The 105,851-nt window shown below is 35.0% G+C and overlaps 6 protein-coding genes and 2 pseudogenes across 9 annotated transcripts; 6 read left to right on the top strand and 2 right to left on the bottom strand.

Moving 5' to 3' along the window:
- Positions 1-482: 482 nt before the first annotated feature.
- LOC120193360 (phosphatidylinositol 4-kinase gamma 5-like) lies at positions 483-3,651 on the top strand. Of its 2 annotated transcripts, XM_039195871.1 has the most exons (3): positions 483-692; positions 1,158-3,419; positions 3,463-3,651. In XM_039195871.1, exon 2 carries the CDS (start codon positions 1,463-1,465, stop codon positions 3,386-3,388), a length of 1,926 nt encoding a protein of 641 aa, XP_039051802.1. In that variant the 5' UTR covers positions 483-692; positions 1,158-1,462; the 3' UTR covers positions 3,389-3,419; positions 3,463-3,651. The 2 variants fall into 2 exon arrangements, with proteins under 2 accessions (XP_039051802.1, XP_039051800.1); XM_039195869.1 differs by lacking the exon at positions 3,463-3,651 and having other exon boundaries at positions 1,158-3,435.
- Positions 3,652-32,182: 28,531 nt separating this feature from the next.
- On the top strand, positions 32,183-39,853 carry LOC120193380 (DNA-directed RNA polymerase 1B, mitochondrial-like). Its single transcript, XM_039195892.1, has 19 exons — positions 32,183-33,001; positions 33,753-33,965; positions 34,049-34,182; positions 34,288-34,354; positions 34,479-34,537; positions 34,740-34,857; positions 35,043-35,156; positions 35,287-35,418; positions 35,508-35,924; positions 36,095-36,145; positions 36,658-36,728; positions 37,082-37,166; positions 37,396-37,548; positions 37,633-37,707; positions 38,187-38,276; positions 38,381-38,428; positions 38,574-38,688; positions 38,773-38,876; positions 39,329-39,853. The coding sequence occupies exons 1-19, from the start codon at positions 32,183-32,185 to the stop codon at positions 39,437-39,439; spliced, it is 2,976 nt and encodes a 991-aa protein (XP_039051823.1). The 3' UTR covers positions 39,440-39,853.
- A 3,560-nt stretch (positions 39,854-43,413) lies between these two features.
- Positions 43,414-43,976, top strand: LOC120193373 (annotated as a pseudogene).
- Positions 43,977-44,632: 656 nt separating this feature from the next.
- Positions 44,633-44,988, bottom strand: LOC120193374 (phytosulfokines-like). The gene is made up of 2 exons (XM_039195885.1): positions 44,857-44,988; positions 44,633-44,764 (listed from the first exon to the last, which is right to left on the bottom strand). Exons 1-2 carry the CDS (start codon positions 44,968-44,970, stop codon positions 44,645-44,647), a joined length of 234 nt encoding a protein of 77 aa, XP_039051816.1. The 5' UTR covers positions 44,971-44,988; the 3' UTR covers positions 44,633-44,644.
- A 4,729-nt stretch (positions 44,989-49,717) lies between these two features.
- LOC120193412 lies at positions 49,718-74,251 on the top strand (annotated as a pseudogene).
- Positions 74,252-78,010: 3,759 nt separating this feature from the next.
- Positions 78,011-78,596, bottom strand: LOC120193344. Its single transcript, XM_039195854.1, has one exon. The coding sequence runs from the start codon at positions 78,449-78,451 to the stop codon at positions 78,092-78,094; it is 360 nt and encodes a 119-aa protein (XP_039051785.1). The 5' UTR covers positions 78,452-78,596; the 3' UTR covers positions 78,011-78,091.
- Positions 78,597-80,326: 1,730 nt separating this feature from the next.
- On the top strand, positions 80,327-82,022 carry LOC120193309 (septum-promoting GTP-binding protein 1-like). The gene is made up of 6 exons (XM_039195827.1): positions 80,327-80,682; positions 80,767-80,890; positions 80,990-81,086; positions 81,192-81,231; positions 81,320-81,403; positions 81,803-82,022. The coding sequence occupies exons 1-6, from the start codon at positions 80,362-80,364 to the stop codon at positions 81,965-81,967; spliced, it is 831 nt and encodes a 276-aa protein (XP_039051758.1). The 5' UTR covers positions 80,327-80,361; the 3' UTR covers positions 81,968-82,022.
- A 1,181-nt stretch (positions 82,023-83,203) lies between these two features.
- On the top strand, positions 83,204-102,451 carry LOC120193372 (sigma intracellular receptor 2-like). 3 transcript variants are annotated; one of them, XM_039195883.1, is made up of 4 exons: positions 83,204-83,609; positions 83,679-83,810; positions 96,889-96,900; positions 102,157-102,451. In XM_039195883.1, exons 1-4 carry the CDS (start codon positions 83,286-83,288, stop codon positions 102,193-102,195), a joined length of 507 nt encoding a protein of 168 aa, XP_039051814.1. In that variant the 5' UTR covers positions 83,204-83,285; the 3' UTR covers positions 102,196-102,451. The 3 variants fall into 3 exon arrangements, with proteins under 3 accessions (XP_039051814.1, XP_039051813.1, XP_039051815.1); XM_039195882.1 differs by lacking the exons at positions 96,889-96,900; positions 102,157-102,451 and having other exon boundaries at positions 83,205-83,609; positions 83,679-83,943; XM_039195884.1 differs by lacking the exons at positions 83,204-83,609; positions 83,679-83,810; positions 96,889-96,900 and adding an exon at positions 101,598-101,940 and having other exon boundaries at positions 102,013-102,451.
- Positions 102,452-105,851: the final 3,400 nt, after the last annotated feature.

Below are 105,851 nucleotides of genomic sequence, written 5' to 3'. Positions count from 1 at the left end.
CACCCACGACGGGTACCACTTTATAAATTCACACCCGCCCACTATCCGTTAAAATTATACCCATCTCCGCTCCAATTAAAACGAATACGATACAGAATCTACGAAACTGTATCTATTTACCATCCCTAGGGTAAATCACATATCCCCGATGAAATCGGGAAGATGACAAAAAAAGAAAGAAGTAAAAACCGGGCCATTTGCTAACGTTGCCTGGAAAGACGGTGACTCCCGCCACGTCATAGTCCAATCTGTAATCTCCACGTCACCTCCACAAGTAAATACCTTAAAAATAAGAAAACAAATCGTAATACATCCAACGGCTCATTCGCTCTTCCTCTTACATCTGACGGTCAAGAGTTCTCGTTCTGGATCCTTCCATCCCAAGAGGAAGGAAAAGAGAGAGAGAGTAATAACTAGGGTTAGTTAGTTAACTCGGGTAAGGGCGAAAACCGAGTTAAAGAGCGATTCTTCGAAGGGGAGACTGAGCTGAAAGGAAATCAGGAAGAAAAAAGGAAAAAAAAAACAAGAGAGAGACAAGGAAGCTTTAGAAAACTGAGTCAACTTGGACGATTCCTTACCTCATTTTACACTCCCCCTGACTCATACTCTTTGTCCAACTCATTGGTTTCCCAATCAGATTCAAAGTTCAATCGACATTTCACTGTTCCCTTTCTTTCAGATTTTGGAATCCGGTAAGTTAATTTTCTTAAATTCGTTGGGTTTAAACTGTTTTTGAGTTTAAGGTTTAGTGTGGGTATTAAGTAAAATGGAACGTTGAAGATCAATGCCTAGAGATTTATCCATATTATGCTTTATCTCTTGAATTAATTGAAAATCTTAAATTTTCTTTTGGCGTTTCATTTTTTAATTGACTGTGGAAGTTTCTTGGATCAGTTGTTAATATAGATGCATTTTAAGCTAGTATTCATACCTGCCTACTTGTATTTAATGGATTCCTTGTATAGATTAAAGAAATGCATTTATTTTTGAGATTCTGTTTGCTTTTGATTTATGAATGCATTGATTATGATAACTGCTACTTTACTTGGCTAAATCTATCCATTTAGGGAGTATTTGGGCATATATAGTGATAGTAATTCTATTACTTGCTTAATCAAAATCAGGGCTTTGATTCAGATCTTGGTTGTTTTTTACAGGTTGGTTTGGAGTTCTCTATCTGTTTATGGATGCTAAAGATGGCGGATTTAATGTACTGTAGGGATTAGATCTTCGTTTTGGTGTGCCAAGTCTGTTGACCGGGTGTTGTCTTTTAGTTGTTTGGGTTGTTTTTTTTGGTTTTAGTTTTATTGATTGATGGTTGTTGGTAAAATTGGAGTTTTTTCTGGTCCATTTCTGATCAGCTTTGGAGTTCAGATCTTCTCAAAGGGGAAGAATCTCTTGTCCATTGTCAACTCTGCTCCCGGCTACCTGGAAATCCGTGATTGATATCTCTTGTATTTTCATGTCTCGGAAGTTGGACAGTCCTGTTCAAACTCAAATGGCAGTGGCAGTGTTTAACAGTCCTCTTAGAGGGGAATATCCTAGGGACAATACGATGGAAGGGAAGCAACTTGCTAGGAGAAGACGGGTTTTCGTTCAAACTGAGACTGGCTGTGTCTTGGGCATGGAGTTAGATCGCAGTGACAATGCTCATACGGTTAAGAGAAGGTTGCAGGTTGCCCTCAATTTCCCTACAGAGCAAAGCTCGCTGACTTTTGGGGATGTGGAGTTGAAGAACGATCTTAGTGCTGTTCGAAATGATTCTCCGCTTCTCCTAACACGGAACTCTTTCCATAGAAGTTCCTCTACTCCTTGTCTTTCGCCTACAGGAAGGGATCTTCAGCAGAGAGATAGAAGTGGTCCTATTGAGATACTGGGGCATTCCGATAGCTTTAATGTATTGAAAGTTCTGGTGAAGGATGTTGTTAAGGCAATTAAGATGGGTGTCGATCCACTTCCTGTTCATAGTGGTCTAGGAGGTGCCTACTTCTTCAGGAATCCTAGAGGTGAGAGTGCTGCAATTGTGAAGCCAACAGATGAAGAACCTTTTGCACCAAACAATCCGAAAGGCTTTGTTGGGAAAGCCCTTGGACAACCAGGTTTGAAACGTTCAGTTCGGGTAGGGGAGACAGGTTTCAGAGAAGTTGTGGCTTACCTTTTGGACTATGATCATTTTGCGAATGTGCCACCAACAGCACTGGTAAAGATTACTCATTCAGTCTTCAATGTCAACAATGGTGTGAATGGAAATAAGCCTTTCAAAAAGATTCTGGTTAGCAAGATTGCATCTTTCCAACAATTTATACCCCATGGCTTTGATGCTAGTGATCATGGAACCTCGAGCTTTCCCGTTTCTGCTGTGCATCGCATTGGGATACTTGATATACGAATATTCAACACAGACAGACATGCAGGAAACATTTTAGTACGGAAGCTTGATGGAATTGGGGGGTTTGGTCAGGTAGAACTCATTCCTATTGATCATGGCCTTTGCTTGCCAGAAACTTTGGAAGATCCATACTTTGAGTGGATTCATTGGCCTCAGGCTTCAAAGCCTTTCTCAGAGGATGAACTCGAGTATATAGAGAAGCTTGATCCTATAAAAGATTGTGAGATGCTGAGAAGAGAGCTTCCCATGATACGGGAGGCTTGCTTACGTGTTCTGGTGCTGTGCACAATTTTCCTCAAGGAAGCTGCAGCTTTTGGTCTCTGTCTTGCTGAAATTGGTGAGATGATGAGTAGAGAATTTCGTACTGGAGAGGAGGAACCTAGTGAGCTAGAGGTTGTTTGTCTTGAGGCAAGGAGGCTGATAGCAGAGATGGAATTGTCATCTCCAAAGTCTGATGCGGGTGATGCAGAGTTCCAGTTTGATATTGACTATGAGGAACCCGAAGCTGACTTCAACCCTAAAATGACTAATGATGATATTATGACCAGAGCTTCAATCCAATTTGGAAATGGATTTGTGAATAACAACCGTTTTCCACTTCCAAAGCTGGAGGAATGCTTTGAGGAAGATGAAAGTGAAGGAGAAGCCGAGCAGGATGGTTTTTCTCCTTTCATAGCTCTTGAAAGGATTCCGTCCGTTTCCATAATTTCAATGTCACTCAAAGATACCTGCTTAGGTGACAAGAACCAGAAATATCACAAATTTTCTGGAACAAAACAAGAAAATGGCTATCTTACTAGCTCTTCTGGGCATAGGAGTGCAAATGAGCAACTTCCTGCAAGTGCCAGCTTTGTGAAGCTGGCTGACATGAATGAAGAGGGGTGGACTTTCTTCCTGGAGAAGTTCCTGGAGCTGCTCCACCCAGCATTCAACAAACGAAAATCCATTACCATAGGTCAGAAGCAGATACAGAGGCTCGGTACATCGTGCCAGTTTTGAGATTGAGGTGGTAGGATATCGGTCCGAGTTTGAGTTAACTGAAGAAGTATTAAGACTATGTAGGCTCGTTGGGGACTTGAGAATGAGATACATGTATTGTTAGGATAGATTCAGTGATATGGGTTTTGGCCCTGGGAATGTTTTAGGATGAATCCCCCCCCTCCCTGTAAATATTCTTTGGCTTCAGCTATGTAGAGAGCTGAAGTTCGTAGAATTTGTTGCATTTCTTCCTTAAGCTTTTTGCTTTCATTTGGTTGTTTTTCCCTTTTTTACTTTTCTGTTGAACTTCGATAAATAATTTGTATATTAAAGCTAAAAAAAAGAAAATATTCATGTAAATTTGGACATTTTCATCTTTGTGTTGTGAAATCTTGCTTCTGTTGTGATGAAGTAATTCTAGTTAGCTAACAGATTATGCCTTTCCAACTAAGTTCATAATCATGCAGCAGCAGTTTAATTTGACCATAAAGTTACTATATATATATATAATGATGGAAGGTGTGTTATGAGCTTAAAAATTGGTTTGGACAGATTTAGAAATGAAAAACCCTAGTCTCTTGCTGCCATTTGTGTTTGCAATCAGGGGTTATCTGGAATTATCATATAAATTGATTGTAGTTGATAAGAAGCATAAATCCGCTGAGAAAAATTGAGGGGTAGGCCAAAAGTGGATGAAAGTGGGGGCCTAATATCTCTGAAGCAAAATGATGTCTACATTTGGTGAAAGATCAACTTTGGAGACATGTGCAATGTTCATTGACTGTTTCTCATTACTTTTCTGACCATCTTTTGAATCATTTATGTTTCTTTTGCCTCTACCAGGAAACCAAACTTAAATCATTGTTTAAAATTTTTATGTTCATGTTCGGATATGTATTAGACTTGAACGCTTAAAAAAATGAAAAATCTCAATTTTCCATTAGTCTACTTGGTATAATTATAATAAACCATGGCTTCTATGTCACTTTATATACAAAGAGGTTGCATATGCATGAAGAGCTTAGCTTGAGTTCAGTAAACAGAAAAAAACAGGATGTAAAACGAGACTCAACTAGGGTTAGTAGAGAAATTATACAAGTTAAATGTGCACCAAGGTTTTTAGCAAGGGTTACACATTCATCATATCTCAAACAATCAACCAGATGGTCGATCGTCAGTTCGACTGCTTGCATGAACGAATACACGATCACCAGCCCGACGAACCTGAATCCATGCTTCAATAAGTCCTTGCTTATGGCTTCAGCTATTGGAGTTCTTAGTGGAACATTTCTGGGGCATTTGTATTTGTTGATGGTTGGCTTATAAATCGCGTAACCCTACATGAAACTGCTGAAAGATTAATATTCCCTGAAAATATGTATATTTCATGGATAAATTCATTAACTTTCTAAAGAAAAATGACGTTGTTTGAGAGTTCGGAGATAAGGAAGGAGATGCAGATGCCAAAAACCGAAATGAATTCTGGGTTTGATTCATTAACTAAAAACTTGCCTTGAGTATGCATTTGGCATTGTCTGCATCTTACTCTGCCCTCTGCAAACATCATTGCTTTGTTCAATGATATCTCATTGATTCCTTTATCTCCCATTTTAGCAACATTTACAGGATCAAATCTCAAGAAGGATTCTCTGTACGATAAACATAAAATTGCAATCTTTGGACAACATTTCACTTAAAGACTTTTCAATTATCGTCAAATTCAACAGGGCTAATTTGTTATATAAGCTATATATGTATATGCAAATTGAAGAATATGTTGTACCTGTAAAGATCATTTCTTTTCAAATCTCTGTTCAATTGTAATCCATCAGCTATCAGACAACACAAGCAATTCAAACAATTGGTTGTTTGATCGATTATCAGTCAAAGATGTCGGTGGAAACAACATTAGTGGATTAGATGTCTGAATCCGAGGAATTAGAAACTTATCAACATAAACAGGACCCCTCCATTGCTCGTCGTGAAATAAATGTAAACCTTATCTGTATCAGAAGACTTTAGTTAGTTTGTTGGTTGTCAAGTTATTACCAACTTATTCCATCTTTGTATGCATATATATAGCATTAATAATTCAGATGCATATAAAGATCTGCTATCAAACTTTCATGATGGAAATCAATCACCATTATCAGTATAATATTTCGTGAGATGTTACGAATCAAAAAAACGAAATAGGATTATAGATATTTAAATTTAAACTCCGCGAATGAAGTGAAATAAATCCGAGTTTGAGATAATTTACCACCGTTCTTTGTAACCCAATGACACGTCCTCACTTCACCATTACCAGGATTCTGATGCTGCTGCTGTCTTCGGTGAACACTTTTGTCAACCGTGGGGAACTCTCTTCTCTCGCGATAAGGAGAAATCAAAGTAAGTGCCAATGTAATCTTTTATTCCAGGGGAAATGATCAATTAGAGAAGAATCATTCGAGTTATGCGACGATAACGATGAAGATGAAGGGCTTCTTTGTAACGTCCCAATTGTGTAGATTTTCTTCAGATGTTTGGATAAACCACTTTGTGTTGATGATCTCTCCTTCTCCTTGCAACATTGCCCTTATCTAAAACATGTCTCCTTACATTTGTTTTGGAAATGTTTGAGAAAACCCTGGGATTCTATGATTTTGTCAACCCTATTTTTGCTCAGTTTTATATTATGTTGTTATCTGTTAAAAGATTCGGGTTCCCAGTCATATATGTTGGGTGTGTGTTGTCAATAGGTTAACAATATTTTGAACAAACGCTATCTTATAATTATCTTAAATTATACGGGGGAAAATCCTAAATCTACATAAATACATAGATATCATGCATAGTTCGATAAATTCGATAAATTATATGATAATTTTATTGTTCTAGTGACTAAGTGATATTGACACTCTCTTGTATAAGGTTTGAATCTCATTGAATTTTTATAAGAGAAAACAACAAAGGGGCAAAATTAATCGCCTAACTTTCAGCATTCACAGTGTGTGCTAACGAGAGATATTCATGCAACACAGTTAGAACGACAACAGGTGGATCCTGGAACGTAATCACACCAAATGACAAATTCCATGTAACATTGGTCATATCATCGTCCACTTTATTACATTCCTGGGACACAAATCTGAAAGATATTCTCTAATCTCTGTCGATAAGAGCATTCAAATGTGGAGACATCGTCGAGGTATTTCGAAGTTTCGGTTCCCTACAAACGACAACAAGTGTCTCTTTGCTATCTGTTTCAATGATAATATCTTTAATATCGAAGTCTCAAGCAATCTTCAAACCTTCATAGATGCCCCATAATTCAGCATCAAGAACCGAACAACAACCTGTGTGTAACTCTCTAGACCCGACCTCTGCGTTACGACCAGATCTAGTGAATTACAGTAAAAATTTTCCAAAACGTTTTTCAATAACTTAAAATCATATTTCGAATAAACATCCTTTAAAAATATAGTTGGTAATATTAAAGTTCAATTTCAGTAATTTAAAAGTCGTCATAAGGACTAAGTAAAATAAAATATTCCGAAATTAGTTTCGAAACAAATCTATCATCAGTATCAAAAGTAGTATAAGTCTTAAAACAAATACTTCCAAAATATAGGCACATGCCACCCAAAATAAATGCAACTCGGAAGATAAATACATTATAACAAAAGGTATTGTACGAATGTATCGATCCTCCAAGTGTCAGGTTCGGGACACCTATCAAAAGTATCTGAAAGAGAAAAGTTTTGGGAGTGAACTTGTAACACCCCCAACCCGTATCCGATCCAGATGCGAGTCCGAAGTGCCAAATTGCCTTTTCGAAACGGTTACTTTTACAAAAGCTCGTAAAATTTAAAACTTTTATTAAAAGCACAGTACACTAATTTACATAGATTCTATCAAAATGTTTACAAAATCGATCAGAGCATTTATAACTTTAAATTGTAATTACATACCAACATAATTATTATAACAAAAGAACATACTACTTTAGATTACTTCTGATCTGATCTCTTTAAAGGAGATGTTGCCTTTCTAGACCTTAACCCTGGTCTTCCTGCTTCTTGATACCTACGTGTAAATCACTTACACGCTAAGTCATAGACTTAGTGAGACATAATAGAATATATAACAATGAATTCATAAAACATGCACTCTTGCCATTCGATCGTGACATTACAACTTGTATGTATCTACTAAATGATAACATATATGATCATGTTATGCACATATGAAATTTATCTTCTTATTCGAGTTTCAATCCAATTTATCTTTGGATGCCCATGTACATTATTGAGAACAGAAGGTACGTGAGTACACTGAGGTTGTGCACAAATGCTGTCACCACATCTCGAATAAATTCCCACTAGGTGCACTTAGAATTTTGTCTCGAAGGACCACTATATCCTAAAGGACCACTTTGTCCAGTAGGACCACTTTTAACCCTCGACTCTTGGCATGACAATTATACCTACAACTCTCATATTATATAACATGGGCTTAAATATGGATACGTTTCACCTTTTCATATCTCTTTTATCACTTCCCATATAAACATTTCATTCACTTCACATGTTCACATATGATCACTTTACTTATTACACATACTTGGATTTGTTCTCTGATGATTGCACACATTACATATTTATCATATGAAAGTATTTAAGAATTATGCAAATACTCACTATAATCATAACATATGCATGTATATGAAAAAGTAAATCATAAAATCAATTAGAGGAAATAGACTTATCACAAGTCTTCTTTCCATAAAACAATATCTATACTACTAGGATATGCACTCACCTTAGTCTTGCTTAATCCCAATTCACTTTTATAATTCTATCTATTTGGATTGATCCCGACTATGTGGTTGTTCCAGAACTTGTTTATGCTCAATATCTATATAAATATAATCTAATGAATATCGAACGTTGAAATATTTAAAAATGATTCATACTAACTTGAACTAACTAAAATACTAATATCAACTTTTCCAACTTGAGGGGTATCAGTACTACAAGCACAGTATCGATACCTCTCCTCTAGGGTACCGATACCTATCCTCTAGGGTACCGATACCCTCCCTAGGTATCGATACCTAATTTAAATTTGATGTTTCCCTGGTATCGATACCCTTAACCTGGTATCGATACCTTATGCTATGGTACCGATACCACCTGTCCAAGTATCGATACCCTTTGAATATTTTCCCTATTTTACTCTTGAGGTATCGGTACCTGATGAAGCATTACCGATACCCATAGCCCAGATTTTCCTTTTTAAACCTGAAAATTCACTTTCATCAGCTCAAATACTTCATGTTTTAATCCCTTTCATATTGTTAACTCAAGTACACATACTTACACCAATTTCTACTCATTCAATACCTCATTAACCTCAAAATCCCATCCTCCATATAGAAATCAATAATCAAAATAAATTTTCAATATATTCTAAATTCAATTCTATCACTTCATATCTCTTAATTAAGTTAATGACAAGTCAATTCTAGACTCAAACTTTATTTATTGACTCTTTTTCAGAAATATATTTAGAAACCCCTTATCTTTAATCATTCGTAACTTCTTCATTTTTTGATTTTAATACAACTTAAGCTTTCCTAAAGCTTAAGTATCATCTAAATATCATAAACCAAACTTGAATTCAACGAATAATTAACCCATAAGAAAACCCACCTTTGCAACCTTGGTTCACAGTGGAGAGAAGGAAGAAGGATGAAGAGAACTCTGGAGAAATCTTCCCTTTTTCATCTTTTCCACGTGGTTTCCTCATCTTATAAAGGGAAATAAAAATCTTTCTTGTCAAATGACCATTTTACCCTTTAATTCATCATTCTTTGTAATTTAATCCTACATCAAAAATTTCATATAAATCCCTAAACTTTTCAATAATTTCTACTTTAGTCACTAAATTCTAGAATTTTACAATTTTGTCACTAACCCGGTATTGTGGATGTTACAGAGCTAGGGAGCTCAGTGTGTTCCAACAGTGCAGAAATAAACATATAATTAAGATTTCAAAATTAGTTTGACATTAAAGTCATGAAACGTCAGTAGAGTTTCCAAAATCAATTTAGTTCCAAATTGTGAAAACGTCAGTAGTGTTTTTAACTTAAAATACATAATCGCCCTCCAATCGTACACCATATGCAGTTTCCCAGAACTGCATCCATAAGGACTTACCCTATGCCCAAAGGGCGTAGGTGCCAATCTAAGGGAGCACCTTGGGTCCATAAGGTCTTACCCTAGCAGAAGCGTAGGTGCCCACCTGATCGGTGTGCCTTCAGGCCCATAAGGGCTTACTCAATGCACATAGCATATATGCCACCCTAAGGGAGTACCTTAGGGTCCATAAGGTCTTATCACTAGGCCTATTGGGCCCAGGAGCCCACCCAAGGGTCACCTTAGGTCCATAAGAAATTACCAGCTGATCGGTGCTAAACTTATATAAGGAATTACTAGCTTGATCAGAACTGAACCTGCATAGACTTCATACCAGATCCCGGAGTACCCCGAAGAAAACATTTTTCAAACAGTAACCAGTGGTAGCAGGAAATCAAAGTTCAGACATAATTATTTATCAATAAAAATAGTAACCAGAGAATATGTGTCAAGCAAGCATGATTTAAAATATAATATTTCAGGATTCATACTTAAATCAGGTAAATAATACGGTAGTCAATTAGAGCAAAATAATTCATTTCGAATCAGAGAAAATAATCATGTGCACATGATATTTTAAATGGACATTTAAAACATATATCTATATATAGCACACAAGAAACACACCTCGCAAAAAGAAACAGTCTGAAATATTTACCGAGCACCAGCTTCACTACGTTCTTCGACTCTACGAGAACCTAAGTCATATCAGAAAAGGGTTATAATCGGAGGAATAATCTAAGCTGAATATTTAACAAGGTTACAAAACTATACGGGTAATCACGGGCTCGCACTGACGGACTGATCGGGAGGAATCGGGTCGAGCAGACGAATGGTCAGGAGATCCACGAGTACTTTAAATATACGCCAACATTAATTAGTCATTGACCCTTTAGTTAAATTTGATGCATTGAAATAAATACTTAAATTACATATGCACGCTCAGGTTTAATGGCCAATTCGAAGGCTTTTGGGTTCGAATTTAGGAAAACGGACTTCAGAAAACATAAAATATGACTTTTTAGAAAAAAAATTGATATTTTGGTCAAAGTCAACGGTCAACAGTCAAAGTCAAAGTTAATGGCTAGGGTCAAGGTCAACAAGTCAGACCGATTCAAGTTGACTCGGGTTGGTTTGGTCTGTTTGGACTGTTTCTAAAAGGTTTCCAGGAGCAAAGACTAGCATACACACACGCAATGGCACGTGGCGGCACATGACGATGGCTACAGGTCAAGGGACAGTAACCGACTACTCCACGATCAACCAAACATCAAATCCAAGCAACATCAATGCTTAAACCAACTGAATCCACCAAAAACAAACGAATAAGGTCGAAACGCTTAGCCACACCGACGACAGGGAAAACGACGGCGATAAGTGACCCGATGGCTGGGTTTTGAGCGGACTGCAACGGGGAATTCGGATGTGGAGGCGGTAAGGTGAGCTGATAAGCGAGTCGACCGGATTCGAAGCAAAACCGACGCATGACCTAGGTTTCTCCAGTGATCTTCGAACAACTCTCCATATCTAACGGCGGCTCCTATCGACGAATAGACAGAGGGGTTTTGCTTGGCCTGGGACGACATCTTCACTGGAACGGGCAGTGATGTGCATCACCGACCAGAGAAGGGTGGATCGACGGATGAAGGGCGATGCACGTTGAAAGAGGGGGTTTGGGCACGAACCGATGATGTTTTTTTTATCAAAATGGGTTAACACCCGATACATATATTATAAATTAAAAATTTATTATTTCTTATTAGAAACAGTTACCTAACCTGATTGGTAGGGGCATAGTCGACCATTCTTAGGGTTCAGCTACCCATTTTCCTATTTTTTTTATTTTTCAACTGACCAAAAAAATTAGATAATTCAGGGTTAGGTTCATGAGCTTCTCAAAATTTTTAAACTAGTTCAAAAAGTTTCAGCAACTTGTACTTTAGTCCTTAAAATCAAATAATTTATTTAATAAATTTAAAATTAAGATTGGGGTGCGACACTGTGGATTTAGAGAAGCCAAAAAATCCTTTCACCCGAATAATCTCGAAGAGCACCACCACAAGTTGATAAATTAGACATCATCTTATAAGCGCCATCCGTATTTAAAAGTAGTGTCTAACTAAAATAATTTTATTTTAAGACAATCATGAATCTAAAATATAAATAATTGTAGACACTCATTTTCACCCGAATTTGAGTTTTTTATTTTTATTTATTATAGGCATATATACGATAATATAGTATAATTTTTGAAAGTGTTTTTAAAAAATATAACATATAGTTTTCAAAAAACGGTTTCCGAAAATATATATATAATATAGTTTTTTAAAACGTTTTTGAAAACTTATATACAATATATAAGTTTTAAAACATTTTGAAAATTATATAACATATATTTTTGAAATCATTTTGAAAATATAATGTAAAGTTTAAAAAAACATTTTTGAAAAATTTATATAATATATAGTTTTAAAAATATTTTGGAAAACTTATATAATATTTTTAAAATCATTTTTGAAAACTATATGGTATATAGTTTTGAAAACGTTTTTAAATATAATATATAGTTTAAAAAATATTTTTTGAGATATATATATATTATATAGTCTATATTATTATTATTATTTTTATTTTTATTATTTCTTTTCATTTTATTCATTTAATTTCATTTATTCTGTTTTGTGGTCCAGATCCAAGATTGGGTCTAAGAGAAGTCCACTGTTCGGGTCCAATATGTTTGGGGCCTGAACCATCCCAAACCCTACAAATTAGGGTTTATACATCCAAGCAACAGGCGCCGCATGGGGAGTTACAAGGTCAAAGAGGAGAACCGGCCGGCCGGGAAAACCGGGACTGCACCATCCCGGGATTCCCGGCCACGTGAAGCAATGATAGGGCCGAAAGGTACGGGAACGACCCCGTCATCACCGAAAATAGCTCGTGGAGGGCGGAACAGATAGCATCAGTGGTGGGTATAAATACCCACCAAGCCACGGTACTCAGGGGGGAACAGCCAAACAGTAAACTGACCATCACCAAGAGGAAATCAACAGTACAGTAAACCAAGAGGAGGAAACACGGCCAACAGAAAATACCCACACAACAGAGAGTCATCGAGAACCAAGAACCACAATACACAACCCACGAACCAGATCATCATCAAGCCACTGTGAGTACACCTAGAACAGTCGAAACGACCGAGAACCAAGGACGGAGCAACACAATAAACCAACAGAACCAGCTAGTCAATCAAGCAAACAACGAGCCAATACAACCGAGGCCCATAACCAGAAAACAGTAAACAAAACATCATACCCATCATCGAGAGATCAACACATAATCATCAAAATAAACCAAAATAAAACCAGAGCGAGAAAAAGAGAGATAACCACCGTGCGAAGCAGCGGAAACGCCAAAAGTCACCGGCGGCGCGGGTTTTTTCCGAAAAGGTATTTCCTAGATCTACACGTCTAGGGACGTTTTTTGGCGAAACTAACTTGGTTTTCAGGTCAAGGGTGAGAGAGGGCGTCTTTTGGGTGCGTTTGGGTTAGTTCCGGCCACCAGCGCCGTCGTGCGTTGCCGTAGCTCCGCTTTGGTTCTCTTCCCCGACGAGGGGAAGTTGAGAGAGTCTGAACTCTCTCTCCCCTTCTCTTTTCTGGAAGCAAAGAAGAAATGAGGAGAATGCAAAGGAAAAAGCCTTTTCGAGCTTAAATATCCGAACAAAAAACGGTGCCGTTTTGCTACCAAACGAAACGACGCCGTTTGGCCTCTACCACCCGTGTTTTCAGGAATTTGGGGGAAAACCGCACATTTGGTCCTTCATTCCCTGTAATGTTTTTGTTTAGTCACTGAATACAGTTTTAATTTTCTATTTCAGGCGTGCATCTTTCAATAGTTATATTTCTGTCACTAGTGATTTATTTTATCATAATTGCATATGTTTCATGTTGGTCATAATATTTTAAGTTATTTCATTTTAGTCCCTGTTAACATTTTTATCCCGTTTTTCATTTTATTTCATTTTATTTTATTTTTTGATTTATTTCTTATCATTATTATTATTGCTTTCCTTCTCTTTTTATTATGTTTATTATTATTATTATTATTTTTACATATTGTTTTCATTTTTTTTTGAAATCTAATATTTGCTTCTTTTGTCACATTTTTATTCTAATATTTTTTTCCTTTGATTTGCTTATTAATTAATTATCATTATTTTTTTATATTTCTTTTTTGAATATTTTTAGTAGTAACATCGATCAATCAAAGGTAAGTAATTCGAATCGAATATTTTAAATTTTAATTTAAATTTCAATTTTCGTAATTAAAGACAACCGGTGAATTAATTGGTACCGAAAGGGCGGTTCAAGGGTGCTAATCCTTCCTTGACCGTAACCGACTCCCGAACCCGATACGTTTCTGGTACAACGCAGATCAGGTAAGATGGTGTCCGACCCACCTAAATTCGTTTTAAAGTGGTCGGTGGCGACTCCAATTCGTTTAATCGAAGTCGAAGCCCAATTCCGGGCCCAATCGAAAGACGGTTGCGACAGCTTGGCGACTCCGCTGGGGACAGGTAAGTGAGTCAGGCCAGAATTAATTTTCCGTTGTCTTTTTATGCGAAAATTGTAAATTTTAATTTTAATTTATTTATTCGATTCCAATTATTTACCTTTGATTATTTTTCAAATAAATAGTTGTACTAACGTTTGTTCAATGATTTCAGATTTTTCAAAATTTTCATCTTTGGCTCTATACCCGAGCTCCAAACCCTTTTAAGTGGGGGTGAAAGCGACACATTCGTGTGAATTTATTCACCGCGTATGCCTAGCAAGTAGCCTTCAGGATTCATGTAACCCCCCCAGACCGATGCAGGTAGCCCGATCCGATCCGGGAAGTCACATTAGGGCCACCAGAGCGACCCACTGTAAAAATAGCGGAAAATTTAAAATTTTTATTGAAACGTGTAACTTATAAAATCAGTTTTCACTATTTAAAAATAAAACAGATTTCCAAACACGTATATAAATCAAAATACAATTACATGCCCCCTAATCACATGTACCATATTCTGCAACAACGCCGGAAGAATTCCTTTACTGATGTCGATAACTGCACTGGTATAATTCTTTTAACATGCAATGTTGAGTAATAGAGTGAGCTTCGGAAAGCTCAGTAATACAGAACTACCAGATGATGCTACATGACATGTAGATAAATGAAAAGCCATATAATTTTCCTTATTGAATCATACGTATACCAGTTTGCAGAATAATTTGGGGTTCCCCTAGAAGTTCATCGAGTAGAAGCCATGAATCTCAGTTCATAAGAAACCTTTCAAAGTATGACATTTTCAGGAGATCGAATATGATGTCTAGTGTGTTCCAACAGTATAATAAAATCATAATACGTACAAATCATAGTCTAGTAAATCTCACAAATTCATAAAAGAGTTTAACTTTTGAAAATCATAGTTTAAACCCTTTTCTGGTACACCATCAGTAGTTCCCAAAAATTATTTTCCATATAGCTTACTTTATGCACATAGCAAAAAGAAAGCCGACTTAAGGATAGGCTATGAAGCTTGTATCCTTAAGCCCAAGTCAATAAGTCCATATAGCTTACCCTAAGCACACAGCAAAGGAAAGCCGACCTAATGAAACATCTTGGGGCCCTCAAGAGTCACATTAGGCCCATTTAGCTTGATCAGAGCTATTCCATCGTAATTCAATTCCAAAATTCAATTGCACCGTGACATAAATTCCATAAATCCAAAAACATGGTAATCATATACCATTTCAAAACAAAAATTAGATAGATGCCATATTCCATAAATTGTCACATAAAATTGGTGCATCCATAAAACAATAACCAATGAATTCGGTGTACCACATATTAAAACCAATAAAACATTTCAGTAATAAGTAGGGAACACACTAGAGAATCCAAGTATTTTCAGAGGCCATTGTAGTTATCATTTTGGATAACATGAAACTTATGAAATTTGATCGAATTCCAGGAACAAGGTCCTTTTGAGGAGAATCGATTACTAACCGATCTAGCCAGACATTTAAGGTTGATACATTAGAATCCCACTATATTTTCGTGTGCATTAGGAAAACGTTCAGGAACCTTTATACATAATAATTCTAAATTCAGATTTACTGCGAGTGGTTCCATTACCCAACAATCAGGGGTATTCAGGAATATACTTTGAATTCATAGGATTTCAGCCCAATTGAACCAAATGAGATATTCAGAATCTTTTCCTTATGCGTTACTTGTTTTTTTTTCAAACATGACCGAAGTGATTTTAGATGAAATATAGAATCGAAGATTCAAGTCATTTACAATCTACGACTATCGATGATATTATCAAACAACTCGAGTTACACAACTCTCAAACTGATGCATGTCAACAAGTCAATTCATTATCCTTCCAGTGTATTCACTCTTTAATACCATAATGCAGATCCATAGATCATCCCCATAATCATCACTGAATAAATCTTCCAACGGTCTTTATATTCATTTCCACGTTTCAACAATATCAGGAAATACTGACGTACTTGATCCATGGCTCATAACCCATAATGACAATTCATCATGTAAGTTCAACAGTGTTTCCAAACTCATCAAATCACCTATTTAATCCTTAGTCATTCATGCTACTTAGTTCGTTTGGTAAGCAAGTCTATCCCGATTACTTTAAAGTTTTCCAGAATAATTTAGACGTTTCTGAATTTCAAAAACCCGTTGTACTTCATTTCATTTCAATTTATTCATATAATAAAGTCATTCTGGTATTCGTGGTTGATTTGACTAACGAATACCCACTTATTAGTATTGTATGCGCTCTAGAGTTGAGCTGAGCCAAGTACTTCCAGAATTATCATCGATCCAAATTTGAGAAGATGAACAAACATTCAAGTGATACATATATCATTCAGGTAATGATATAGTACTAATATTGGTTGATCACTTAAGTTGCGTTCCACGACTTTTACTGGCAGCACAACATCCATGTTTATTTGGATTTCTTAATTAATCCAAGACATTTACTTATTCTAGGTCATAAGGGCATTTTGGTGCTCAACATTTTTCTATTCATTTCAAAGCTTGAGTATATCCATTTATTCCCGAGCTTGGTGACATCCTTGAGTCATTTCCATTCCAGGGGTAATTTGGTCATTTTATAATTCTAGAATATTTCAATCATTTCCTTCCATCCGGTCTTATTATTTAATTCAATCTTATCATTTACTTCAGTCCTTTCGAACAATTCTGTCAGCAGAACACCTCCGATAAATTACTCTTCAAGTATTTACTCCTTATTCGAATATTTTCGGGTCAAGTGTATTCTCAGATTTTACAAACGGAATATTATAAATTTTCTGTACAAAGACAGGATCTTAAGAATTAAATTCGTACTTAATCGAGTTAAGTACAAATCCTCAAAGTACTCTCTCATTCAGGGTCAATTCAGACTATTTTATCTCTCAAGGGCATTTTCGTAATTTCTTAATCAGATAATTTCAATATTAGCTCTTAACGAAAATAATTATAATTTAGAGATCCTATGATCAATTGCTTTCCCGAACATTCTCTTATCTTGAAATAATTCCTTAATAGAATTCTAATATCTTGCACAGACCCTCTTGGTTTTAAAAACCGATTATTCGCATTTCCTATACAAAACTAGCATTTCTTATGCACATAAGTAGTTTTATCAGATCAATATGTCTTTTCAGATTTACTAATCAACTTCCAGGGACAATTCTTATCATTTTCCAACATAAGGGTAATTTCGTAATTTTACCATATCGGAGTATTCTCATAATTTTTTTCATCCAAGTACCTTTAACATTTAACCCTTGATGATATAAAATATAAGTTACAAATCCAGAGCTGATTTTTTTTATCACCAATCACAAACTTGTAATTTAATTCTAACAATTATCAATTTCTTATCTTAGTCATTCAATCCGTATTCAGTTGCAGAATTTCTACCACATTCATATCAATTATATAAATTATTCAACTCCACAAAAGTGACCAACGTTATCTTATTCATGCATTTACCGATATCAACATGTTCCATAAAGCATAAAGAGGTAGTAAAGTATTACCTCGATTTTCATGTCATATTGATCGACCATTTAAATTCCATTCGAATGCCCTCGATCTTTAATTCAACTTCCAATAATTTCCTCAAGATCCAGGCCATCAAAATTATCAACTCGTATCCAAATAATTTCCCTCGCCATGAAAATTAATTTATTAGAATCTAAATAATAATTTGGGGATTCAATTGGTAAAATTGTAAACTAATGGTACCACCAAAATAATTAATTACTAAAATCAGGGCTAAAACGAATTAATCTAAACTATCAAAGTTTGGTTGAAATTATACTAAGACTGGAGGACAAAGTCAGAATCTTACCAACAATGGAGAACTAAAGCCATGATTTGCCCCTCCTTTTTCCATACACCTCTAAACTACGTAGTTTTAATAAAATCCATTAGAATGCTTTTCCTTCTCCCACGTATCAACTCCATATGTATGATTGATAATTGTTCTCTTTTCCAGAAATGCTTCTAATATATTATTCCCACCACATCATCAGGATAGATAACCAAGCTTGATAAAGAATCCACCATGGAGGTCTAAGAGACATTATTGCTTCTATCTCCATTTGCTAACTCTAGTGAACCCCACATCTTATCTTCACGGCATTTACTACCAGCCCATCACCGATCGCCGTGACCACCGCATCGTCCATCGTTTTCGGTCATCACCCGGGACCCAAAATACATCGCTCGAACGGCCACATGTTGCTCATCCCAAATCCGAACTTTGATCAATCTCTGCTTTGCCGCAGCTTCTGTTAATTTACCATTCTTGGGTATCTTCAATTCTTCATACTTTGAGAGAGCTTTTTGGATCTCATCGTTCACATTCAAAGCTTCGAAAAGCAGGGCCTTATTTTCTCCAGCAGTATCGATGATTCTGAGAACAGTTGATTAGGAATGTCGACATTGTTGGACAAGCGTGGTTTAGCCAACTGTGAAGGAACTTTTGAAAGCCTCACATCTTCAACTACTTTCTTTTGGTGTTGGCTTGAAGATGTGCTCGATGTTGGTGATGACGGTTGCTTAGCCCCGGAGTGTGTTGATTATCCTTTACTAGTTGTTTGAAGGTTCGAACCACCAGAGGGTTGGGAAATGGAGGAGGTTTTGAGAAGCCCAAAAACATGAAATTAATGGTCCGTAAACTTCCATAAGTGGCAGCTGAGGAAAGCAGCAGAGATGAAGTGGTTGCGGTGTCTACTTCCATTCCTTGAACCCACCAACAAATAATCCCCATAAAATAATTAAATATTGAGCAATGATATGAGGCTACTCAACCACTGCAATCATCATCCAACACTACATTATTTTATAATTTCATTTGGACCATTCTGCTGGAAACAATGGTGGATACTAGCTGAAAATAAAAGCTGGAAACAATGGATTATAGCAATGCCATTATCATAATTTAATCCCATCACACCCAATAATTTGTCCACTTCAACCAAACTCATTATCCTCCATTTGCTTGATAAAATAATGGTCTAATAAAACAATTATTTTCCAACCAACTTCATATTTAATCTATAAGAAACATAACCCCAAATTAGGGTGTTACAATTCTCCCATTCTTAAAAGAATTTCGTCCTCGAAATTTATTCACGTCACAGAATTACAGGAATGAAAATTCCATCATTTCTCTCATATCTTTCATGTAGCTCTTATAGAAATACGGGTCTTCCACTAATTCTTAATTAGTTGAGTATACATTCTTATCAGAACTCTCACTCATTTCAATAAAAGAATCTGAACGAAAATTTCCTTGAGTAATCAATTCAGTCTTGGTTGTGAGAATAGACTCATAGAGCAGTAGCATAACGCAATTCATTTTCGGAGACGAGTCAGAATTTCTCAGATGAGAAATTTTCACATGGCTCATGAGGTACTTTACAACGTTTAGATATATGTTACTGGTATTCCTTTATAAAACAATAGAGTCTTAACGGATGAAAACTTAGGTTTGCTCATTACAGATAGAGACTCAATCTTGTAGTTCCGGCTCAGAGAAGTACAATTGTAGTCTAGGGGCATGTACTGATCAGACATCTTTTTGAAATTCGACCGGCCGGTCTATCTTGAAAATTTTGACTCAAACCATAGCTCTGATACCACTAAATGTAACCCCCCAGACCGATGCAGGTAGCCCGATCCGATCCGGAAAGTCACATTAGGGCCACCGGATCGACCCACTGTAAAAATAGCGGAAAATTTAAAAATTTTATTGAAACGTGTAACTTATAAAATCAGTTTTCACTATTTAAAAATAAAACAGATTTCCAAACACGTATATAAATCAAAATACAATTACATGCCCCCTAATCACATGTACCATATTCTGCAACAACACCGGAAGAATTCCTTTACTGATGTCAATAACTGCACTTGTATAATTCTTTTAACCTGCAATGTTGAGTAATAGAGTGAGCTTCGGAAAGCTCAGTAATACAGAACTACCAGATGATGCTACATGACATGTAGATAAATGAAAAGCCATATAATTTTCCTTATTGAATCATACGCATACCAGTTTGCAGAATAATTTGGGGTTCCTCTAGAAGTTCATCGAGTAGAAGCCATGAATCTCAGTTCATAAGAAACCTTTCAAAGTATGACATTTTCAGGAGATCGAATAGGATGTCTAGTGTGTTCCAACAGTATAATAAAATCATAATACGTACAAATCATAGTCCAGTAAATCTCACAAATTCATAAAAGAGTTTAACTTTTGAAAATCATAGTTTAAACCCTTTTCTGGTACACCATCAGTAGTTCCCAAAAATTATTTTCCATATAGCTTACTTTATGCACATAGCAAAAAGAAAGCCGACTTAAGGATAGGCTATGAAGCTTGTATCCTTAAGCCCAAGTCAATAAGTCCATATAGCTTACCCTAAGCACACAACAAAGGAAAGCCGACCTAATGAAACATCTTGGGGCCCTCAAGAGTCACATTAGGCCCATTTAGCTTGATCAGAGCTATTCCATCGTAATTCAATTCCAAAATTCAATTGCACCGTGACATAAATTCCATAAATCCAAAAACATGGTAATTATATACCATTTCAAAAAAAAAAAATTAGATAGATGCCATATTCCATAAATTGTCACATAAAATTGGTGCATCCATAAAACAATAACCAATGAATTCGGTGTACCACATATTAAAACCAATAAAACATTTCAGTAATAAGTAGGGAACACACTAGAGAATCCAAGTATTTTCAGAGGCCATTGTAGTTATCATTTTGGATAACATGAAACTTATGAAATTTGATCGAATTCCAGGAACAAGGTCCTTTTGAGGATAATCGATTACTAACCGATCTAGCCAGACATTTAAGGTTGATACATTAGAATCCCACTATATTTTCGTGTGCATTAGGAAAACGTTCAGGAACCTTTATACATAATAATTCTAAATTCAGATTTACTGCGAGTGGTTCCATTACCCAACAATCAGGGGTATTCAGGAATATACTTTGAATTCATAGGATTTCAGCCCAATTGAACCAAATGAGATATTCAGAATCTTTTCCTTCTGCGTTACTTGTTTTTTTTCAAACATGACCGAAGTGATTTTAGATGAAATATAGAATCGAAGATTCAAGTCATTTACAATCTACGACTATCGATGATATTATCAAACAACTCGAGTTACACAACTCTCAAACTGATGCATGTCAACAAGTCAATTCATTATCCTTCCAGTGTATTCAATCTTTAATACCATAATACAGATCCATAGATCATCCCCATAATCATCACTGAATAAATCTTCCAACGGTCTTTATATTCATTTCCACGTTTCAACAATATCAGGAAATACTGACGTACTTGATCCATGGCTCATAACCCATAATGACAATTCATCATGTAAGTTCAACAGTGTTTCCAAACTCATCAAATCACCTATTTAATCCTTAGTCATTCATGCTACTTAGTTCGTTTGGTAAGCAAGTCTATCCCGATTACTTTAAAGTTTTCCAGAATAATTCAGACGTTTCTGAATTTCAAAAACCCGTTGTACTTCATTTCATTTCAATTTATTCATATAATAAAGTCATTCTGGTATTCGTGGTTGATTTGACTAACGAATACCCACTTATTAGTACTGTATGCGCTCTAGAGTTGAGCTGAGCCAAGTACTTCCAGAATTATCATCGATCCAAATTTGAGAAGATGAACAAACATTCAAGTGATACTTATATCATTCAGGTAATGATATAGTACTAATGTTGGTTGATCACTTAAGTTGCGTTCCACGACTTTTACTGGCAGCACAACATCCATGTTTATTTGGATTTCTTAATTAATCCAAGACATTTACTTATTCTAGGTCATAAGGGCATTTTGGTCATTTTGGTGCTCAACATTTTTCTATTCATTTCAAAGCTTGAGTATATCCATTCATTCCTGAGCTTGGTGACATCCTTGAGTCATTTCCATTCCAGGGGTAATTTGGTCATTTTATAATTCTAGAATATTTCAATCATTTCCTTCCATCCGGTCTTATTATTTAATTCAATCTTATCATTTACTTCAGTCCTTTCGAACAATTCTGTCAGCAGAACACCTCCGATAAATTACTCTTCAAGTATTTACTCCTTATTCGAATATTTTCGGGTCAAGTGTATTCTCAGATTTTACAAACGGAATATTATAAATTTTTCTGTACAAAGACAGGATCTTAAGAATTAAATTCGTACTTAATCAAGTTAAGTACAAATCCTCAAAGTACTCTCTCATTCAGGGTCAATTCAGACTATTTTATCTCTCAAGGGCATTTTCGTAATTTCTTAATCAGATAATTTCAATATTAGCTCTTAACGAAAATAATTATAATTTAGAGATCCTATGATCAATTGCTTTCCCGAACATTCTCTTATCTTGAAATAATTCCTTAATAGAATTCTAATATCTTGCACAGACCCTCTTGGTTTTAAAAACCGATTATTCGCATTTCCTATACAAAACTAGCATTTCTTATGCACATAAGTAGTTTTATCAGATCAATATGTATTTTCAGATTTACTAATCAACTTCCAGGGACAATTCTTATCATTTTCCAACATAAGGGTAATTTCGTAATTTTACCATATCGGAGTATTCTCATAATTTTTTTCATCCAAGTACCTTTAACATTTAACCCTTGATGATATAAAATATAAGTTACAAATCCAGAGCTGATTTTTTTTATCACCAATCACAAACTTGTAATTTAATTCTAACAATTATCAATTTCTTATCTTAGTCATTCAATCCGTATTCAGTTGCAGAATTTCTACCACATTCATATCAAGTATATAAATTATTCAACTCCACAAAAGTGACCAACGTTATCTTATTCATGCATTTACCGATATCAACATGTTCCATAAAGCATAAAGAGGTAGTAAAGTATTACCTCGATTTTCATGTCATATTGATCGACCATTTAAATTCCATTCGAATGCCCTCGATCTTTAATTCAACTTCCAATAATTTCCTCAAGATCCAGGCCATCAAAATTATTAACTCGTATCCAAATAATTTCCCTCACCATGAAAATTAATTTATTAGAATCTAAATAATAATTTGGGGATTCAATTGGTAAAATTGTAAACTAATGGTACCACCAAAATAATTAATTACTAAAATCAGGGCTAAAACGAATTAATCTAAACTATCAAAGTTTGGTTGAAATTATACTAAGACTGGAAGACAAAGTCAGAATCTTACCAACAATGGAGAACTAAAGCCATGATTTGCCCCTCCTTTTTCCATACACCTCTAAACTACGTAGTTTTAATAAAATCCATTAGAATGCTTTTCCTTCTCCCACGTATCAACTCCGTATGTTTGATTGATAATTGTTCTCTTTTTCCATAAATGCTTCTAACCTATTATTCCCACCACATCATCAGGATAGATAACCAAGCTTGATAAAGAATCCACCATGGAGGTCTAAGAGACATTATTGCTTCTATCTCCATTTGCTAACTCTAGTGAACCCCACATCTTATCTTCACGACATTTACTACCAGCCCATCACCGATCGCCGTGACCACCGCATCGTCCATCGTTTTCGGTCATCACCCGAGACCCAAAATACATCGCTCGAACGGCCACATGTTGCTCATCCCAAATCCGAACTTCGATCAATCTCTGCTTTGCCGCAGCTTCTGTTAATTTACCATTCTTGGGTATCTTCAATTCTTCATACTTTGAGAGAGCTTTCTGGATCTCATCATTCACATTCAAAGCTTCGAAAAGCAGGGCCTTATTTTCTCCAACAGTATAGATGATTCTGAGAACAGTGGATTAGGAATGTCGACATTGTTGGACAAGCGTGGTTTAGCCAACTGTGAAGGAACTTTTGAAAGCCTCACATCTTCAACTACTTTCTTTTAGTATTGGCTTGAAGGTGTGCTCGATGTTGGTGATGACGGTTGCTTAGCCCCAGAGTGTGTTGATTGTCCTTTACTAGTTGTTTGAAGGTTCGACCCACCAGAGGGTTGGGAAATGGAGGAGGTTTTGAGAAGCCCAAAAACATGAAATTAATGGTCCGTAAACTTCCATAAGTGGCAGCTGAGGAAAGCAGCAGAGATGAAGTGGTTGCGGTGTCTACTTCCATTCCTTGAACCCACCAACAAATAATCCCCATAAAATAATTAAATATTGAGCAATGATATGAGGCTACTCAACCACTGCAATCATCATCCAACACTACATTATTTTATAATTTCATTTGGACCATTCTGCTGGAAACAATGGTGGATACTAGCTGAAAATAAAAGCTGGAAACAATGGATTATAGCAATGCCATTATCATAATTTAATTCCATCACACCCAATAATTTGTCCACTTCAACCAAACTCATTATCCTCCATTTGCTTGATAAAATAATGGTATAATAAAACAATTATTTTCCAACCAACTTCATATTTAATCTATAAGAAACATAACCCCAAATTAGGGTGTTACAATTCATATACCTTATGTCTTCGTGTGAATTTATTCACCGTGCGGGCATAAAGGAATGTTTCCTCTCGAGTTTAACTTAGTCCACACAAGCTTGTAATGGGCTTAGGACTAAGGGTCTGACAAGCTCAAGGGGGCACCAGCAAGGAGAACTCGAGTACCTTTTTAGAACCTAAATCGATATGGAGAATTAGAGCACACCCCGAAACCTCATTCCAAACCCTAGGCTGCTTTGATTTTATTTTCTGCTTTATTTTTTGTTCAAAGCATGCGAACTAGACAAATATGCGGCTAGGATTTGTTTGAAATTAGCATGCGGGATAGAAATCATGTATGTGTAGGAATATTAAGCATGTTCGGTAGATTATCATGGGGGGTAGGGTTTTTATTTTTTTTTATTTTGATTTACCTCACTAACCCCTTTTATTTTTTGTTCTATTTCATTTTGTTTTCATCATTCGCATCATTTAAAACGAGTTGTTGATCCACCAAAAATGTGTTTGTTAAACATGAATAATCTGCATTAATGGACAAAGGGATTATAATACAAAGAGATAAAAAGCTCAGAAACCCAGCTGTGGTCAAAGAATACTCGGAGGCAAAGGGTGCAGGGGCAAGACGAGGAAAATGTTACTGACCCGGAGAGTCCTTTCGAAAACTGCGAGATCAAGATGGCGAAACCCTAGCTAAGCTGGAGATCATTATTGATAAATTCTAGAAACAAGTCGATAAACTTTGGATGGAGGGCTTCGATGGCACTTTCGTTTGGAACAAGCTCGACATAGAGTGAAAGCCGGCGATGCAGTCCTTCGAGACCTTTTGGGGGCAAGCAGCTCGTTATTTGCACATTTTAGCCAAAGGAGCCGGAACGGTTTGACAGGGCATTCAACCGGTGACAGACGAAGGCAGAAGACTAGTCAACCTATCAGAAGCTGTTCGGGGTCTATGCCTTCAAAATATTTTTGTCTCTTAAGACGTAACACTTTTGCCCCAATAAGGATTATTTATAATAACAGGTACATTTTTTGGATCAATGCCTCGAACATTTCATGCATCATGCATTCAGACATATTGTGCATTTTGTTATTTTTCTTTACATTCACATTATTTTTCCTTTTTTTACATTCACATGTCTCATCAAAAATGAGAACATTTTGATCCTATGATATATAAGGAGCTTTACCAACAGTTGTTTGACGCACACGTGGTGTCACCATATCCAGAGAAATCCATGAAGCCCCGTACCCCAGGTAGTATGATGAGAACGCTCATTGCGAAAATCATAGCGGAGTCCCAGGGCGCACTATCGAGAATTACTCCACAATCAAGAGAATCATACATAAAATACGTAACAAGAATCGGATCGACTTCAACAACTTGGGGGCATCCAAGTGAGGAAGACCATTTCATCATTTGAGACATTTTGTTTGAATTTGTTTTTTTATTTTTTTCTCAAGTTTTTGTAAGGACTTTTAAATAAATTTATGTTACTTTAAAGATGTTAAACAATGAATCACATTTGCAAACTTGCAATTCTTTGAATATCATCTGAATTAAGAAACTCTGAAATGGTTCAAAGTTACATATCTTTGACGAAGTAACATGATTTAAAACAAGGAATTTGACTTTACCCAGAATATACCCTCAAACATTATACCCTGCTCTTGCGGTTAATCAATATAACATTTTCTTTTCATATGGTGCGGACAACATGGGGCATCATTTTGCATATGACATTATTATACTTTTTATTTAAGACGTTCAGTGATGATAATGATCTTCACAGATGGAATAGTCGAGCAGGTGAATCTAGTTTAGGTCAGTTGCTTGGAAATTGAACTCTAAAAATGAAATTTTTTGACTTTCAACAAAACACCTAGACTATAACAGGTTTTTCTTTACAATCTTAAGAAATTAAATTCGTAAAACTGAACTATTCCACTAAGGCAATTGGTTATAGAAGAAACTCGAAAGCCCTGGCTTTATGAATAGATTACATTCAAACAATGACATTGTTCGGACACTTGGCAATTCGGTGTTTGCTCCACTGCTTTTGTCAGGCTGAAGACTTTGTGATGAGATGAACCCTTCAGTTAACTTGATAAAAGTGATTCTAATATTAAGTTGTCCCTCTAAAGCAATTGGTTAAACTCCCCGGCTTTATGGATTCAGCTAGCCAGATAACGGCAAATTAAATCAAATTTATCTAAGCAAGAAATTTTCAGTAATGATGGACTAAGGGAGTTAAGGAACACCTGTTATAGTCAATTTCACACGAGCACTCAAGAATTTCATTTTTAGACCGATATTTCTGCACTACCTTTGTTAGAGGAGCTTACAAAACTTGAACAAATGGAAGATTTCGGAGGACCGAAATAGAAGGTCTAGTAATTGATTATGCTAGTTGCGTCATTTTGTCCGCATCCAATTAAAATGCCAAAGCATGTTGCGATGTTTCAAAAAATGACATTTTGGGTTACCGAAACCTTAGAAAGGAGACCAACCTAAAGCCAACTCATCCATTTGAACACTTGTCAAAGAGCTGTAACTCTGAAAGCATTAAAAGAGCTATTGATTCCTTTGATATACTCTGAACTCATGTTTATAATTTGATTCAATTGCAAACAATATTTTACAGAATTTTTATCCTTTTCCCTCCTAAAACAAGAAAAAGGAGAAAAACATTTTTAAACATGACAGTCTCAAATATGAAAGGTCTGTAAAGCCAAAGCTCGAGAAGAAAATGGGGCACGGTCAATTCCATGAACCAGATTGGCAGGCAAAACACAGGACTCCAATCCAAGAGATAAAACATAACTCATTCATGTTGCATGCATCTCAGACATACTTAGGTGCATCACATTCATCATTTTAGCATACATAATTTTTGCAGCTTTTAGAGTCAAGCTTCGACTTCAGGATGAAGGCTACTCGACTTGTAAGCGCCTTTAAAGAACGATGGTGGTTGCTTAACTCGGCATTAATAAGCTACACCTCAACCGACTTGACATCTCAGAACCAATTTCAGATAGGTTCGAGAACCAGTTCAAAACAAGTCTAGTTCGACTCAAACTCAACCATGAGCAGCATGTTTCCAGTTAACACTTTCAAGCCAGATTTCAATTCCACGACGGAAGACATCCGGCTCACAACATTTGGCGAAAGGGGCCATCATTCATTTAAAGGAAATTTACAGCACAACTTAAGTCAAGAAAAGTTGTCTGTCAACAAACAACTTTCCAATTTCCCAATTTCAGAGCCAATTTCAACTTCACAGCGAAGGATATTGGACTCCAGACAACGCAAGTTCAACTTCACGACGAAGGGACCGCTGGTTGTCAATAAACAATTTCCCAATTTCAACTTCGCAAAGAAGGATATTGGACTCCAGACAACGCAAGTTCAACTTCACGAAGAAGGGACCGCTGGTTGTCAATAAACAATTTCCCAATTTCAACTTCGCAACGAAGGATATTGGACTCCAGACAACGCAAGTTCAACTTCACGACGAAGGGACCGCTGGTTGTCAATAAACAATTTCCCAATTTCAACTTCGCAACGAAGGATATTGGACTCCAGACAACGCAAGTTCAACTTCACGACGAAGGGACCGCTGGTTGTCAATAAACAATTTCTCAATTTCAACTTCACAACGAAGGATATTGGACTCCAGACAACGCAAGTTCAACTTCACGACGAAGGGACCGTTGGTTGTCAATAAACAATTTCCCAATTTCAACTTCACAACGAAGGATATTGGACTCAGACAACGCAAGTTCAACTTCACGACGAAGGGACCGCTGGTTGTCAATAAACAATTTCCACGGTTTCAACTTCACGACGAAGGGAATCGTGCCGACCAAAGACCTTCGAGTTCGACTACGCTCAGCTCCAAGGCACATCATTTGCAGCATAGCTTAAGTCGAGAAAGGCTATCTGCCAAAGACCTTCGAGTTCGACTCCGCTCAGCTCCAAGGCATATCATTTGCAGCATAGCTTAAGTCGAGAAGGGCTATCTGCCAAAGACCTTCGAGTTCGATTACACTCAGCTTCGAGGGCACATCATTTGCAGCATAACTTAAGTCGAGAAGGGTTATCTGTCAACCGAAGACCTTCTAGTTCGATTACACTCAGCTCAGAGGCAAACCAAGTTTAGCTCAAGGCAAGAAGAGCTATATGTCAAAAAATTGTCGAGTTCGATTCCAATCAGCTCGATGGCACCTCAATCACACTATTGTTCGACTGCAATCGAGGTTTTCAAGTCGAGAAGAAGACCTGGTTAACCGTGCCTTAGTGGCAAGAAACTGTTTTCCGGCATCATAGCTTAAGTCGAGAAAAGCTATATGTCAACGAAGACCTTTCGAGTTCGGTTTCATTCAGCTCGAGGGCCTATCAAACACATGGTGGAGTCAGAGAACTACTTTACAGCCAAATTTTTTAACCAAGGTCTTTAAACCGAGAAGAAGACCGAAGTTGACTACAATTGGGCAACAAGAAGCCACATCCCGATTCAAATTTCGAACTACGGTTTCAATTCCATATTATTTCGAGATGGACTCGACTTCGCGATGGAGGGGTCATCCGCAGCTCAATTCGACAGGGAGTTATTCTTCAACTCTATCGAGCGAAAATTTGTGTCTTTTTATCTTTGTCCTATTTTTCGTTCCACGAAAAAGGACAAAGAGGGGCAACTGTAGACACTCATTTTCACCCGAATTTGAGTTTTTTATTTTTATTTATTATAGGCATATATACGATAATATAGTATAATTTTTGAAAGTGTTTTTGCAAAATATAACATATAGTTTTCAAAAAACGGTTTCCGAAAATATATATATAATATAGTTTTTTTAAAACGTTTTTGAAAACTTATATACAATATATAAGTTTTAAAACATTTTGAAAAATATATAACATATATTTTTGAAATCATTTTGAAAATATAATGCATAGTTTAAAAAAAACATTTTTGAAAAATTTATATAATATATAGTTTTAAAAATATTTTGGAAAACTTATATAATATTTTTAAAATCATTTTTGAAAACTATATGGTATATAGTTTTGAAAACGTTTTTAAATATAATATATAGTTTAAAAAATATTTTTTGAGATATATATATTATATAGTCTATATTATTATTAGTATTTTTATTTTTATTATTTTTTTTCATTTTATTCATTTAATTTCATTTATTATGTTTTGTGGTCCAGGTCCAAGATTGGGTCTAAGAGAAGTCCACTGTTCGGGTCCAATATGTTTGGGGCCTGAACTAGCCCAAACCCTATAAATTAGGGTTTATACATCCAAGCAACAGGCGCCGCATGGGGAGTTACCCAGTCAAAGAGGAGAACCGGCCGGCCGGGAAAACCGAGACTGCACCATCCCGAGATTCCCGGCCACGTGAAGCAATGATAGGGCCGAAAGGTACGGGAACGACCCCGTCATCACCGGAAATAGCCCGTGGAGGGCGGAACAGATAGCATCAGTGGTGGGTATAAATATCCACCAAGCCACGGTACTCAGGGAGGGAACAACCAAACAGTAAACCGACCATCACCAAGAGGACATCAACAGTACAGTAAACCAAGAGGAGGAAACACAGCCAACAGAAAATACCCACACAACAGAGAGTCATCGAGAACCAAGAACCACAATACACAACCCACGAACCAGATCATCATCAAGCCACTGTGAGTACACCCAGAACAGTCGAAACGACCGAGAACCAAGGACGGAGCAACACAATAAACCAACAGAACCAGCTAGTCAATCAAGCAAACAACGAGCCAATACAACCGAGGCCCATAACCAGAAAACAGTAAACAAAACATCATACCCATCATCGAGAGATCAACACATAATCATCAAAATAAACCAAAATAAAACCAGAGCGAGAAAAAGAGAGATCACCACCGTGCGAAGCAGCGGGAACGCCAAAAGTCACCGGCGGCGCGGGTTTTTTCCGAAAAGGTATTTCCTAGATCTACACGTCTAGGGACGTTTTTTGGCGAAACTAACTTGGTTTTCAGGTCAAGGGTGAGAGAGGGCGTATTTTGGGTGCGTTTGGGTTAGTTCCGGCCACCGGCGTCGCCGTGCGCCGCCGTAGCTCCGCTTTGGTTCTCTTCCCCGACGAGGGGAAGTTGAGAGAGTCTGAACTCTCTCTCCCCTTCTCTTTTCTGGAAGCAAAGAAGAAATGAGGAGAATGTAAAGGAAAAAGCCTTTTCGAGCTTAAATATTTGAACAAAAAACGGTGCCGTTTTGCTACCAAACGAAACGACGCCGTTTGGCCTCTACCACCCGTGTTTTCAGGAATTTGGGGGAAAACTGCACATTTGGTCCTTCATTCCCTGTAATGTTTTTGTTTAATCACTGAATGAAGTTTTAATTTTCTATTTCAGGTGTGCATCTTTCAATAGTTATATTTCTGTCACTAGTGGTTTATTTTATCATAATTGCATATGTTTCATGTTGGTCATAATATTTTAAGTTATTTAATTTTAGTCTCTGTTAACATTTTTATCCCGTTTTTCATTTTATTTTATTTTATTTTATTTTTGATTTATTTCTTATCATTATTATTATTGCTTTCCTTCTCTTTTTATTATGTTTATTATTATTATTATTATTTTTACATATTGTTTTCATTTTTTTTTTGAAATCTAACATTTGCTTCTTTTGTCACATTTTTATTCTAATATTTTTTTTCCTTTGATTTGCTTATTAATTAATTATCATTATTTTTTTTATATTTCTTTTTTGAATATTTTTAGTAGTAACATCGATCAATTAAAGGTAAGTAATTCGAATCGAATATTTTAAATTTTAATTTAAATTTCAATTTTCGCAATTAAAGACAACCGGTGAATTAATTGGTACCGAAAGGGCGGTTCAAGGGTGCTAATCCTTCCTTGACCGTAACCGACTCCCGAACCCGATACGTTTCTGGTATAACGCAGATCAGGTAAGATGGTGTCCGACCCACCTAAATTCGTTTTAAAGTGGTCGGTGGCGACTCCAATTCGTTTAATCCAAGTCGAAGCCCAATTCCGGGCCCAATCGAAAGACGGTTGCGACAATAATAAAAAAAAATATGAAAAAAATATTTTTTTCCAGATATAACACAGGCCATGAGCGAGTCATTGATCCCATGAAATTTTATAGTTCGAGGTATGACCCGTTAAATAAGTGTTGGGCTCCTTTTTGAAGGATCCGGGCTTAGCCCAAATCTTAAAACGGGTGGGTTATTAAACCCGAGTTAGCATATTTATAACAAATTCAGAGAAAACATAGGTTTTTAGGAGGGTTTAGAGGCGGCTATCTCCACGAACAAAAAGCACCCCTCCACATATCTTTTTCTAAGAACTCTCACGCTTTCCTACTTCTCGAATCTCGCATTCTTCCATTCTCTTCCTTCCTTGAACCCTCTGAAGATTTTCCCTCTTATTTCATACATTTTGGTTCCAAAAAGGTAAAGTCCTGGAGAAAGCTTTGAATTGGAGGAATTTGTTGTATACGAGAACAAACATAGCTCAAGCATGTGGAGAAGCTTAGTTAAACAAGCTTCCTACAACACACAGAAGTTTAAAGTTGTCCCAAAATCATATGCTTCATCGCTTCCTTCATGTTCGTCTACAGAGTCTTGTGAGGGTCCTGCTTTTATCTATAAATCCAGACCTTCCAAGGTCATAAGCGATGGTTTGTATTGGTCCCCGGTTCTGGGTTTTCGAGCAAAAGGTGTATTCTCTTCGCAAAAGGATGGCGTGGGCAGATTCGGTTTCTCTCAACCAGGTAAACCTTTAAGCTGTTCTGGGAAATTCTGGAGTTTGAAAGGGTATGCAAGTTCTGCTGAGGCTATTGTTTCTAATGATGAGGACCTTTCGGGGTCTGAAGAAATCAATGAATTAGTGGAGGCAATAATCAAAGAAGAGAAAAGCCAGTGTTTTCCGAAGCAACCGAAAACGATGGTAGGAGGAATGGGGGTGGGAAAGTACAATACGTTGAAGAGGAGGCAGATAAAGATTGAGACCGAGGCATGGGAAGAGGCGGCTAAAGAGTATCAAGAATTACTAGCGGATATGTGTGAGCAAAAGCTTGCTCCGAATTTGCCTTATGTTAAGTCATTGTTTCTCGGTTGGTTTGAGCCTTTGAGAGATGCTATTGCTGCTGAGCAAGATGCGTGCAAGGGGAATTTGAGGATAAGCCATGCTGCTTATTTTAATCAGTTGTCTGCCGATATGATGGCGGTTGTTACCATGCACAAATTAATGGGGTTATTGATGACTAGTACTGGTGGAACTGGGGGCATTAAAGTCGTCCAAGCTGCTTGCCAGATTGGTGAAGCCATTGAACATGAGGTGAGGGGGTTATACATTATAATAATAATTATTCAAGCCAGTGACATTGTTTTCTGAGCACAACAATCTGGTATATATATATATATATATATATATATATATCTGTGTGTGTGTTAAACCGTGGTGGACGAATTTAAGAAAACTATGAGCTTTTGTTGAAGTTTATTAGTTGATAACATGATCTATATAAATTTATAAAATTGTTGCTGGTGTTTATGGTATTATATTTCTGAAAGCATCCATGTGTTAGTAAAGTAGAACTTTGTGAAATATTCAGTCTTGTGATTGGTGGGACTATTTCTAAATGTTAAAATGGTAATTAGTAATATAGAAATAGTTTTTCTTTAATAGGAGTAGGACAGTGTGCTTTCCGAACGAAGTTGGAGTGGAGATTATTACCAGAATTCTGTTTTCTGCTTCACAGGATAGAAATTACGAATTTCTGGATGAAATAGATTCAGGCAACTTTAAGCATGGTGGAAAAAAAAACACGTATCCAAAAGGCAAAATGTACTTTGGATTATTTTCCCTTTTAAGGTTTTTTATTAGAAGAATTGATTATTGTTAAAGAAAGTTGGGGATGAAAATAAGTTCTGAGGTTAGCATTTTTTCACTTGTGTTTTTTTTTCTGAATGACTCAAGATAGAGGTGTCTATTTAGAATTTATTTCACAAGTTTGTGCCTTATTCTCAAGGGGCATTTACTATTTGTTGACGAGAACTTGTTTATGACTGTTTCCTGTGTGGATCAGGCCAGGATACAGAAGTTCTTGGAGAAGACTAACAAAAAAAAAGGCTCTGAATCTGAACCTGAGACCAATGAACAAGATAAACTGACTAAAAACCAGGAAAAGGTGAGGAAAAAGGTGACTCATTTGATGAAAAAGCAAAAGGTGCATCAGGTAAGGGAAATAGTGAAGGGGCATGATAGTTCAAAGCCTTGGGGTCAGGAGGCACATGTTAAGGTATGTGATTTTTGCAGTTGACAAAAATCTGTTGTGGTTCTTGTTGTGTACATAATGTTATATAATGGTTTTGCCCATTTTAGGTTGGCTGCCGTCTGATTCAGTTATTGATGGAAAATGCCTACATACAACCACCAGTTGATCACTTAGGAGATGCCCCACCCGATATTCGTCCTGCATTTGTACATGTTCTAAAAACTGTCGGCAAAGATGGAAAGTAAGTTGATCAATATTCATCTGCTTTTTCTCACTTTGACTTCTTCCTCATTCATTCATAACTCAAAATAGATTATTTACTTTTTGTGTTTATATCCTTCTCCAGCAAAGGCAGTAGAAGATATGGTGTCATTGAATGTGATCCATTAGTTCACAAAGGACTTGAGAAAACTGTAAGTAGTCTTTAACAAATGCGCTTAACTAGCATTTTGTTCATAAACAATATCCCCCTTGAATAAAATTCTATTCTTGAAAGTATTTGCATTTGGATGAACTAATATATGCTTGTGCAACCAGGCTAAACACATGGTCATTCCTTATATGCCGATGTTAGTACCTCCTAAAAACTGGACAGGGTATGTACTCAAGGTTCTTTGTACAGTTTATTTTCCTCTTCCATTATTTCCCCCCTAATCATTCGGATATATCGACAACGTCATTCAAACTTATTCCAGCTTATGTAAATATCTTCATATCTCAGCTTGGAAGAGCTATATATATATACTCACTTGTTTTGTTCCTATTCGCTCATTGATAAATTCTGTGATATTTGGGCAGGTATGACCAAGGTGCATATTTGTTTTTACCATCTTATGTCATGCGGACACATGGAGCAAAACAACAGCGTGTAACTGTTAAAAGAACACCAAAGCAACAATTAGAGCCTGTTTTTGAGGTTTGAAAACCTTGAGATCTATATTTATATCTCTATTTTGTCACTTTCAAATGTCACCAACTGATTATTTGCATATTTTCTTTTAAAATGAGAACAGATTGGATAAATTCTTGCCATGCATAATTTTCATCACTGTTCAATATAGCCTCTTGTTACGATGATTCTTTTTTTTTCTTGTGTATCAGGCTCTGGATACACTAGGGAATACCAAATGGAGGATAAATAAAAGGGTTCTCGGTGTAGTGGACAGAATATGGTCTAATGGAGGCCGTATCGCAGACTTGGTTGACCGTGAAGATGTGGGTACATCCAAAATAAGTAGAATTTGATTCCTTCTCTGGTTCATGTTCTTTTTTGTTCATGTTAATGATCTTTCTTGTGTTTCAATTTAGTGATATGCCATCACCTTTTATTTTAATTTTTGAATAGGTTCCTCTGCCTGAGGAGCCTGATACAGAAGATGAAGCAGAAATTCGGAAATGGAAGTGGAAGGTACGGGCTGTTAAAAAGCAGAACGATGAAAGGCATTCACAGCGGTGTGATATTGAACTTAAACTTGCTGTAAGAAGATGCCTTAATCAGTGACATCTACTTTGTGTCATATCATGTAATTATATATTGATGTTAACATTATTTTCTGATGGAGATAGGTGGCTCGAAAGATGAAAGATGAGGCTGGCTTTTACTACCCGCACAACCTTGATTTTCGAGGCCGGGCATATCCTATGCATCCATATCTAAATCATCTTGGCTCTGATCTATGTCGAGGTGTGTTGGAGTTTGCTGAGGGACGCCTCCTTGGGAAGTCAGGCTTACGTTGGCTGAAGATACATTTGGCAAATTTATATGCTGGAGGAGTGGACAAGTTGTCCTATGAGGGTCGAGTAGAATTTACCGAGTCTCATTTGGACGATATCTTTGATTCAGCAGACAAACCTCTTGAAGGAAAGCGCTGGTGGTTGAATGCAGAGGACCCTTTCCAATGCTTGGCAGCATGTATTAATCTCTCTGAAGCCTTGAGAAGCTCTGCTCCAGAGACGACCATTTCACACATGCCCGTCCACCAGGTACTTTTCCCTAGCGAAATTGAAAAAGTAGATACTGAATTTACTATTTCTCTGTTAGCTTTTTTGTGTGGTGTTGACAGTCATTTCGTTGAACCCTGCTTTGAGGTTTTCATCGTTTTTCAGTTGTCTGAATCATAATATTTGGTTTTTATGTCATGATCTACTGCAAGGATGGTTCATGCAATGGTTTACAACACTATGCTGCCCTGGGAAGGGACAAGGTAATGCACTTTTCTCTTCGTGTTTCATATGGATGTTTTGATCTAGCCTTAACAAAATAGGATGTCTTGAGTTGTTTTCCTTTTACCAAACACAGAAAGCATTAACTATTGACTCATTTAGTAATCCAATTATGCTCTTAACTCTAATGTTAATTAGACTTTTAAGAAAGAGCTGATCTAGATTTAGGGTATTGGCTATAGTGGGAAAGAGATTTGAAGGATCTATAGGGGTTGAGGGGAGAACATGTTCCAAGTTGAACAGCATTCATACATTTCACATATTGATTCTTGAATGTGGTGTTTATGGAATGGGTTTCTTTACTCATAACAAGTGAAAAGTCATTAAAATTTGTTTTATTACTGCAGTCTGCATTTCTCCATGTTAACTGAATGTGCAATGTGTATACATAGTGAATGAAATATTTAAATGATCGAGTGAATTTGCTTAAATATGCACAGATAACTTCTTTTTTTCTTCTTTGGCATGTTAATTGATCTGCTTTGGCTTTCAGATAGGAGCAGCTGCAGTGAATCTTGTTGCAGGAGACAAACCAGCTGATGTATATTCAGGAATTGCTGCCCGGTAATTCAACTTCCTTTCTCTTGTTCTCTCCTTATTCTGGGATGGATGCTTTACACTTGTGCTCTAAACTGTGTTAAATGATTTACCTTTTGAGTGAAACGGAAGAGTAACTTAGAGGAATCCTCATTAATGCATTTGTAAGAATTGTATCATGAATTAACAGATCCAATTTTTTTGGTCAACAATGTGGTCCAACTAAGAATGGGTTGCTCATTTTACTTGATTGCATAACTGTTTTTACCAGGATTCTGCAACGCATAATAATTCTATAGAGATTGGCTTGGAATGTTGAATTCACGAAAAACAATATTCTCTCATTGACCTATCTAAATCAATTTGATATTCTGGTGTAGGGTTCTTGATATTATGAAGAGAGATGCACAGGAAGATCCTGCAACAAATCCTAATGCTTTACATGCACGGCTTTTAATCAATCAGGTTTGTTTCATTTACTTCTGTTGAAACTTGTACGACAAGAGGAAAATGATAATCTGTGATAAAATTTATACTAAATAAGGGGTCTTCAATTATGTAATTTGTATAATTGGCCAATAGAAATTGGATTGCGTATACCTGGGTGGTTAGTTCCTGATGTGAGAAGTTTCATAGCTCATGCTTGTGTCCATCTTATTACGGATATTTTACCTTCACTATTTCATATCTCTAGGTTGACCGGAAGCTAGTGAAGCAGACTGTTATGACCTCTGTGTACGGTGTTACTTATATTGGTGCACGTGACCAGATCAAGAGAAGGTTGAAGGAGCGAAGTGCTATTGCAGATGAAACTCAGCTCTTTATTGCAGCTTGCTATGCAGCAAGAGTGAGGACTTTTCTTGTGTGCCCATGCATACCTATATCAATGTCTGGCTGAGGATTAACATGATCATCCTTTTTCTATTTTCAGACCACCTTGACTGCCTTGGGAGAGATGTTTCAAGCTGCAAGAAGTATCATGGGTTGGCTTGGTGAATGTGCAAAGGTTGGTCATTTATTGATTTGGAGTTTCCTTTTAGTATTTATGCGGTTTTGAGTGCTGCTAATAAGTTCTGGTTCTGATGTTCGCAAATGGCTCTTCTGCAAACAGATTTATGAATGTATGATACGTGCAAAAATGTCAGAAAAGTAGCGAATAAATGAATAGAAAGAAACGTTCATTAGTTTGGCACTTGTATTTATGGACTTAAAACCTAATTACTTTATGTTCGTTCAACTGGAAAGTATTTTAGGGAAATTTTAAATCTTTGTATTGGCTAATATTTGTGAAAGCTTCTGGTGAAATTAGTTAATTGGTGGCTCCGTACTAATATGTTTATATGACATCCTTTTCACATGCATACTTCTAGGAGTTAGGTGGTGTGAGAAAAATTTTTGTTATACATTTAGCATTCTGCCTTAATTTTTATTTTCCAATAATTTTTCTAGCATACTTCTAGATTCTGACAGACTGAATATGAACAGGTTATAGCTTCTGAGAATCAGCCAGTGTGTTGGGTCACTCCTCTTGGTCTCCCGGTTGTACAACCTTACCGGCAATTAGGACGGCATCTTGTAATCTTCGAAAACATTTATGGAACTTTAAAATGGAAAGTATTTTATTTTGTACCATGAATGCAGCTTTACAAACGTTCTAATGTAATTAATTTAATGCACAGATCAAAACTTCCCTTCAAGTGTTGACTCTACAACGAGAAACTGACAAGGTAATTTTCTTTCTTTATCTGTGCCCTTTACAGTTGCTGAGTGAAGAAAAGATATGCAATATGTTCTATGATTCTTTCTTCATCTATTGTTTGCATGAAACTGAAGTAATACTTACTTTCAAGTATGTTAAAACCACGATTATAGGTCATGGTTAAGCGGCAGAGAACTGCATTTCCGCCAAATTTTGTTCACTCCCTGGATGGCTCCCATATGATGATGACTGCTGTTGCTTGTAAAAAGGCAGGCTTGAATTTTGCAGGTGTGTAGTAACTTTTAGTGCATGCATCCATTCACATCTTTTTCTATACGAGGAAGTCTAAATTGAACCCCGATGTTATCACAGGGGTCCATGATTCATACTGGACGCATGCATGCGACGTTGATGAAATGAACAAGATACTAAGAGAAAAGTTCGTTGAACTCTACGAGGCACCGATATTGGAAAATGTAATGTATCTCTGACCCTGCACTCTGTATTCTAATTAGTGTATTGTTGCTCAAGTTAAACAAAGAAGAGAGTTAAAAGACATTGTCAAATTCATAAAAATCTTTATGAATATTTGAAAGACATTTTCAACTAGAAATAGGTGATAGCTTTATGTCCTATTCCATATACCTTTTCTCAAAAGTCCATTATGATGATGAATTCATGTTTATTAATGGAAAAAGGTATTACAGAATTGGCATATTGGGACATCCTAGTGCTCGGACGGAGTTGAATATCACAATCTGGTTATATATTTGTGTACATAACATGAAGAGTCGTGTGTATCTGGGTGTCATTGTAAATATCAAAATATATTTGATGGAGGAAAACAAATTACCGAAATATGCACTTGTTATGTTTGTTGGTTAGTTTACTGCTGATTGAAAAATGACGGTTTAATTTGTGCTTACAGTTGTTGGAAAGCTTTCAGGAGTCCTTCCCTTCATTAAACTTTCCAGCATTACCCGTGCGAGGAGACTTTGATCTTCGAGAAGTTCTGGAATCCCCCTATTTCTTCAACTAGCCTGATCCAGATGCAACTATCTGTTAATCGAATCATATATTCTTTGACCATGGGCATGAGATTGTGAAGAGGCAAAGCTCCTTCTGCAACAACCGAATTAAGGGGTAAGTTCTGAATTGAATATCACAAACAGTAGGCTTGCCAACTACAATCATTATGCTGTTGGTATTTTTATACATATCATACAACAATAATCAATTGTCTGGAGAACACCTTCACATTTTTTGCCTCGTGGTTCGAGTTGTGGCGCTGGTCTTGAAACTAGGCCGATTGAGTTAAGCTGTATACAGAAATGGTTGAGGAAGTGGTCTAAACCAAGAATGGAAACTTCAATAGAGCATCTGGATCATCTGTATTTATTCTCCCCCCCCCCCCAAAATTATTAGAGCAATAAACAAAAGCAGCAATGGAAGATGATCTTTCCATTTAAACATGGGATGATTGGTGTGTGTTGTTTGTCCCTTCGTTGTATATTTCATCTCTGAAAAATGTAGAATCTTGGAATGGTGGTTGTTCCTTTGAATTAGAAACAAAGTTCCTGTAGTAAAAAAGGTCCGAAGTATGATTTATTTGTCAAGATCATGAACTGAATTTACTGATTTCAGATGTTAGAATCCAATATTTTAACCTTTAATCTTTTAAATCATGTTTGTGACTTATTTTTAAGAATTTATGTTTAAATTATATTTTCCCCAAAAATTTAATTAGTTTTACTTCATTTTCAAAAATAAAATTCCGTAAAATCATGATAAAAAAGTTGTAAAGCATGCAGTTATGCTGTATAAATAAGGAAATATTATTGGATAAAACCCTTTCCTCGAAACAATGATATTGACGCTTTCGCCAATCTGAAAAAGAAAAATAATTCCATTTCAAGTTTTCAACCATGGGATTTACCATCGCCGGTTGCTCAATGTTCTTGCCTCGTTCTCCCTTGTTTATTGGTGGGAAGACACAAAATAATCTATACTAAAAAGGTAATTTTTTAAAATTTTGAGAGAAGATGAACTTATATATAAGGACGAAAATATATTATCAATAGGTAATAGTAAGAAACATATAAAATATAGAGAAAATAACCTCAGTGACAAAAAATATCTTATAATATACGATTTTAACCAATTTTTTTTGGATTTGCCAAAATGACCAACTAAATCGCAATGTGATCGATAATTCGCAACGCGATCTCCGGTATCGCAAATCAGTTTCCAGATTTGCAACGCGAATTTCGACTATCGCATTGCGATTTACATATTCACATTGCGACAGTCCAAGTTCGCGTTGCGATTTATTCCAAGTTCGTTGCGATAGTCGAAGTTCGCGTTGCGATAGTCCAACTTCGCGTTGCGATTTATTCCAAGTTCGTTGCGATAGTCGAAGTTCGTGTTGCGATTTATTCCAAATTCGTTGCGATAGTCCAAGTTCGCGTTGCGATTTATTCCAAGTTCGTTGCGATAGTCCAAAATCGCAACGACGGTATTGCATTTGTTTCTTAAGAATTTTCTCTAAAAAGATAGTATTCGCGCGGACGTCTCGTATCGTCTCGTCTCGGGTCGTGGTCGTGGTAATACGTGTCTTCGACACGTCCGCGCCAATAATATCTTTTTAGAGAAAATTCTTAAGAAACAAATGCAATACCACCAGTCGTTGCGATTTTGGACTATCGCAATGCGAATATGTAAATCGCAATGCGAACTTCGACTATAGTCTAAGTTCGCATTGCGATAGTCCAAGTTCGCATTGCGATAGTCGAAGTTCGCGTTGCGAATTTGGAAACTGATTTGCGATACCGGAGATCGCGTTGCGAATTATCGATCGCATTGCGATTTAGTTGGTCATTTTGACAAATCTAAAAAAATTGGTTAAAATCGTATATTATAAGGTATTTTTTGTCAATGATATTATTTTCTCTAAAATATATGATAATTTGAAATTTTTAATAGGACAATTGTCTCTATAGTCCCTCTTCGATCCATCCATAATCGACAGGAATCTAACATCACAATAGACTTAATTATAAAAATTAAATTAGAAAAATTAAAAGAGATAAAGACTTAATTTCAATAGTTTCAAAACTATCAGTGATTTAAAATATAATTAAACTATTAAAATTGGAGGTCACGACCTATAACATGCATTCGTCCATATTTAACAAGATTCTAATTTTCATAAAAAACATTCGTAATTCTTGGGGGGAACATATTGAGATGTTTTTATTCGAAATATTAAATAAATTAATTGAAATAAACCAATTTTTTTAAATAAAGATTCAAATCCTAACATCTATGACTTTTTATCAAATTGATTTGGAATTAAAATCTAAATGTTTATAAATTTTTTTCTTTGGCGAATAGTCTGAGTGATTAAAATTATTTTTCTTTATTCATCTTAACTATTGATAATGCATACACATCATACAAATATATTTACTTGAACTCAAAATCTCTAAGAAAAATAATATTCTATTTAACTACTGATACGTATGTAAATTCTTTTAACATCAAATAAGATTCTTCTCTTCTTGGGATGTTATGGATGAAACTATATCATAAATGAGGGGATCATAGTTAGATATAACTTGATCCACATTTCACATACAATAAACCATGGTTTAGTTAACCATAATGGAGACAGCGAAGTTTTGATCTTGACATGCTTAGGCCAGTATTTTTTTTATAATTAGGTTTAAAGGTTTTTAGGGATAGAGTGAGAATATGTTAGAGGAAGGTCGAATCTTTAAAAAATTAAATATTTTATATTTTATATTTTATAGTTTCATATCTTCTAAATTTCTAATATTTTTTTTAAATATTCATACTTTTAATATAAAAATTCGGCTATAAAAATAATAAAGATGGTAAATATAGCATGCACATCACCACGAACCACTACGTATTATTTGTATTTTATATCTCATACTTGTTTTCTAAAAGTATTCGTATTTTATATTTCATATTTATTTTAAATTTAGATAATATAAGATAAGAGTATATTGTTTATGTATTTGTCATTAGTGAATTGGCTGACTTGTGTCTGGAACTGCTTGGATAATCCCTTTAATCATTCCTACAGGAACTATGTATATAAAGAGTACGTGGATAGGCAGGGAGAAGTGGTGCTTCATCATTGATCCATATTCTTATGGATGGAGATTGATTACTGTAGAATGTTAAACTTTATGGTAGTAGTACTAATTTATAAAATTTGAGGAGAATTTATAAAATTTGAGGAGAATTTATAAAATTTTAGGAATAGTTTGATATTGTTTAAGTAGATTTTGAGTTTGGGGTCTTATGTTTGTAGAAAATTTTCGTTGAAAAACTCATTTACTAAAAGTAAATGTACGACATGAGTCGATTCGGATTAATCAAGCCTGACAAACTGAGAATGCAACAAAAAATACAGTTTTATATAATACATGAGATCACTAATTAAACTAATACGTCTTTGAAGCACCTACATTAACATTAGTTTCCACATTGTTAGGGGATTACGACAGACCTTAATAAAGCTAGAAATTAAGCACTGAACGACACGTAGACAGTAACATAACTCTTACTCTGTCTTCAATGTTTTTGTTCCATAACTTATCTGATATACAGCACTTTCATGGCAAACTAATAAACTATTTAAGATTGAAGGATAACTTTTCTTAACAAACTTAAACTTTATATTGTACTTACTCTATTCCCGTAGGAGTTCTAAGCAAAGAAATAATTCTCCTGGAATTGACTACTTTAGACTCCATTTCTGAACTTTTATGTTTTATATTTCAAAATATTAAAGATTTAATAAGTATTTAAATATAAAAATAATAATAAATTAAGATCAATATCTCTCTCAAGATTTATGTACCTCATAAGCCTTATATTTCCTATAAAACCTGCAAGTGCTCAACAATGGGTGCAAAAACGTTACTGCTACAATTTTCAACCCTTAATCAGCCTCAGATATCAACTTCAGAACCTAAAACCATGTTTCCCGGCGAGTTCACTGAGTTTATAACTACCTTGCACCAGAAAACCAAATCCTGATTTCAGACAACTTTAACATGATGCAAAACACAATCCCAAGTTTCCATTTCAATACGTTCTCAAACAGCCAATCCCCACTGGCTGCTCATGAGTTGATTGCACGGTCCTTGAGTACTACTTCAACTTCAGATGAAGCCGATGCCGACGAGCGGAGACAACGGAGAATGATATCGAACCGAGAATCCGCTCGTCGGTCGAGGATGCGAAAACAAAAGTACCTCGATGAGCTTTGGTCACGGGTGATCAGGCTTCGGAACGAGAATCGGACTATCACAGACAAGTTAAACCATGTATCAGAGTGCCATGACCAAGTTGTTCGAGATAATGCAAGGCTCAAGGAAGAAGCCTCAGAGCTTCGCCGAATGGCGATCGACGTAGGAATCGGCAGCCCTTTTTCTCTCGCATTAACGGAACTGGAAGAGGTTCCCTGCAACACCGCTTACCTGAGAGCTGAGTCGACAACAAACCAATCCATTACCAACTCTGTAAATTTGCTTTATTGAGATGCCATAAAAAACAATAACCGTAGTTACAGTGATATATAGAGATATTATAGATAGCTATTTGTATGTTAGTAGTTGGATAAATTTAATAATCAGATATTAAATTTTATTTTAATAGATCATGTAAATTTATCAAAATCTTATTTAAATGTCTTGTTTATTCGTTGAAGATTATCTGAAGGTTAATGTTCCTCTCATTCTCGGAAGTCAAGATCTTTTAGTAGTTTCGATAGACGAAGAGTTTATCTAAATCTTTCGAGAGGAGAAACGTCATATCTAAAGATACAATATAACAGATCATTTTACATAGTTTGAAAACGACTTTTTTTTGCAGCTCTTCTCGCCGCATATCCATGGCGTAGAATGGTACCAGGCTACCAGCAGCAGTAATAATCCATCAGAAGCAAATCAAACAATCAATCAATCATTCCTTTATCTATTCATCATTTTATGAAACCCCACCAACTTTAGTTACAGAAATTTCACTTTGAGAAATGAATCAGACAAAGAACAGTAAATAGCACTGAGAAACAATGGTGGAGGTGGCTGCTATTAGTGGCTTCATCATTCAAACAACTACTATATACCAAGCAAGAGTGAAGCAGTTTGAAACATAAAATTAAGATTTGATCACTTATTAAGTCGTGAACATATTACAGAAAAAAATATCACGGGGCATCATTTTCTTGTGTATAAATATAATCCGTATGAGCAGCCAATGATCTTCTAATCATACATTCTTCATCGTTTAAACCTCCGCACTCCCCATCAATGAAACTCATCGATTCCTGTAAATGGTTGACATAAGCAAGAAATCCCGGAGGAAAATGGTCACTAAGAAAACCAGGATTAATTTTCCCAGAAAAAGAAATTAACTTACTGTTGAAGAAAATGGTAGATTCTGAAGATCATCAGCTTGTTGCGGAAGAGGCCTGGCTTTTGCAGTCGATAGCAGAAGTAAAGCCAGGATCAAGATAATGAAGCTCTTTGTCATTTTTTTTCAGTTTAAGAGAGTTTTTGGAGAAGATGATTTTCGTAATAAGATAAAGAGTACTGTTCTTCAAATCATACTTGTCATGTGAATCCCTGAAGTTAATATGAATCCTAAAATTTAATGATATATGTTATAGATTATATTATATTTTATTTATAGTTTTTCGAATCGTATTTGGTGTGTGGTTTCATGAAGCCTAAAGGAAGATGGAATCATAATGACAGCAAATAAAGTCAAAAAGATTTGTAAAGTTTAGTCGGGGAATGGGGGTGACAGTTCCCTGGGAAACATCGCCATTGATGAACATCATAGGGAACTGTATTTTGATTCTTCCTTTTTCTATTCACTTTAGGGATGATGCATAGACTTATGATGACAGCAAGTTATAAAGTCAGATGCATGCACGTGATTCAAAAATTTATAAAAAAAACTAGGGTAAAATATACTAATAGTTCCCTAGGGTATTATTTTTTAAATACTATTAAAAAGTATAAAATGATACTTTAACTATAAGATAATATTTTGTTAAGTCATTTAATTATTAAAAGTTATAAAATGGTCAATCGACTATTTATATGTTTTAAATTCATATTTTTTGTTGAAAAAGTTATGATTCAGATATAATAAAATCATATTTTAATGATGTCTATTGACACTGACGTTACTTTTAAACACTGACTCGACGATATAATGTTTCAAGTACTAGTTTAACGACATAATATAAATAGAGAATCCATTCAAAAAATACATCTCAAATAATTTTGAGATATGATTTTATTATATCTCAGTCAACAAGTTTTTGTCTAGCTGAGACGACCATCAATCTTTTAATAAAAAAGGATGAGTTTGGAACATAAGAATAGTCAGATCACAATTTTATAAATTTTAATAGTCAGTGGACTCAACAAAACAACAATCTATAGTTAAGAGATCACTTTATATCTTTTAATAGTCAAAGAATCAACAAAACAATATTTATAGTTAATGAATCATATGTGTACTTTACCCAAAAATATTAAATGATTTTATTTTATTTATTTGTATTATAACAAAAAAATTAATTTAAAATTTTAAAATTTGTAATTAACAATTAATTAATTCAATAAGATAAAATGTTAAATTATTTAAATAATATTAAATAACTTAAAATAATTTTACAGCCTGATATCTATAGTTTCACTATTAGAAAACGAAAAATTAACTTTTATTTAAATTTATTTAAACAGTTAAATTAATTAAAATAATACAAATAAAATATAAATTAGTCAAAAACTTAAGATTATGCTTGTAATCAAATATCACCCAAGGAATAGGTGAGTATAAGATTAAATCTTTTATTATATCTTGCGTATATATAATATTAGAATATAAATAAAATAATATAATCTTATATCAAAATTTAATATTAATCATTGGTTAAAAAAGGTTATTGGCATATTAATTTAAGTTCTATGTAAATTATATAACCAGTCAATGGATTAAATCACCGACACGTTTTAAGAAAAAACTTAAGTTAATTAATAATTGATTAAACATGTCGAGAACAATGACACGAGACACCAAACAATTTAGCATTCCAAGGTTATCAACAAAATGCGTATACTTTTATATTGTTTGGGGTAACTTTTCTGGAAATACTATAGTCATGACCACTTATATTAGATGCAGATTTTACTTTGATCACCAATCTTTCAATTTTATCAATCATAATAGTTAATTATTTAAATATTGTCATTCAAACTCTTTACCGTTAATATTTGATGAAAAAACTGACGTGATAATTAAAATTTAATATAATTATATATTTAACTCTTATTATTAATTTAATTTTAATTTTAATTTATTTAATAAATTTAAATTTAATTCTTTTTTTTGATAATTTTAATCATCTAATAATTAGAAGAAAAATACACTAAATATGAATTTAGCAAGGAGAGGATCAAACTGCATCCAAAGGAAAGTTGGAGCACGTCATTATCGTTGAGAAATCTCACATTTGATATTCCAGCCGTTCCACTAAATATATTTATTATTAATTTTTCAAAAGTTAAAAATTTTAAACTTTGAGAAGGACTATTCTAAATATTTTAAACAATTAAATTTTATAAAAAATATATTAAAAATTACTTGAATTATGATTTTAAATTATTTTTTATACTTTTATCAATAGTAAATTTTAGGCTTAATACCGAGGGTTCTGATAATAAAAGTCGTTTATCGATGTTTTTGTATTTAAGAGAATCAATCATGGGATATCTACGTCTATTTGTAAGATGGCAGATCTGGTAACTAGAGTTTAGATTTTGTTTTGACACATCAAGTTGGTATGTCAGAGATCTTATCTACATTATGCAATCGACCAAAAATATGTATTAAAAGGGTGTAGGTTAGTAAAAAATTATAATAAAACGAGAAATCTATCTGAAGACTTTAATAAGTGGAGAGCTGATAATTTTAATAAATATAATTTAACGAAGTTTTAAAAATTTATGAAAATCATCTTTAAAGATATAACAATATTAAAAATCCATTACTTAATAGATTTGTAAACACGACCTTATTTCCCAAACAATACTAATCAAATTAAAACTCAATTAAATACATTGCTTAAAATATGGGAGGTCCAGCACTGTTGGACCGTAGGCCGAGAGTAGTATTTATATTATAGAAACATGGGCTGGGCTAGGAGAACAGAAAATGTTTTTAGTTTTTTTCCCTTGATTAAAATGAAAAACCCAAAACCCTAAAAATTATCCGTTGGAGAAACATGGAATGAATTTCCAATTTTGCCACTATTCACACCTGAGTCGGTTTGTTTTCCTTATTTCCTTATTTGTTATAAAGAGCGGGAAACGAAGACCAAGATCTCAAAAGAATATCAGTAAAGCGAAAATTTAGGGTTTCTTTTTTCTTCTTTTTTTCCCGAGTGATGGCGAATGTAGCAGTGGATGAAGATCAGCAATGGCTAATTAATTGCTTATCTGCTACTTTCGATCCTAATCAGGAAGTCCGTTCGTTTGCCGAAGCTTCCCTTGATCAAGCCGCTCTTCAACCAGGTTCCTCTCTATCTTTTTAGAATTCCCGCTTCTTTTTCTTTTCTTGAACTTCATTGCCTTTGAAATGCCTGATATTCGCCTGTTTACGTCGTAATTTTAAACTTTCTAATCTTTACTAGTTGGTTTGATAATCGCGTTTAGATATGGAAGAAGAACAACTTTTTTGTTAAGTGATATTAAAGAAACGTTAGTAGATAGCAAACTGCATGATGATGTTACTTTTAGTGTTACATTTTGATTCTTTTGTTCATTTTTTATCAATCATAACTTGTTTTCTCCTTTTCGGTTTGCTTTATAGTGAAGTTTTAAGAAAAAAAGTGTCGAGGAATGGAGATTTAATTGTCAAACTTGTCGACATAATTCATTAAATTTTCTTTAAAAACGCTCCAGAACAATAGAAGGTAGAAAACTACTTCTAATGGCAGTAATTATAAACCAGTGATCTTTTGTTGCAGCCCCCCCCCCCCCCTCTCTAAATATAAGTTAAAGGAGTTGAGAAAAATTGTGCAGTCACTCACAGGATTATAGGTTACAAAGAAAAAAATTGATATTTAAAAGAAATTTCTTAAAAAGAAATGAAGTAACTCCCTTGCTTTCACGTACAAGCAATGGAGGCTCAGATTGGTAGGTGCTTCAGTGTTTTTTTTTAATAGAAAGTGGGAAAAAATTGAACTGCAAAACAACAAATAAATCATAAAAAGAATAAATGATAGCTTGCTTTTTGTAAAGCCTCTTCTCCATCTATCTATGCAACATCCTTGTAAAAAATCAAATAAAGACCTTGAATAAGGGCAACAATGACAGGTACTTTTGTCTATTGGTTTTAGAATAGAAAATGACATCATTTTGTTTCTATATGTGCTTTTAGTTGCATTTTACTTGAAACTAAGTTGTTTCAAGTTTTGCTTCTTTGTATGATAGCTTGTTTTATGTCAAATTTCCTCCTCTCAAAGTGACAGCTAAGATGTCAGGTTACTTATGCACGCACCTGTGTGTGTATAGTGTGAAATTTCTCTCCAGTTTACACGGTTTTTTTTATAAAAATAAAGTCTTTATTAACAGCCTAGTAGGTTTGATTTGTTCTTAATCTAGAAAGTAACTTCAACTTTTATAGAGATGAAAAATCATGGTCATGGATGGCAATATTAAATCCCTTTCAAAACCCTCATTTAGTTATATTATTTCTCTTGTGTATTATAGAGATTTTTATTGCCATCTTTTCTTGTCTTGTTCTAAAGGTTTTGGCAAGGGATTATCGAAGGTTGTTGCCAATAGAGATCTTCCATTTGGACTGCGTCAGATATCTTTTTTGAATTTATTTAATTAATTCATTTACTACCTCTTATATTATTTGTTAATGAGTTCCAATACATCCTCATTTGATTTCCTGTTGATAGATTCACTTATGTCACACCCATTACTTGGAAAGAAGCTGTCAAATATTTCTTTAGTGTATTATTTTTCTATTTTGTTGTTTCATTTGAATAAAAGGTCTGCAGATTATATCCCTGAACATCTTATTTCTTTCATACTATTAGAAGCAAGAGAGAAAAAAAAGATGTCTTGCTGTTTCCTTCTTTTTCCTGAATATTTGAAAGAAGGAGGGGTTATATTTTCATGGTCATCTCTAGATTGTTTTGTATTAATACAATGCAAGGGTTTTAGTCCTGTGAATTTTTAACACCTACTACCTAGCTGCTCTCATTTTGAAGCGGTTCATCAAAAAGCATTGGCAGGAGGATGACGAATCATTTCAACAACCTGCTGTTTCAAGTGATGAGAAGGTACATAATGAAATATGGCACAATCAAAATTCAATTTATTTCTTACTCTGTTAACCATTTCATTTTCTTTTGTGTATTTAAAATCACACGGTCTTCTATTTTTGTTAGTTGTATACTTCTTGTGTACTTTAATTTTGAATCCTTGCATTTTTGGCCTCATTTGGTTGGAAGAAAATAGCCTCTTCATGATTTTTTTTTGTGGAAAACATTTTCCTAAAAAGTATCATACATGTGTGTATGCTTTAGATCTATTTCTTTCCATATTTTTAAAAAAATATGATTTCTTTTCTAGCTCTATATTTGTTGCCTACTTTATGTTTTTGTGTTTAGTATGCCTTGTCCACCTTTGTATTAAATCCATCATGATTATATTTTCAGGCAGTTATCCGCAGACTTCTTTTGTCAACTTTGGATGATCCTAGTCGGAAACTTTGCACGGCAATCAGTATGGCTATAGCATCTATTGCGGTCTATGACTGGCCAGAAAGTTGGCCAGACTTGTTGGACTTCCTCCTGAAGTTGATTGCTGATCAAAGTGTCTTGAATGGAGTTAAGAAATCGAGCTTTCGTGCTCTAATTAATCCTGTTGCCTTTTGTTTATTAACCTTTAATGTTTCCTCATGTTTCACTGGTTTGATAGTCATCTTAGATTGCTTACTTAGATGCCTTGTAATAAATTAGTTTTTATTGACGGTTATTCTAACCCTTTTCATAAGCATGTATTAGTTTTAAGTGTGTTATTATTAGTACATTCTAAGAATTTGATATCTGATGAGGGATTCTCCACTTTTTTATGTGTTAGTTGTTATTAAGGAGGTTTGTATAGATATAAATCTTCTAATCTGATTATCCATGCCCTTTTGTCTTATATTCATTATTTTTAACCCTGTTTTATCAAAGTTCCTTTGTGGTAGGAACTCTTTTCCTTCTATTTTCTTGGGTCCTTAATTTATTTGTGTTGATTCTTTTGTGGCCTATCATCATGCCTTTATATTTATTTCTAATGACTATCTATATTAGCAAAGTATCAAATATTTTCATTTTCCTGTTTTTTGGCTATGTTAATTTTCTCCTTTGGATTCATTGGACTAAAGCATTCCCAAATTTTGTAGTGCATGGCGGTCTTAGGTGCTTGGCTCTTCTCTCTGGGGATTTGGATGACACAATAATTCCAACATTAGTACCCGTCCTCTTCCCTCGCCTGTATACCATTGTATCTTCTGCTCAAGTCAGTTTTCTTTTGCTTTCATTGCATTAGTAGTAGCTTTAGAGTAGGTCTGTTGCTCTTATTTTTTGTGTGTGTTTCATTAATTTCATATGATTTTGATTCTTATCTTTAGAGATGAGGATTTTGGGGAAGTGTGGTATTAGTGTAGCTCAGCATGTGTTCATGTTATGACTGCACATGATGCAGTTGCTGTCTGAAGAATGCTTTATATGTGCAATCATAACCACAAATTTAACAATTTTCAAGCATCTAACTTTATCATATTTGACCAAAATTAGTGATATAGCCATTCTCAAAATTCTTTTGTTATGAGTTGCATAGAAATCAAGTAGAAACTCCTTACATTTTGATAAGACTTTCTTTTGCAGACCTATAACAAATATTTGTGCACAAAAGCCCTCTCTATTGTTTATGTTTGCACTTCCATGTTGGGGGCTATGAGTGGTGTACATCAGGTACACTTATGCAACCTATTTTTGATTGTGCCAGATCTTGATATATGATTAATTTAATTTTGTTACAGTGTTAAACAGAACTAAGATATTTCTGTTCAGGTCGAAGCTAATGCATTGATGGAACCAATGCTTAAACCATGGGTAGATCAGTTCTCTCTTATCTTGGAACATCCTGTACAGCCTGAAGATCCTGATGATTGGAGTACTAGAACGGAGGTTGGTATTATGCTTGCATCTCCATCCGTTGTCATGTTCTGTACTCTTTGCTCATAACTTGATTTTCCCAGGTTTTAAAATGCTTGAACCAGTTTGTTCAGAATTTTCCTAGCTTCACTGAGAGTTTATTTATGGGTTAGTTGGTCCATATCTCTTTATATATTTCTTTTAGCATATTTTATGAATTTTAGTTTTGACGTTTTAGTTCTAATGGTGACTTTCTGAGGTTCCATTTCTGCAGTTATTGTGGGGCCACTATGGCAGACTTTTGTATCATCTCTAAGAGTATATACACGATCAGCAATTGAGGGTACAGGATCCCTATGAGGGCAGTTATGACTCTGATGGTGCAGAGAAAAGCCTTGATTCCTTTGTCATTCAGGTAATATTAGTGGCCCAAAAATGAAAAGGCAATTCTCAATTTAACAGTAAAAAAATGTTTATTTATCTTACACATTACAGATAGATGTAGATCATGATCTTTCTTTTAATTTGATTTCTCTCAAAAAGTAAGATCTGACTTGTGCATTCATATGTTTCCTAATCTTTTAACTTGTGCTCTGACTTAATTGAATGCTATGGTATTTGTACAAAGTTGGCTGAAGTTGAATGAAAAGTAGCAATCCTTCTTATGGTTAGGTTAGGGTGTCAACAAACAGGTTAATCTTTTTTGAAGTCAGTCCAACCTCCTTTGGAAAGTGAAAATGCATTTTCCCTGGTGTGGTTGGCAATAGGAAGGTAGATGTTTGATTGAAGAAAGTGATAATGGGCTTACTAAGAGTGGAGATTGGAGGAAAAGTGGTGTTGGTGGCTTACTAAGAGTTGAGGATGGCTCGGTGATGTATTCTTTCCAAGAGGCTGCTGGTCCATGTCCTCCTCTTTTGATAGAGCTTAAAACAATTAAGAAGGGCTTAATCTTCTTTGATTCGATTAAACAGCTGTTCAAGGAACGTTTGATTGTGGAAAGTGACAGTAAACTTGCAGTGGATTGGGTTAAGAATAACGATTGCTGTCCCTATGTCTATATAGATCTAGTGAAAGATATTGTTGCTAGGTTAAGGTATTTGGAGGGTGTTATTAGATGGGTAGCTAGGTCAGCCAATATTGAGGCTGATTGCTTAGCTAAGGCTGGTATTGGTTAGTTCTACTGTCTTGTTAAGGATGTTTTTGTGTTTTTTGTTGGTCTTTGTAAAGGGAGTCTGTATGTTTATTTTTTAAAAATTATGTAACTTTCGGTTATTAATGAATTCTAAGGCACTATTTTCCTCATTCCGCTGATTAAGGAGCACCTTGTAATCCATTAATCATGAAGGGGGTTTTTAACGAGGCCTACCCTTATAAAAAAAAATTGATAATGGGCTTCTTCTTATAGCCGTATTTAGTTTTGAATTCTCCTAAAAGTCTAAAACTGTGGTTTTCTATTAAGTGCTCAAATATCATTTGTTTCTAGTTTAATTCATCTTTACCTTTTTTTTTTTGAACTTGCAGCTGTTTGAGTTCCTGTTGACTATTGTGGGTAGCACAAAATTGGTAAAGGTAAAGCTAGAAAACTATGTCTTTTGTCTTTAATTACTATTTCTATTTTATGATTATGGACTGTAATTTTATAAATATGATCATGTAGGTTGTTGCAAATAATATTGCAGAATTGGTATATTACACTTGCTTTTCTGCAAGTTACAGAACAACAGGTATTCATTCATTCAGTTATCGGAATGGACTTTGACTTGCATCTTATTTGGTTACCATCTTGGGAATTGAGAACATAGTGGCTTTATTCATCTTAATACAAACTTCTTGCTTTTTTAAAGCAACCCTTTATTGTGTTTCCTTTGTCACTCTTCTATCTTTGAAACTAAATAAAATGAAGTTCTGCTCTCTGCAGTTTGTTCATCACCTCAACAATGCTGTCGTAATAGTTTTCGTATTCTGCATGATTGACAGGCCTATTTAGTCTTCATTTCTTCTATCCTTTTAGGGTCCTGATATCTCTACTCCTCTCTTTTATGAAACTAGTGGAGATGCCTGTCTACTGGTCGTCTTTCACTGTTGGTAAATAAAATCAATTAAACTATTGTGGTTAGTTACTTCCAAAATTTTTATGAATCGCTTGCCTTGTATTTTAACTGCAGTAAGTTTATTGCACACACCAGTCACTGGCCTTGTGCACTTCATAATGGCAGTTCTTCTTTAAATATTTGTACAATAGCTTAGCTCTTGCAAATGAGAATTATTTATGATCAAAACATTGTATATGAGCTTCACCTTTATTGTTATCTAGTTAACTATCCTAAGTTACTAACATATGCTCGATTTTCATCAATGTAGCTTATTATAGCAAAGATTGATTCCCGAGTTGAATCTCATCGTTCAATCATTAATCACAACCAATAGTTGGGTTCTCGGTTTGACATTTTATCTATCGCTTTTAAACTGGGTGTCGCCATTGGGAAAGATGTTTGGTCTGTGGGTTTTAAAATTTACGCGATGCTAGTGATTACAAGCAGCCCACCTGTCATCATAATGTTCCAGGTTTTTTATTACTGCTAAGCTGGTCACCTGCACTTTGTGCCAATGTTTAAGAGGATCTAGACATGCATTTTTTATTTACCTCTTTTTCATTTTTCGCAGTAAAAGCTTTTAATCTTGTGTGCTCCTCTTATCTTAACCTTAATTTCCTTTAAATTTAATTTTTCTAAGATTCAGTTTACACTCTTCCCACCGTTCCTACTTTTGAGTCCTTTTTAGGTCCATATGTGGTCGACAGATGCTAACCAATTTGTAGCTGATGAGGATGATGTCACTTATAGCTGCCGTGTCTCTGGTAAGTAGCTTATACATTGGTAACTTGTTTTAGATATTTCTTTGGGCACCCAGATGAATTGGGATTCCTCAGTGATGTTATATATGGCCCTTTTGTTTCTCTTGAAGCATATGTGCCATGCATCTATAGATCTTACCAAGATATGCTTTCCGTCATAATGGAAACTAATAGAGTAACTTTTTATTTTTCCACAGTTATAAGAGAAAATACTTCAAACGATAACAACACCTTTGGGTGTCTGTTGCAAAAACCTGAATTCATCATGAAATTCATTATAATAATTGCTGTATAAATTGAAGATAGAACAGAGATCTAAAAACAATTGGTTTTGTCTCAAATTGATAGATCTAAAAACAATTGGTTTTGTCTCAAATTGATATGCACAGTTAATTAAGAAAAAGAAAAAGCCTTTGTTCACTGATAACCACAACTTAGATTTTCTTGTCATGCATCCTGATGAAGCTTGAAAGATTTATTGACTGTTTATCCATCTAGTAATATAATTTTATTTGGGTGACAGAGGGAATTGACAGTCTTTTGAAACAATGTCGGTTCCTTCATGAGGTGCAATTATCAAATTAGTTTTCAACACATGGTGGTCTTTACTCTCCGAAACATCATTTTCTGTCTATCTTCATATATCCTCTTTTTTGTTCCCAAGCTCAACCATCTACATCCTAATTGCATGTCTCCGATAAATCACCACTTGTATTTGCCTAATGCTGTCATTTAAGTCTATGAATCTGTTTTTGTATCTGATAGCATCTCTCTTACCTTTGGCTGTCCTCAAGAAATCAAGACTTCCTTGACTTCGTAAAAAATTAATTTCCTATAATAAATTACTTGCTGCAGGTGTACTTTTACTAGAGGAGGTGGCAACTTCTTGTGGGGAAGTAGGTATTGATGCTATTATAAGTGCCGCGGGGAAAAGATTCAGTGAGTCTCAACAAGAAAAAGCTGGTGGTTCAGTAGTTTGGTGGAGGGTAAGTAGAATCTTCTCTTGTAGCCTACCTTTTATTTTTTGATAAGAAAATAGGCCTCGTTAGAAACCCCCTTCATACCCGTCGTTGTACGTAGGTACCTCGACGGACATCGGAAGGAGGAAAAGAGTGCCTAAGAATTTTGTTCCATAATGAGATTACACCTTCTACAACACAGACTATTACAAAAACACCACCCACCATCTTACTCACAACCCACCAGTTTGTTCAGCATTTTCCTAGCTTCACTGAGAGTTTATTTATGGGTTAGTTGGTCCATATCTCTTTTAGCATATTTTATGAATTTTCGTTTTGATGTTTTAGTTCTAATGTTGACTTTCTAAGGTTCCATTTCTGCAGTTATTGTGGCTCCACTATGGCAGACTTTTGTATCATCTCTAAGAGTATATACACGATCAGTAATTGAGGGCAGTTATGACTCCTTACAAACAGGTTAATCTTTTTTGAAGTCAGTCCAACCTCCTTTGGAAAGTGAAAATGCATTTTCCGTGGTGTGGTTGGCAATAGGAAGGTAGATGGATGTGATAAAAAAAGCTGCAGTAAATTTTCTAAACTTTAATTGTTGATTTTGAGATGACTATCCAGCTCAGTTGGTAGAGCACAAGGTTATTAACCTTGAGGTCGTGGGATCGAGTCCCACGGAGGGCATTTCATAATTCGGAGGTCTTCTATGGAAGCTGCTCTCAACCTGGTGTTGGGGGCAGCCTACTATCTTATCTCCCCCTTACCCCATTACATATGGGAACAAGGGACATCCATTTTTTTAATTGTTGATTTTGATTGAAGAAAGTGGTAATGGGCTTGTTCTTATAGCCGTATTTAGTTTTGAATTCTCCTAAAAGTCTAAAACTGTGGTTTTCTATTAAGTGCTCAAATATCAGTTGTTTCTAGTTTAATTCATCTTTACCTTTTTTTTTTGGCATTTTGAACTTGCAGCTGTTCGAGTTCCTGTTGACTATTGTGGGTAGCACAAAATTGGTAAAGGTAAAGATAGAAAACTATGTCTTTTGTCTTTAATTACTATTTCTATTTTATGATTATGGACTGTAATTTTATAAATATGATCATGTAGGTCGTTGCAAATAATATTGCAGAATTGGTATATTACACTATTGCTTTTCTGCAAGTTACAGAACAACAGGTATTCATTCATTCTGTTATCGGAATGGACTTTGACTTGCATCTTATTTGGCTGCCATCTTGGGAATTGAGAAAATAACGGCTTTATTCATCTTAATACAAACTTCTTACTTTTTTAAAGCAACCCTTTATTGTGTTTCCTTTGTCGCTCTTTTATCTTTGAAACTAAATAAAATGGAGTTCTGCTCTCTGCAGTTTGTTCTTCACCTCAACAATGTTGTCGTAGTAGTTTTCGTATTCTGCATGATTGACAGGCCTATTTAGTCTTCATTTCTTCTATCCTTTTATGGTCCTTTTCTTAGTATGTTGTTCCAATCCAATTCGTGCAGTATACATACCGCCTTACATCCTGATATCTCTACTCCTCTCCTTTATGAAACTAGTGGAGATGCCTGCCTACCAGTCGTCTTTCACTGTTGGTAAATAAAATCAATTAAACTATTGTGGTTAGTTACTTCCAAAATTTTTATGAATCGCTTGCTTTGTATTTTAACTGCTGTAAGCTTATTGCACACACCAGTCACTGGCCTTGTGCACTGACTGCAGTTCATAATGGCAGTTCATCTTTAAATATCTATACAATAGCTTAGCTCTTGCGAATGAGAATTATTTATGATCAAAACATTGTATATGAGCTTCACCTTTATTGTTATCTAGTTAACTATCCTAAGTTCCTAACATATGCTCGATTTTCATCAATGTAGTTTACTATAGCAAAGATTGATTCCCATGAGCCGTTAAATCTCTTCGTTCAATCATTTAATCACAACCAATAGTTGGGTTCTCGGTTTGGCATTTTATCAATCGCTTTTAAACTGGGTGTTGCCATTGGGATTGATGTTTGGTCTGTGAGTTTTAAATTTACACGATGCATGATTGCAAGCTGCCCACCTGTAAAGGGGTTTGGCTGGGATTTGCTCCACCTAGAGTGGAAGCTTTCCTTTGGCAGCTTGCTCATCAGAAAGTGGCAGTCAAAACTGAGTTGGTTAAGAGAGGATTATCTCTAAGAGATGATATCCTGTGTCCTTGTAAGAATCAGGAGGAATCAGTGCAACATTTATTTATTTCTTGTTACGTTGTCTGGGAATTATGGAATAATATAGCTAGTTTCTGGGACTTATCATTCGTTATACCCCAAGACCCTCCTTCTCTTCTTTGTTCCTGGGGTGAGTTGAGGGTGAAATCGATGATTTGGAAGTTCATTCCGGGAGTCATTTTTTGGTCGATTTGGAAAATTAGGAATGCAATGGTGTTTGAAGGATCTACCTTTGACAGGCTGTCTTTGTTCTTCATTGTCAGATTTATGCTTTCTAAATGGTTCCTAGCCAAGTTCCCCAAGATATCGATACATGAGGATGTGCTGATTGGTAATCCATCTCTTGCAGATGGGTTTTCTCTATCAAAACCCAAAGAATGTCATGTCATACGATGGATTCCCCCCAGTAGATTTTCTAAAGATGAATGTTGACGGAGCTATTAGGCGAGATGGTTCGGGTGGAGGGATTGGAGATATTTTAAGAGATTGGAATTGATGCACCCTTTTGACTTTTTTAGAGAATGTTGGTCAAGGAACTCCACTTGCTGAGTTAAAGGCTATTAAAAGTGGCATTGAAATATTTTTGTCATCACGTTGGGAATCAGTTGGTAGGTTGATTGTTGAGAGTGATTGTGAGTCTGCTGTGGAATGGATTCAAGCCCCGAGTTTGGCTCATGTTTTCTTCTCGTCTATAGTTTTTCAGATTTCGACTCTCATCACTGGTAAGGTACATTCACTGAGGTTGATTGCAAGAGCGTGCAATGGGGAGGCAGACAATCTAGCAAAGAATGGGATAGGTTGATTGTTAGGATTCAAATGTGGATTTTTGGTCCAGTGTGAAGGCTTTTATGGCAGGGGGAGTTTTTAAGTTTTATGTACTGTTATTGGTGTAATGGTTGTATCTTATGTAACTTTTCATTATTAATAAAATTCAAGGCACTATTTTCCTCCTTCCACTGACTAAGGAGCTTATTATCAAGCTCCTTAAATCAAGAAGGGGTTTTTTAATGAGGCCTTCCATTTCTATAAAAAAAATAAGTCGAATTCGGTCAGTATCGAAGATTACAGACCTATTAGTTTGGTAGGGGTTTATACAAAATCTTGTCTAAAGTGTTGTCAAGAAGATTAAGGATGTGCATAGGAGGGCTGATCGATCACTCTCAATTTGCTTTCATCCCGGGAAGGCAGATTTGTGATTGCTCTTTAGTAGCTAATGAAGCCATTAACTTTTGGAGGAGGAAAGGTAGGGAAGGTATTGTGTTCAAAGTGGACTTTAATAGAGCTTATGATACTGTGGATTGGGGTATTTTATTATAAATAATGGAGTGTTTGGGGTTTAGCCAAAGATGGAGATCCTGGATTTATAGATGCTTGAATACGACTTCAATCTCTGTGCTTGTTAATGGTTCTCCTACTCAAAGCTTCAAAGTTGCCAGGGGGCTAAGACAAGGTTGTTCTTTGCCCCCACTTTTGTTTAATTTTGTGGGTGAATTTCTGAATCTTCTGCTTTCGAAAGCAGTGGAGTTGGGGTTGTTTGATGGTTTTCAGATAGGTGGTGAGAAGTCCTCAGTTTTGCTCTCTCATCTTCAATTTGCCGATGACTTGATAATTTTTTGCAAAGCCGCTGAAGGTTAATTGAAAAATTTAAAGAGGGTTTTGACAGTGTTTGAGCTATGTATAGGGCTACAGATGAATTTGCTGAAGAGTAGGATCTTCGAGATTAATTTACAGGATCAAACTGTCGAGGATTGGGCCAGCTCTATAGGTTGTGTTCGAGGATCTTTTCCGACGGAGTATCTGGGGCTACCTTTGGGAGCAAGGAGAAATTCAAACCACCTTTGGGATCCCATTGTTAATAAGTTCTACCAGAAACTTGCAAGCTAGAAATCAAGTTCTTTATCCATTGCAGGTAGGGTAGTTCTGATAAAATCGGTCATGAATGCACTTCCTAACTATATATGTCGTTCAATATGCCAGTGGTGGTTCGGAAAAAAATTGGAGTCCTTAATGGCTATTTTCTTGTGGGGTTCTTCGACAGAGAAGAAACGGATGCACTGGATCAATTGGTATACTGTTTGCAAAAATAAAGGGTTTGGGGGTTTGAGAATCTCGAATCTGAAGTTACGAAATAGAGCTCTCTTGGGCAAATGGATTTGGAAGTTTGGATGCGAGAAGGATTCTCCGTGGAAGAAGTTAATCTGTTCGAAACATAATGTTGATAGTAGGTCTATTGTTTTAGATGATAATTTGCCTCCCAATACGTCTTGGATTTGGAAAGGTATATTTAATAACTATCGAGCGAATGATAATTTTGGGTTATGTTTTAGGAATCATCTCATGTTACAGGTGGGAAAAGGAGACTCCATTAGGTTCTGGCATGATATATGGATTAGTAACTATCTCTTGAAGACTCTTTTTTCAAGGATTTTTGCTTTATCGGTTAACAAGGATTGGGTTGTGGCTGATTATGGGTGTATTAGTAATGGGAAGTGGGTGTGGGATTTTCAGCTTAGGAGAGCTTTAACGGACATTGAATTTGATCAATGAATGGAAATGATGGTTTTATTGGATAATTTTCGTCCTATGATGGGTGAAGATTGTTATGTTTGGAAAGGAAATGGAGATGGTGTGTTTTCGGTTAAGTCTTGCTCTAGAATTATTTCTAGTTTATCCGAGCCTCGGGATTCCTGATCGAAGATTGTGTGGAAGGGGCTAGTTCCTCCTAAAGTGGGGTTTTTTCTTTGGAAAATTATTCATCAGAAGTTGGTTGTCTAATCTGTTTTGTTGGGCAAGAGGTGTCAAGGGTATTGAGAATCCTTATTGTGTGTTTTGTGGAGTGGAGCCAGAATCGATGATTCACTCTTTCTTTTCTTGTGAGCAGGTTTGGAAGATTTGGGTAAAATTCCTCCGGCTGTGGAATGTCTTCTCTGTTCTACCCAATAATCCTAAAGAGTTCTTACTTTCGTGGGTGGAATTGAGACATAAATCGGCTATTTGGCAATTTATATCGGGAGCTGTATTGTGGACTATTTGGTTATGCAGGAATCAGATAGTGTTTCAAAATGGGAAACTGGATAATGCTAATCTATTCTTTTTGATGAGATATAGGGTGGCTTCTTGGTTCTTAGCTAAATACAAGGACGTTTCTATTCAGATTGATAGCCTTGTGGGTGACTTAACCTTGGCGGATAGGCATCCTTACCCCTATAAGCCTTGTTTGCCTAAGTTAAAGTGGTGACCTCCTCCTTCGGGTTTTTTTAGGGTGAATGTTGATGGGGCAGTAGCTTTTGACTGGGGAAGAAGTGGTATTGGTGGTGTGCTTAAGGATGTGAGAATAAGAAGTTGGCTTTCTTCTCTAGAGCGACAGGACCTTGCACTCCGATTCTTGCAGAGATTTTTGCAATTAAAGCTGGGTTAGATTTATTTTTTGAATCAGTTTGGAGGGATAAAGGGTCCCTGATTATAGAAATTCAACAACCCGGAACTCTGCCCGGTTATTTATGTTGATATGATCACAGAGATTCAGAAGTCTGTGATGCAATTTAATGTTATCACAAGGCATATTAATAGATGTATTAATAGGGAAACTGACATTTTAGCTAAATCTGGAATAGGTTAGTGAATGTTGAGCTTCTGGTTTGGTGAGACTGTGGTCGGTGGGTTGTTGAGTTGAAGGTCTTTTGTACTGAGTCTGTTTGGGTTTGGTTGTAATCATTATGTTTGGTAATAAAATTTAGGCAACCTTTTCCCCCTTCCAATGACTATTGTGTTTCACAACACAATAATTATGAAGGGGGTTTTTAACGGGGCCAATTCCTATAAAAAAAACTATCTTGATGCATTTTTTTTCTTTCTCATTCTTTTTTTTTAAATCTTCTTCGTAACTCTTTTCCGGATGATAAATTTTATAGCTAAGGGAGGCTACTTTGTTCGCTTTGGCTTCTTTGTCCAAGCAATTACTTGAGGCAGAGGTTTGTTCTTTCCATGATAAGTTTCAATCACGAGTAATCACTTTTTCCTTAGGTTGAGGGCTAATGTCCAATAATGTTTCACAGTTCTCAACTTTAATGTTGTATTAAATTTATGATAGCAGCTTTCTGGACTTACAAAAGTGAGCTTAGGGAACCTTCTAGAACAAGTTATTACTGAAGATATGGGAATTGGTATTCACTTGATGTTTGATTTTATTGTCTTTAATAGTTATATATCACCATTGATTTGGTGGACGGATCTTTTCAGTTACAATAAATTGGATTAGATTTGGCAGCTTTTTCTTTGCAGTACCTTGATGTGACATGAGCACGAAAGTGTTGCCATTTTTGTTTTACAGGGGTACATGAATATCCCTTTCTTTATGTTCGTATGTTTATATCAGTTGCTAAATTTTTCTCCGTGGTAAGGATGTCCTCTCCTTATATTTGAGGTCATCTTATGGGTTATTTCCTCTCAGAAGATCTAATTCTGTTGATAAAGAGTAAACAACATAGTGGAGAAGAAAAAGAAATCTTTTTATTATATATATTGTGAATGATGAAAATACATCTTTTTATAGGAAAAGTTAGGAGTAAGTTTTCATTTAGAAGTAAACTACTTAGTAGTTATCCTTATCTATCTAACTTTCTAAGAGTTAGTGTTATATTAAAATACTAACTTATCTATTGCATAACCTACACTCCCCCTCAAGTTGGGAGTAAATGTTGAAAAGACCCAACTTCAACTTGGATATAATCTCATCAAAGGTAATTCTTGGAAGTGCTTTGGTGAGAATATGTAACACTCCCAACCCGTACCAGACCCGGATACGAGTCAGAGATATTACATTGACTTTTAAAACACAACTCTTAACAAATAATAGCAAAATACTTGAACTTATATTAAGAAAATACGATAATATACATATGGTAATATAAGTTTACCAAAATATTCAGAGCATACACAACTTAACCCTTTAATTACATGCCAACTTCCATTTACATAACAAAATGACCTATTGATTAAGTGTCTTCTGATCTGATTGTTGTAGGAGTAATGCTGTCCAACTGCTTAACCTGTCTTGTCTACTTTCTCGGATCCTACGTGTGAAACACTCACACGCTAAGTCATCGACTTAGTGAGGCAATATAATAATAATAACAAGGAAATGTAATGAAAATGTCATAATGATATGAAATGGGATGAAAGCGTATACTTAATCCATGTAGTTTACATCACCATTATCCTTACCTGTAAACATATAACTTTAACATTCATGAATTTGTATTAATAAATTTATTGGCCCATGATATCATATTGAGAACCTAAGGTATGTGAGTATTGTGAGGTTGTGCACTATGCTGTCACCACGACTCGTATAAATGCACCGAAGTGCCGCGTAGAATTGCACCGTAGTGCCATATAATAATGTCCATAAGGACCACATAGAATTCCTTAAGAATCATATACATATACTAGGGATCAAGTATGTGTCTCCCAAGACTTCACACATGTTCCAAAGAATATATATAGATCCCGAAGAACCGCGTAGAATTTTATCCCGAAGGACCGCGTAGACCCTCTACCCTTGGCATGCCAACTATACCTATAGTTTTCATCTACATAACATGGCTTTTACATTTCACGTAGACATGTAAATTCTTACCTTTTCATATAGCTTATCTAACTTTTCATGCACATTCATGTCACATAATGCATGTTATATGAATTCATGCCATGTCTCATAATACAAAATATGATCATGTATCAAGATATAAAATCTAGACTTATCACAAGTCTAGAATTGAGTATATTTCTATAATCATGCTATACATATGCACTCACCTATATTTCCTTGCTTTTTCCTCGATCGATCTTACTGGGCAATTGTTCGTGAACTTGATTAAGCTCTGTATCTGCATAGTAATTCGTTGATACTTATTAGTATACTAATTAATATATTCTAAACTATCATTTCTTAGGCTAAAAGAAAAGCTATTTTCATCTTTTAATGGTATGCATCGATGCACTATACAGTGTATCGATGCATTCCTTATCGGTGCATCGATGCACTACCTGTGCATCGGTGCATAAATGACATTCGATGTTTGCATTTTAAGGGGATGCATCGATGCACTCCTTATGCATCGATGCATTAATTGCATTTGATGTTTGTTTATTTGAGAGTGCATCGATGCACACAACCCAGAAATCCCATTGCAAGCACGAAATTCACTCTTTTCATCTCAACTCTTCATCTTTCACCTCCTTTAATATTTCTAACTCTTATACACCTACTTAAACTGATTAATACCCATTTAATACCTCTTAACCTTACAAATCCAATCATTAATATCGAATTCAAGAATCTTACTCAAATTTCAACATGTTCTAAATCTAGTTCTAACACTTCATATCATTTACTTCCACTCATGACAAGTCAAATTTAACTTTTAAATCCATTTATACATCCTTATTCAAGATTTCACTTATCCATTTCTTATCTTTAATCCTTCATAACTCACCAATCTTTGAGTTTCTATAATATTTTTCATCTCCATAATCTTTCTTAAAGCTTCATAAATCAAACCCATACTTTAATTTGAAGGATTAACCAAAAGAAATCAAACTTACCTTAGGTTTGGGTGCTTCACGTTGAAGAAGAAAATGAAGAAGAAAGAAGAATCAAGAGTTATCTGGAAACTTTTGTTTCTTTCCCTTGGGTATTATAATACCCAATATCTAATATTTAATTATTACCTTTGCTCAATGACCCTTTTACCCTTTTAATTCTCATTCACTTATTAATTCATCCTACACCAACATCTTTTAATTAATTCCTTCACTTTTCAATTTATTTAATTTGATCACTGAAATTTTAAAATCTTACACTTTAATCACTAACCCGGTATTGAAGATGTTACAGAATATCTTCTAACTGATTCTTCGTTGAAACATAATTGAGCTTCACCGTTCCACCATTCACCTTTTCAGAGATGAAATGTCTGTCAATCTCCACATCCTTCGTTCGGTCATGATGAACTGGATTCTTTGCAATACTTATTGCAGATTTACTGTCACTTTGAAGTTCAAACCATTTGTTGGCACATAACCCCAGCTCAGTTAACATTCTTTGAAGCCAAATTCCTTCGCAAATTCCAAGTGCCATTGCTCTAAATTCTGCTTCTGCACTACTTGGAGACACCACCTCCTGTTTTTTACTTCTCCAAGTAACCAGATTTCCCCAAACAAATGAACAATAACCAGTTGTAGATCTTCTATCCGTTAATTCACTTGCCCAACTTGAATCCGAAAAAATTCTTACTGTTCTATCATCACTCTTTCTAAAAATTAATCCATGTCCTGGTGTTCAAATATCTTAGAATTCTATTCACAGCCTCTAAATGTTCTTCTCTTGGATCATTCATATATTGACTCATTATACTGACAGGGAACGCAATATCTGGTCTAGTAAGTGATAAATAAATTAGTTTACCTACTAGCCTTTGATACTGTTCTTTGTTCACAGGACTTCCCAATTCTTCTCTCCTTAGCTTCAGATTTGCTTCCATGGGTGTTTCAGCCGGCTTACATCCCTTCATTCCAGTTTCTGATAGTAGATCAAGGATATATTTCCTTTGGTTGATCACTATTCCTTCTTTTGACCTTGCAACCTCCATGCCTAAAAAATACCGTAAAGTTCCCAAGTCTTTGGTTTCGAACTCCTTCGCCAGTAGCTTTTTCAATCTTTCTATCTCCATACAATCATCACCTGTTAGAATGATATCATCCACATAGACAATCAAAATTGCCTTTTTGTTGTTTGAAGATGTTTTGACAAATAAAGTGTGATCTGATTGACATTGCTTGTAACCATCCTGAATAATCACCTTTGTAAATCTGTTAAACCAGGCTCTTGGAGATTGCTTAAGTCTATACAAGGACTTTAGTAATCTACATGCTTTTCCTGTATTACTCTTCACATCCGGTGGAATACGCATATATACTTCCTCCTCCAAGTTTCAGTTTAGAAATGCGTTTTAGATGTCTAACTGATGAAGCACCCATTTCTCATTAACTGCTAATGGTGACAATTATACCCCTCACCCCCAAACTACTACTCGGCCAAAGAAGGGGAGACCTTGGTGTGACTATTATAAGAAGGTTGGCCATCTACGGGATTCCTGTTGGAAATTACATGGCAAGCCTACTGATGGGAAGTATTCAAAACAGCATCAACAACGTGATACTCAAGAAAACTGTGCTGTGAATACTGATTTACAAGGAAGTTCGTTTACTTAAAAACAAATGGAAGAGTTGCAGCAGTTTTTTAGTCAGTTAAACACTCATTCTCAATCAGTACCTGCAGGTAGAATTCCTTCTGCTACTTTGGCTAATACATCCACCACTCCTACTTGGGTTGTGGATTCTGGTGCAAGTGATCTTTGGCTCTTTCACACTTTTCATGCCGACTCATCTATCTCTCATATTCGAACAACTGATGGTTCTCTATCCGGTGTTGTCGGTCATGGGTCTATTCAAATAAATCAGGACATTTTGTTATCTCATGTTCTTTATGTTCTCAATCTCACTTGCAATCTTATCTCCATTAGCAAGTTGTCTGCCGATTTATGCTGTATCACGAAATTTAACTCTGATTTTTGTGAATTTCAGGATTCTAGCTCGGGGAAAGTGATTGACAGTGCTAGGCTTTGTGGGGGGTCGTTACCTACTTCCAGCAACTTTATTTTCCCACCCATCTACTTCCTACCATGTTATACAACAATTTCCTTTACTTGAACCTTCAACCGATGTTATGTTATTGCATTTTCGTTTAGGACATCCCAGTTTTTTTTATCTTGCAAAATTGTTTCCACATTTGTTTGTTAATAAGAGTCCAAAATCTTTTTCTTGTGATATTTGTCCACTTGCTAAACAAACTAGGAGTGTTTATCTACCTTCTCCATATAAACCGTCCAAACCATTTACCATGATCCATAGTGATATTTGGGGACCATCTCGGGTCGCATCTTTACATGGGTTTCGGTGGTTTATTTCATTTATTGATGATCACACCCGTACTACCTGGACCTTTCTCATGAAAACCAAATCTGAAGCTTGTGAAATATTTAAACGGTTCCATAAGATGGTTGAAACCCAATTTCAGTGTTCAATCCAAATGTTTCATTCTGACAATGGTAGTGGGTATTTTGCCAATGTTTTGGGTTCTTTCTTTCAGGAAACCGGGATTATTCATCTTACTTCGTGTGTCAATTCTCCTCAACAAAATGGGATTGCTGAGCGAAAAAACAGACATCTTCTTGAGGTTACTCGGTCTCTATTTTTTTCCACAAATGTTCCTAACTATTTTTGGGGGGAAGCCCTTTTAACTGCCACTTATTTGATTAACCGTCTCCCTAGTAAACCGTTACAATTTAAGTGTCCGAGAGATGTTTTTCTTCAGTTTTTCCCAATTTTAAACCGATGACTTCATTGTTACCCCTTAGAGTTTTTGGTTGTACTATGTTCGTTCATAACAATGTTCCTTTCAGGTCCAAATTAGATCCTCGAGCATTTCGGTATGTGTTTCTGGGTTATTCATCGACTCAAAAGGGCTTTCGGTGTTATTATCCTCGTACAAAGAAATTCTTTATTACTATGGACGTTACTTTCTTTGAAAAAACACTTTTTTTCCTTAAAACTGCTATTCAGGGGGAGTCATATAATGAATATCAGTTTATTGACTCACAACAATTGTCACTTGATTTGCAGCCAGCTCTTTTTGATCAACCAGCACCGCCAAACTAGTTAAACCAGTCGAATAAGCTTACAAAATCGCCACAGCCAGATCAAACAACACTACCGAACCCATAAAACGTATCCTTGCCAAACCAGTCCACCGAATCACATTCACCTCGGCATGATCAACATATCACTTCGCCTCAAATACCTCAATCCGAGTTGCAGATTTACAAGAGACGACAAAAACCAATTTCTAAATCAATCCCTGAACCTAATCCCGAGTCTACCACACAGCATGGACACTGTCATGAACCGGAACCGAACGAGAATCCTTTGGAGAATGAAGAAGGTAATCAAAGTTCTTCCATTGAATTAAATGTTTTAATTGATGATAATGACTTGCTGATTGCTCAAAGGAAAGGAGTAAGAAAATGCAGAAATTATCCAATTGAGGGATTTGTTGCATATGGAAAGTTAACGCCTTGTTTTAAGAACTTTACAGCAAGTGTAGATAGCATTACTATTCCAGAAACGGTGGAAGAAGCATTGAAAGATCCTAAGTAGAAAAAGGCAGTAGAAGAGGAATTAAAAGCACTGGAAAACAACAATACTTGGATTATAGTTGATCTTCCGAAAGATAAAAAACCAGTCGGCTGCAAATGGGTATTCACGGTAAAGTACAAAGCTGATGGTAGCATTGAAAGATATAAGGCGAGATTAGTGGCGAAAGGATTCACTCAATCTTTTGGAGTTGATTATCATGAAACGTTTGCTCCGGTAGCAAAACTAAACACTGTAAGAGTGTTACTATCATTAGCAGTTAATGAGAATTGGGTGCTTCATCAGTTAGACATCAAAAACGCATTTCTAAACGGAAACTTGGAGGAGGAAGTATATATGCGAATTCTACCGGGTGTGAAGAGTAATACAGGATCGGTCACCTAGCTGATACCATGTTGATAAAGAGTAAACAACATAGTGGAGAAGAAAAGGAACTCTTTTTATTATATATATTGTGAATGGTGAAAATACATCTTTTTATAGGAAAACTTAGGAGTAAGTTTTCTATTAGAAGTAAACTACTTAGTAGTTATCCTTATCTATCTAACTTTCTAAGAGTTAGTGTTATATTAAAATACTAACTTATCTATTGCATTACCTACAAATTCAATTTATAATTTTTTTTCAGATCAGCAGTGGAATTCTTGAACACTTTCTCCATGCTGCTATGAAGACAATTGGCATGGGCGTGTAAGTGTACCTAGCCCATTTTGATATCTGACCACCAGGGAATTGATAGCATAAATCTTATATTGGGTTTTTCTATTGACAACCCTCTAGCTGTGAAAGTGGGTGCCTGTCGAGCACTTTCACAGCTGCTTCCTGAAGCAAACAAGAGTACCTTTCAGCCTCAGATGATGGATTTATTGTCATCATTGACAGACCTTCTTCATCAGGTAATGTACAACTCTGTAATTCCCCAAAGTGGTGTTGAAGTCACTTCTAATGGCCGTTTTCTGATTCTGATTTCAGACTTCTGATGAAACATTGCACCTGGTACTTGAAACACTGCAAGGAGTAATTAAAGCTGGTGGGTTTTGGATAGAGTTGATATATAATTTATTTTAGTCTCCATGATAAATTTAGGTGTTTTCTTTTACATTACAATAGTTTAATTTTTCATTTTTGCTTACTGTAGGTCATGAGTCATCAGCATCTGCAGAGCCTATTATTTCTCCTATAATCCTCAACATGTGGGTGTTGCACATTTCTGATCCTTTCATTAGTATTGATGCAATTGAAGTTCTGGAGGTAGTAATGCAAATGCTGTTAGCAGTTTATTATAAGAAGAGAACTTTCTGTCTTTTCGTTCTGAATATCTCAATTTTTTTTATCTTTTACAATTTCTACTTTGTATTTGGTTTCCATTCCTCAAGTATGGTTATTAAGTTTATATGTGTTAGGTGAGATTTTATAACTCAATGTGTCAACTTGTTACTGGTAATAAATACATCCTCTGAGTGATCTCACGTTGATTAAAACTATAGTTACTTAACATGGATTTTTTCACTTCATAATTGTAGGCAGCAAATCTAAACTAGGAATCTAGTGTAAGGAGAATTGGGATTCATGTGAGGAAGATCAATAGGGATCAAAACTCAATCAAATGGCTCACCTTCTGGTTTCTTGTTCCAAGGTCATGGAGTAGAAAGGTTCTTTCTTGAATGTCACTGCCAATAAAATTTAGACACATTGAACAGGAGTACTACATATTATTGTACAGAGTACAAAAGTAAATAAGATTAATTCTAGCTTTCAAAATAGTTTTTGGTCCCAGCTGTACAAATAATTGAAGAGGAGCAAGAAAGGACAAAAAGGCCCATGATATAAAATTTTCCATAGTAACTTCTCCAAAAGGAAAAAAATACTGTAGTTATGTGGATGGTAGCAGAAGTGTTACCTCACCGTACCACTATGGTATACTGCGTAGTACTAATTCATTTGTTATTTTGCTCGTGCACTGTGGCAGCTATGATTTTCATAATTCACTTGTCGCGTTTTTATGGTGAACTTGTTTTGCTGATCATTGTGATTAAATGCTTATCTGCCTATTTTTTCTTTAACATGATATCATTTAGATATAATAGATCTGATATGAATGCCGTCAATCATCTTTCACATCTTTTAGATTTTGAATATTTCCAGTTGCTGGAACTTTTGAAGTGTTCATTCATGTCTACAGAAAAAAGTAATGAAAGCCTTGTAAAGCGTTGCTACTACCTTGGCAGCTTCAAAATTTGCAGCCTATACCCAAGCACCTCAAGAAATTTTATGTACATGGTTTTACAGATTTTTACTTGAATTGCTACTCTTAAGGCCTGGAAGAAACAGTTTTGAGGATGTTTTGTTCTAAAATTATATTGTTAGTAATTTTTGTAAGTTTGAACCTAATTTATGTCACTGGGTGCCAGTCTGCCAGACATCTGGATCCAGATATCATTGGGCTATGGTATAATACATCAATTTTCATGGAGGAGAAGTTATCAATTTTCATTGGGTGATGTAAATTTAGTTCTGATATTTCTATTTTGAAAATTTCTCTCAGGCAATAAAAAATACTCCTGGTTGTTTTCTTCCTTTGGCTTCCCGAATTTTACCATATATTGGGCCAGTATTGAACAAAGTATGACCTTTTAAGATCCTTTTGTTGTTACGGGACTTGAAATGAATTTAAATGATTTGTCATTAACGCATCTTTTGATTGCAAATTTCCAGCGCCACCAACAGCCAGATGGACTAGTGGCTGGGTCATTGGATCTATTAACTATGCTGTTGAAGGCAAGTGATACTCGGCTGGAAGAAAGTCATATGCGCCTAAATTCCTTTTTAAAATATAGATGTTTGTATTATATTGTTTTGCTAATTACAGTTTGTGATAGCATTATACAGAATGCTCCTACTGATGTGGTAAAAGCAGCATATGATGCTTGTTTTGATGCTATTATCCGGATAGTTCTTGAAAGTGATGATCACAGTGAAATGCAGGTATAACTTGTCATTATATGTTTCTTTCTTCAATGGTAATCGACTATCTAAAATGTGAACATAAGTGCTGCTTCTCGACTGCATTTATCAGAACGCAACAGAATGGCATCTATTGTATCTGGTGGCAGACAAGAACTTCTTGCTTGGGGTAGTGATTCTGGATTTACAATGCGGAGTTTGCTTGATGCAGCTTCAAGGTTCCTTATTCATGTCTTGATTCTTTACTTCCTGCACCCCCCCCCCAAATAAAAGAAAAAGAAAAAAAACCTTTTTCTCCTTACAATACTTAGAATTGTTATTCTTCAACATAATCAAGGTTCTCTTGTTAATCTTTATCAACTGCTTTGGGATTGAACTGCGATCATTGTACATGGATTGCATTTTTGGTAATGGCCAATTGATTTGCTTCCCTGTGATAGTTAAATTGTTGCATGTTCATAATATTGTTCCAAGATGTATTTGAAACCTTCTTCAAAGTTTCAATACAGCAAACAATATTCTGCTGAAGGCTAATGGCGGTGTTTTCTGTATAATCTACTGATTTAGAGATACTTTAGTTTATGAAATACAATATAACTTTGTTTACTATGATCTGTTTAGTACGCTAAGTCTTTCTTAAGGAATATATGAGGAGTAATACTATACTGATCAAAATTTCTGTGGATTCTTACTAGGTTAGTGAAAGTTGTGGCTGTGTTTCTCCTTTATTTGTGAAATGTTGTTAAATGCATGTACTTTTGCATGAAGAGAAAAGTGACTGATTACAATGGTATTGCGTGCAATGGTAGTTAACTTGTGGATTTCTGTAGTGAATTTAAGTTTTTGCAAATTAGTCTAGCTAAACTCTACTTGAAAGGTTTTCTCATATGCGTGTTTTTTATGCTTATTTTGTGCAATCTGGTTTGCAGGCTCCTCGATCCTGATTTGGAAAGATTGGCAGCTATATCCTTCAACTTATATTGCATCTCCCATCACAAATGGGGCAGCACATTCAAAATTTGATTGTTGCTGTTGTTAGACGTATGCAATCGGCTTCAATAGCAGGATTGAGAAGCTCATTGCTACTTATTTTTGCTAGATTGGTATTGTGTCTAAGTCTCTACTTCATCTACCTTGCCAACTTTTACAGAAGAGTGAACATTAACTTCTTTTGGATTGTCAAGCAGAAAAATTACAATATATATATATTGCTAAAAATGAATAATAAGAAGCTACTATTAAAGTAGGATTGACAATTTTATTTCTAGTAACATGTAAATAATTTTCATTAATATGGTCTTTTATACAAGCTAAGGTATTCAATAAGAAGCATTATTCTGGAAGAAAAAAAAGGAGAATATACTCAAGCTAGCCTAGAACTTGTTTTCATGGATAAATTTTCTCACCGTTACATTTCTTTAATTGCAGATTCATTTGAGTGCCCCAAATGTTGAACAGTTTATCCATTTGCTGCTCACCCTCCCGGCTGAAGGCTATCAAAATGCATTTGTTTATGTAATGTCAGAGTGGACCAAACAACAAGGCAAGTTTCTGTTCTCATTCCCACGATTGGCAAGGAAAAGTAAATTGAATTTATGTCTGCTTGCTTTCTCATTCTGAAGCAAACAAATCATTTATTGTGAAATTTCATGGTATCTAGTGCATTTTCATTGGACCTAGCACCTTTGCTGCATTCCCAAGTGAAAAGGTGTGCTAGGACTGATTCTAATGTGATTAAACAAAATAAAATGTAAGAAACATAAAAACAAAATCAGAGGATCTCTCTCTCTCTCTCTCGGCATGCCTAATCATATGGAGCTTCCATGAGGGTTTGAATAGATTGTAGTTTTCATGATTTACAGTGTATAAAAAGAATGTAATATTTTTCTCTTCCTTGTTAACTTGTCATCATGAACAAAATCCATTATATATAAAAAAATGCAAGGAGCTGTTCATTATCTTTGGATTACTTTATAATTTGCAAGAAAAGGAGGCTTTGATGTTCCTTCTCGTACATCCTTCGGAGTGCAGGGGAGATTCAAGGGGCATATCAAATCAAAGTTACAACTGTGCTTTAGCCCTACTGCTATCCACTAGGCATCCTGAATTAACAAATATCAATGTCCAAGGCCTTCTAATTAAGGTTCGTGATATTTCTTAAATGCTTGAAAATCATTTTCTCTTGGATATGCTAACTGGGAAGTAACTCGTCCTTTTTCTCCGAAGTCTATGTCAGGGATAACCTCTCGTTCAAAAGCTAAATCTGCTCCGGATCAGTGGACTATAATGCCACTTCCAGCAAAGGTATTTCTATTACTTATTTCAGAAATATATCTAACAGGAATTGATGAGCGAATATTGAACACAAAAAATACGGTCTAATGACTGCTTATTACTGCAGATATTGGCTTTACTGGCAGATGCATTGATTGAAATACAAGAACAAGTTCAGGATGCCGAGGATGAGGTAGTTTCTGTCCTCTTTTACTATTTCTCATGCTCTGTATTTACGGTTCATGGGAGGGGGTATTTTATTTTCCAGAATTCAAATTCGGGTACTGTATTGCCAGGGTGTTAATCCCCAAGTTTAATAGACCCACTTCCTCAAATAATGATAATGGCAGCTGAGGGTAGATGTTTAGGTTCTGAACCATTTCTTTTTGCAGGATAGCGACTGGGAAGAAATTCATCGAGACATGGACGCTGACAAAGATTTGTTATCCTCGGCTGCTGCTGCACCATTAGGCAAGTCTGGATATGAACATCTTGAAGCGATGGCAAAAGCATATGACGAGGTTTGATCGAGTAGAAATAACATTGAATTCTCTCATCATCCATAGTTCCCTTCGCTTTGGCATTACTAATTACTTTTAACTCGATCGCTAATTTGAAGAATCAAGAGAACGATTATGAAGACAACACACTAAATGTTGCAGATCCCCTTAAGTGGTGAAAAATTTCCCCCCACTAAATTTACTTACATGCTCTACATATTCAAATTTCATAACCGACCGAATTTGACCGATGAATCTTGAAGATTAACTTGGCAAATTATCTCACGGACTTCTTATCGAAGTTATCTCAAAGCGACCGACAACTATTCGATAATCTTTGTCAGGTTTGGTCTCTTGGCTACATCCACTTATATGCTTAATCTCCTTGAGGACAATAACTTAAAAGAATGCGAATTTGTTTTCCATGAAACTTGCAGAGTCTGACATGGGCCGAACAAGGCGCGATCAAGATTGTTTTAAATTGATGAGGTACTTGTCTAGTTCTACTTCTCACCAGTTGCCATCGAGGACAGGAAGTCCATGAACAGCATTTGAGCTTTCAAGCTGAGGTTCATCTCTTTTGTTCGTTGTGCTTTTTTGAGAAGATTAATTAAAATCTGTTGTTTTTTCAATTGATTAATTGGTTGATTTGTGTGAAGCAGCAGAGCTCCAAATCTGAGTTGGCATTGCATACTGCCCCGAACTCTGATTGTGATGTGAGCTTATCTTTTTAAATTTTGATTTTTCTTTCCTTTTTTGTATTTAAATTTACTTAAACAATTATTACAATGAATGAAACTACTAAATGATAGAAATACTTTTAATTAGAACTTAAAATAAAATAAAATAATTTCGCACAACGAAAAAAACACCTGATTTCCATTTTATTTATATATTATTAGTTTTATGCATTAAGATATTATTAGTTACATTTTATAAAAAATGTAAAAAAGTTAATATATAATAAATAAATTATAAAATTAAATTCAAAATTATTTTAACTTTATATTATTAAATTAAATAAATTAATGTTTCTCTTTACAGAAGGATGGAGAACTACGTTATCCTAATTCTTTATTTTTTTCTCAAAATACTATTGTCCGACACCCATAATTAGGATGGAGAGATAACCCCACCAAGGACTCAAAATTATGGAAAATATAAAAATATGAAGGATTAATATAAAAAAATAAGTATTTAAATTATATTATAAATTAACTTTAGGTGTTTAAAGAATTTTTATTAAAAATAGGTATTTAGAGTTTTCAAGTGATAATTTTAGGTGTTTTGATTATATCTATTGTTAAATAAAACTTGTCAAGTTTATAAAATTCTAATTTTATTTTATTTTAAAACAAAAATCTTAAAATTTATTTTTTAAAAACCTCGTTTTTTCCTTAAATTTCAAAATAACCTCTAAAACTCTAAAAAAAAACTCCTTTACTCACGTCAGTCGTAATGTTATTCTGGTTGCTCTTTGTCATCAGACGCTCTTTTTAATTGGTATCTAACGCACGGTAGGAGAAATCATCGCTTGACTCGTTGAAATCATTGTATGTCGTTGAAATCATTTAGCTGCTATGATTGTTGATTTCCTAGTGTAATCATTGTGTAAAGTATGGGGGTTTGGCTAGTGGCAGTTTTGGTAGTCGCATGATATTGGGGTTTTGGTTGAACGACGGTGTTGGTGGTGATTGACGGTGATAAGAGATTGAATTAAGGTTTTTTGAGATATTGGATTTTTTAAAATAAAATTTTATAAACCTGACACGTGTCATTTAACAGTCGAATTTAACATTAAGCACCTTAAAGTGTAACGTCGGAAACGTTAAACACTTATTTTTAAAGAAAAATTCTTTAGATACTTAAAATTAACTGTGTAAAGTTTAATATTTTTTTAATTAATCCAAAAGTGAACATACCCATGTTAGAACACCCTATTTTAGACAAGGATCGGAATCCGAACAAAAAGAAAATTATTGTTAAAAGAATTAATAACTTGTTTCGACAGTTAAAACGAAGTATACAAGTATATTTATCTTTAGATTTTTTTTTTGTTGTCCTCCCGGTTCTAAGGTTTTATCTTGACTAATTCAGACCAACTCGCATGACAAACTTAGTTTTGATGGGTGAATCTCTCAATAAGAATTTTTTGCATACATAAGGTTTTTCTACAAATTATAAAACAATCAAATCATAAGATTTTTAATAGATAATAATAGATGACTAGAAATTAAGTTTAATGTATTAGATTATTTATTATTATTTGTCTCCAAATTGTACATAAGTTAAATTTTCTAATATCTCATCCTTAAAAAATTAAGAATTGCAATCTCTAAAGGACTTGTGTGTACTAATTTGGAATATCAAAACTAAATATTCATAATTTCTATATTAAGATTCAATATATTTTATTTACCGATGTATTCAAATACACTTTAACATCTAATTTATTATTTTTCATGATTTTACATGGCATGATAAATGTTGAGTATTTAAGTTTATATCATATGGTTAAGATCCTGACAAATCTCCCACGCTTCTTTTGAAGGTCACCTTACTCATGTTTATGTGCTCTCTTTCACAAATGATGCAGTTAACAAAAACCAATACTACTGTTCGCAGATTCGTACTCCATTAATTTAGAGTCGATGGAGTTATCCAAGATGGCATTTGGACTAAATATACCCAACAAAGCTTTCAAAGAGTTCCTAAATTATGGAAGTAAAATGCAAGCAAAGAGACTCCATTTATTTACTTCAACTTTTGATGAATGCCATTACCAGAAGACAAAGAAGCATGAATGCGAATGTATCATACAAGGTTCAAAAGGTGTCAGCTGGAGATTCCACCTGTAAACGATACTTTGGTTAAGCAAATCACTTAAATCTTCACCAGCACCTAACAAATATGAAATTAGGTCACCAGCTAAGATGAAATCGTTGAAATCTCTAACACTGAACCTCTGTTTTGTGCCCTCTTCTCTCACTGCTGCTGCTTCTCACAATGCTGAAATCCCCAACCAAAACACCATGCCCCGTTGGCAATTTCTTTAAATTTCAGTAACTGAGACCACAGCTCTTTTCTCAAAAGAGGCGCTTAAACACAATGCAACAACACTCAAAATTCGATTCAATGCTGACACCTTTAATCATCACATGGTTCACACTTTGCAGGATCCGAATGGTTGGAATCCCTCCTGAATTTCCCTAGCAGCAACCCGCAACCCCAAATCTGCTGAAATATGGACACCAAGATCTCCTAAAGTTTGATTTGTTATACAAACAGCATCTCAACAATAAATCATCCAACAAGTTCTCTAACTAAACCTGTATTAACCGATTCTCCAAGACCTCTGATGTTCCAACCCAAACATATTATTTTACAAAACTCAAGACACCATACAGGGAGTGTGTACCTTGAATCTAGCAAGAATTAAAGCCTCCCCTCCAAACTAGCCAATCTTTCAATCACTTGTCATCACTACAATTTGCAATAACACAGAGCATCTTCCCAGGTTTGTTCTGCATCCTCCCCTATCATCGTGCTCCTTTTTTGTCCTTTCTGTCAAAAACCAATGCTACTATTTGGAGACTTGTCCTCCATTACTCTCAATGAAGTAACCAACATGGGATTCGGACTAGATATACTCAACAAAGCTTGCAAAGAGTTTTTAAAAGTTTTTAAAATAAGGAAATAAATGCAACCAAAGAGACGCCACTTATGTATAATTTACTTCAACTCGTGATGAATGCCACTGACAGAAGACAATGAAGTATGGATGTGAATGTATCATGCAAGCTCCAAGGTCAGCAGGAGATTCAACCTGAAGCTAATACTTTAGTTAAGCAAATAATTTCAATATCATAACTTACAGTTTTGTATGCCAAATCATACAAAGATTAAGCCAACTAGCGTCCTTTCAGTTAAAACCTTATTCTAAACCTCCAAAGGGTAAGCACAAAGGTTATCAAAAATGATGCAAAAGCCAGTATTCATAGTCTGAGCCAGTTTTTACAGCAATGAAGAGCTTATAGCAATCATGTAAGCACTTTAAAAGCCTTGAAGAATTGCAGATTTACTTGATCGGAACCCTAATTAACGTTAACATGACTAAAGTGATTCATTAATAAAGATGCCTCATCAAACAGCCTTTTTGTTTTTCCGTTAATTAATTAAAGCTAAAACTTAGATTTGATTTCCTTATTCATATCTAAAAACTGCCTAGAATTGCAAAGAACAGATTCAAAAGGGAAAACTGCAAATTGATTGACGATATTATTTTTCCAATTATGAAACAAGAAAATAGCAACTGAATCTAGAAGCTATGGCTAAAAAAACTAGCTCAAATTCACAGATTAAACGTTTTCATTCACTAGCTAACAAATCCACAACCGGATCTGGCAAATCCATAGCCGACAGTGCTGAACTCTGAAACAGCATTCCCTTGGCCGCGATTAACTTTCTCCTCTGGAGACACCGGGGACCGAAGACTCTAGCTGTCGGCACAAAGCAAGGAAATCCGTCCATGGCCGCAGATAAGAAGAGTTGACCATCATTAGACGACGGCAAAGACGGAGAGATCTGGAAGAGAGAGCTGGTTCGGTGCGATCTGGCGCTGATTCGAGAATCTCTGAGGCGAGCTAGGGCGCCGGGTTTGAGGTACCTTAAGAAAGGTTCGGATCGAGGCAGGGAATGCCTGGCTAAAGATCGGCTTCTCCGATTCATTATTATAAACAGAGACGCTTAAGCTATAGCGGAAACGGAAGACTCTTTTGATCCAGAGGGAGCTAGGGTTTGTGCGTTGGGAAGATTAGGGCGGATTTTTATGGAGCAATAGAGAGCGGGAAAATAAGGGAGGGAACAAGGGTTTGAAAGAAACGGCCCCGAAGGCGCGGAATAGAGATGGCCTATGGGCTAAGGCTACCTACCCCAGTGGTTGCGCCTGTTTGGGCTTGTCTCGAGCCCTTGCTCCATTTTAGGGTCTGTTTATTCCACTAAAACATTTTTTAAAAAATATTTTCATTAGATTTTTTGAAAAATATTTTCTGAAAAATATTTTATAATATTTAAAAAATGTTGTTTAAACCATTTTTTTAATAGTGGATGAATTTTTTAAAAATTATTTATTACAAATATTAAATACAATAAATAGTATTATTTATCATAAAACTTAATATTATTATTTTTAAAATATAGAAATAATAATATTATTAAAAAATATTATTTTTATAATTTTATTAATAAAAATATTAATATTGGTATATTTTATTGAAATAAAAATATTATAAATTATATTAATTATTTATTAATGTAATAGTGTTATATTATATTTTAAAAATATTAATTAGTATATTTTAAATATCATTATTAAAATATTATTATATTATTATATTATTATATAAATATTAAATATATAAATAATATTGTTCATTATTAATAATTTAATAATATTATTTCTATGAAAATAATAAATAATATAAATTTTATTAATAATTTATTATATATTATTAAAATAAAAATATAATATCTTATATTATTATAATATAATTGATTATTTTATTATAATATTAAAAATATAATATTATATTATAAAAAAATATTAATAAATATATTTTAAATATTTTAAAAATTAATATTTTGATTAAAATGATATTAAAATATTTTATTAATATTAAATTCATAAAATAAAATTATTTTGAGTATTTATTCTTTAAAGTGAAAAGTTTGAAAAATGAATTACGGAAAATCAAACCGTATGTCATTTTTTTCAGAAGAAATTCTGTTGATCAGGAAAATGACGTTGACCAACCAGTTTTCCTCCAACCAAACACTGGAAAATGAGGAAAACATTTCCTGAAAAATATTTTACGTGAAACAAACGGACCCTAAATGTATTCAATTGGTTAATTCATCAAATTAATTGATTTAAAATTAAATTAATTTTATTTTTCTTTTAACTATTAATCAAATCGATTTTTAAAAAATATTAATTGAATTAATAAAATTCTGTTAATTTGGTTGCTTTTTAAATAAATTAAAATATTTTATAAGTTTTTCAATTAGATTAATTTAGATTTAATAAATATATTTTTTCATTTGAATTAAAATTTAGTTATGTCTTGAAAGTTTAACAAGTTTAGTATAATTAAAAAATAATTGTATCATAATTTAAAATATTCATGTGATATATATAATATATTAAATATTTAATATTTTTAATTGATTTAATTAATTAAATAATTTTGAATCAAATTATCTGATAATTAATTTTTTTTAAAAATTAACGAAATTAATTTAATATATAATTATTCAACTAATTAATCAAAATAAATTTCAGTTTTATCAATTAATTCAATTAAAATATCGAATACTCTTATCAAGAAGCAAAACCACCCGGCAATTTGGGCCATATCCAAAATGATTCGTCCCTGATGCCGGTGAACCGTCCCGTTAAAGCAGTCACTGTTTCGTCGCTAGAAAGGTACCCCTTTCGTAAGTTGAAACTGAAATTGGAGCGCATTTTCCAAAAATATCCATAAGGTTTTGAAAAATCATGAGAATTTATTCATTCATCCCCGGAGTTTTGATTTCATGGTCGAAATCCATACAGACTGAGACCATCGAGAGGTGAAATTATGACCCAGATTGCCCCCAAAATGGCTAAAAACAACTTTAGGCTCAGAGTCCAGCGTCGCGTTTTGCTTTTGCAGCGGTGCTTTTGCTGTTTTTGGGACAGACTTCTCATGTGTTCCCCGGGAAATCCTATTGGGTATCGTATGTTATCACATGCTACCAACCCCGCCGACGACATTTCGACGGCGTCGACTAACCTTACCACGACGCCGCCGTCGCCCGTTTGCCATAGTAGTGGCCACCAAGATCATAAAGACTCGGATTTGGTTCCGTTGAAAATCAGCCTCTTGGGAGACCCTCAAATTGGGAAAACTAGTTTTCTGGTTAGCTTCAAGACCAATTCTATAAACATTAATATAAGAAAATTGTTGTTAATCGAATGCACATCTTTTCATTGTCTTTTGAAGGCGAAATATATTGGGGATGAGAAAGATGAACAAGAAGACAATCAAGAGAAAGGGTTGAATTTGATGGATAAAACATTTGTTGTAGAAGGAGCAAGAATATATTACAGTATCTGGGAAGTTGATGGTATGCCATTTTTAAAAAAAACATTACAGCAATATACAATTACACACACACACACACACACATATACAACTTTATTTATATTTTAAATTGGAAATGCAGGAGCTGAGAAATCTCAGAATCACATTCCCCTAGCTTGCCAAGATTCTGCGGCAATTCTTTTCATGTTTGATCTAACAAGCAGATGTACTTTAAACAAGTATGATCATCAACCATTAACTCCTTGAATCCAATTTATCCTGGAACTTTGAAATCTGGGCAGCATTCTAAATTGAATGAGTCTTTATGTATTCTGTGGTTGCAGTGTCATAAGTTGGTATCAAGAAGCAAGGAAATGGAATCAGGTTTTCACATTTTGCCTCCACTTTCCATCATTTATCATTGTTTGGAAACTTCATTGTATGTTGATTATTGCAACATTTGATTATGCAGACGGCGATACCTATTTTGATAGGAGCCAAATTTGATGATTTCATCCAACTACCTATTGATTTGCAGTGGACAATTGCCAGTCAGGTAAATTGGTGTTACCATTCTTGTTTAATTGAACCATTTTAACAACACTGGAGAGGCATGGTATTTCTTGCTTGATGAATGTCTTCCAAATGATGGATTCCGGTACCGGAACCGATGCTTAAATGTATTGGTTTGGGGAGTAAACTTAGAAATGGGAAAACTTGCAGACAATCCAAGTCAAAATGAGGGGATAAACAGGGAGATTAGGATCTCTCACCCTTCACTAATATCTCAAATCCTGTTGTTGTAGTTGGTATATGATTAAAACTCTATCATTGCTCTATGTTAATCGGATTCGAGTTAATGTCGGATATAAATATATGTTCAATACGAGTATATCCGTTCGCAGAGATGAATAACGAGGTTGATATTCAATTGGTTTTTGGTTATTTATGACAGGCAAGAGCATATGCAAAGGCCCTAAATGCTACACTGTTTTTTTCAAGTGCTGCATACAACATCAACGTGAACAAGATCTTCAAATTCATTACGGCCAAGCTGTTTGATCTGCCATGGAAGGTTGAACGCAATCTGACAATCGGAGAACCCATCATCGATTTCTAAAGTTTTTCCTTCTCTGTACATACACAAAAAACAAGCTGTCCAGATAAGAGATTCTCCCTCAGCCAACCGGTCACCAGATCTGATGTTCTTTTCTTAGTCTAGTTTGATTGAACAGTACTGTAGAAGATTACGAGCAAAGAACCACACACTAACTCTAGAAAACCCTAAATAATAAACATGTACAACACCATCATATATCTCTATTTTTCTTTCTAAATTTTATTTATTCTTTAAAGACAGCATAAATTTTAGAATCAAATTATAGCATAACTTTCTTAATTAATTGACAATGCATGCACTATACACGTATACTCAAATTCAAGATTTATAAGAAAAATAACATTTACTTTTACTCCTGAAATCACTTCATAAGTTAAACTAATTTAATTAAAATATCAAATAATGTTAACATTTTACTTAAAATTATTATTTTTTATTAAAAAAAGAACTAGATACCGGTAGTAATGAACCTGCACATATTTATGTGTTGTATTTTTTAAAATTTTGCTAAGAGTAACTCTTATTTTAATACTTAAAATTTAAGTGCCGTGTGAAACTAGGGTAGAGTTTAGGTGTATCAATTCTCATTAAAAATAGCAAGAAATATCAAAGAAAGCAAATAAATTATTAAAAGACAAATGATTTTCAATAAAAAAATTGTAGGCCTATAAAGATAATATAAACATAATTTTATAAATTATACTATAATATAAGGTGGTGATTCATCCCAATTAATAAAAATGATTTTAAGCAGTACACGACGTTCGATTAGGGTATAGAGTCTACTATGGTGTTTAACTTTGCGACTAAATTCCCAGGAGAGTGGCGTGATTCGGAGGCAGCTCTTGCAAGAATACAACAAAATAAGGATGTACAGAATAGTTAAGATGATAGTTGTACTCTTAAAATTTTAAATTATTATATACTTTAAATATTTTTACCGTTAATCTATCGATAATTATGCATCCACTCCTAATAATATCCTAAAAACGTGAGGATGTAGTTTCAAAGTGGATGAACCCGACCGGATATTATCTCTGTTAATTTACTCTATTTATAACTCGAATTTTTAAATTTTTTTATAAAAAATATAATATCTTATTCTTCTGGATAAACTGATCGTCATTGTTGTTTTATATATATTTTATTCGTCTCGTCAAACGTGGCTGCTTTTTACCAAATAATATAATTTCATTAACAATCCACCCACCACCACTCTCCATCAAAGTCAAATCAATATTAAAGCGTCAAATCACTTGCAGCTTTTGCAGGAGAACCAGAAACAAAGATCGTCGATCACCATAGTTAAAACAGGAACATGGGGTTTTTAGGCAAAGTGGTGGATGCGATTCTGTTGCTAACATTCTTGTCCATGTCGTTGGTGCCGCCGTTGCTGGACGCCCAAGCTCTCGTGCCGGAATCCGTCATCCCCGACGTTCTCGTTCGTCTGTACAAATGGTACACAACCGAACACCAAGATTACTTGCTGCTGGAGCAGCCTGCTTTTTTCATGGCGCTCATGAAGCTGGAGATTTTCTTCGTGTGGCCGCTCGCTATGATCAACCTTTACGGATTGTTGAACTCCAAGCCTTGGTTCAAATCCACCTGCCTCATCTTCGGCTCCGCTATTGCCACCTCCACGGTAAATTAATCTAAAACTCCATCGCTTTCTCTAAGTTCGGTTCTAATTACGATCTGCTGAAATTTTCAGACGGCTATGGTGGGAGACATGTTGGGATCCAAGAAGCCTATGGCCAATAAACTGGCGATGATGTACTCGCCTTTTATAGCGCTTGGGTTCCTAGCCGTACTGCGAGGGCTGCTTACACCGTCGACCAAGGCTGTCTCCGCCCGTGCCGACGGACAGACGACCAGGGCTTTGAAAAAGAGGGTTTGAAGTTGACTCGATGAGTTTCATCATCGTCTTCGTTGAAACAATAATACGGAAGGGATTTTTCTCTGTGTTTGTGTATGTAAACAATTCGAGTGAAGCTCAAGATCATCATCTTCTTCGTTGACTCGATGAGTTTCTTTGTCATGTTTACGAAGTTTTTTTTTTTTTTGGATAATTAATGTTTACGAAGTTTTACTTTGAATTATGTGATTTATGGGGGAATAATTAAGATTATGATTATGACCCATTTCTTTCTATTGGTAAAATCCCATTTTAATTACATTTCCACTTCAAGTCTATACTATTTCTTAACAAATTCTTTATTATTATATTTATTTTTATTTTTATGGGAAAGATTTGAGTTAATATATCTTTAATATGAAAATTATTCAATTATACTTATTTTAAATATATATACATTTCTATTGAGATATACAATTCAATCCACTTTACATGATAAAAAAATTCTTTTTTAAATAATTATTTTCCCACCAACATCATAAGTCGTACAAAACTTTAAAACTAATTATTTTTATTTTGATCTTTTTCACGTTGACTAGTATAATTTACGTGCAAAAAAGAATTAAGGGTAAATAACATAAATGGTCTCCAAAATTTTGGGACTTACACTTTAGTCATTAAAATTTTATAAATAATAATATAATCACTAAACTCTTAATTCAATTTTATTACAGTTAAAAAAATACGATGTAACACGTTAAGGGTGCGTTTGGTTCACGGAATGTAAGATTACCAGTGGGAATGTAAGATTACCAGAGAATATGATTACTGGGAATGTTGTATTTTGTGTTTGGTTGGCTTAACAGGAATGTAAGATTACCGTGTTTGGTTAAATGAATAAAAGATTATTGGAATGTATATTTGACCAAATTATCCTTATTATATATTTGTTTTTAACAAGTTGGAAAATATTTATATATTTTCTTTAAAAAATTTAAATTCATAAAATTTATATAATTGTTTTTACAAAATTGAAAATATAAAAAGGTTTAATGAAAGGGTAAAATTTTATTTTAACCCATGAATTTCATATAAAATTTTAATTATAGATTTTTTTTTTGTAAATCTAAAATAGTTTAAAGATAAATTTATAATTTAACATTCGTAAAATTTTTATTATTGAATGACAGAAGAAAAAAAATTTTGAAAAAAATATTTAAGGGCATTTTAGTCTAAAAGCCAAAAATCCAACAATACCTAAGGAAAGAGAGGTAATGACATTCCTGGTAATATATCTCAAAAAATTTACTATTAGTAATCTTACATTACCGAAAATAAAATTTCTAGACTAACCAAACGAAGAAACGTAGATTCTATTCTGACGAGAATCTTACATTCCGAGCTAAACGTCCCCTAAATGTCATCTTCTTACCTCCAAAATATTAGGTTTCTTAAATATAAATCGTCAGCTACTGCTCTTTTATTATATTTTTATCTCGTTTGGTGATTTCTAAAAATTCACGAGACTACTTTTTTTATTCAATTTCTTTTTATAGAATCGAAATCATGGTTTTAAATCTTCTCAAATTTCATATATAAATTAAAAATTAAATTTTTCGATATGTCAACCTTCGAATCAACTTAAAATCAACCTAGGTTAATTTAATGTAAAAAAGAAACATGCATATAGAAACGTGTCAAATAAAGGCACCTGATTATTTAGAAAATCTAAAATCGCTTTGTTCACTCGTCAAATTTGGCGCCTCCCTTTTCACCGATACGGTAAACAAAACCAAATCACTTTTAACTTTGCAAATATATCTTTTTGTTATATACACTCTATTAACTACGTATATACATTTTATAGATATAATTATTTTAATTCAAATTGTTTCAAAAAAATAATATTTTATTATCATTTAGTTCACTTGTTTAAACTTGTGTGTTGAATTCAGGCTGCTATGGTGGGAGAAATTCTGGGATCCGATGAGCCATCGGCGGATTTAATGGTGAAATTGTATTCGTCGTCGTTGGGATTGTTGAAATGTCAAAACTTGGAAAATTAATTCAAGTTAGGCACCTAATATTGCAATGTCAAAATTAGATGCAACAATGTCAAAATTATGTGCAATAATGTTTGAAAATTAAATGGGTAAATTATAAACTTTAGTCACTAAACTTTAGGGTATTTATAAAATTAGTCCTTAAGTTTCAACTATATCATTTAGCTTCAAAACCATCCCAAAGCATTCTAGCTTTCTTCCAATACTAAAGAGAATTTAGAGAGTTTCTAGAGAGTTGTTTTCTCCTTTTTATCAAAAGAGAATTATCATTGTTTTCTCCTTGGTAGATCGAGAGAGATTGTAATTCCTATTTTCTCATAGTGAAATTCTTCTACTGTTGCCTGTGGTTTTTACCCTAAATTTTTAGGGGTTTTCCACGTAAATTTTTTGTCTCTTTTATCTTCATTTTTATTTTCTCAAATTATTAGTTGCGATTTTGCTCTATCCGATAGCCGTCTTCCGCAACAATTGGTATTAGAGCTAGATTAGAGTGTATAATATCTGCTTATTGTCTTTGTGGTTGCCACCAAAAGGTGGATCCTTCAACATAAGAAAGTAAGAAGTTATTACCCATTCTTTGAAGGTTCTAGAGAACTATTCACGATAGTGAAATAGTGGGAGCTATCCGTAAACGAAGCAATGGCAACGAAATTTGATATTGAAAAATTCAATGGGAGAAATTTCTCATTGTGGAAATTGAAGATGAAGGCCATCATGAGGAAAGACGGTTGTCTAGCAGCTATCAGCGAAAGGCCAGTAGATTTCACAGATGACAACAAATGGATCGAAATGGACGGAAATGCTATGGTAAACTTTCATCTAGCATTAGCAGATGAAGTATTGTCAAGTATCGATGAGAAGATGACAGCTAAGGAGATATGGGATCATCTCACCAAACTGTACGAGGCCACATCGTTGCACAATAAAATTTTTCTTAAGAGAAAATTGTACACTCTCCGTATGCCAGAATCTACTTCAGTGACGGAGCACTTAAATACACTGAACACTTTATTTTCTCAGCTTACATCCTTAAGCTGTAAAATAGGAGAACAAGAACGTGCTGAACTTCTACTTTAAAGTCTACCGGATTCGTACGATCAACTCATCATCAACTTGACAAACAGTAATGTCACCAGTCTAGTCTTCGATGACGTTGCAGCTGCTGTTCTACAAGAAGAAAATCGGCGCAAGAACAAGGAAGACAGACAAGTAAATCTGCAACAAGCAGAAGCGTTGACAACGATGAGAGGGAGATCAACAGAACGTGGCCAAAGCAGCAGTCATAAACATGGTAGATCGAAGTCGAGGAGCAAGAAGAATTTAAAGTGCTACCACTGTGGAAAGAAGGGTCACTTGAAGAAGGATTGTTGGAGTCTAAATAAAAACTCCAATCCACAAGGCAATACCGCAAACACTTCAGATGATGGAGATGCTTTATGCTGTGAAGCGTCAACCACCGTGGAAGGCAGAAAAAGATTTGCAGATATATGGCTCATTGATTCAGGAGCGACATATCACATGACCTCAAGAAGAGAATGGTTCCATCATTATGAACCTGTCTCAGGAGGATCTATGTATAGTTGTAATGATCATGCCTTAGAGATCGTTGGTGTGGGAACCATCAAATTGAAGATGTATGATGGAACAATTAAAGTTGTTCGAGATGTGCGACACGTGAAAGGTCTGAAGAAAAATTTATTATCCTACGGATTGTTGGATAATAATGCTAGCAAGATTGAAACATGGAAAGGAATCATGAAAGTGTTCCGTGGAGCGCTTGTGGTGCTGAAAGGCGAAAAGATAGCTGCAAACTTGTACATACTGAAGGGAGAGACTTTGCTAGAAGCAGAAGCCTCTGTTGCCTCATGTAGTTCAAATTCTGCAATGATATGGCATCAGAAACTTGGACACATGTCAGAACAAGGAATGAAAGTCCTTGTGGAGCAAAAGCTACTTCCAGGCTTAACAAAGGTATCACTTACTTTGTGTGAGCATTGCATAACAAGTAAGCAACACCGGTTGAAATTCAACACATCAAATTCTAGAGGCAAAAGTGTTCTAGAATTGGTTCACTCTGACGTATGGCAAGCACCAGTAACATCCCTAGGTGGAGCAAAATACTTTGTCTTATTTATTGATGACTACTCCAGGAGATGTTGGGTGCACCCTATTAAGAAGAAGTCAGACGTGTTTTCAACTTTCAAAAACTTCAAAGCGCGGGTGGAACTTGATTCTGGAAATAAGATCAAGTGTTTCAGAACAGATAATGGAGGAGAATACACAAGCGAAGAATTTGATGACTTTTGCAGGAAAGAAGGCATCAAAAGACAGTTCACAGTGGCGAACACTCCTCAACAAAATGGAGTGGCAGAGCGGATGAACAGAACCTTGTTTGAAAGAACAAGAGCAATGTTGAGGGACGCATGCCTAGAAAAATCATTCTGGGCAGAAGCAGTTAATACCGCCTGTTATTTGGTGAATCGAGCTCCATCAACTGTAATAGAGCTGAAGACACCAATGGAGATGTGGACTGGTAAACCAGTTGATTATTCAAACCTCCATGTATTTGGAAGTATTGTGTACGTGATATACAACGCCCAAGAAATTTCAAAGCTGGATCCAAAATCCAGGAAATGCAAATTCTTGGGTATGCTGATAGAGTAAAGGGGTATCGCTTGTGGGATCCCACTGCCCGCAAAGTGATCATTAGCAGGGATGTTATCTTTGTAGAAGATAAACTACAAAGAAAAGAACACGATGATAGCGCTAAAAAGTCAGAGACTACTCAGATACATGTGGAAAAAGAGTTTGAAGAAGGAGATTCTTCTGAAGCAGAACCAGCACATGATGAACAAGAACCAGAGAGTTCTGAAGCTCCAACAACTCATCAATCAGATCGTGTGAGAAGACGTCCCAATTGGCACTCAGATTATGTTATAGAAGGTAATATTGCATACTGCCTTTTAACAGAGGACGGTGAGCCATCAAAATACCAGGAGGCAATAAACAGCTCAAATGCTTCACTGTGGATGATGGCGATGCAAGAAGAAATCGAAGCCCTTCATAAAAATAATACATGGGACCTTGTGCCACTGCCACAAGGAAGGAAGCCAATTGGTAACAAATGGGTTTTCAAAATCAAGCGAAATGGTGACGATCAAGTGGAGAGGTATCGTGCAAGACTGGTGGTCAAAGGATATGCTCAGAAAGAAGGTATTGATTTCAATGAAATTTTTTCTCTTGTGGTTCGACTAACAACAGTTCGAGTAGTCTTGGCAATGTGTGCTACATTGAATTTACATTTGGAACAGCTAGATGTTAAAATAGCTTTTCTTCATAGAAATCTTGAAGAAGATATTTATATGCTCCAGCCTGAAGGTTTTGAAGAAGACGAAAAGAAGAACTTGGTTTGCAGGTTGAACAAATCTCTGTACGGTCTAAAGCAGGCGCCGAGGTGTTGGTATAAGAGATTTGATTCATTCATTATGTGCCTTGGATACAACAGACTTAATGCAGACCCTTGTGCTTATTTCAAGAGGTCTGGTGATAACGATTTTGTTATATTGTTGTTGTATGTGGATGACATGTTGGTTGCCGGACCCAACAAAGATCATATTGAAGAATTGAAGGCACAACTGGCTAGGGAATTTGAAATGAAGGACTTGGGATCAGCAAACAAGATTCTAGGGATGCAAATTCACCGAGACAGAAGTAATAGGAAGATTTGGCTTTCATAAAAGAATTACTTGAAGAAAATCTTGTCACGATTTAGCATGCAAGATTGTAAGCCAATTTCTACCCCTCTTCCTATTAACTTCAAGTTATCCTCTAGTATGAGTCCTAGCAGTGAAGAAGAGAGGATGGAGATGTCTCGAGTACCGTATGCATCAACAGTGGGAAGTTTAATGTTCGCTATGATATGCACAAGACCAGACATTGCACAAGCAGTGGGAGTGGTTAGTCGGTACATGGCGAATCCAGGCAAAGAGCATTGGAATACAGTAAAGAGGATCCTAAGATACATGAAAGGGACCTCAAATGTTGCATTATATTACAGAGGATCAAACTTACTAATTAATGGATATGTAGATTCTGACTATGCAGGGGATTTGTGTTGAAAACATTTTGATATTTCGATATAACAAATTAAGTTAAATGAATTTTAAGATTTTCCAAAATGATTTTCTAAGTATATTCGATATAATTATTCGAATATCAAAACATTACTCAAAATATTTCAAAAATCATTTTTAATCCTTACTTAAGTGTAAAATTAAGTTTTAATCTTAAAACAATTTCAAAATAATCTTTCAAAGTATTTCGAACCATTTCAAAGCCAAAAATTCCAGATTGCTCAGAGGGAATCGATTCCCCCCCCAAGGGGGTACCGATTCCCCCCCTGAAGGGTTTGGCTCCAAGATTTCCATAATGCTCGGAGGGAACCGATTCCCCCATAGGGGGTACCGATTCCCCCCTGTTCAACGGTCGAAATATTTGAATTTTACACTTAGGGAACCGATTCCCCATAGGGGGTACCGGTTCCCCCCACGCTCCAAACTGTTCTATTAATTGTTTTCACACTAAAACGGCTATATGATCTTCACTAATCATCCCCAACGTTCAGAAGAGATTCAAGGTGTATTTAAACAAGTTCTGAAGCCCTTGATCAACAAGAAATTATAGAGAAACAAGAGAGAAAACATCAAACACCAAGTTTGTGCAAATCAAGCCAATTTTCCTTTCAATATTCATTTTACTTTCAAGAACACCATTTGTGCTCATTTGTAATTATCTTTGAGTGTTCTTTTCTTATTCTAGAATTGTGCAAACATCTTACCTTGTGAGGTTTTCTTGTAAGTTTGCAAATTTGTAATCTTCTCTTTGGGAAAAAGAGTGTTCTCAAGAGTTGGGGTATACTCTTGAGGGATTTTGTAAGGTTATCTCTTTGGCCTCAAAAGAAAGAACAAATTAGTGAATTTGTTGAAAAATCCTTAGTGTGTAGTGGACGTAGACTTTGTTTAAGAAAGTCGAACCACTGTAAATCGTTGTGCAATTACTTTCAATTTTTCTACAAAAGCTTCCACGAAATTTTAATTGCCAATTCACCCCCCTCTTGGCCGATTCCATCGATCGATTAACTCAACAATTGGCATCAGAGCCTAACTCATTTGAAGGTTTAATCACCTCTTGAGTCGATTCGGGAAGAGTTATATCGATTATTAAAGTCATCAATGGCCTCCGCTTCAAACTTCGACTCCGGTCTCGATTCGATGCCCGTCAACAAGCCTCCTTTCTTCAATGGAGCTAACTATGCCTATTGGAAGAATAGAATGATGTACTTCATTCAAGCAAGTGACATGGGAGCATGGAATGCTGTAGAAGAAGGATACATCAAACCTCTCACTCATCCAAGGTTGTGGAGTGAAAGAGAGACAATAATGTTTCAGCTCAACTCCAAAGCCATCCATATTATTTTTTGTGCTCTTGGACCAGATGAATACGAAAGAGTTTCATCGTGTACAACCGCCAAAGAAATATGGGACAAGCTTCAAGTCACACATGAAGGTACAGATGAGGTAAAGAAATCAAAAATTAGTATTCTAACGCATAGCTATGAAAATTTCAGGATGAAACCAAATGAAGACATCAAAGCTATGACGGATAGATTTTCAACGATTGTCAATGGTCTCAAATCATATGGAGAGATCATCTCAAATGAAAAGCTTGTGAGGAAGTTAGTCTACTCCCTCCCAAAATCATGGCAATCAAAGAAGACGGCAATCATCGAGTCTAAGGACCTATCGTCCTTAACTCTTGAAGAACTTATCGGTTCACTCCTCACTCATGAGATGATGCTTGAAGATGAGGTGGACCTTGATAAAGTTTAAGAGACACCAAAGGAAAAGGAGAAGAAGAAAAATATTGGAGTTGCTCTCAAATCCACAAAAGATGAGAGTGATTCTAATAATGATGATGATGACGAGGAAATGGCATTGTTTGCCAAACGGTTCAGAAAAATGATGAGACCTTACCAAGGAAGAAAATTCAAACGAAACGAAGGCCTCAAAAATGAACCAAAAGAGAAGGACCCAATCATTTGCTATGAATGCAAAAAGCCGGGGCATGTCAAATATGATTGCCCATAATTGAAGAAAAATGGTCAATCAAAGAATAAGCACAAGGCTCATGTGGCTACATGGAGCGATGAAGAAAGTTCCGATGAAGAGGAACAAAAAGTAGCAAACTTGTGCTTGATGGCATTCGGGGAAGATTCTAAGGTAACCTCTAACTCATCCGATTTTGATGATTTATCTTATGATGAGTTATTTGAGAAGTACAATGGGTTGGCTTCGGATTATGAGAAATTGTTTTTAAAATATAAAAATGATGTTTCAAAATTGAAAAATGAAAACAAACTCATATCCAAAACCAACAACGATCTTGAAAGTAAAATCAAAGATTTGCAAATCAAACTAGAAGAGTTTGAAAATAAAAATTTAGATTTGCAAAATTTACTTTCAAAGATCAATGATGATCATCAAAAGAAAATTGATGATCTTAAAACTTCTTTTGATAAAGTTGGAACAAAACATTTTGAAAAAGGTGGAAATTCAAAATCCAACTTTGTTAGAAAAAGTTATTGAAACTACAATCATAGAGGTCCCCAAAGAACCTCTAATGGAAAAATCATTAGAAGTATGTGGGTTCCTAAAGAACTCATTACTACTAAAGATAAAAATATCCTACACAAATGGATACTTAAGGGGACTAGGATTTTGGAAACTAATGAATATGGACCCAAAAGAATTTGGGTACCAAAAATCAAAAATTAATCTATGTTTGTAGGGAAAGGAGCATTGCTACAAGGCACGGGAAACAAATTCAAATTCATGGTACCTTGATAGTGGATGCTCAAGACATATGACCGGAGACAAAAGCCGGTTCATTGAGCTTAACGCCAAAAATGGAGGAGAAGTGACTTTTGGAGACAATTCAAAAGGTCACATTGAATGTATTGGTACAATAGGTAATACCTCTTCCATACAAATTAAGAATGTTTTATATGTGAATGGATTAAAGCATAATCTATTGAGTATTAGTCAATTATGCGATAAAGGATTCAATGTCTTATTTGAAATTAATGGTTGTAAAGTCATTGACATTGCATCTAATCGGATTATGCTTGTTGGTCATAGAATAGGAAACATTTACATGGTGCATTTAGATTCTATTGATATGACTAATTTATGCCTAGTTGCTAAGGATGAGCATGATAGTTGGTTATGGCATAGGAGACTAGGTCATGCTAGTATGAGTGTTTTGCAACGGTTAATTCAAGGAGACTTAGTAAGAGGGTTGCCTAAGCTTAAATTTGATAATGATAAAATCTGTGATGCATGTGCTAAAGGAAAACAAAAGCGAGTTTCTTTTAAATCTATTAATGACGTATCAACTAGTAGAGTATTACAATTGATCCATTTAGATCATTTTGGGCCAACTAGAACTACTAGCTTGGGAGGAAAACAATATGCATTTGTCTTGGTAGATGACTATTCTAGATACACTTGGGTTCTATTCTTAAGTACTAAAGATGAAGCATTAGAAAATTTCATCACATTTTCAAAAATAATCCAAAAATGAAAAAGGTTACTCTATCACTAGTGTTAGAAGTGATCATGGAACTGAATTTGAAAATCTTGGATTTATTGAGTTTTGTAATTCTAATGGTATTAGCCATAATTTTTCAGCACCTAGAACTCCTCAACAAAATGGAGTTGTTGAGAGGAAAAATCAAACTTTAGAAGAAATGGCTAGAACCATGCTTTGTGAAAATAATTTGCCAAAATATTTTTGGTCGGAAGCCACAAATACCGCTTGTTATGTTGTAAATCGAGTAATGATTAGGCCAATTTTAAAGAAAACTCCATATGAAATTCTCAAAAATAAAAAGCCTAACATTAGCTATTTTCATCCTTTTGGATGTAAATGTTTTGTTTTAAACAACGGTAAAGAAAACCTTGGCAAATTTGATGCTAAAAGTGATGAAGGAATTTTTCTGGGTTATTCCTTAAATTCTAAAGCTTATCGTGTATTTAATAAAAGAACTTTAGTTGTAGAAGAGTCTATACATGTTGTTTTCGATGATAATCCCCTTCCGAGGAAGGATTCTTCTGTTAATGATGATGTAGGTATTGTACAAGCAAATGACGTTAGACATGACGTTGGAGAATCATCATCAAAGGAATAAACAAAAGATGAGGAAACTCATGATCCCCTCGAGAATCCAACCAGTGAAGAAAGGGAAGTATCTTTTCCAAGAGAGTACAACTATGTCAAGGATGGTAAAATTATAGGTGATCCATCAAAAGGGTTAACTACTCGATCTTCTCTTAGAAATATCTGTAATTATGTTGCATTTATTTCATGCATAGAGCCTAAGAACATCAAAAAAGCATTAAAAGATGAACATTGTATTATGGCTATGCAAGAAGAATTAAATCAATTTGAGAGAAGTAAAGTATGGACATTAGTTGAAAGGCCTAGTAATAAATCTACTGTAGGTACTAGATGGGTTTTTAGAAATAAACTTGATGAAAGTGGTAATATAGTGAGGAACAAGGCTAGACTTGTTGCTTAAGGCTATACTCAAGAAGAAGGCATAGACTATGATGAAACATACGCTCCCGTAGCTAGGATGGAAGTAATTAGAATGTTATTAGCATTTGTATGTTTCAATGAATTTAAATTATATCAAATGGATGTTAAAAGTGCATTTTTAAATGGTTTTATAAAAGAAGAAGTGTACGTGGAACAACCTCCAGGTTTTGAAGATTCAAATTTTCTGGATCATGTTTTAAAATTGACAAAAGCTCTTTATGGTTTAAAACAAGCTCCTAGAGCTTGGTATGAAGATTGTCAAATTTTTTAATTGAAAAAGGTTTTTTAAAAGGAAAGGTTGACACTACATTGTTTTTAAAGAGAAAAGGTAAAGATTTATTAGTAGTTCAAATTTATGTTGATGATATAATATTTGGTTCTACTAATGATGTTCTTTGCCAAGAATTTTCTAAGCTAATGCAAAGTGAGTTTGAGATGAGCATGATGGGGGAGCTCTCATTTTTCTTGGGACTCCAAATCAAGCAAAGAAAAGATGGCATCTTCATTAATCAAGCTAAGTACGTCAAAGATATGCTCAAGAAGTTTGGACTGGAAAATGGGAAACCTCATAACACTCCAATGAGCTCTTCAACAAAGCTTGACTTAGATGAAGGAGGTAAATGTGTGGATGTTAAATTATATAGATCCATGATTGGCTCATTGCTTTATCTAACCGCAAGTAGACCGGATATTATGTTTAGTGTTTGCTTGTGTACTAGGTTTCAATCATGTCCTAAAGAATCACATTTACTAGCTGTTAAGAGAATCTTTAGATACCTTAAGGACACTCCTAGTTTAGGACTTTGGTATCCTAGAGACTCTAGCTTTAGCTTGCATGCCTTTTCTGATGCAGATTATGGAGGATGCAAATTAGATAGGAAAAGCACCTCCGGTACTTGCCAATTCCTTGGAAATATGCTGATTTCTTGGTTTTCAAAGAAACAAAATTGTGTTGCATTATCTACCACTGAAGCAGAATACATTTCAGCCGGTAGTTGTTGTGCACAAGTTTTATGGATGAAACAACAACTTTTTGATTATGGAATTGAAGTAGGTACCATTCCTATCAAGTGTGACAATACTAGTGCTATTTGTCTCACTAAAAATCCCATCCAACACTCTAGAACTAAGCACATTGAAATAAGACATCACTTCATTAGAGACCATGTCACTAAGGAAGATATAGTTTTAGAATATGTTGATACTTTGCATCAATTAGCGGATATCTTTACAAAACCCTTAGACAAGGAAAGGTTTTGGACACTTAGAAGAGAATTAGGTTTAACTAACCTATCTTCACTTAGTGTTTAAAATAATTTAGCACTTTTAATAAATACTGAAAAATGCTTATAATAATAATTTTTGATTGCATTCTTGCTATTAGTTAGGGGGAGTTTATGATTCTTGGTGAAAATTAATTTTATGTTCAAATAATGTTTAAAGATTAATTTAATTGTTTGAACATAATTATTTTTCAATATATGAGTTGCCTATACCACTAGAGAAGATTAATTTAGCATTTTATGTGCTTAAAAGTCGGATTTTAGCATTTTGGTGCAGAGGGAATCGATCCCCCCATGAGGGAACCGATTCCCCCTTTGAAGGGGAACCGATTCCCCCCACAGGGGAATCGATACCCCCCTGGGGTTCTGTTAAAATCGGGCAGAACCCTTCAAAACACAAAAACCCTCCTTTTCTTCCGCCGTTTCTCACCCTCTAAGCACTCAAATCTCCATTCTTGCCTCAAATCATTGATTTTAATCGGAATTTACTTCAAATATCATCTCCTAAACTTGCAATCATCATTAAAATCGTGCAAACAACATCTAAATCCCCTCAATCTTCATCTTTCAAGGTAAATTTTTCTAAACTCTCTATTTCATTATTTTTGAACATAAGATTAGTTTTAATTAGTTCTAGGTTGAAATAGTGAACGAGCATTGATTGTTTAGTGATTAGAAACTAGATGTTACAACTAATTTCATCAAAAAACACAAGAATTTTCCAAAAATTTTAAATTTTCGAAATTAAAAAAAAAAAATTGTTGTTTTTCAAATTATTGTGTTTTGATTAAATTATGTTGTTGTTATGAAAACTATACATATATTGTTTCTCAAAACCATATTTTTCAAAAAGTTTTTCAAAAACTTTGCCCATTAGGATTGATTTAGATAACCTTGAAATATTGAGGACTCAATTGAGTTTTGGGATTAATTGAATTGCATACATTTGTTTTTAAATTTGCAGGTTATTCAATCTATTTTGATTTCCTTCACCATGTCTAATCCTAAACGTGTTAGGTCTTCATCTAGTCGTCCACACCGACAACCAAATCCACCTCCAAATCCTCCACCTATTCCAATTTCTAATCCTAATCCTATTGATCCTAATTTGACTATCCAAAATTCGTGTTTCAATCATCCTGGTCCTAGAAATCATCGTTTTTGGTATTATCAATATTTCGACTCTTACAAAATCCGGGAAGAACGTATTCCTTCTCGTCAAGCTATGTTAGCTATCAATTTTAAATATCTTCCTCTTTTACAAGAGTGGAAATTTGATAAACTCTTTGACCTTGAACCCATTGTTTACCATCAACTTGTTCGTATTTTTTATTCTAATGTCGTTTGTGTTAAAGACCAAACTGAAACCGAAACCATAGGAATTCGTTCCTACCTTCTAGGACAATTCTTATATATTGACTCGGCTTACATAGCCAATACATTTGGATTAGATAATGAAGGGATTTCAAATGAAAAACAGGTTTTAGGATCTCGTTATAAAAGAAGGGATAGTGCAAGTGTCCTAGACCTTCATGAACGTTTTCTTCATCTAATGATTTCTTGGTGGTTTCGACCATCTGGAGGTCGTTATTCTACTCTTAGAGCCTTAGATCTTTGGTGGTTACATTGTTTCGAAAACAATATTAAAATCAACCTACCTCAGATTATTTTTGCTGAAATTGTTGAAACCGTAAATCTTGTTCCTAATAAAAAACTTTGTTCATCTCTTGTTTACGGTTGTATTTTGAGTAATCTGTTTTCCAAAGCTGGGCTTAGAGTCAGTCTAGATGTCGTTTTTCCTCTTAAGAAACAAATTAACCTTCTTTCCTTAACGAGAGCGGGATGGATTAAGGATAAGGAAACTGGGAATGGGTTCGATCTTCTGCAACTACTCCGGGAGCTAGTTCTTCACGAGCTCCACCCGAAGCTGACGAAGATCTCGAGCTTGAGCAACTAATGCGAGACATCGATGAAGCTGAAGCTGAACCTGAGCAGGCCGAGGAGCAGCCCGAAGAGCAAGCACAACAATCGACTCAAATGCCTCCATATTTTCAATCTTTTATGGAGACATTTGATTACCGATATGCGACCATGGATTCGCGCTTTATTTCTATAGAGTCCCATTTATCCACAATGGGAGCTCAACAATTAGAAATTCTTCGGGAAATGCGTACAAATAATGAAGCAACCAACACACGTATTAATGACCTCACTAACGAAATGGCCGCTATACGAGCTCGTTTTCCTCCTCCCGATCCTCCTACGGATGTTTGATTCTATGTTTTAATTTGTTTTCCAAACTTATTGTTTTAACATTTTGAATATTTTGGAATGTTTGATTTTGTGGATTGTTGGATTTTGGATTTATGGATGGTGTGAACTTATATGTTTGGTGTTTTTTATTCGTTATTGCATCATTTACATCATTATTAGCAATATGACCAATTTTGCCATATCACATTATTTATGAATATTGATTACGGAACTAATGGCTAACATTTCTCTTAATTGTGATCTTAGCAGCTTATGCATACATATACCTAATCAATTGGCTTAATATTTTTCACGTTCATTTGAATCTTTTTGATTTAACAAAAAGGGGGAGAAGTGTGTTTTAAGTGTGTGTTTTTAAAAATGATAAATGGGAGAGTTTTTAAAAATGATAAATGGGAGAAGTGTTAAAGTAAGGGGGAGTAATTTTAAAACTTGATTTCAAAATCTTAAAAATTACTAAAATGTTTTGTTATATCAAAAAGGGGGAGATTGTTGAAAACATTTTGATATTTCGATATAACAAATTAAGTTAAATGAATTTTAAGATTTTCCAAAATGATTTTCTAAGTATATTCGATATAATTATTCGAATATCAAAACATTACTCAAAATATTTCAAAAATCATTTTTAATCCTTACTTAAGTGTAAAATTAAGTTTTAATCTTAAAACAATTTCAAAATAATCTTTCAAAGTATTTCGAACCATTTCAAAGCCAAAAATTCCAGATTGCTCAGAGGGAACCGATTCCCCCCCAAAGGGGGTACCGATTCCCCCCTGAAGGGTTTGGCTCCGAGATTTCCAGAATGCTCGGAGGGAACCGATTCCCCCATAGGGGGTACCGATTCCCCCCTGTTCAACGGTCGAAATATTTGAATTTTATACTTAGGGAACCGATTCCCCATAGGGGGTACCGATTCCCCCCACGCTCCAAACTGTTCTATTAATTGTTTTCACACTAAAACGGCTATATGATCTTCACTAATCATCCCCAACGTTCAGAAGAGATTCAAGGTGTATTTAAACAAGTTCTGAAGCCCTTGATCAACAAGAAATTATAGAGAAACAAGAGAGAAAGCATCAAACACCAAGTTTGTGCAAATCAAGCCAATTTTCCTTTCAATATTCATTTTGCTTTCAAGAACACCATTTGTGCTCATTTGTAATTATCTTTGAGTGTTCTTTTCTTGTTCTAGAATTGTGCAAACATCTTACCTTGTGAGGTTTTCTTGTAAGTTTGCAAATTTGTAATCTTCTCTTTGGGAAAAAGAGTGTTCTCAAGAGTTGGGGTATACTCTTGAGGGATTTTGTAAGGTTATCTCTTTGGCCTCAAAAGAAAGAACAAATTAGTGAATTTGTTGGAAAATCCTTAGTGTGGATAGCTAAGGTAGTGGACGTAGACTTTGTTTGAGAAAGTCGAACCACTGTAAATCGCTGTGCAATTACTTTCAATTTTTCTACAAAAGCTTCCACGAAATTTTAATTGTCAATTCACCCCCCTCTTGGCCGATTCCATCGATCGATTAACTCAACAATTTGGATAAAAGCAAATCTACTACAGGATATATGTTCAAAGTTGCTGGTGGAGCTGTAAGCTGGGTTTCAAAATTGCAGTCAGTTGTGGCTACGTCCACAACAGAGGCAGAATATGTAGCAGCTACACAAGCCAGTAAAGAAGCAATTTGGTTGAAGATGCTATTGGAGGAGCTTGGGCACAATTAAGAGTATGTCTCTCTGTTTTGTGACAGTCAAAGAGCCTTGCATCTAGCAAGGAATCCAGTATTTCATTCAAGGACTAAGCACATACGAGTTCAGTACCATTTCATTCGTGAAAAGGTGGAAGAATGAACGGTAGATATACAGAAGATCCATACCAAAGACAACATAGTAGATTTCATGACGAAGGCGATCAACGCTGATAAATTTACCTGGTGTCGATCCTCTTGTGGCCTGTCAGAGACATAAGCAACATGATGGTACAAGGTAGAAAGAATGGTGTGAAGATATGATTGTTCCAATCAAATCTTCAAGTGGGAGATTGTTGAAATGTCAAAGCTTGGAAAATTGGTTCAAGTTAGGCACCTAATATTGCAATGTCAAAATTAGGTGCAACAATGTTTGAAAATTAAATGAGTAAATTATAAACTTTAGTCACTAAACTTTAGGGTATTTATAAGATTAGTCCTTAAGTTTCAACTATAAATACCCTAGCTCATTTAGCTTCAAAACCATCCCAAAGCATTCTAGCTTTCTTCCAATACTAGAGAGAATTTAGAGAGTTTCTTGAGAGTTGTTTTCTCCTTTTTATCAAGAGATAATTATCATTGTTTTCTCCTTGGTAGATCGAGAGAAGTTGTAATTCCTATTTTCTCATAGTGAAATTCTTCTACCGTTGCATGTGGTTTTTACCCTAAATTTTTATGGGTTTTCCACGTAAATTTTTTGTCTCTTTTATCTTCATTTTTATTTTCTCAAATTATCAGTTGCGATTTTGCTCTATCCGATAGCTGTCTTCCGTAACAGATATTAGGGTCTCTGGCTATGTTGCGAGGGTTGTTGGTTTCACAATCGAGCAAGACTGCTCCAATCATTGCCAAAGGACCGGCGTCGGCTATGAAAAAGGGGGATTGAAGTTGACCCGTGGAGTTACAAAGATCATCACGAAATTACTCCGTTGTGTCTATGTAGACAAGTCAAGCTAAATAAGGATTGAAATTCGAAGTACAAAATTTACAGATATATTTGCGATATGATAGTGTGTGTAGTAATTTTGTTTGTCACGTTCACAATTTCCTTTTCAATTTGTGTCATTTACGAGTGATATAAAGAAAGAATAAGTATCCTCTGTCCCCCTTTCATGCCTCAATTTGTGTCCCTTAAATCTTATTAGTCCACTTGTGCACTAGCTAGCATAAAAAACAGGCGAAGAGAGTGTGATGGATGGAACGGAGAGGATATATAATCTCTCAAAGCAGATGTTGCAGAGATTTGACGCATGATTCATGCAACCAAAATTTTTACTTTACACATGCACAAGTTGTGCCACAGATTTCCTCTCTGCATTTATCACACTGTTTATTATCGTTCTCATGAAATCAACGATCCATCGTTGGATGTTCATGACTAGCTAGCCAATTTGAACACCATATTTCACATAAAGATAAGATTAACTGGAAGTAAAGAGAGAGGAAATAAAAAAATTAACTGGAAGTAAAAATTGAGATATTCAAAGTACAGAGGGACAGAGGATTCCCATTCCTTATTTAGACACATTTACTAGTCACACATCTTCTATTAGACATTTCATCAGTCCTTGACGCCGTGCGTGGGGTCTTGGAACTCACATAAATGGTGCCATTATTTTTGGTCAAACGTGGCTGCTGCTTCTTAATAATTTCGGTCATAATCGGTGGCTTCATAACTTTGAATCTTTACTCACCACTCCATGATATGATGAGATATAAATTGATGAAATCACTTGCAAGCTTTGCAGAAAAAAGAAAAAGAGTGGATCACCATAGCTGAAAAAAGCATGGGAAATTTAGGCCAGGTGGTGAACGCCCTTCTATTGCTAGAATTCTTCAGCATCCTGGTGATAGTTCCACTGGACATCCCGGAATCCATCCTCCCATACCACCTCAATCCTCTCTATCGATTTTACACTACGATCAGCCGAGATTATTTGGTGCTCGACAAGCCCCCTTTCTTCATGGCACTCATGATGCTGGAGCTCTTTTACTTGTTTCCACTCGCTGTGCTCAACATTTACGGGATGCTCACCGCCAAGCCCTGGTTCAACTCCACCTGCCTCCTCTTCGGTGCCTCTCTTATCACCTCCACGGTAAATAATAATAACGACTTTGTTTTCTCTTTTTCCTCAACTATGCATTTTTTTAACACCGGTGAATTTCAGACAGCTATGCTAGGGGACATTCTCGGATCCGACAAGCCGTCGGCGGATTTCATGGCAAAGTTGTATTCGCCATTTATCGCGTTAGGGGCTCTCACTGTATTGCGGGGGCTTGTTCCGCAACGCGGCACGGCTACTCCAATCATCGGTAACGGACCTGGGTCGGCTTTGAAAAAGAAGGCTTGAAGTTTGGATCAAAGAGTTACAAGGACCATATTCTTCATTAAGCTACCATGTCAAAAACAATAATATGTCAGCAATATAGTATTATTTGTATTAGTCTCCTCTTTATCATGTCTTGAAAGTGATTGTGTGACAATTAATGCATTGGCCTTCCATGAATTGGCTCTTATGATTATAAATTATAAACCATGATGACACCTATCCTTTTAGATTTCAACGAGATGGTGTTTGCCAGGATGAGCTCATGTGTTTCAATGGACTGTTGTGCCGCAAGTCTTAAAAAAACACTAATATTTCCCCATATTTTTTTTACTACGGAGTACATCTAAAATTTATTTTCTTCCTGATTTTCTATTTCTTCATTTGATTTTTTTACTTTTCAACCTAACAAAGTCTAAATGTGAATGAGGCCAAAGGTGATGGTGAGGGACCATTGATGGCTCTACCTCTACAAATCTCTTGATCACGTAAACTCTTCAGCTGGTAACAAGGGAATCGAGCCTTCTAAAGTAAGCACATCTGCGTTTGGGCTCCGAGGCTCAAAAGAGCTTCACAATTGCGATAGAATTAGGGATGATAATTTAATTTGAAATTGATAGATTTTGATTCAATTCAATCTGATAGAATATTTTTTTAAAAAATAATCAAGTTTGAGTTGGATTGGATTCAGATGAAGGGTGAAAAACTTTCGACCAGACCCATGGATAATAGAATAATTTTCATATAAATTTATGGATAATTATTTTAATACATCTTGTCAATAATTTTCATATTGTTCGGGTTAGATCGAATTTAGGTGGAGAATATATATTTTTCGGGTCAGATCGCAGATATATATTCTTCAAACCGGATGAATCAGATTAACCAAAAACTCGGTCTAATCCGACCCATTACCATCTCTAGATAGGATGGTGTCAAATTTAAAAAAAAAAAAACACGCACACATACATACCCATCTTGATGCCCCAACTGACCCACCTAAAAGGCCAAGATTTGGTGAGCTGATAAAGAAGACTCTTATTTTGGAATGAAGCCCGGGTGTTTTAGATATTAAAGGCTATGAGTCTACGGAATTAATAAAGTTTTATATACACAGCAACCGAGGCTAATGGCGAGCATGCTCTGATACGGATAGACACGCATACAATTAATCTCGTCGAATTAAATAAAATTATGAAACTTTATCGAATATTTAATGTTATTACGTTCTCAAGATTTGAATGTTCGTTTTACGGATCTAAATCGGACTTTTATGGTTAGGGGAATCATCTATGTTATGAGGACCCCTCTATCGATTCATGCAGTCCTTGTACTTTTCTGCAGCGTCTTTATCACCACTTTTCACTGGATAAGTTTTTTAGCATCACGAGTGTTTACCTTTGCCGAACATGTTGTTTGTTCCTTGTCCGGTGACCTCAGACTGTGCAAGCTCTCCTATACATGCTTCGTTTCCTTTCACAGAAGTTTAAAATGGAGGGAAGGAAACAAACATGAAATGGCAGAGTCAGTACATGGACTTTTAAGGCTCATCTTGGAGTTTTGTCGGACCATTTGTCAATTTTTCGATTTGTTGTCTTTAAATATGATTTTAGACATCAAATTCAATTGTTCTAAATTAGGTTTAACTTGGAAAATGGCGGATGGAAGGTAAAAAGAACAAGAGAAAAGACAGAAGCTATCATTTATAGAGATGAAAATCAATCAATGTTTCCATGTCCAACTTGTATCGAAGCCTGAAATGGAAACTCTATTTCCCGCTAGGTATTAGATCAAGGAGAATCTACAAAGAAAAAGTGGTGCTAAAATGAATGGATATAATCCACTTACACGATGTCAAGTGCAAAGGATTATAATCCACTTACATTAGTTTTACACAAATTTAATATCTTTGAATGATTAAAAATATATGATTGAGATTAACTTCTTGTCTTTTTTTCTAATGAATATTTTCTCATTTTCTACTGTTAATCTTATTCATCTATTTCCACTCATCCAATGGTCTTAAAATTATGTAAAATTAAAAAAAAATATTATGTAAGTAGATCCTAATTATATATATATATATTGATAATAAAAACAAACACCTAATGATAATAATAGAACAAGAGAAAAGACAAAATCTATAAATTATAGAGATGAAAATCAATTAGTGTTTGCATGCCCAGCTTGTATTGAAGCCTAAATTGGAAAATCTATTGTCCCCCATGAAGAAAAAGTAATACTAAAATGAATGGACGTATTTTTTCCACCGAGGTTAATCTTGTTTGTCGGATTTCAATTATGTTATTCACGTCACTTTAAAATAATTTTATATATTAATTTTTTTAAAATTATAAAACCCTATTTTAATTTCTTTAGTTCCCTGAATAATTATATCTGGTAGGTTGGTTAAACTACTCTAAGTAAGATGGAGATACGATCTAAAAATTTTTCAAAATTTTTAATTTCATTCATGTTTAAATCAAGTTAAATTTCTAACACTTTGAACTCTACCAATACGTAGGTTAATTTATTTAAAAAAGAATGCACAATAAATGATTAAATTATTATTTTTTATTGGTGTTGGTTGAATATCTATGATTCTATTCTCATGAAATACGGAAATGCTGGCTACTGCGGCAGGCAATATGAAACTTATTGAGTGATCTTGAAATATAAAACTTAATTTTTTTCCTCTAAATGTGTTTAAACTTTTGGGTAAACTATGTTAAATGACCCTCAAACTTTTTGAATATTTGTATTTTGTTCATCAAACGTTTAAAACTTGTGATACAATTATTAAACTTTTAGCCCACTTTTATTACAATTATTATCGTTAAGAAATGATTTCTTTCACGTTAAAATTTATTTCCTCCAAAAAATTCCAAAGTTTCTCAGCTATTTGACAGACGTCGACATCTTTTTGTTTGTGTTCTCATGATCGTCAAATTATTCGTCGCCATCATTTCATCTAACTCCTAAACACCACAATCACGAGCAACAACCATCATCCACGATCAAACCAATTTTGAACAACCATCACTACTCTCATTCAGTTGCCATCTGTAGCCACAACCACCAATAGTAACAAACAATAAACAAAAACAACAAAACAAACATAAAAGAAGAATAAAAATTATTAATCTCGCCCTTAGCGAGTTTTCATGAATAGAGTAGTTGATCAATCTCAATGGTTAGAAGACTCTGTTAGACTAAAAGATTAACATAGTTCGATTTCAAGATAAATGATAGTTCACATTAACATATCAGAAAGTTTTAACTTTTAATTTCGGTTAAGATTTAAAGAGATTAGAAGATTTTTCAATAAATCTGAAGTGATGCAAAAAAAGAGAAAATAAATTAGTTCGATGATGTTTAACCATTAATTATAATTAAAAATGACGATAAAGTCCAAGCTGTTTGGTCCGCCATGGACGGTTGAACGCAATTTGACAATCGGAGAACCGATTTCAAGTTTTTCCTTCTCTGTACATACAAAAAAACAAGCTGTCCAGATAAGAGATTCTCCCTCAGCAAACGGTCACCAGATCTGATGTTCTTTTCTTAGTCTAGTTTGATTGAGCAGTACTGTAGAAGATTACAAGCAAAGAACCACACACCAACTCTAGAAAACCCTAAATTATAAACATGTACAACACCATCATATATCTCTATTTTTC

This window comes from Hibiscus syriacus, unplaced genomic scaffold (genome assembly GCF_006381635.1).
Source record: "Hibiscus syriacus cultivar Baekdansim isolate YM2019G1 unplaced genomic scaffold, ASM638163v2 tig00116995_pilon, whole genome shotgun sequence".
NCBI lineage: Eukaryota > Viridiplantae > Streptophyta > Magnoliopsida > Malvales > Malvaceae > Hibiscus > Hibiscus syriacus.
The sequence above is the reverse complement of the archived record's forward strand: the minus strand, read 5'-3'. Positions and strand labels throughout refer to the sequence as shown.

Bases quoted from the DNA above. Each gene is read 5' to 3' on its own strand.
- LOC120193360 (XM_039195871.1), top strand. From the start codon at position 1,463: ATGTCTCGGAAGTTGGACAGTCCTGTTCAAACTCAAATGGCAGTGGCA.
- LOC120193380 (XM_039195892.1), top strand. From the start codon at position 32,183: ATGTGGAGAAGCTTAGTTAAACAAGCTTCCTACAACACACAGAAGTTT. The intron at 33,966-34,048 runs GTATGTGATTTT...TGCCCATTTTAG, and splicing joins GTCAGGAGGCACATGTTAAG to GTTGGCTGCCGTCTGATTCA. The intron at 36,729-37,081 runs GTAATTCAACTT...ATTCTGGTGTAG, and splicing joins TATTCAGGAATTGCTGCCCG to GGTTCTTGATATTATGAAGA.
- LOC120193374 (XM_039195885.1), bottom strand. From the start codon at position 44,970: ATGACAAAGAGCTTCATTATCTTGATCCTGGCTTTACTTCTGCTATCG. The intron at 44,765-44,856 runs GTAAGTTAATTT...AACCATTTACAG, and splicing joins ATCTACCATTTTCTTCAACA to GAATCGATGAGTTTCATTGA.
- LOC120193344 (XM_039195854.1), bottom strand. From the start codon at position 78,451: ATGAATCGGAGAAGCCGATCTTTAGCCAGGCATTCCCTGCCTCGATCC.
- LOC120193309 (XM_039195827.1), top strand. From the start codon at position 80,362: ATGACCCAGATTGCCCCCAAAATGGCTAAAAACAACTTTAGGCTCAGA. The intron at 80,891-80,989 runs GTATGCCATTTT...TTGGAAATGCAG, and splicing joins CAGTATCTGGGAAGTTGATG to GAGCTGAGAAATCTCAGAAT. The intron at 81,404-81,802 runs GTAAATTGGTGT...TATTTATGACAG, and splicing joins AGTGGACAATTGCCAGTCAG to GCAAGAGCATATGCAAAGGC.
- LOC120193372 (XM_039195882.1), top strand. From the start codon at position 83,286: ATGGGGTTTTTAGGCAAAGTGGTGGATGCGATTCTGTTGCTAACATTC. The intron at 83,610-83,678 runs GTAAATTAATCT...TGAAATTTTCAG, and splicing joins CCGCTATTGCCACCTCCACG to ACGGCTATGGTGGGAGACAT.